At 42.0% G+C, this 116897-nt stretch overlaps 1 protein-coding gene and 1 pseudogene across 1 annotated transcript; one reads left to right on the top strand and one right to left on the bottom strand.

Moving 5' to 3' along the window:
- The first annotated feature begins 11386 nt into the window (after positions 1 to 11386).
- Positions 11387 to 109827, top strand: PAPSS2 (3'-phosphoadenosine 5'-phosphosulfate synthase 2). The gene is made up of 12 exons (XM_052660852.1): positions 11387 to 11510; positions 76147 to 76264; positions 80796 to 81031; positions 82638 to 82776; positions 83302 to 83420; positions 83546 to 83659; positions 85643 to 85754; positions 92753 to 92958; positions 102628 to 102763; positions 105653 to 105921; positions 107342 to 107571; positions 108128 to 109827. Exons 1-12 carry the CDS (start codon positions 11484 to 11486, stop codon positions 108267 to 108269), a joined length of 1848 nt encoding a protein of 615 aa, XP_052516812.1. The 5' UTR covers positions 11387 to 11483; the 3' UTR covers positions 108270 to 109827.
- LOC128068117 (uncharacterized) lies at positions 99968 to 100085 on the bottom strand (annotated as a pseudogene).
- Positions 109828 to 116897: the final 7070 nt, after the last annotated feature.

Below are 116897 nucleotides of genomic sequence, written 5' to 3' on the forward strand. Positions count from 1 at the left end.
GGGAATAATACAATACATTGCAACATATTACTGCATACGTATGTGCTAAGTCACTTCAATCATGTCTGACTCTTTTGTGACCCCATGCCAGGCTCCTCTGTCTATGGAATTCTCCAGGCAAGAATATTAGAGTGGGTTGCCATGCCCTCCTCCAGGGGATCTTCTCGACCCAAGGATCAAACCTAGGTCTCCTGCATTGCAGGCAGGTTCTTTTCCATCTGAACCACCAGGGAAACCCAGTTGTTCCCTACCTGGCTGCAAAGTGGAATCACCCCCAGGTTTAACATAGCCTATTTTGGGCCCCATCCCAGAACTCTGTAGATTTAGAGGGAGAGAGAGAAGTACAGACCCCTGATTTTTTTTTTTTTTTAAGCTTCCAATGTGATTTTAATGATTAGTCAGTGTTGAGAATTCCTGATAAGGTCTTTGTCCTTCCTCATTAATCCTATAAGACATTTTATTCACTGTAGTGGGATGATTTTTAAGAACATTATTCAAGGTTATCTCCCCAACATAGCTATTTCTTCTCTACTTACTTTTAAAATTTCCTATAAAAAAGTAAAACAAGTGGGTGAGTTGGAAGACCCATATCTAAGACAATGATCTGCAGAACCTGGCCCCTGGATTAGCAGCATCAGGATCACCTGGAAATTGATTGGTAATGAAACCTACCCTAGACCAGGTGGGAAACTCTGGTGGTGAGGGAGGGGCAGCAGTTGGTAATTTCACACAAACCCTCTAGATTTTGAGAACCAGTGATTCTCTTAAAGACAAACTTGGCTACTATGTATAAAATGGATGATTAATGAGAACCTACTGCGTAGTAGAGGGCACTCGCTCAGCGCTCTGTGGCGACAGAGGGATAGATGTGTATGCGTGGCTGATTCACTCTGCTGTCTGCAGAAACTAACACAACAGTGTGACGCTACTATACTCCAATTAAAAAAAAAAAAAGACAAGCTTTGAAAACTACCAGTGCCTGAGACTCACCCCCAGATTTTGGTTTAATGAGGTGTGTGGTTTCCTCAGATGGTTATATTAGTAATATACAGTGAAGTTTGAGAACTCTTGGGGCTTGAAAAGAGCTTCCCCTATTCAGAACAGAATCTTCTTTCTAAAGTAAAAGTGAGAGGAAAAAAAAAAGTGTGTGTGGTGGGAGGGGTGGGGTGGCTTTAATGAAGGAAAGAAGGTGTTTTAAGAATAAGGAGATTTCAAGGTTCAAAACTAAGTTTGTTTCAGTAGTGCATATAATAATTTGGGCCAATGTTTATTTTTTATTATAATGGGACTATTGCTCCATTTATCTTTAGGAGACTATGATTACCCTTATGATTATAGCTGCATTTTTAGTATTTGATGATTGAAAATATTATATGAAGATCAGGAAATGAATTCGATAACATTGTGTATTTTATTTTTACTGCAGCACCTAAAGACATTTGAAAAATAGGAATATATACGTAGAACTATTACATTTTAAGAAAATGCTTAGCATTCATATGAACTTTCTTATAATACTTTCAGGAGGCCTGATGCTTATAAGTTGGTGACTGTTAAGGATTTTTATACTTTTATGTAAAAGAGATGGAAAGAATGGGAGATTATATCGATGCTTTGATTGCTTATCTTCCTATGATGTGAATGCCCAAATTTATAAATCCTTCCAGAAGGTTTGTGACCCACTAATAAATTATGCTTAACATATTATATTGCAATCATTTGCAAATTCAGTTCAGTTCAGTTCAGTCGCTCAGTTGTGTCCGACTCTTTGTGACCCCATGAATCGCAGCACGCCAGGCCTCCCTGTCCATCACCAACTCCCAGAGTTCACTCAGACTCACGTCCATCGAGTCAGTGATGCCATCCAGCCATCTCATCCTCTGTCGTCCCCTTCTCCTCCTGCCCCCAATCCCTCCCAGCATCGAGTCTTTTCCAATGAGTCAACTCTTTGCATGAGGTGGCCAAAGTACTGGAGTTTCAGCTTCGGCATCGTTCCTTCCAAAGAAAACCCAGGGCTGATCCCCTTCAGAATGGACTGGTTGGATCTCCTTGCAGTCGAAGGGACTCTCAAGAGTCTTCTCCAACACCACAGTTCAAAAGCATCAGTTCTTCGGTGCTCAGCCTTCTTCAGAGTCCAACTCTCACATCCATACATGACCACTGGAAAAACCATAGCCTTGACTAGACGGACCTTAGTTAGCAAAGTAATGTCTCTGCTTTTGAATATGCTATCTAGGTTGGTCATAACTTTTCTTCCAAGGAGTAAGTGTCTTTTAATTTCATGGCTGCAGTCACCATCTGCAGTGATTTTGGAGCCCAAATTAGCCATCCATTTATAGTATCTATGATATTGCTTAATAATTATAATCTGAATGTATTACATCACCATATTTATCAGTTATGTTGAGAGCATTTACCATATAACCCCATATAAGTTATTACTAAATGGAATATCTTTGTCCCTCTATAATTATAAACACTTTTCTCAAATTATAACTCTAATTTCTTGAAATATGTCATGTTTTATGATATTTTCTCAATTTTAGGCCAAATGTCACAGTTTCCACTTCTTTCTTTCTTCTTGTTTTTCCTTCTCTCTTTCCTTTCTTCCATCTTGCCTTCCTTCCTTTAATATATTGTCTTAAAATATACTAAGTTTGGGGCTTCCCTAGTGGCTCAGTGGTGAAGAATCCACCCACCAAAGCCAGAGACACGGGCTTGATCCCTGGGCCGGCAAGATCCTACGTGCCGAGGAGCAACTAAGTCCATGGCCCACAACTACTTAGCCTGTGCTCTAGAGCCCAGGAGCCAAAACTGCTGAGCCCCTGTGCCACCTCTGCTGAAGCCTGTGGGCTTTGAACCTGTGCTCCACAACAGAAGCCAGCACGATGAGAACCCTGCACCCCACAGCTAGAGAGTGGCCCCCACTCGTCACCACTAGAGAAAAGCCCAGAAGCAGTAAAGCAGAGCCAAAAATAAATAAATACTTTTTCAAAGATTTAAAAGTTCTACTAAGTTCAGTTGGATATTTTTCTACTAATTTAATCCCTGTAAGTCACATGGATCAAGATATCTTCCACAGCTTTTGAAAGAACCTGCAAGGAGAGATAAAAAAAGCCTTCCTCAGTGATCAATGCAAAGAAATAGAGGAAAACAATAGAATGGGAAAGACTAGAGATCTCTTCAACAAAATTAGAGATACCAAGGGAATATCTCATGTAAAGATGGGCACAATAAAGGATAGAAATGGTATGGACCTAACGGAAGCAGAAGATATTAAGAAAAGGTGGCAAGAATACACAGAAGAACTTTACAAAAAGATCTTCATGACCCGGATAACCACGATGGTGTGATCACTTACCTAGAACCAGATATCATGGAATTTGAAGTCAAGTGGGCCTTAGAAAGCATCACTATGAAAAAAGCTAGTGGAGATGATGGAATTCCATTTGAGCTATTTCAAATCCTGAAAGATGATGCTGTGAAAGTGCTACACTCAATATGCCAGCAAATTTGGAAAACTCAGCAGTGGCCACAGGACTGGAAAAGGTCAGTTTTCATTCCAATCCCAAAGAAAGGCAATGCCAAAGAATGCTCAAACTACCGCACAATTGCACTCATCTCACACGCTAGTAAAGTAATGCTCAAAATTCTCCAAGCCAGGTTTTAACAGTACGTGAACTGAAAACTTCCAGATGTTCAGGCTGGATTTAGAAAAGGCAGAGGAGCCAGAGATCAAATTGCCAACATCTGTTGGATCATCGAAAAAGCAAAAGAGTTCCAGAAAAATATCTCTTTCTGCTTTATTGACTATGCCAAAGCCTTTGACTGTGTGGATCACAGCAAACTGTGGAAAATTCTTAAAGAGATGGGAATTCCAGACCACCTTATCTGCCTCCTGAGAAATCTGTATGCAGGTCAGGAAGCAACAGTTAGAACTGAACATGGAATAACAGACTGATTCCAAATCGGGAAAGGAGTATGTCAAGACTGTATATTGTCACCCCACTTATTTAACTCTTATGCAGAATGCATCATGTGAAATGCTGGGCTGGATGAAGCACAAGCTGGAATCAAGATTGCCGGGAGAAACAGCAATAACCTCAGATATGCAGATGACACCACCCTTATGGCAGAAAGCAAAAAAGAACTAAAGAGGTTCTTGTTGTAAGTGAAAGAGGAGAGTGAAAAAGTTGGCTTAAAACTCAACATTCAGAAAACTAAAATCATGGCATCTGGTCCTATCACTTCATGGCAAATATATGGGGAAACAATGGAAACAGTGACAGACTTTATTTTCTTGGGCTCCCAAAAAACTGCAGATGGTGACTGCAGCTAGGAAATTAAAAGATGCTTGCTTCTTGGAAGAAAAGCTATGACCAACCTAGAGAGCATATTAAAAAGCAGAGATATTACTTTGCCAACAAAGGTCTATCTAGTCAAACCTGTGGTTTTTCCAGTAGTCATGTCTGGATGTAACATTTAGACTGTAAAGAAAGCTGAGTGCCGATGAATTGATGCTTTTGAAGTGTGGTATTAGAGAAGACTCTTGAGAGTCCCTTGGACAGCAAGGAGATCCAACCAGTCCATCCTAAAGGAAATCAGTCCTGAATATTCATTGGAAGGACTGATGCTGAAGCTGAAACTCCAATACGCTGGCCACCTGATGCGAAGAACTGACTCACTAGAAAAGACCCTGATGCCAGGAAAGATTGAAGGTGGGAGGAGAAGGGGATGACAGAGGATGAGATGGTTGGATGGCATCACCGACTCAATGAACATGAGTTTGAGCAAGCTCCAGGAGCTGGTGATGGACAGGGAAGCATGGTGTGCTGCAGTCCATGGGGTTGCAAAGAGTCGGACATGACTGAGCAAGTGAACTGAACTGAACTGCCTGAAGACAGAAAATGCAGCCAATTAATAGACTCAAACCATTAAACAAATACAACTTGTTTTCACTGAGGTTTGTTGAATTTTGGAGTGAATTTCCCTAAACACCCTAAGTGTTTCTGTTTTCCAAAATGTGTACATATATTAATAAACATATTTCTTTTAAAAATAATACAAAGAGGAGACAAAAATCTATGTCCTAGATTCCACCCAGGAAATGGCAGAAGAGCACTGCTTCTGCCTGGAAGTGTGTGGGCTTTTCCTCTGGGCGCCTAAGTTCTGTGAGCAGCCTTTTGGTGACTGGGTCATAGTTGTTGTGCAGTCTGGGTGTCAGTGGCTTTTCTCTGCTCTACCTGGGTCATCAGTGACAGGCTGGGACACTTGAAAGAGGCATAGGGTATAGCAGGCTAGGAAGTGAGAGCTTCGTGCAGCTGGGGACATCAGCCCAGGCAGCCTGGACCATTGGTGGGGCAACAGATCGCCCTCCTATCTGGCTTTCTCTTAGCCTTGAAATGCAGGCTAAATTACCACAACCCACTGATCTCTTCATAGGCATCACCTTTGTCTTGTGTGTGTGTGTGTATGCACACACTTCCCCTACAACTTCAGTTCAGTTACTGAACTTATATGCTCTGCATATAAGATAAACAACAGGGTGACAATATAGGCCTTGCCGTGCTCCTTTCCCAATTTGGAGCCAGTCTTTTGTTCCATGTCCAGTTCTAACTGTTGCTTCCTGACCTTTATTCAGGCATTCCCTTGGAATTACTTGTGTACATATCCATCTCCTTCACCTCCTTCTCACCCTTGGGCACAGCAAGTGTCTCTATGACTAATGAACAGCTACATGGCTGATGCACCCTGATGGGCATAAAGAGATCATGCAAAGTTGCTCCCTGATGGCACATGGCACGTCCTCGATTACAGCCTTGCGCCCTCCCCCCAGCTCCTCTGCTGTTTCTCCTGAAGTCAGCGATACAGATACTTATAATTTCCTGAACATACCATGTTATTTCATGCAGCTCTCTGCCTTTAAATTTTCAAATTTCCACATGCCCCTACTTTGGGGAGGGGAGGGCTGACAAGCCCTACCCTTCTTTCAAGTCTCAGCTTATGTATCATTTTTGCCAAGTAAAATCCTAGCATCTCTCTCCACTCTCCCTCCTTCCAAAGTTGAACTGGATATCCCCTCCTCTGTGCCTCCACAACATCCTTCCTTTTAATTTACTGGCCAGTTTAATCTGTGCTCTCCATTTCTTCAGGAAAAGATAATGACCAATGCCCACAGCACACTCCGTGTTCTTTGACAGTGGGACACCCACACACTTTAGCATGTGCACTCCCTAGGAGCTGGGCACTTGCTGAGATCCACTGTGCTTGTTCCCAGACTCATTTATGCCACTGGTACCTGTTAGTGTAACTAAGTAATTTACTTAGATGTGACTTAAGTGAATAGTATATGAGTGGGGAAAAAAGAGATGTGTTTTCCATGAGAACAGATGGATGCTTTGGAAAGACAAGCTGCTAAAAATGTGTACTGCTGAATTAGGGACAGGCAAGAGAATAGATAAAAATGGGGGAGGAGTATATAGAAACTTGAAGAAATCTTCTCTCAAATTCTTTCCTCCCTTAGTATTTAACTCCATAAAATTCCAAACTGGAAATTGTTGAAGATGCCTTTGGAGAGTGGTTTTTGGAATTCCCATCAGTATACCCACACCACAATAGAAGCCTTTAGCCCTACCTCAAAGATTAGTGAAGTGCATGTGTTTTTAAGTTAAAATAAAATGTCTAAGTTATCCATGTATCATTTTTACCTGTCCCAGTAATATACTGTGGGCTTCCCAGGTGGCACTAGGGATAAAGAACCCACCTGCCAATGCAGGAGATGTAAGAAACATGAGATCACTCTCTGGGTCAGGAAGATTCCCTGGAGGAAGGCATGGCAACCCACTCCAGTATTCTTGCCTAGAGAATCCCACGGACAAGAGGAACCTGGAGGGCTACAGTCCAGAGGGTCCCAAAGAGTCAGACAAGATTGAAGTAATTTAGCATGTACCTATGCAGTAATATGGAGAAGGAAATGGCAACCCACTCCAGTGTTCTTGCCTAGAGAATCCCAGGGAGGGCAGAGCCTGGTGGGCTGCTGTCTATGGGGTCGCACAGAGTCGGACATGACTGAAGTGACTTAGCAATAGCAATAGACCTATGGACGGAGGAGCCTGGTAGGCTGCAGGCCATGGGGTCACGAAGAGTTGGGCACGACTAAGCGAATTCACTTTCACTTTTCACTTTCATGCATTGGAGAAGGAAATGGCAACCCACTCCAGTGTTCTTGCCTGGAGAATCCCAGGGACGGGGGAGCCTGGTGGGCTGCCGTCTGTGGGGTCGCACAGAGTTGGACACGACTGAAGTGACTTAGCAGCAGCAGCAGCATGCAGTAATATATTGCAGTGTATTGGGGTGGAGTTGGGAGGCAGAGACTATCTCCTTTTGATTGTTTCTTGAAGACAGGGACCGTGTCTTGCTTGTCTTGGTAGTATCTGTGCCTAAGACTGGGAAGAATATTTGAATCGTAGAGAACTTGCTGTAGGGATTTCTTGACCCACAGGGATTGCTGTACTTATTATTGTACAGGTGCTTGTGTGTGTTCAGTTGTGCCCAGCTCTTGATGACCCCATGGTCTGTAGCCTGCCAGGCTCCTATGCCCATGGAATTTTCCAGGCAAGAATACTGGAGTGGGTTGCCATGTCCTTCTCCAGGGGATCTTCCCAACCCAGGGATCGAACCCAGGTCTCCTGCATTGCAGGCAGATTCTCTACCATCTATACCTCCCCGGAAGGCTTAGGAAGTGCTTAGTCGCTCAGCCATGTCATGTCCGACTCTTTGCAACCCAAGGACTGTGGCCCGCCAGCCTCCTCTGTCATGGGATTCTCCAGGAAAGAATACTGGAGTGGGTTGTCATTTCCTTCTCCAGCGGATCTTCCCCACCCAGGGATGGAACATGGGTTTCCTGTAGGCAGATTCTTTTACCATCTGATCCACCAGGGACGGTTCAACAATTAGGTCTCTTTTATGCATTACAGCCACTAGGCGGCAGTGCAGCTGCATTCCTTTGGAAAGGCCAACCCAGGGAAGATGCCTCCAAGCTACATCCCGCAAAATTGATGAGCTTCCCTAAAGTGTATTGGTGGAGAAGGGCATGGCAACCCACTCCAGTACTCTTGCCTAGAAAATCCCATGGACAGAGGAGCCTGGTGGGCTGCAGTCCATGGGGTCGCGAAGAGTCAGACACGACTGAATGACTTCACTTTAACTTCTCACTTTCATGCACTGGAGAAGGAAATGGCAACCCACTCCAGTGTTCTTGCCTGGAGAATCCCAGGGACGGGGGAGCCTGGTGGGCTGCCGTCTATGGGGTCGCACAGAGTCGGACACGACTGAAGCGACTTAGCGGCACAGTGTGTTGGAGAATCTGTGGCATAAATGTCTCACTTTGTAAATGTGTTTCCCCTTGTTTATTTGGGGAAGTTGACTCCATTGTTTTTAAACAATGAAAAGCCCAAGTAGAAATCACCACCTCATTAAGTTAGTTATTAAAGCCAAGCCAATTTCTGGAAGGGAAAAAACAAGAAAAGAAAATAGGAAGAAAAGCTTAATACCGTCATGCAAATGTTACGACCAGCATCAAGGATTTTAAATTGACACCAGCAGGCCACAGAGTCTTACAGCGGAATCTCACAGGCAACATTACTGAGAAACTTACGGAGACTGTGTCCAGATGACCAGACAGATCTCAACCCTGCCCCCCTTCCCTGAATGAGTCTTCTCCAGTTCTGATGTGCTAGAGTCACAGATTTCAAAACTTCAGTGCTAGCTGCTCATATCTTTGCAAAGGAGTGTCCTCTCCCAGAAGAAAGAGCATAGTAAGATGAAAAAGAATTCCAAACATCACCGTTAAAAGAAAGACCTTGGAAAAATAAAAAAGAATGATTATTTTACTTTTCAGTGGGTTGCCAGGCTGAATTACAACTATACTGATGATCTGTCAAGTTAAAGGGTCTTACTGCAGTTTGGGTCCAAGGGAGCTGAGGCATCCTATTTCCACAAGTCTTTGGAAGCAGTGAAAGAATATCTGTTCCGAAGTACTCTGTTTGAGAATTAAATAAATCTAAAACAAGATAAAACAGTCCAGTTTATAATTACCATAGGGGCTTTGAAATGACTGACCTAGAGGCTGAGTGATTCACTGCATCTGGGCTTGAGACTGAACACTGCCCCTAACAGTGACCAGTCAGTTTACCTTCCTCTCTCAGCACCACATGGCGCAGCTGTGAAATACATGGAGAGGGAAACTGGACAGCTGATCTCAAAACCTCCCCCAGGTCTAAACAATCATATATTCCTTTTCCAGGAAGTTACCCTTACAGTTAAACTTGACTTCCTTCTGTTTCGGCTTAAAAAAAATATATATTTATTGGCTGTGCTGGGTTTTCGCTGCTGCGCAGGCTTTCTCTAGTTGTAGCGAGCATGAGTTATTCCCTAGTTGTGGTGCCAGGGCTTCTCAATGCAGTGGCATCTCTTGTTGCAGAACACAGGCTCTAGGGCCCATGGGCTTTAGCTCTAGAGAGTGGCCTCAGTAGTCACGGTGCACAGGCTTAGTTGCCCCTCAGCACATGGAATCTTCCTAGACTATGGATTGAACCCGTGTCCCCCGCATTGGCAGGTGGATTCTTATCCATTGGACCACCATGGAAGTGCTGTTTCAGCTTTTAAAGACATAATATGAAATAAACCAAACATGAAAATTGCTATTTCTCTATCCAAACTTAGTTTTCTCTTAGGGCAGGATCTGGCAGGGTTCCAAATACAGTTGGAACTGATACCAAAGGATTTTTCTCAATAAAATTAGAATGAGATGTTACAATTTAAACCCCATAAAATCAAAACATGTTAGTTCGTGTGCAGAACAGAAACTCAAACCCAGCATTTGCCCTCCAGTTGCTCACAGTTGAAGGCAGTGGTGGCTGCTTACTCTAAATGAGCAAGAAAATAAATACACTGATATTTCAAGACTGGACAAACATATGAGTTCCCATTTAGGTTTCTGACTCCTGATTTATTTTCCCACTTTCCATGGAGAAGGGCGGTCAACTCAGATCTTCAGTGTCTGTCTGGAAAGCTGGCAGTCTTCCAGAACTACAATTTGATCTGAAAGTAAAGTTCCAGTCCTCACCTCCTTAGGCCTTTACTTCAACCTTTCCACAGAAGGAAGACCAACGTTGGAACGGGCAGTGTGGCCCTTGTACATCTTCATGGTGCCTTTGTTCCTGAAGTCCCATCGATCTGTTTGTCACTTTGTGCGCAGAATTAAGGTACAAAGGGCTGGCCTTGGGACTGCCCTCAAGGTGTTATCCCTAACCATAGCTTCTCCTTCCTTCCCTTTGTCCCAGATATTTGAGTTAAAAGAGCTGCCCTCTGATAAAACTTTAAAGCCCTAGGATGTAGTCCATAAACCAAAACAACTGGGCCTTCTCTTACTTTTCCTCCTCAGGGCCCTTGCTGGTTGCTGACCACAGGGAAGTACTATAGAAAAGGTTTGGAATGTGGACTGAAACAAGCCGCTGGGCTACCTTTTACCATGTTCAGGGGCTGGACTTGCTTACTCAACTGGGTGAATAGGAGCAGCGCTTCAGCCCGCCCGTCTGCAGCAGGAGGGAAACATTGTGGGCTCCAAAGGAGTGATTGCATGTAAAGCCCTTAGTCCCCGGCCTGGCGCCGAAGATGCAGGCCGGCCTGGCCCATCGACACTTCTGCATCAGCGTCATCGATGATGATGCTGGTGCAGAAAGACTTCACAGTGGAGGCCGACCTGGGCCTGGGCGTCAATCCCCTCACTTGGAATATCATCTTGAGAAAGTCTGAAAGCCTCCACTGCTTCACGGGAGAAGGCAGGATTCGATGCCTGGGGCGAGGGGTGCAGGAGGCTTAAGGCAAAGGTCAGCGGAGCGCAGAGTGAGAACCAGAAAATGTTAGCCCTCGCTGTGATCACTGCCCAGGAAGACGAGCTGGGGCAGCTGGGCCCACGGAGGACCCTGACGACCAGCTTGGCGGTTTCAAGCAGGTCCCAGAGGCAGGAAGCCTTCCTTGAGAGGCGCACGGCTGGGGTGAGAGGTGAGGGGACGCTCAGGCACCCGCTGGGAGTGGGAACTGCGAGGCGCGGACGTGACCTCCGACTACGCGCGGGGCGTGTCTGTCCGCGCCTTCGGCTGCAAGGTCCTGCCTCCAGCCTCGGCGGGCCCAGCGGAGCCGCTCCCGGGAGTCGGGGGCCGGGCCCGGGACCCCGCCCAGGCGGCGGCGGGGTCCCCTGGGCTGGGCGCCGCTGGCGGAGCCGACGGGGCGGAGAGGGGCGCGGCGGGAGGAGGGGAGGAGGGGGCCGGTCAAGGGAAGTGCGACGTGTCTGCGGAGCCTTTTTATACCTCCTTCCCGGGAGCCCGGCAGCCGCCGCCGCCGCCGCCCGCGCGTCCTAGCGCCTCCGCTCCGGGGCTGGGCTCCGAGTTCCAGCGCGCCGGGCTCCGCCGTAGCCAGCCAGCATGTCCGAGGTCAAGAAGCAGAAGACGGTAGGCTGCTTCGCCTGCCTTCCTCCTCCGCTCTCGGCCCCGGACGCTCGGATCCCATCCTCCCCGGGAGGAGGCGAGCAGCCCGGGCGCGGAGGCTGGGGAGGAGGAAGGGGTGGGGGGAGGCAGGCGGGAGAGGCGCCGCCGGGGTTCCCGGGGCAGCCCTCGCGGGGCAGTCCCTCCCCGCCCCGCGCCGCGGGGAGCCTGCGCCCGGTGGGGTCGTCGCGGCCGGGCTAGACCTCCGGAGCCGGAGCATGGGTCCCCATCCAGGGAGGTCCAGAGATGGGAAATTTCCTTTCTTCCCCCGAGAGCTTTCTCTGGACCCGTCTTGTCTTCTGAATGGACTCCGCACGGGTCCAAGCGGTGGGGGTTGAGGGCCTGAGGGGACCCCTGTCCTGCCAGGTCTGGACGCTGGCGACACGCAGGGACAGTCACTGGGGTTTTGCCCACGGAACCTCCTCGGAGCGGACTTGAGTGACAGACGTTCATAAAGGGAAAACTACGGCTGTCTAGGCGAGGGAGGGAAATTGCCTTTCTACACTCCGGCAGGGTTCTAGCTCCTTGTTGGGATAGGATGGCACCGTAAGTTCAGCCATGGGGTGGGGTGGCGCGGGGAGCTCCTCAGCCTGGGGGAGTGAAATGAGCGGACTGTTTTGAGGCGGTTCACTTCTATCCACAATGAATCCAGGTCACCCCCATTTGTAGGAAGTAGACGGTTGTTGAAAAGTTCCATTCCCACTTAGTGATAGGGGCTCCTGTAAATTCTGCATCCTTAAAAATGGCAGCGATGATCACAGACTCTTTTAAAGCTGGAAAGAGCCTCGTATAGACAGCATTGGGGCCACACCAGGGGTGGTGTGCAAGCCAGCCTCTGATGGCTGAACACTCATCTTTTTTTAACTACCAGACTGAAAGCCTCAGGTGATTATGGAGGCCAGGGAAAGGGCTGACCTCTCTCAAACAGATTTGTGCTTGGCACATAGTAGGTGTCAATAAATGTTTTATTACTATTATGTAATACTTATCACTGAAATCTCTTTGAGGTGTTTTTGTGGCAGAAGAGATGAAAAAACGTAAATTGGGGAAGGGGAGTGGAGGGGGCACACAGGGGCTAGGAGCGTGGGCTTGAGCAGCAAGGGAAAGGGGATGGGGCTCTGTGGTTTCAGGGACCTCACAGCCCTCAGGAAGGTCCAGGAGGAAGGAGGTATCTATTTGAGAAGGGAGAATGGTCAGGATTCCGTTGCCCTTTATAGGAGCGATTTTAAAGTGGGGAGTCTCTTGGTATTATATTTGAAAAGACTTAAGTGCAAATCACTTGTGTTTTATTCCTATTTAATTGTATTAATTTCTGTAACATTCTAAATGGTGTCTTCTAAGCGACAAGCTGCTGAGGCACGTAGTAGCCTTTTATATCAGTGAGGTTTCAATTATTACCTCCAGCATCAAGAATTCCTTCCAAATGAGATTGCTTTCTCAAGCATCAGTAATGAAGGGCAGGCGGTCTCTCCCTTTCTTGCCTCCAGTCAGCAAGAGCCTGTGAAGTGAAAGGCTTGAAAACAGGGGCTTTACACACAAATCATGGCAACTGCACAGACAGAGAGAGTGAGAAACTTGAGGACCAGAAGATTTTATTTTTGTATTTACTCATTTCACTTCAGTTCAGTTCAGTCGCTCAGTCGTGTCCGACTCTGTGCGACCCCATGAATCGCAAGGCCTCCCCGTCCATCACCAACTCCCAGAGTTCACTCAGATTCACCTCCATCGAGTCCGTGATGCCATCCAGCCATCTCATCCTCTGTCGTCCCCTTCTCCTCCTGCCCCCAATCCCTCCCAGCATCAGAGTCTTTTCCAAGGAGTCAACTCTTCGCATGAGGTGTCCAAAGTACTGGAGTTTCAGCTTTAGCATCATCCCTTCCAAAGAAATCCCAGGGCTGATCTCCTTCAGAATGGACTGGTTGGATCTCCTTGCAGTCCAAGGGACTCTCAAGAGTCTTCTCCAACACCACAGTTCAAACGCATCCATTCTTTGGCGCTCAGCCTTCTTCAGAGTCCAACTCTCACATCCATACACGACCACAGGAAAAACCAGAGCCTTGACTAGACGGAGCTTAGTCGGCAAAGTAATGTCTCTGCTTTTGAATATACTATCTAGGTTGGTCATAACTTTTCTTCCAAGGAGTAAGCGTCTTTTAATTTCATGGCTGCAGTCACCATCTGCAGTGATTTTGGAGCCCCCCAAAATAAAGTCTGACACTGTTTCCACTGTTTCCCCATCTATTTCCCATGAAGTGATGGGACCTGATGCCATGATCTTTGTTTTCTGAATGTTGAGCTTTAAGCTAACTTCTTCACTCTCCTCTTTCACTTTCATCAAGAGGCTTTTAGAACCCTCTATTTTTTTAATTTGAGGTGTGTGTGTTCTGCATAGGATTAAATTAATAGCACGACTTGGGAACTTTTATATAGCTGACATGATTATAACGCAGGGGACCAGTACAAGTCCCCCAAAGTGCCAGATAGATATTATTGGGTCAAACGAGGCAGCTGTAAATGCAGCTGAAATCTCTCAAGCTTTAAATGTTAACGCAAACTGTGTTTTGAAACTTTGCAGGCCAGAACAAAATCTGCCCACATGTGCGACCTCTGAACTAATCAATTATTTGAAAAATGAGTCTTGCTGTCCTAGGAAGCTTTCCTGGAAGTGAGTCTGTGATCTGAGTTTCTGATCTTTTTCAGAAACTCACAGATAACAAGTACTTCCTAGAGGCCAGGCCCTTTGCCTCATCCTTATAGCAGCCTTTACCCAGAAAATGGAGCCTCACCTCTAGGAGAGGAGAAATGCCAGCAGCAGTTCAGGATTTAAATTCAAGTTTGTCCAGGGACTTCAACAGTGATCCAGTGGTTAAGACTCCAAGCTTCCATTGCAAGGGGCACATGTTTGATCCCTGGTTGGGGAACTAAATTCCAGTTTGTCCAACTGTGAAGTTCCTGTTCCTTTAGTCCCTCTATTTCTCAGGCCCATACATTTTCTCATCCATAATGACTTGCCCCTTACAGTTGCTGTGAGGAGTAAATAGCCCCTAAACACTGTCTCACTCAGTCCTAGACCCATATGCAGTCGCTACTGTTACTCTTTTTTATTATACTATATTGTCTTGGTTTGCCCAGCAAGGAGAAGAATGTACAGGTCAGACCATTCCAAAGGCTCAGTAAATGACAACCATCAGAATATCTAATGACAGCAAACAAATACAGAAGTAGAGAGGTGATGACTTGAATTCTAATTGTAAAAACTGAATAGAAGATAAAGGTCAATAATTAGTGCAGGCTTACCAGAGAAACCCAAATAATCAGCAAGATTTTGTCAGCAACCTTGGCCAAGAAAAGCAATCTATGTATAAGTAGATATCATACCAACTTCTCTCCACCCTTCCTGCACCTTCAGCTATTTCCAGATTTATCTTAAAATTAATGTTGTCCGATTCATGCTGTCATTCCACGACCATCTCTTTGGACTTTTGCCGTTACAGATAAATGTAGCCAACTATGAGTTTTATATCTCTGAGATAGTTATCTTTATCTTTCAGCCCTTTGTCTTCCTGTTAGTGTGCGTGGTTATCTGGTTTGCCTAGGGGATAATTAGACTGAACTCAAACCTGGAAACCTGAGGGGATGAGAGTCCGAGAAAGGAATCAGTGATGTCAATCTTGGCCTTAGATTACTGTTTATTTCAAAACCTGTCACTAAATAATAATGGGCACTGTCTTTGTGTTTGGAAGTCTTCAGAAAACACAGAAAGGGAAAGTAAATAAACATACATGTAATGCCATTTCAACTAACCTTTCATCACTTGGGTGCTTTGCTCATGACAAGTGAAATGGCATGTTATCTCGGCAATCCTACATACAGCCTGGCACCGAGTAGGTACTCAATAAATATTTTTTCCATATTTGGCTATAAAATTGATTCATGGATGAATTTGCTTTTGGACATCTCTATTGTTAGATTTCTCCCAGCCCCTCTTATCTGTCTGCTCTCATGTGCTGGCTCATTTTTGCCTGGAAATCCATCAGTACCACTGAAAACTTACCTGCAGGGATTCTTGAGGCTGAGAGTGAATACCTCCAAACCCCACCGCAGAGGAGTTACTTTCGTTTCTGCCGGATGCCTAGTGACGCTACTACTCGGGCACCACTTTGGGATTCTCCAGGAAAGAATACTGGAGTATCCCCTGCCCTTCTCCAGGGGATCTTCCCAACTCTGGGGATCAAATCCGCGTCCCCTGTATCTCCTGCAATGCAGGCAGATTCTTTACCCACTGAGTCACCTGGGAAGCCCCCTTTAACCTAAAGAAAGAAAGTGAAGTCACTCAGTCGTGTCCGACTCTTTGTGACCCTCTGGACTGTAGCCCGCCAGGCTCCTCTGTCCATGGGATTCTCCAGGCAAGAATACTGGAGTGGGTTGCCATTGCTTTCTCCAGGGGGTCTTCTAGGTACCATCTAAAGTTTTTTAGACCACCCAGGTGATGAGAGTTTGAGTTGTACTTTTACACACAGGGACCAACTTGGGCAGGCAAGTCCTCATGAACCACCTACCCCCCACCCTACCCCTTTTGTACCCCTTCAGTGTCAAGGCAGCCGTCCCTGCAGTCTTTTGGAGTGGGAAGTGACTTAATTCTGGTTCACTCTTATTTTTAGGGAGTGACTCTTAGGAACCTCAGCCTAGGGCAGACAGCAGCCTTTTTATTCTCCCCACTTGCGTACGTTCGAGGCTTTCTTGTCTCTTTCACCTCCGCTGCGAGGTTGTCAAAATCAGTGCAGATCTGCCCCTGGTAGGACAGAAGCCCCTTGTGCTTGCTTACATCTGAGGTTCTTGCTTTCCTGCAGATTTTGGCCAGGTAGTTCCTTACTATCTTATTGGCTATTTGATGTTTCTAATTAGGTTATTTTATATTATAACCTGAATTTTATTTTTTAATTTTTCTGAAGCCTTTATTGAATTTGTAACAGTATTGCTTCTATTTTATGTGTTGGTCTTTTTGCCACAAGGCATATGAGATCTTAGCTCTCTAACCAGGGACTGAACCCACAGCCCCTGCATTGGAAGGGGAAGTTTTAACCACTGGACTATTAGGGAAATCCTCATAAACTGCATTTTAAATTTGTTTTTATGGAAAGATTGGATGGTTTAACCTAAAACCAGCATTGGTGGAAACAAAAATCTCTGCCTTTTCTTGATTCCTGATTATCATTAACTTATGATGTGTATATGGAGAGGGCAATGGCAACCCACTCCAGTACTCTTGCCCGGCAAATCCCATGGACGGAGGAGCCTGGTAGGCTGCAGTCCATGGGGTCGCTAGGAGTCAGAGACGACTGAGCAACTTCACTTTCACTTTTCACTTTCATGCATTGGAGAAGGAAATGGCAACTCATTCTCACCCTGGAGAATCCCAAGGACGGGGGAGCCTGGTGGGCTGCCGTCTATGGAGTCGCACAGAGTCGGACACGACTGAAGCGACTTAGCAGCAGCATGATGTGTATATCATACCTTTCCCTTATGCCTATAACACTTATAAAAGGAGTACTTTCAGAACAAGTAACCTTAAGTTGGGTTGCTAGTCAGAAATATTTAATTGAATCCTTTTTTCCCCTACAAAGTGCTAAAGTCTGGGCTAGGAGAGAGGGTTGGTGCTCACCTTATCTTAGAGTTTCTGCCTATATGGACATCCTTAGAGCTGTGCATTGTCCTGTCTCATCCTCAGCTGTTGGTCCAGCTCAAGGGCATTCCTGTCTGAAAGCCCCTTCAGTTCAACACCTCTCTTTGCTTCTCCCATGCTCTTGTGGGTACCCTGAGGTCACTACACTGCAACTCTTGGGGTAACTCAGTGAGGCTATCAAAGATATTTGATGTTGTCCCCTGACTTCCAGAAGGGAGAGAGCTGTGCTCCTACTCTGGTGTGACCACACTGGGACTTTGGGCAGCTCTAGGGGCTGCTTGAGTCTATCCCTGTCCCCTCTCCCTAGGGGGTCTGTCAAAGATCAGAAGCATAACCAGTGCCCCCTCCTTTCAGAGTCCCTAAAGCTAGTTGATTCCCTTACCCCAAGCCCAGCACCAGGCCCAGAACACCACTCCCCTTCTCAGACTCACACTGGCATCTGAGCTCCTTCAGCTTCTAATAAATACTAAACAGAGCTTTTCCAGAAAGGTTATTTAACATTAACATTGGGTTCCTTACAAATGTGGTCTTCTTGTTCCTCTTTCGTGCCTTTTGATCATTAAATATTTCTTTTCAATTTAGAATAAACTGGCACACAAGATGGAAATATCTTTTTCTATCTGCAAAAGAACCATTGTATTAAAACCTGACCTCTAAGTTGCCTCTGATAATACATGGTGTGTAAACTGACTTTCATCAGTTGGCTGATGTGACTTCCTTTAAAATCTAATCAGAAGCTCTTTCTGCACTTTACTTTTACTTTTGAAGTGGATTTTGCTATTACTGGTATTGTGAAAACATGACTGCAGCGTAAACATGGCAAGCTCAATCTGTCTAGCACCAAATAAATTTTGGCCAAAAAAAAAAAAAAAAAAATTACCTGTTATAAAACTTCCCTAAAATATATCAAATGCTAATAATGAAAAGTGATCATTTCTATGCTAGGTTAGTATTTGTTTTAAATATATAGTTAACATCTTTGTATGTTTTGTTATAAAAACACGGATTTTTATCTACCAAGCATCTGTGTTCAGTCTAATAGTACAATTACCTTTTCTTTTCTTTTTAATGTGTGCCAAGTGTGGGCTCGAAAAATTATTTGCAGACTTTGTTTGGAGACTTAAACCACCTACAGTGAAGATTTTCTCTCCATTACTTCATTCATCTATACCTTTCCCAAACATTTATTTGTGGGTAATTTGTCTTTTCTCAACTTATAGCAAAATAAGCTACTAAGATGTTGGTGATGATTTTTATTTTTATATATTTCCTACTGTTAAAAACCTGAATTAACTTTTTGGTCCTCTACTATGATCCCACTTTGTTTTCCTTCAAGGGCTCTGAAAACCTTTCTTTTTATTTCCTGTCTGATCCTCACTTATGAATTTCTTCACTTCATTTACTCAACAGATATTTTTTAAATACCCAACTAGGACCTGTGCTTGCCATAATTTACCAGAGCTACCAAAGCCTTATATTCGTTAATTATAGTTTTTTAGATTGTTCAAATACTGTCTTTAAACTACTGTAAGCATAGCATTTACGTTTTTCTAATTGCAACACCCCACCCACAAACTTTATATTTTTTCAACCTTCTGCCCAGTCAGTATTACAGTGGCCTTGAGCCAAAAGCAATAAAATTCTCAACTGATTTTTCATATTTTCATACATTTAAAAAAATATTTTCTCCCCCAAATTAAAATTTTAAATTATTTACTTTTTATTCAAGTTGTTCCTACTTTAAAAATGTATTTTTTCCCCAAGACCCCTAGCATTTTCTTTCTGGGAGGAAAATGAAGAGCCCATCCTCAAGCCATACAGGTTGATACACAGAGCTTTGCTGAGGCACATGACTGTCTTCCTGGCCAGCTGGTGGTGATACCACCAATGAGCTGGAACTCTGCTCACATAACTACAGGCCTAGCACTTTTCTCTTTTTTTGCATGCCCTTGAAAAGAGGCCCTACTCATTTTCTGTAGCTCTGTCTTTTCTTTTACATACTGGGAAATATTTTACATAAAAAAAAAACAAAACTTCCAAGTCGGTTATCAGTGAATCACAGTTACACTTTAAATTAGCTTTAGCATCTTGTTCTGATATTCTGAAGATAGAAAGCATGGACCAGAGAGAAGTGCTTGAAAAAGGAAGGACTACCCTGTTGGTCCAGTGGTTAAGACTCCATGCTTCCGCTGCAGGGGACACAGGTTTGATCCCTAGTCAGGGAACCTAAGATCCCACATGCTGTGAGGCATGGCCAAAATGAATGAATACATAATTTTTTAAAAAGAGAAAAAAATGTAATTGACCATTTTGGAATATGTTTGATGGTCCAGTCTGTTTCTCTTTAGAAAATTCAGCTTATACCCTCTTAAACTCCTCAACCTCACTCACTCTTTCTTAAGCCTTCTCAAGCAGTTTAACCATTTTATCCAAAAAAAGAGAAAAAAGATAGTAATGATTGCATAGTGTGCAATACAGATAAATTTATATGAGGCAAATTTGAGGCAAATTCAGTTGTACATTGAATCCTCAGTTCTGGTTGTAGAATTTCCAGTTTTCTCTCTTAATCCCTTCATTTCCATTGTTTCCTAAGTTCATGAAGTTGGTTACACATAACTATGTGGTCCAGCCAGCTAAATCTAACTAAATTGCTGAGTTCCAATATTCTTTTCCTAAATAGTATGACTAAGTACAGCTGTTGGGCCCTTGTGCCGCTAATACAACAATGCTTTAAGTAGTTACTAAAAAAAAAGAAAAAATTAAAAAACTTGCATTCCTCTATTGTGTTTAAATTCACCATGCACCTGAGAACTAATGAAACATAGATATTAAAATTCTCTCTATGGGATTTGCATATTTACCAGGAGTTTCGATTTTTAGAACATGTTTTGTTAGAAAATTCCTACTGTGTTGTGACTTATCTCTGCATTGAGCCCTTATGATGTGGCAGGCTTTGCCTCTGCATTAACTCACGTAGTCCTCACGGTCTCCTGAAGGAAGTTGGTGAGCAAATAGTCAGGAGGGAACTCATTTAACCGAAATAAGGCTTTAGAGAGTTCCCCACAGGAGAAGCTAAAATCGTATTAGCTGCTCTGTGGTTAAGAAGTTGTTTATTTCATAGAGGGAATGAGACAAACGCCAAGAAGCAAACGCAGTAGGATTAGGCAACTAGTAATATACTACTGTTTCATTTGTAAAATATTTTGGCAGCTGCCTACTGCTAATATCTCAAGATAGTAATAATGAATTCTATTAAGAGACATTCCCCAGCACTTCTGTAAAAAGAGGAAATGGCACATGTGTGCAAACGCATGTTACCCTTGCTGTCACACACGTTTTTTTTCTTATGGTGACATAAAGCGAATAATTGGAAAGTAAATTTTCTTTGTGCTCAGGCTCAACAAGTAGGGGTAATAGTTTTTATTGCCTAGTTTTACCACTGGGTCAGTATTCAACAAATGTGAACGGAATGATTTGTTTCCACTAAAGCTCCTAATACCTGAGCCAAGTTGTAACTGTGATTTGTCGATGATAAAAGGAAACCAGGCCACCCGTGTGTTTTTCACAAAATAAAAATTTGACCTAGCTGGAAGTCAAGGCTTAAGGATGTTGGCAAACCGGATAATGCTTCCGTTTTCACTGGGGACCAATAAGGAGTGCCTGGAAATTGTGAGATCGTGAGTGACAGTTTCCAAGATGTTTGGAAGAAGTGTTTTGGGGAGTTTGTCTCATTCTGTCATCATCGGTTGGAAAAGTTTAAGATTTCAGCAATCCTGAGCCATAGCCTCAGGGACCACTTCTAGGAGGGCCTGGATTCTGATTGTCAGAAGACCATTGTGTTAAGAGGCCAGGGCCCATGCTCACAGGGAAGAGAGCGGCATTGGCTGCCCGTGATTGTAGGGACTGAGATGGAAGTCCTTTAGTAGAGAGAGTTTACCTCATTTAAAGGAGAAGGAAATGGCAACCCACTCCCGTATTCTTGCCTGGAGAAATCTATCGACAGAGGAGCCTAGTGGGGAGATCGCAAAAGAGTCAGACACGACTTAGCGACTTCATTTAAAGGGGACTCCCAGGTGGCTCAGTGGTAAAGAAACCGCCTGCCAAACCGGAGACTTGGGTTCGATCCCTGGCTTGGGAGGATCCCCTGGAGAAGGAAATGGTAACCCATTCCACTATTCTTGCCTGGGAAATCCCATGGACACAGGTGCCCAGTGGGCTTACAGCCATGGGGTCTCAAAAGAGTTGGAGACAACTTAGTGACTAAACAACCTCATTTAAATGACAGGAGTGGTGGTGACAGCATAGAAATTAAACCACAAAATCCATTGCTTCACAGTGTGAAACACCTTGGATACAAAATTCTGTCTAAAGGATGTGTTGTCTCTGCTTAGCTATTCAGTGAATGGAAAAATCCGGTCATAATGAACACCTGGTTTCTTTTATTTCCTTCTCAGTGTTAAGGCTCTGGTTTAATAAGTCCTTTACACTTCACGCTACGATATGTATTCCTTTTATTTTATTTTCACTCAAATCTCCATTTTATTGACAACAACATGAACCTCCTAAAAAGATAAAACTTCAGAGATTTCCCTTTATACAAGCATTTTTCTTAGCTCTCAAATACACCAAACATTTTAAAGTCTCTTTGAAGAAAGAATAGAAAATATGTGTTATCTCCCCCTTTCTTTTCATTTTTGAAATTATTTTCTTCAAAGTTAAAATTTTGAAAGTATCTTATATTGGAATATAGCCAGCTAATAATATCGTGATAGTTTCAGGTGGACAGCAAAGAGACTCAGCCATACATATGCATGTATCCATTCTCCCCCAAACTCCCCTCCCATCCAGGTTTCCACATAACATTGAGCAGAGTTCCCTGTGCTATGCAGTAGGACCTTATTGGTTATCCATTTAAAATATAGTGGTATGTACATGTCCATCCCAAATTCCCTAACTATCCCTTCCTCCCAGCCTTTTCCCCAGCAACCATAAATTCATTCTCTAAGTCTGTGAGTCTGTTTCATAGAGAAGTGCATGTGTATCATTTCTTCTTAGATTCTGTGTATAGGGGATGTCATAACGATATTTCTTATTCTCTGGCTTATTTCACTCGACATGGCACTCTCTAGGTCCGTCCACGTTGCTGCAGATGGCCTTATTTCACCCTTTTTAATGGCTGAATAATATCCCATTGTATGCGTGCACCACGTCTTCTTTACCCAGTCCTCTGTCAATGGGCATTTGTGTTGCTTCTATGGCTTGGCTGTTGTAAACAGTGCTGCAATGAACATTGGGCTGCACGCATCCTTTCAGATCATGTTTTCTCTGGGTATATGCCTGGGAGTGGGATTGCAGGGTCATATGGTAGCTAGATCCCTCAAGGCTGAGGAAGGAAACTTGTTGGTCCAGCTAGGTTTCTAAATAGGAGGAGGGAATAAGCATTTATTCAGGGACTTTCGAGGCAGTCCCTCATGTCCTCCTCATAGTAACCTATGGAGTAGTTGATGTTTTTATCCCCATTTTATAGTTGAGAGCAGTAGAGCTTACTGATAGGAAATAACTTGCCTTAGGACGTACCAGTGCAAGTGTCAGGGCTGACTCCCTCCTAATTCTAATGCCCTGTTTTCAATCTTTCTTTTCTCTTTCATCTGTTAATGTAACAGATGTCAGGTACGCTACAATTGTCAAAATGAAGATTATTCTGATGATTGAAACATACACATAAACTGTCTTTGTGGATGCAGATGAAGGCAGGGAAGAAACTGAGAAGATGAGGTGGTCGCTTTGAAAGTGACTTCTCAGGGGCTTTTTGGAATGTTGTGTGTAATCTTTAAAAGATGTGGATTTGAGCAAATGCTGTTAAGAGGCAATAAATGTTAGTCTGGAGGAGGCTCTGCAGCCATTTTTAGAATGGTAGTGTTTGGAACTGAACCCAGCGTTTCACCTCAATAATACAAAGCTTCAGTGTTCTAGTGGGTGAATGCATACACTCAGGAATAAGTGTCCTTAGAAATAACCAGTGACTTACATGTAACTCTAGACCTGGCCTTGTTCATTATGTGGGAGCTGCACAGTTGAGCATTCACGAGTTACAAGTTCCCAAAGCCCCACAAGCTACGGGCCTGTTCTCTGGACGTACTAGAGGTTTCACTGACATTTCCCCAGCTCAGCACAGAAGTTTAATCTTTCATGGTTCAAGGGGCCTGTGCCATATACACAGCCTCATTACCAGAACAAATTGCAAAAGAATATGAAGAAAATACACCGAGGTAATGAAACACAGCCTTCAGCGGAACACTTGCAGGGCTAGTATTTAGAAGGGCAGCTAAGACCTGTGCTGAACACTATACTTGTGTGGTTCAGAGCGTCTTCTGAAGGTAGTTACACATTTCTAGGGGACTCCACTTGATATGCGTTGTGTTTCCATAAGGGTAATTGCCACCTCCCAGAATTACTGCGAGGTTCCTCTGGGTATTCATGATACCTTTCTTTCATCATGCTCATCAAGGCTTTTTCATAAATACTTTTTAATTATCCTAGCAACTCTCTGGAATAGGTGGGTAAAAGTATTATAAATCTTTACTAAAATAAAGTGATGTTAAAAATTCCCTAAGGCCTTCTTATGAGCCCATATAATAACAGAGATAACCCAAGTTTGCTGAGTTTAGTTGGCCTAGTACTTCATTTTGTCTCAGAACAGACAGACGCCCAGGGACACCTGAATGATATTTGGAATGAAGTCTTTCTTATTAGGACCAAGATAACTGTGCGCTGTGAAACACGATATGGCCTCATTTTCATTTTGAGAGCTGGTGCTGTAAACACTATAATAGATGAATTAAGTGATTCAGCTAATTATACTCTTTTTTTTTTAACATTCACCTGCAAAACTAGCATGTGATCCCTGAAATAGAGAAGGTTATATGGTAAAATTTTTCTACCTTTATTTTGATGTGATGTATGTGTTTATTTTAATGAGACTGGAAACTAAATCATTTCTTTGCTGCTGATTAATGCTGGATCACCTTCTTATTTCCATGAGACATAAAAATTTTGAAGTATGTCTACATGACAGCACCCTGCTTGGATCTGTGTGTAGCTGCTATAAAGTATAGAAAAAGTTATTACCTTAAGAAGCTGATACAGACAGGGGCTTGAGGAAAGTGAAGGACGCAAGAGTCAAGGAGATATCTAACTTGATCCCGTAGACCAGGAGTTAAGAAATTCAGTCCTGTGGCCAAATCCAGCCCAGACAATTTTGGTATAACCTGTAAGCTAAGAACGACTTTTAAAAAATTCTGGGGAACTCATTGTCTGTCTCCTTTAATGATATCATTGAAATTATTGTTCATTAATTACAACACATGATATACTCTTCATAAAGATCTGTGGAAGAAATTTCTATTCGGTCTTAGTATCAGTAGCAGAAAGGTTGTATTTTTTTTGAGTTTTTTTTTTTTTTTTGTATAATCCTTTGGGACCTGTATACTCCATGACTGTCCAGGTCAGTCCGCTTCAAGATGCCTGCCAGAAAGCTCGGAAGTGGGTTTGTGGCTCATTTTCTATTTTTGTGCCAGTTTTGTGCTTGGTATCACTCACTTTATGCCCCTGCGTTGTTTTCTCTTTCCTTTTTCACATCTACTCAGAAGTGAGGCTTTGCTATGCTTGATGAATCTAGTAAGTCATGAACATATATTAAACATGACACATATATTAAGAACATTAAAACATATATTAAAGGGACTTACCTAACAGTCCAGACTTCGCCTTCCAATATAGTGGGTATGGGTTTGATCTCTGGTCAGGGAACTAAGATCATATATGCCTCATGGACAAAAAAAATCCAAAACATAAAGCGGAAGCAATATTGTCATAAATTCAATAAACACTGTAAATAAAAATGTTTTTAAAATATATGTATATTAAATTAAAAATAAGATGTATTGAAACTTTAGCTCCAGAAACTCACAGAGCATTCCTTATGGTCTCATCTCAGAGAACTCTTCACCTTTTCCTGACTGTTCTATGACTTTCCAGGGCTTTGTGTCTGTAGGACCTTATAGAAACCAATCCTGAAAATGCTTATTAAGTGCTTTGCGGTCTAATGATTTGTCCTTGCTGAAGGCTTATCAGCAAACCCCCTGAAGCTGGATAAAGATATAGATCAGATGTTCTTCATCTAGAGTCAGAGGACTTAGGAGGGTTGTGAACTTGGATGGAGAAATTATTTTTATAACCTATAATAGAAACTTATCACTTCCTTCAATGATGATCACAGACAACAAATCATCACATTATTAATAGTGCTTGTGATTATGTCAACAATAGAAGACACAGATATTTTCAGATCCCATAGTTTGTTGCTTATGTTTCTGGTGTCTTGAAAATTTCTGTGTTCTTTATTTCTCTGAAAATAAGATAATTATTATAGCTACCCATCTAAACATCAGTATTTTTTAATTTAATATCCTGATAAAGAAGTATATTTATTACTGCCCTGTAATTTTTTTTTAAATTGCTAACTGTAATTCATTTTTTCCTTTGCAATCCTGTGTGTTTTATTTTACGCATTTAAAAATATTTTTCTGAGAAGGGTCAATAGACCACCAAAGGAATTCTTCTAAAAGGATAAGAAAGTTCTGCACATGAGTACACCCACGTAGGCCCACACACACAGTTTTTACAAGCAGTTCCAGAGGGTTCACAGAAGTCCAGACAAGGTTCATATCTAATAAGCAGTTTAGAAACTCAGGCCCTGTTAGCTAAAATCCATGATAGAAGATCCGCATGAGGGAGGGGGTTTATTTTATTTTTTATTTTTTTGAGGCTCAGTTCAAATGAATCACTTTTAGGAATCAACCTACAGTGTTTAGTCATAATCTTAGACATAGTATTGATTCCGGCTGTCATCATTTAGAATGATCTTTTATCCATTAAGCAAGGAATGTACAAATCTTCATAAAGATAATCTCTTGGCTTTTGCCATATCAACTCTTGACATTTTTCAGTGAGGAATTACAAATTTGCTACTTCGGGGACTTCCCTGGCTGTCTAGAGGTTACGAATTCGCCTTCCAATGCAGAGGACTGAAGTTTGACCCCTGGTTGGGAAATTAAGATCCCACATGGCAAGGGGCAACTAAGCCTGCATGTCACATGAAAAGATCCCGCATGTCACAGCTAAGACCTGATGCAGCCAAATAAATAAATAAATATTTTTTAAAAATCTACCACTTCGCACTCTTTGATTTCTAGTTTGTATTGGAAAGAGCTTTGAGTCTTTGAATGGTCAGAGGTGGATATGTACGTATTTCCTTAAATTTGGAATTGGATAAAGAGTACAAACACCACCAGATGTTCAGTACATGAAACTTTTCCTATCGTTCTGTTCTGCATGGTTTTGTTGGTGGTGCCTGTAGTAATCGAGCACACGTTTTTGTTCATGAAGCCCCAGCTCGAGCATGTGTTTTGTTTGTGAAGCCCCGGCTCACTGAGGGTGTCATTCTCTGCTGATATCTGTGTGCTGTGCACCCCTGGTTAGGAGCTGCTTTACACTAGCATGGCGTTTATGTGCTCTTCTGTCCCTTTGATGGTACTGGAATTCTGAACTCTCTCCTTATTTTATTGAGATATGAGGGGGACCTTAGCGATTATCTAGTCTGCGGTTTCTCAGCTCTGCTAAACCTTACAAAATATTGATGACACCACTCCCAGAGAACTGGATTGAATTGGTCTGCATGGGGCTCTTCAAAACTTGGGTAAGAGATTCCTTGGTCTGGCCTGGCTAGAGAACCATCACCTAGCTTACTTCCTACCCCATACAAATGTGGAGCATGGCGACATGCCTGAGGTCCTCCAGCTAGCTAGTAACAGATGGGTTTTCCCTACTTCAGAATGCTATTTGCTCTTTAAAGATTTTTTTTTTTCCCCAAAAGATGCTAGGCCATTTACCAGCTAACTCAGACTTTTGTGATGGCCACAATCCTCATGGAATATTTAAGATTAAATAGTACAGCTGCAATATTTAAAAACTTGCCATCCTTGTCCTATTTTAACATTACCTAATGAATAGACAGCTTTCTGGAAAAACCTGGAGATCGTTCTTTCTTAGTCAGTTGTTCCTGGCTGTGGTAACAATTTATCCCTGGACATTTGCCCCATTCCTGAATCACAATTAAGAGAGTGGCTTAGTTTTGTAAGTAGCTTATAATTCTTAATAGTACAAGTCTCTAGACCTTTCTGTTGAACCTAATGTGTCCCAGTGGGAATAAATCTAAAAAGAGCCCCTTGTCACATTTGATGGCTTTGAATATTAAAGATCCACGTTGGAAGAACTCTCCAAAAATAAGCTTGCCTTTCCATGTGATTTGCCAGCATAAATCCAACATTTATGGGATATACATATAAGTACCTCATCAGCAGAAATGCTGTTCATTTATATATTTCATGCCTATCATCTGAACTTACTAAAGAAAGAAAGTGAAGTCGCTCAGTTGTGTCCGACTCTTTGCGACCCCATGGACTGTAGCCTACCAGGCTCCTCCATCCATAGGATTTTCCAGGCAAGAATACTAGAGCGGGTTGCCTTTTCCTTCTCCAGGAGATCTTCCCAACCCAGGGATTGAACCTTTGGGTCTCCCGCATTGTAAGCAGATGCGTCTGAGCCACCAGAGAAGTTACTAAATGAATCAACTTACTGAAATGAATCAAATCAATTTATAACCATTCTGACTTTTTCACCCACACTGATAAACTTCTTGCCTTGTTTTATCTGATCAAGGATTTTGGTCAACTTTATATATCTCATTGAGCTTAAAAATTCATAACGCTTTGCCTTATATAACACATCTTCACAGAGATTATTCATTCTTAATGCAGTAAATGAGAGGGGGGAAAAACAGATTTAATATAGATAATAGGTTTAAAAAGATTATATGACTCAAGCTAGTGCAATTCCTTTTTTCTAATTTATTTTTTATTGCAGTATAGTTGATTGACAATGTTGTGTTAGTTTCAAGCACGCAGCAAAGTGATTCAGTTTTATGTATGGGGGAGAGAGAGAGGGAGAGGGAGGGAGAGAGAGAGAGCCACCAGGGAAGCATATATATATATTCTTTTTTAGGCTCTTTTCCCATATAGATTATTACAAAATATTGAGTATAGTTTCCTGTGCTATACAGTAGGTTCTTGTTGGTTATTTATTTTAAATATGGCAGTGTGTATATTCTAATACTATCACTCAGTCATGTTTGACTCTTTGCGACCCCATGGACTGTAGCCCACCAGGATTCTCTGTCCATGGGATTGTCCAGAAAAGACTACTGGAGTGAGTTGCCATTTCCTCCTCCAGGGGATCTTCCTGACCCAGGGATTGAACCCACATCTCCTGAGTCTCCTGCATCATACATGAATTCTCTACCCGCTGAGCCATAGAGGAAGCATATATTTTACTCCCAAATTCTTAATTTATCCCTTCCCCTGCTAATGACAATTCTTAAATCAATGGCACGTTTTCTGATCTACAGTTGGTTTCTTTATGACAGAAGCTTCCATTTACCTTCTTTTTCCTTCTGTCTCATTTTGAAATGAGTTTGGTTATAACTATTTTGAAAAAGACCCTGATACTGGGAAAGATTGAGGGCAGGAGGAGAAGAGGGTGACAGGATTAGATGGTTGGATGGCGTTACCGACTGAGCAAATTCCAGGAGATAGTGAGGGACAGGGCAGCCTGGTGTGCTGCAGTCCATGGGGGTGCAAAGAGTTGGACACAACTTAGCATCTGAACAACAATTTTGAAAACAATGTGTCCATATATATTAAACGTAACAAAATTCAAATTCTCCTTTTCCTATAATTCTCTTCAAAACTATCAGGACAGAAAATAAACTTCACCTATAGCAGGTCAGAATATCTTAGAATCAAAAATGACATAGATTAACTGGCTTGGCCTGTAGTAACTAGGATAGAGAAGAAAAGGGAATTCTACACTAAACCCTCTCACCATCCCTGTGGAGAATCAGCATGGAGAATTGCCTCCCCAGGAAAAAGCTGTGTTTCTCTTCTAGATCATCTTCATTTTTGTAGGCAATTTAATTTCAAAATTTTGTAGAGTAGACTCCCTTTATCAAGTTACTCTGGGAGAGCTATCTGCTTTCTCTTTATGGGACAACAGCATTATCTATGCCGTGCATAACGTTTATGCATAAGGTTTTTTACACATGCATGTGGATTGCACTTTGAACCACTCCATATCTAGGGCTGATTCTAGATCTGTACCTGCCAAAGGATGAACGTTTAAAAAATGTGATCACAGAGATGAGAAAACAGTCTTTTTTTAAAAGCTATGCTTAGCCTTATGAATATAGATAAGCATTTTAATGAATTAATTTTGATAAGACTTAATGGAAGAAAGATTTAAGCATAGAAAAATAAAACCAAAAAGCTACAAGAAAAAAATATGAATCTTATGATCTCACAGTTGGGAAGACCTAAGTATGACACAAATTCAGATACCACACACACACAAATACATGCACAAAAATTTTTTTTAATTAAAATAAAAGACAAACAACAACCTGTGGGAAATTTTATAACTCAGAGAAGGCATAGTTCTGCTTTTCAAAATATACAGCATTCTTACAATTCAATATTTTTAATTATCAACAATCCAATAGGGGAAAAATTGTGGGAAAAGAATATGAAGTTCACAGAAGAGGAAATGCAAATGATTCTTAAATATATGATAAAATGCTGAGTCTCATTTATTGTAAGAAATACAAATTAAAAGTATGAGATTGAATTTTTCACCTATCAGACTGGCACAGGTGAAAGCTTAACATATTGGCAAATGTGTGAGAGAAAATAACATTCTTATACATTGCTCGTGAGATATATATATATTAGTAAAATCTCCATAAAGATGTTTAGAGATGTCTATTAAAATTAAAACTTTGAGCATATTCTTTGAGCTAGCAATTCAAATTCTAGAACTTTTTTCTATAGAGATCTTGCAAATGAGTGAGATGACTTATATATAAAGATATTCTTGGTAGCGTTTTGTAACAAAGGGTTGCTGCTGCTGCTGCTGCTGCTGCTAAGTCGCTTCAGTCGTGTCTGACTCTGAGCGACCCCATAGACAGCAGCCCACCAGGCTCCCCCGTCCCTGGGATTCTCCAGACAAGAACACGGGAGTGGGTTGCCATTTCCTTCTCCAATGCATGAAAGTGAAAAGTGAAAGGGAAGTCGCTCAGTCATGTCTGACTCTTCGCAACCCCATGGACTGCAGCCTACCAGGCTCCTCCGTCCATGGGATTTTCCAGGCAAGAGTACTGGAGTGGGGTGCCATTGCCTTCTCCAAACAAAGGGTTGGGAACAGCCTAAATATCAATGAATAGGATTGTTTTAGTACATACTATGTTCTCTTCTGTTATTACTGTAATATATACATAGTACAAATTAATTTTGTCACTGTTTAAAAGAATGAGGTATCCCTGAATTATACCAATCTGAAAAGATTTCCAAGCATTTTATTAAGTAAAAAGGGCCTGATACAAAAGAGTGTCTGGTTACATTTGGGAGAAAAAGGAAAAAAGATGTATATAGTTATAAGCACATAGAATATCCCTGGAAGGATACATAGTAAATTAATAGTATTTCTGCCTGCAGCAAAGAGAACTGAGTGGCTGGGTAGGAAATTTACTTTTCAAAACGAGAAAGCTGTATTTATCTATCTTTCTAGATAATGTATATAGAGTCAGGAACTGTGAAGGGTCTGTGATGTTATCCCACTTGCAGTCTAATTACCTTGCCCTAGTTTCATGGATAGTGGCAGAAAATAGCTCCTGAGTCAGAGACAAAGGGCTTTATTACTTACAGCACAGCAATCATGAGCATCAGCTTTCGTGTTGGTTTCTCTTGCCCCCATCTCCCAAAAGGGGCATGCATCTAGATGGATACCTGCACGAACAGTGAGCCGTATTGCAGGAAAGAAACTGTAAGTGAAGGGAACCTCAATCTTTTTCACGATGGGCAGTAGGGAGGCTGGGCTTCCCAGGTGGCTCGGTGGTAAAGAATATGCCTGCTGATGCAGGAGACAAAAGAGACTTGGTTCAGTCCCTGGGTCGGGAAGATCCCCTGAAGAAGGAAGTGCCAACCCACTCCAGTATTCTTGCCATGAGATCATGGACAGGGGAGCCTGGCTGGCTACAGTCCATGGGCCGCAAAGAGCTGGACATGACGGAGCACACACACACACAACACTTGCCCTTTGTTCTGGAGGGGATGTTATCTCTCTCAGCCAAGACTATTCACTATACAAACATCCTTGAAAAGATAATCTGAAATAAAAAGCAATTAACGCTCTGCACAGCAAAAGATGGGCAGCGACACAAGAGAACAGTGGAGAATTATCTGAATCTCTTATTTATTTGTAATGTTGCGCATTCATATACATTTATGGGCTTTTTTCAGGGGTTGGATATTTTATATATTTTATAAATGTATATATACATAGATGCATTTGGCCACTCGGTGCGGCATGCAGAATCTTAGTTCCTTAACCAGGAATGGAACCCGTGCCATTAAGTCTTAACCCCTGGACCACCAGGGAAGTTCCCATATATGAGGTCTGAAGACTAACAGTAACTCTTGATCATTTGAGCCTCTCAGATAAATTGTGTGAAGTGTGAGCTCATTGGTCATTGGTCACGTTACTAGGCCCAGATCTGGTGTCACTTAACTACCTCGATCAAAGAATGCAATGGCCACAAACTGCACTCTGCACCCGGTCCCCTACTATAAGGGTGAGTTGCTGGTCAGGAGGAGCCCCAACCAAGAGCAAAGGCATGCATGAATCGCCACAGCTGCTTCTCCCTGACTGCAGCAGATAACAGGAGCTGCCGCTTTGGGCATTGCAGTACTGTCACTTTGGGGGATTAGACCCATTATTTTCTTTAGCATTGGAGTGAATGCTAAAGAAAGTGCGTCCTTTATTTGGCTTCATTTAGCTCAATTTCACACTGAAATCAGTTTTAGGCCTTTCCTTTGCAAAGTATGAATTGAAAATGGATGATGAGGAGGGAGAGACTTTCTTGGCTTTGGCATCTGGATAACAAAGTAGCCCAGGAACAAGCTTTCATTCATCCGTGGGACACACTGGATTTGTGTCTTAGAGTTCAGGGTGGGCCCAGAGGAGTCACGGTGAGTCTGTGAAGGGATGAATTAGCGTCCTGTTAGAAAGGTGCTGAGCCCCTTCTCAGTCACCTTGAATGCCCTCTTTTTGCAGCAGCCACAGCAGTGGCCCATATTTTTAAACTTTTTATTGAAGTATAGTATATGTATATGAAAATACATAAATCTTAAGTGTTCTGCTTGATACATTTTCATAAAGTGAATATAGTTGTGTAACCAGCACCTGGATTAAGAAACAGAATACTATCTGAATCCCAGAAGCCCCTTTGAATTGCTAACTCTTCCTCCACAGGTTATAATCTGATTATTTTTGCTTGTACAAGTTCAGTTCAGTTCAGTTCAGTCGCTCAGCCGTGTCCGACTCTTTGTGACCCCATGAATTGCAGCACGCCAGGCCTCCCTGTCCATCACCATCTCCCGGAGTTCACTCAGACTCACGTCCATCGAGTCCGTGATGCCATCCAGCCGTCTCATCCTCTGTCGTCCCCTTCTTCTCCTGCCCCCAATCCCTCCCAGCATCAGAGTCTTTTCCAATGAGTCAACTCTTCGCATGAGGTGTCCAAAGTACTGGAGTTTCAGCTTTAGCATCATTCCTTCCAAAGAACACCCAGGGCTGATCTCCTTCAGAATGGACTGGTTGGATCTCCTTGCAGTCCAAGGGACTCTCAAGAGTCTTCTCCAACACCACAGTTCAAAAGCATCAGCCTTCTTCAGAGTCCAACTCTCACATCCATACATGACCACTGGAAAAACCATAGCCTTGACTAGACAGACCTTAGTCGGCAAAGTAATGTCTCTGCTTTTCAATATACTATCTAGGTTGGCATAATTTTTCTTCCAAGGAGTAAGTGTCTTTTAATTTCACAGCTGCAGCCACCACAGAGTACAAATAGAATGGCGTACCATGCACTCTGTATATGGCTTCTTTTGCCCCAAGTTATGTCTCTGAGAGTCCTCCATATTGCTGTACTGTTTGAGTGGGATTGGAATTTGTTTACCCTTATTGCTGCATAGCAGTCATTCTCAGTCAGGGTGATTTTCTCCTCGGGACATTTGGCATTGTTTGGAGACACTTTCTTGAGGTTACAACTAGGGAAGGAGGGAAGTTACTGCTAACCATCTTATATTGCACAAGACAGCCTCCCGCAGCAAAAGCCCAAAATGTCAATAGTGCTGAGGTTGTAAAACCCTGCTGTATAATAATAATATCCCATCATGTGAATATACCACAGTTTATTTATTCACATATTTCTTAGAGCCTCAACTACAGCATTCATGAACATTATACAACTCAGGCCTGGCTTCAAAATTCTTGAAACCATGGTTACCACAGTCTCATCAAATAAAAAATTACCAAATAAGATATGCTTTTTATATTTAGAATAAGTGTTAAAGTCAAAATGAATTACTATGTACAGTCTTAGTCATAGACAAAAATTGTGTATTTTGGAATCACTACAAGAATTTGAAGAGATTCTGAATGAGAGGGTGGAATGTACTAAATCCAGGTTTTTACCAAAGAATAAAGATCTGAAGGACTGTTGTTAAAATCATCTTTATTGAAATAAATTTACATATCATAAAATTCATATAATTTATTAAATAAACATACAAGGCAAAGATTCTGAGTAGATTAACAGAATTGTGCAACCCTCACCACAATCCAATTTTGGAACATTTTCATCGCATCCAAAAGATCCCTTGTGCTCATTTGCAGTCACTGCTGTTTCTACCCTGACATCATTACTTCATTCTTTTTCATGGCTGCATAGTATTCCATTGTATGGATATGTCACGTTTTGTTTATCTGTTCACAAGTTGATGGACAGTTGGGCTGTTTCCAGTTGTGGCTATTATAACAAATGAATATGACGGTTTTTAAAATTGAATTGTACTTGATCCACAATGTTGTGTTAATTACTGCTGTACAGAAAAGTGATTCAGTTAAACTATACACACTCTTTTATGTTGTTTTCCATTATGGTTTGTCGTAGGATATTGAATGTAGCTCTCTGTGTTATACAGTAGGACCTTGTTGTTTATCCATTCTATATGCTAAAGCTCACATCAGCTAACCCCAACCTCCCCCTCCATCCTCTCCCCAGCTCCCTCCCCTTGGCAACCACCACTCTGTTCTCTGTCTGTGATTCTGTTTCTGTTTCATAGATAAGTTCATTGTGTCATATTTTAGATTCCACGTGTAAGTGATCAGTTTAGTTCAGTTCAGTCGCTCAGTCGTGTCCGACTCTTTGCGACCCCATGAATCGCAACATGCCAGGCCTCCCTGTCCATCACCATCTCCCGGAGTTCACTCAGACTCACGTCCATCGAGTCCGTGATGCCATCTAGCCATCTCATCCTCGGTCGTCCCCTTCTTCTCCTGCCCCCAATCCCTCCCAGCATCAGAGACTTTTCCAATGAGTCAACTCTTCACATGAGGTGTCCAAATATGGTATTCATCTTTCTCTTTCTGACTTACTTCACTTAGTATGATAATTTCCAGGTTCATCCGTGTTGCTTCAGATGGTCTTATTTCGTTCTTTTTTAATGGGTGATTAGTACTCTATCGTATAAACGTACCACATCTTTATCCATCCATCTGTTGATGGATATTTAGGTTGTTTGCATGTCTTGGTTGTTGTGACTAGCGCTGCTATGAACATAGGAATACATGTATCTTTTTGAATTATAGTTTTGTTCTGATATGAGCCCACGAGTGGGATTGCTGGATCATATGGTAATTCTAATTTTAGTTTTCTGAGGAACCTTCATATTGCTTTCCACAGTGGCTGCACCAAGTTACATTCTCACCAACAGTATAGGAAGGTTCCCTTTAACATGAAGAATTTTGAAGCATAGCTAGGTATTGGCAAACACAAGTAGGCTTTTGAAGGAAGGACATGATTCTGGGTCAGATAATCTGTATCATTTTCAAGGATAATTTGACTAATTAAATGAAAACAGGAAGGAAAAAAGACAGGAGAATGGCATAAGGAGTATTAGACTTAAAGGAAAAGAAAATATCTGACATTTAACCATACAGACTCTAGCATTTTTGCAGGAATTTTATAAACAAATAGGCTAAACTACAGGGCAGCGAAGCTCTGCCTTAAAGAGAAGGTTAAGAATAATTGGTTGTACTCAGAGAAGTCATTAAACATGCCTCATTTTAGTATCCTGTGATAAAATAAATCAGCTTCAAAGGATAGACTACTACCAGAATGGGTATACAAGGGACCACTGTATCCATTAATAAAGAATGATGTAGAGAAAGGGCACTCAGGTGAAGTCAGGCTTATACTTCATAGGATTGTGAAGATCACAGACAAAAGCAGCAAGAAAGTATTCTTTAAATCATAAGGCTATCTTTAACAGATATTAAGGCTTGTGTGTTAGTTGCTCAGTCATGTCCGACTCTTTGAGACCTCATGGACTGTAGTCTGCCAGCCTCCTCTGTCCATCGGATTTCCCAGACAAGGGATCTTCCCCGTCAAGGGATCAAACATGGGTTTCCTGCATTGTAGACAGATCCTTGATCATCTAAGCCACCAGGGAAGCCCTATTAAGGCTTACCCCTTACTAAAAAATCCACCTGCAGTGCGGGATACCTGGGTTTGATGCCTAAGCTGGGAAGATCCCCTGCAGAAGGGAAAGGCTACCCACTCCAGTATTCTAGCCTGGAGAATTCCATGGACTGTATAGTCCACGGGGTCGCAAAGAGTTGGACACGACTGAGTGAACTTCACTCACTTGCTAAACACAGTAAGACTCCTGAGGCCAAACATAGGGAAATTGGTCACTGAGAGTCAAAGGGATTTCCTAGAGGTAGAATTGCCTCCCAAACACCAATGGAATGGAGAGCTCCCAAAGTAATGAACCGGCAGCCCAACCCCATCACCTTCACTGAAGGTGTTCAAACAGTAGGAACCTAGTCTCCAGACACATGGGATCATGTGGCTTCATGGAATGAAAGTTGTTCATTTTATTAGACCTGCATAATTACCCAGTAGCTGTGCTTGTGAGGTGTCAGGTGAGAATGAAGAGGGTCAGAACACTTGCTGATGGGTTCCCTCTCCTTTCCTCCCCTTCTCTTCCCTCATTCCTTCCAGGGGATAACTTTAAAAAAATAATATACAAAATTCTTAACATAGCAACTCAATCTCTGTTTTGCAATAGAATAAACAAGATAAGAGACTTTTCACATTACAAAAAGACATCCTTTTCAAGGATTTGTTTATACAGCTCACATATACACTATTATATATTCCAAAAGGCAAAATGAAGCTGACCTGTTTAAAAAACTAAGATAAAGCAAAGCTTATAAGTTTTCCCCCTCATATTAGTAGAAAGGTAGTTAAGCTATATCACAAATTCAAGCTCATATTTTTGGTGAACCTGTTAGTGTTTTCCAAGTTTATTTGGCCAATGCCCACTTTTTTATTCCCACAGAAGACAAAGTATCCCTAGAGACAAGCTGGAGAATGCAGTTTGTGAGATGTTAATATGGCCAGACTTCATCATTTATGGCTAGTGCCTTATTTACATTACAGATTGAACTCACAAATGAATCTAGTTAGTTTAGATGAGAAATTGAGAAGTCCTTCATGCCCACTCAACAAACTACTACTGCCTCCAATGAGGTGGATTGGCTCTACTCTAACTGACCCTAAATAATATGATATCCAGCACCACTCATCAGTCAACTGCATTGCTGCACCCAAATGAATTATTTGTCATGAAATCTTATCCTCAGTGTTCCAATCATCCAATCTAAGCTGAATGAATATTTGTTGTCTTTAGTATGTTTACATTCAGGCTCAGTATGGGCATACTCTGGCTGCCAGAAAGCATGCAACCCTTGTAAATAACAGAGAAGACAAAACTGAAGTCTAATATTGGAAACTGTAAATGACATTCATAAATCATGTTTTTATCATATCAACTCAAAGAAATTCAAGTGTACATTTCTATCCAGGTTCAACAAACATCTTAAGCAAGAAAGAAAGGAAAGAGAGAGGGGGACAGGGGCAGAGAGAAGGAAGAAAGGGAGGGAGTGAAGGAGCAGAGGCAAGGGGTGGGGAAGGAAAGGAAACGCAACTGTAACTTTTGCTTACCTGACCCAGGTTTCCATCTTGATAGTTATGTCCGTAAAAGCTCTGTGTTTGCTTAAGTTTTGCTGAGTCAGTTTGTTCCCGTGAGTCTTGCAGAAGAGCAAAGCTTAACACCTAGCACCCCACCCCCAGTCTTGCTGGCACAGATCAACAAAGGGACAGCTTGTAAGGTAAGTACACAGAATCCAGTTGAAACAGCCTTGAGGCTGACTTTCCCCAGTGGAAGCAAGAAGACCCTTGTTTCTGTGGCAGATTTAATAACTAGTGTTCCGACAGGGCATCTTTATAATTTACAACGTGAGAGGATTTCCCTAGGCTATAAAACCACCTTAACTCAATGAAAGTTGTTCTCTATTCTTGCACTGGAGTTTTAAGATGAAGTCCTTAAGATGGAAAGTTACGTACACGATAATCACTCAGAATATTTATAATAGACAAGTTATAAAACATGGCATTTAAAAATATGTTGGGAAAAGAAAGAAAATACCTAAAAAAAGAAGCATGAAATGATAAAAAAAAAAAAAAAGTCCCACCATCAACATCAAGCCATCTGCCCCAGATGAAGCTGCTTGTGGACAGTGTTGCTCTGGGAGGTGTGCAGGGTGTGTAAGTGAGGGTGGCTGCAGGGCTCCCTTTTAGCCTGGGCGACATAGGCAAATGCAGGGGACTGAGTGGGTCAGAAGGAGGAGAAGCATAGAGGGAAAACACAGCCAGGCTGAGAGGCTGAGCTGAGCCAACTGACCGAGCCCAGTGTCAGGACAAAGCACCTGGACGCCTCACTCATCCAGCCAAGGAATGGGGTTAGAGGGTAAGGAGGCCTTGAGCCCTGAGATGCAGTCTGTGCTTCTTCCACAGATTCTGAGGATAGTGCAGATTATTCCTAACTGTGTTGTTCCTACATGCAAACTAGGCCCAGAAGCAGGGTACTTCAACAGTGTGGGGCTTGTGTCTGTCTGTCTAAGGGAATAATGCCTTCAGCCTTACATCTGCTGTTTCCATCACCTGCCAGGAACCAAACAGATCTCTGTGGCGTGAATGTGTGTTAGTGTGCAGAGTTCCTGTGTGGCTCCTGCAGAACTGTGGTTGGAAATATTTTGTCTTGCTGTGGATTCATGAAGGTTTAAAGACATGGGCAGGCATAGAGAATACACTTGTGGTCTCTGAGTGGGGAGAAGGGTGGGAGAGGGATTGGGAGTTTGGGATTAGCAGTGGACTAGTATAGATAGGATGGATAAACAGCAAGGTCCTACTGTAGAGCACAGGGAACTATATTCGAGATCACATGATAAACTATAATGGAAAAAAAAAAAAAAAGACTGGGTTAGGCAACCCAGCTGCAGTAAGAGCCACTTTTCACTTCTACTTATTCAGAAACATCTTGCTTGTACTACATAGTAGCAAAAAAGTAACAGTTGATATGGGGCCTGCCTAGCCAATTTGAATCCATTTATAGCTACATTGTATCCATATAGTCTAAAAAATGCAGCAAAATAGAGTTATGGGGTGATCTTAATGCAGGGTCAGTGAAGACTGAAGCCCACCCATCAAGTTAATCCTGTGTTTTAAAAAAAAAAAAACAATCTTAGTCTTTCCCCTCCAGACCTAGATTTTCTCTTTGACTTAGCTGGATCATTGTTGCAAGAGTCTTTTTTCTGCCTACTTGTGTGAAAGCAGCCATGGGGAATATAGCTGCCTGTGGGTCGTTTGTCATTCAAGTTGTAGTTGCAAAGGTAAGCCATGCTCTGTGTGTGTCCTCAAGGAGCAGTTCAGCTGTGCTCATCGCAGGTCTGATTCATGGCATGGCGCACAGTCAGCTGCACAGTCAGCTGTCTCAGGAGGTCGGCCTTGGCTTTGAACACTGCAGGTTATTTGATTTTCCTGTTTCTGAGCTCTAGGTAAATGAAATCATTCCGTACGTCCTTCTTTGGTGCCTGACTTCTTCAGCATTGTGTTTGCAAGACCCTTGTCGTTGTGTATCGTCGTACATTGTTCATTCTCGTTGTATCGTGTTCCATTTTAGTGAAACGCCACGATTTACTTACCAGACTGCTGTTGAATGGCAGTTGGGTATCTTTCAATATTTATAACAACTTGTGAGGTAGGTGCTACTATTCTGTCCATTTGGGGGAGAGGGAAACCAAGACTTTGAGCAGCTTTGGAATTCATTTATCTCAGGTTAAGTAGGCCTCTGTGGTCGAGCCAGACCTTGAGGCCAGGTCGCTTGACCTGTTATCTCCACTCTCGTTCTGTTTCCTTAGTGAAGCGCTTCTTTGATCTGCTTTTTGGCATTCTTCTGTCCTTTAAACTGATTCAATTGTGAACCTGTAGGACTGGTCCTTGTTTAGCTGCTAAATCATGTCTTTTTTTTGCAGCCCCATGGACTGTAGCCCTCCAGGCTCCTCTCTCCATGGGATTTCCCAGGCAAGAACACTGGAGTACGTCGCCATGATGTATTCCAGAGGATCTTCCAGACCCAGGGATCAACCCTTCATCTCCTGCATTAGCGCACAGATTTTTTACCACTAGTGTCACGGGGGAAGTGCCTGTAGAACTGGAGCAGGAGACAGATCTCTGTCACCAGGCTACGTGTGGACTCATCCCTTCCCCTAAGAGTAAACAAAGCTTTGTTCCTGGGTCAACTTTAGAGTAAAGGCTCTCCCAGGTGGTTCCAGTAGTTCGCCTGATGTGTCCAAATCCCTATAAATTCCGTATGCGGACTCAAGCTGGGCTCCCCACTTCAAAAATATATTTAAAAGCTGAATCGACTCTGGAGAGGAGAGTTTAGCACATCTATTTTGTTTGTATATCTCTGGCTTTAACTGTTTTGGTTTTATGATATATGAAGAAGCCTGAGGACCGTTTGGGGGTTTTTATTTGTATTTTTCTATATTGAGGATTTTTTCCCCCTGTATTGAGCCTTCCCTGGATATTTGTAGGGAAAGAAATGTCAGTTCATATTTCATTTTTTTAAGAAACATTTCACAAATGCATTTTTCTTCCTGTTGCCTCCTGGGAGATATTCAAGGGAAGGCTACAGATTAACTGGAAAGAAAGACCAGTTTTCTAGCCATGGGGTCAGGAATCCAGTATGTTTATAGGGTGGAAATGAGAGGCATCGGCAGGACTCCTCACTCCCAAATTCCATCAGGCATCTCTTCCCTACCATCTTAGAACAATGCAGAAGTTTGCTCTATCTTTGCTGTGATGACAAGGTAGAGTCAGAGGAAGCCTGCATCTCCTCGCAGGGGACAGATAATCCCACCCAGAAAGGCAGCCCCTTCATTTTGTTTTCTGCTCTGGAATGGAAGGGGTAATTTCGACAGCCTTCAAACCTTGATGGATGTTTTGTCTTTAAATAACAAAGTTAATTGTCCATGTATGTATAAATAGGTTTTAGAAAAACTTTTAAAGGCATTTAATAAAAGTTAAATGTGCAGTCTGTCCTTTGTAGAATATCATCATTTTCTTCCAGACCCTTCTTTCCACTGTGGAATCTGTGAGCTGTGCTAGCCAGAAGAGCAGCAGGTTTTTGTTTTTTGGGGTTTTTGTTTTTTGTTTTTGAAAAGGGTGAGATAGAGGGGGAGGGGAAAGCTCTTTAAGCGTGTCTGAACTGAGTCTTTCTCCGTTTGTGAAACTGCATTCTCTTCTCCCCAGTGTCTTCACGTAGTCGTCCTCTTGCCCTGCCACACACTTCCCTGCCGCACCCGGATTCTGTATTCCATCTCAACCACCTTCTTAGCCAATGAACCTACTCACAACTAAGTTAAGGCAATGTGGAAAGCTGTTATTTCTTAATATAGGGTATTAGGTCTTGCTGGAAAAAATTATCTAAACTTTGAAAAATATTATGTCTGCCATTTCAGAACTGGTTGTAAAACTCTAGTCTCTTAAGACAAAACAAACCGTTCTCCTCTAATGTAGTTATCTTTAGCAGCTAACAGTTTGGAACCCAGACTTTTAAGCCATCCTTTCCCTCTGGTTGACACCAAAGAAGAAGGGCATTCCTTTGGAAATACTTTATAAAGAGAGAATTTTTAAATGGGGAGTATTGAAAAAAGAATGAGGCACAAAGACAAATATCTTCAGTGTTCAAATGGCTTACATATATAATGAAGGCAAGGCTAGAACTTTTTTTCTGAGATGTAAACTGCTAGTAGTGTGGTAGATAAAATACAAGATGTCCAGTTAAATTTGAACTTTAGATAAACAACACATAATTTTTAGTACAGCCATAGCCAAACTATTGCATACTATATTTTTATTTGTTAAATATGGCAACTCACACAAGGTTTTCAATATGGTTTCAGCACAATTTCAATCAATTAATATGTTCTGAGTGCTTTCTGCCTGATGGTTAAGCTCAGAGGCAGCCTTAGGCAGCTCTTATGTGTGTCTTTGATCACTGTACCCACAGCTCCTAGCACAGCTTTTGGCATATAGCTGGTGCTCAATGAACATTTTTTTTAATTAATCAAAAGAATAACATAAACTCTAGAATATGATGAATTTATGACACATATAACCTAGGTAGGAATACAAGCTCACACATATAACAAGATAATATGACTTTGTTGTTGTGGGTCAGTCACTAAGACTTGTCCAACTCCTTGCGACCCCATGAACTGCAGCACCCCAGGCTCCATCCAGATTCTGAATATATAAAGGTTTAATCCTACTTCAAAAAGAAGTGATAACTGAACAGGATACTGAACTTATCTGAATTTGATGCAATCTTAATTATCTGATTTAAAGCCACTCTACTGGCATATTACTGAAACAACTCTTTGTTTTTCTCCCTTGCTTGAAGTTATACTTACATTCAATTGCACCAGTTGCATCCAAGCAGTAAAATGGGAGAAAAATTGAAGTTCCAGTTGAAAGATTGAGAAATTTAACTACACTTAAAGAAAAAAAGTATGGCAAGCAACACCATAAACAAAGTTATAAGTAACATGATTTATAAAGTCAAAGTACAAAAAGCCAATGGGAATATTACCTAATATATAAAGAGTTTCTATAAATCAATGAGAAAAAGACCAACAATGCAATAGAAAAGTGGAGAAACGGTATAAATTTGAAAAATAAATAAAGAAAATACAAAAAGTACTAAACATAGAAAAGGTCTACAATCACTCGTAATAATAGAAATTCAAACTAAAATCATATTGAAATACCAGTTTTGTCTATCAAATTGGAAGAAATCCAAAAGTTTTGATAATGCACTCTGTGGCAATGCCCTGGGGAACCTGAAACTCCCATGTATTGCTGGTGAAAGTACTGGTAAATCTTCTGTGGATAGCAATTTGTTTATGTGGATCAATATCAAAAATGCCCATACTGATTGACCTAGTAATCTCACTTCTAAGAATCAATCTCATAGACATATGTTCACATGTGAGAAATCAAGGTAGTTAATTGTTGCATTTTTTGCAGTAGTAAAAGTTTGGAAGCCTTTGAAATGTCTGTCAAAAGGGAACTGGTTAAATAAATCATGGTATATCCATACAGTAAAACAATTTCCAGGAATAAAATGAATAGGAAATCTCTCTGTATTGACGTGCAAAGATTTGCTGACATAGACACACATGTGCAAGGTGTGGCATAGTGTGGAAAAGGGGACTGAGCAAATAGTGAATGCACATTTTAAAACTTGCTTCTACTTGCATACAGAAACTCACAGGAGGACTTCCTCGGTGGTCCAGGGGTTGACATTTTGAGCTTTCACTGCAAGGGGTGCGGGTTTGATCCCTGGTCATGGAAATCAGATCCTGCATGTGGTGTGATGTAGTCAAAAAAAAAAAAAAGATTCACAAAACTGACAGGATATAGAAGAAACTAATAAAAGTGGATACCTATTTGCAGAGGTAGGGAAAGTGGAGATGGGGCACATGAGTGATGGGGGTGAAAGCAAGACTCTTCCCTGTATCTTTTGTATATACCTATATATTAATATTTAAGGTTTGTGAGTCATATAGATATTACTTATTCAACAACTAAATAATTAAAAAAAGAGAATGGCTTGTGTATCAGCCCAGAAGCAGAATACAGCTTAAACTCTGAGAGGAACTTCAGGGATTCAGACTGACAGGTGTGTAGAATATGAAAGCAAAGAGTGTGAGAAATGAGAGGAAACCCAGGAGCTGCCCTGACGCGGAACTAGGTCAGAGCCGGCAGGAAGCAAAGAGTCAAACCAGGCAAGTAAAGGCGATTTCTGAGAAGTTTTAGAACAAATAGACTCCCTTCAGAGGAAGGAGCCCAGGAATGGATTGGGGAAGGGGCCCAGGTGACCTCTAGGAGCCAGATCTAAGCAGAAAGCAGTCAGGGTCGGGAGAGTGTGCCATGAGATAAGGAAGATACGCGTTGTCTAGAGTCCAGACCATACACTCTAGGCGGGGTGTGTGTGTGTGTGTGTGTGTGTGTGTGTGTGTGTGTGTGTGTGTGTGTGTGTGTAGGGGCAGGGAAGGCTTCTGTGAGGCAGCATTTGTGTGTTTTAGTGTTTTGTTGGTCAGCCCCAAACACATCTTTATCAAGAAGCTATGGTAAAAAAAAAAAAAGGAGCTATGGTAACTTCTGACAGCTTATTTGCCTGCTACGGTCTTATTTCTGAACTGAGCTTTTACGATCCCCAAAGACGGCTCAATTTGGAGTAAGAAGACGGATTTGAGACCCTAAGTGACCAGCTGTATGACCTTGGGTAAGACACTTAACCGCTTTGAACCTCAGTTTTTCTGTCTGTGAAATAGACATGAAACCGTACTCTGCTGTGTTTTGTGAAGCTCACATGCAGCTTTAGAAATTCTGAAGTTGCTAGGACAGGTGAGGGAGTACTATTTTTGTCTCTGCTTAGTTAGTACACACAGCTGCTCATTCTGCACCTAAATGGGATGGCCACCCACTATTTGCTCAGTGCTGAGTTCGAAATAGCAGGGTACAAGGAGCTTTCACAGCTGGACAATAAAGGAGAATGCCTTTAACAATATTGCTTAACTCCTTTAAACAATAAAGGAGTTTTGCGGGAAATCAGATTTCTTTCTACGCTACATGTTTCAGGGAAGACTGAACAGAGGGAAGCAGTCTTCATAATTTTAACTATCATCATCCACTTAATTATTATCATTGTAATTATTCATTACCATGAGTAACAACTATCTGTCTCATTTTAGCTAACATTTAGTGTTCACTACTGGCCAGGCTCCCATGCTGTTTTATGTACATTTTCTTATTTCATCCTCATATGACTTCCCTATGGCAACAACTGTTATGAAAACTATTCTGCAAAAGAAGGAATGGAGAGTTTAAGGAATTTGCTCAAGGGCACACAGCTGGCAGAAGAACCAGGATGCGGTACCAGTCACTCTGACGTGGAGCCCATGCTCTTAACCTTTACACCATCTGTTTCTTTAAGGCAGTGCAGTGGAGGCAGGTGGGGTGGGGGCAAGAGCATCCCTCTTTCTGCATGGTGAGTTTTAATTCATGTTGTTAATTTCATCAGACAGTACTAGCAGGTTTGGCTGCCTCCAAATCTGTAACTCAGCCAAGATTTTGAAAAGATGTGTGACATCTTTATCACCCAATCCTACCACCTGGGCATGCATGTTCTTCCAAGACTATCAGAGCCCCTGGCCCTCTACCTTGGCCCATAATAGAATCTGAATAATGAATCAAATTTTATCAAATATGATGGGAGTGAAAAATTGCATAAAAATACTAAACGTTCCTTCAGTAAATTCTAAACTCCTCCATGATAAACCCTGGTAGAGCAGGCTGTCGAGTTCCCAGTCAGCGAAGTAGGTAGACATGGCAGCGAAGAGTTTGCTTATTTGCCACCCCCCTTATCTGCTGTTTTCCTTTCTGCAGTTGTAGTTTCCTGAAGTGAAGCATAGTGTGAAAATAGTAAATGAAAAGTCCCAGAAATAAACGAGTTGTAAGTTTTAAATTGTGTGCTGTTCTGAGTACAGCCTTCCCTGGTGGCTCAGACAATAAAGAATCGGCCTGCAATGCAGGAGACTCACGTTCAATCCCGAGGTCGGGAAAATGCCCTGAAAAAGGAAATGGCAACCCACTTCAGTATTCTTGCGTGGAAAATTCTGTGGGCAGAGGAGCCTGGTGGGCTACAGTGCATGGGATTACAAACAGTCAGATGCAGCTGAGCGACTGCAGTATTGTAGAGTAGCCTCGTGAAACCTCACATTGTCCTGTTCCATTCCGTACGGGGCATGAATCAGTCCTTTGTCCTGTATATAAGCTACCTGCCTGTTAAGAGGAAAAAGCATAGTCTATACAGGGTTCAGTAGTATGTGCTGTTTCAGGCATCCGCTGGAGGTCTTGGAATGTATTCCCTGCAGATAAGGGGAAACTACTATGACCACAATTAACATGAGTTCTCTAATATCACTAGTGTTTCCTAGATATGCCTGAGCATTAAAATCACCCGAGGGACTTTAAAAACAAACTACAGGTTCCTGGGTCCTAACCCAGACAAAATGAATCAGAATCTCTTGGAGAGGGTCCTGGGATTTGTTTTTTAAAAATCCTGTGCTTTTAACAAATACCCTCTCAGAGTCTTATGTCAGAGTCTTGAGTAAGTTTGGGAAATGAGCTATCAGTAGAAACAGGATATTGTGGGGTCAGAGGAAGGAGCTAAGTCTGGCTGTGGGTGGGGAGATTAGTCAAAGCCTCAGAGCAATGTTTATGCTACACCTTCATGAGTGAGTAAGCAGACATGTTGAGAGAAGGGCAGTCACACATGGAGAATGTGGGTGAAAGCGCAGAAGCACAGGGGAAAAATGGTTGTTCTGGGGTTTGTGTGACTGGAGTTCATGGAGTTCAAGGCCACAGAGGGAGGTAGGTAAGAGCAGGTCATGGCCCAAAGTGAGGCCTGTGTACTTTACCATAGAAGCCGAAGGATTTAAGCGAGAGGATTTTACAGTGGAGGCAAAGGGGAGGATAACTTGATGAGGAAAGAGGTGAAGGGTCCAGTTTAAAGGTTGTCAGGAAGGTTCTCATGCGTGCTTAGCTAATAACAGGTGGGGAGTGCTTAGTCACCTGGTCGTGTCCAACTCTTTGAGACCTCATGGACTGTAACCGGTCAGGCTCCCCTGTCCGTGGGATTCTCCAGGCAAGGATACTGGAGTGGTTACCCATTCCCTTCTCCAGGGCATCTTCCCAATCCAGGGATCAAACCTGGATCTCCTGCACTGCAGGCAGACTCTTTACTGTCTTTGTCACCTGGGAAGCCCAACAATAGTGAGGTGATTTGAGAGGTATTTCTTAGCTAAAGTTGACAGGTCTCAGTGATATATTGATTTTTTTGTTAAATGAGGGAGGGAGCAGTAGGATGTATCCTAGCTTAAATAACAGAAGTGCAGGCCATTACAAGTAATGAGAAATATGGGGAAAGGAGTAAGGGGCAATGACAAGAAAACGAATTCTTGATGATGCTGAGTTTTAGTGGCTCTGGGGGACCATACCTGCTAAGCATTTAATAATTGAAGATAGAGATTTTGCATAGCATTTAGATAGTAAACAAAGCTTTGGGAACGGATGAGAGTCACTGAAGAATGTATGGGGGAAGAGCAGAACCCCAACATTTAAAGGGACATGAGGATTGTGTGAAGGAGCCTGTGGAGGAGAAGTGAGAAGGCAGAAAGGCACAGGAATAGAATGATATCCTAAAAGCTAAGGAAAGAGAGAAGTTTCCAGAAAAGTGGGGGCCCAGGGATAAAATGAAAGGGCAACATTGTTGTAGGAGTTCTTGGCTGCTCCATTTCTGTTCCCAATGCTCGAGTTGGCAGCTTTTGTACAGGTTCTACATGGATCTCTAAGAATCGAGTATGTAACTGGCTGGGTGTTTTGTATAGCTGCTTGAAGAACAGGTAGTGTATTGAAGGTATGGAGAGATTGTTCCAGGCAGGATGGGCTGAATGAGAAAAGTTGCAAAGCCAGAAGGAGCTGTATTCAGGAAACCTTGAGACCTCCTGCTCGGAGCAGAGGTTCTGCAACTCAGAGTAGCAACCGTGATTGAAAAGATCACAATCCTGCGTGGGGGGCCTAAATTCCAATCTAAGAATCAGGACTTTATTCTGTGGAAGGACTGTATTCAATGGGGAGCCGTTGAAAGCTTTGAATATAAAAGTAACATGATTAAAGGACATTTTAGAAAATTCATCTGATTGTCTGTTAGAAGAGGAAGTGAGAGAACTAAAAATTATTAAAGGAGTTCTGAGCCAAGGGGTGGATGTGATGGATGCTTTACAATCCTGCGGAGATCAGAAAGAGCAAGATTCACAGGCAGCTGTGGCAAGGAGTAAGGTCTGAAAAGCAGGGCCATTTATTCACAGAGATATTTATTCACAGCAGTGGAGGGTAGTCCAGCGAAGAGGGGACTCCAGATCGTGGTCAAGAAGACAAGCAAAGGTCAAATCTGGAGAAGGAGGTCATGGCATCCAGAGATCTGGGGACTGAAAGGTGATTATATTTGAGCAGCAAGCCAGGAGGACCTGGAACAAGTTCTATTGGAGAGAATGACACCAATGAGGCCATTGGTTAGGGACCAAAACTGAAGACCATATGGAGGCCTGCTCACCACATAATGTGGAAATAGGCCTGAGCACTAAAGTGGTTATGCTGAGTCATGCTAAGAGTCTAAGTCAGGGTGTTACCAATAGAAACTGGACTGAATATCCTCATATGAAAGATACTATGAAGAAAAACAGGACGTGCGGACGGACGACGCTTAATTCGAGAGGAATGACAGCAGTGGCTCCTTTAAGCCTTGAGTCATTTTAAGAACAAGTCACGTTCCAGAGATTAACCTGGAGATGAGCTATGTAGGCCTTAGAAAAGTTTCATCCTTAAGAACCTTTCTCCATCATGAAATGATTCTTTTTTAAATGGCAGTCTAATGTACTAGTCGAATACTGCTACCCCTAGTATAACCATGGGATCTAAACTTCCCCTGGCCTCACGCACCATCTTTCAACCTGCTTCTCGGTGCGAGTGTGAGCTGTCCACCTCCAACCAGCTGAAGGAGGCTTCTTGGTCCACATGTGAAAATTTGTAAGCATCTATGCGTGTGGGACTCCCCTCCCTGGGAGGTTCTGCAAAGGAACTCCACACACATACATCCCCAAATTTCAGCCACATATTCTTCCAACCTGGGTACACTCTAGGACTGTATGCAATTTCAGGATTCTTTGATCCAAAAATGTTAACTCTTACCTTGCAATAAACTTCATCTAATAGCTTCTCTTCCACTTTCCTGTTTCTGAAGCAAAAAAACATAGCCTTTTGACGGGTTTTTTTTTTTTTTCTCCTCCTTTTTCTTTATTTATTCTCCTCCCTCCATATGGAAAATTAAGGAGGGAGGAAAATAAATTAAGGGCTATGTGTGTCATAACAGGAGACTAAAGAGGGCTGAAAGAAAATTAATTCACCTCCATTTTGGAGGGACAAAAGAAGTTCAGAAGAGCGAGAACACTGCTAGATTTCATCAGTTTCCTCTAAAACCAAAATCTCACTTGTAATATTTCAGAATGTCCCCATAAACCATGTGGGTATGTCACAACTCACTATCTATGTGTTTAACTCATCAGTGTCTTATCTGTTTTTCTTTCTGTCCTTCTTCTTTACTCCTCGATATGCTTATAAAAGGATTTCTCAAAAACTCTGAGTATTTTATTACTTAAATTAGAAGCAAAATAATAAGAATCTGTGATTTTTAAGAAAGACAATCAGGACAGATAAAGAATCCAGCAAAGCAGAGGCTAAGGTAATTATGAAATGTACAGGTTTTCACAGATTTTTCATTGCCAAATCTTGTAAAAATGCACTCTTTTAAGAAATAGATTTCTTTTTTTAAGAACAGTTTTAGATTAACAGAAAAAATTGAAAAGATGATAGAGTTCCCAAATACCCTGCCCTTAGCTTACCCTGCTATTAACTTTACCTTCAGTTCAGTTCAGTCGCTCAGTTGTGTCCAACTCTTTGCGACCCCATGAATCGCAGCACGCCAGGCCTCCCTGTCCATCACCAACTCCCGGAGTTCACTCAGACTCACGTCCATCGACTCAGTGATGCCATCCAGCTATCTCATCCTCTGTCATCCACTTCTCCTACTGCCCCCAACCCCTCCCAGCATCAGAGTCTTTTCCAATGAGTCAACTATTTGCATGAGGTGCCCAAAGTACTGGAGTTTCAGCTTTAGCATCATTCCTTCCAAAGAAATCCCAGGGCTGATCTCCTTCAGAATGGACTGGTTGGATCTCCTTGCAGTCCAAGGGACTCTCAAGAGTCTTCTCCAACACCACAGTTCAAAAGCATCCATTCTTCGGCGCTCAGCCTTCTTCACAGTCCAACTCTCACATCCATACATGACCACTGGAAAAACCATAGCCTTGACTAGACGGACCTTTGTTGGTAAAGTAATGTCTCTGCTTTTCTTTTTAAAAAAAAATAAATAAATTTATTTATTTTAATTGGAGGTTAATTACTTTACAATATTGTATTGGTTTTGCCATACATGAACATGTATCTGGCTTTTGAATATACTATCTAGGTTGGTCATAACTTTTCTTCCAAGGAGTAAGCGTCTTTCAATTTCTTGGCTGCAGTCACCATCTGCAGTGGTTTTGGAGCCCAAAAAGATAAAGTCTGACACTGTTTCTACTGTTTCCCCATCTATTTCCCATAAAGTGATGGGACCTGATGCCATGATCTTCGTTTTCTGAATGTTGAGCTTTAAGCCAACTTTTTCACTCTCCACTTTCACTTTCATCAAGAGGCTTTTTAGTTCCTCTTCAATTACTGCCATAAGGGTGGTGCCATCTGCATCTCTGAGGTTATTGACATTTCTCCTGGCAATCTTGATTCCAGCTTGTGCTTCTTCCAGCCCAGTGTTTCTCATGATGTACTCTGCACAGAAGTTAAATAAGCAGGGTGACAATATACAGCCTTGACGTACTCCTTTTCCTATTTGGAACCAGTCTGTTGTTCCATGTCCAGGTCTAACTGTTGCTTCCTGACCTGCATACAGATTTCTCAAGAGGCAGGTCAGGTGGTCTGGTATTCCCATCTCTTTCAGAATTTTCCACAGTTTATTGTGATCCACACAGTCAAAGGCTTTGGCATAGTCAACAAAGCAGAAAGATGTTTTTCTGGAACTCTCTTGCTTTTTCCATGATCCAGCGGATGTTGGCAATTTGATCTCTGGTTCCTCTGCCTTTTCTAAAACCAGCTTGAACCTCAGGAAGTTCAGGGTTCACGTATTGCTGAAGCCTGGCTTGGAGAATTTTGAGCATTACTTTGACTGAGCAACTTAACTTACTAGCGTGTGAGATGAGTGCAATTGTGCGGTAGTTTGAGCATTCTTTGGAATTACCTTTCTTTGGGATTGGAATGAAAACTGACCTTTTCCAGTCCTGTGGCCACTGCTGAGTTTTCCATTTACTGACATATTGAGTGCAGCACTTTTACAGGATTTGAAATAGTTCAACTGGAATTCCATCAACTCCACTAGCTTTGTTTGTAGTGATGCTTTCTAAGACCCACTTGACTTCACATTCCAGGATGTCTGGCTCTAGGTGAGTGATCACACCATTGTGATTATCTTGGTCGTGAAGATCTTTTTTGTACAGTTCTTCTGTGTATTCTTGCCACCTCTTCTTAATATCTTCTGCTTCTGTTAGGTCCATACCATTTCTGTTTTTTATCGAGCCCATGTTTGCATGAAATGTTCCCTTGGTATCTCTAATTTTCTTGAAGAGATCTCTAGTCTTTCCCATTCTGTTGTTTTCCTCTATTTCTTTGCATTGATCACGGAAGAAGGCTTTCTTATCTCTTCTTGCTATTCTTTGGAACTCTGCATTCAGATGCTTAAATCTTTCCTTTTCTCCTTGGCTCTTTGCTTCTGTTCTTTTCACAGCTATTTGTAAGGCCTCCTCAGATAGCCATTTTGCTTTTTTGCATTTCTTTTCCATGGGGGTGGTCTTGATCCCTGTCTCCTGTACAATGTCACAAACCTCCGTCCATAGTTCATCAGGCACTCTATCTATCAGATCTAGGCCCTTAAATCTATTTCTCACTTCCACTGCGTAATCATAAGGGATTTGATTTAGGTCATACCTGAATGGTCTAGCGGTTTTCCCTACTTTCTTCAATTTAAGTCTGAATTTGGTAATAAGGAGTTCATGATCTGAGCCACAGTCAGCTCCTGGTCTTGTTTTTGTTGACTGTATAGAACTTCTCCATCTTTGGCTGCAAAGAATATAATCGATCTGATTTTGGTGTTGACCATCTGGTGATGTCCATGTGTAGAGTCGTCTCTTGTGTTGTTGGAAGAGGGTGTTTAGAACTAACACCCAAAAAAGATGTCCTTTTCATTATAGGGGACTGGAATGGAAAAGTAGGAAGTCAAGAAACACCTAGAGTAACAGGCAAATTTGGCCTTGGAATACAGAATGAAGCAGGGCAAAGGCTAATTGGGGTTTGCCAAGAAAATGCACTGGTCATAGCAAACTTTTACTTTAGTGTGGTACATTTGTTACAGTTAAGGGACTGAAAACGCATTTCCATTGACTGAAGTCCATACTTTCTTTTTTCAGATTTCCTTAATTTTTACCAAATAATTTTTCTGTTCCAGGATCCCATCCTACATTAAATTTAGTTGTGATGTCTCCGTAAGCTCCCCTTGACAGTGACAGCTTCTCAAGCTGTCCATGTTTCTGATAACCATCACACTCTTCAGGAGTGCTGCTCAGGTATTTGGTAGAATGCTTGGACTTTGCCTAGTGTTTTCCTCATGTGAATGGGAAGTGACGCCATCTGGTTGTTCTGTCAAACGTGAATGTTAGGCCATGGCAGGGATCCTGCTGGTCTGCCTGGTGTGCACCCTGCCCCATTGGCAACTTCTAACAAATGGACCCAGGACTTCCCAGATGGTGAAGTGATAAAGAATCCGCCTGCCAGTGCAGAAGACACGGGTTCAATCCCTGGTCGGGAAGATCCCCTGGAGAAGGGAACGGCAACCCACTCCAGTATCCTTGCCCGGGAAATCCCAAGGAGAGAGGGCCACAGTGGCGGCCCGTAGTCCATAGGATCGCAAACAGTCGGACACGACAGCACACACGCAAGCAACTGCACCCACAGAAGCTCAGGCCCGGCCTTGCGGCGTCAAGGGGACGTGAAGAGGCTGGCAAGGGGACAGAGCTGGCATCTTGGCACGTGGGTTCACTGGGTCCTGCATTGCACTGCGGTGGGCACGCGGCCAGCTCCGGGGCTCCAGAGGAGCCCCTCTTCCCTTCGCGGGTGGTGAAGTCCAGTCCCGCGCAGCATGGACCCCAGACGCAGAGGGCGCCAGGGAGCTGCGCGCGCTCGTGCCTCCTGAGCTGCAGGAGAGGCTGGGACCGAGTGTGATGCAGGGAGTCGGGTGGAGACCAGAGCCTGAGGAAAAGCCAGATGGCCCTGCAAGCGAACGCCATGAGGGGCTGCAGTCAAAGGAAACTCAGGCTGACTCAGGGGCACATGAACAGAAGTAAGACCGGAAGCACAGAGCATGTCATGTTCTTGCAGTCACTGGTGTATTAGACAAGTGGGAAGATTCTCTGACTATACAAAGAGAGCTGCAAAACGTGGAAGATGGTGTCAGAGTTCTCCAGGGTCATAAACTTGTGCCTGCAGAGTATCTGCTGCTGCTGCTAAGTCACTTCAGTCGTGTGACCCCATAGACGGCAGCCCACCAGGCTCCTCCGTCCCTGGGATTCTCCAGGCAAGAGCACTGGAGTGGAGTGCCATCACAAAGTATCTAGAAAAGCCAAAGCTGAGCTGTTCCCCAACCACTGGATGCTCACAGTCTCTTTCCTTCCCTTCCAGATGAGATGCCACCTCTTGACTGCTGCACAGACTCGAGGTTGCCATCTAGCTGTAGCCTTCCAGGCTTCTCTATTCATGGGATTTCCCAGGCAAGCATTCCCTTCTCCAGGGGATCTTCCCCATCCAGGGATGGAACCCGAATCTCTTGCATTGCACGCAGATTCTTTACTGCAGGAGCCGCTACGGAAGCCCATCTAGCTGTTCAGTTCAGTTCAGTCGCTCAGTCATGTCCGACTCTTTGTGACCCCATGAATCGCAGCATGCCAGGCCTCCCTGTCCATCACCAACTCCCGGAGTTCACTCAGACTCACGTCCATCGACTCAGTGATGCCATCCAGCCATCTCATCCTCTGTCGTCCCCTTCTCCTCCTGCCCCCAATCCCTCCCAGCATTGAGTCTTTTCCAATGAGTCAACTCTTTGCATGAGGTGGCCAAAGTACTGGAGTTTCAGCTTCAGCATCGTTCCTTCCAAAGAAATCCCAGGGCTGATCTCCTTCAGAATGGACTGGTTGGATCTCCTTGCAGCCCAAGGGACTCTCTTCTCCAACACCACCGTTCAAAAGCATCCATTCTTCGGCGCTCAGCCTTCTTCACAGTCCAACTCTCACATCCATACATGACCACTGGAAAAACCATAGCCTTGACTAGATGGACCTTAGTCGGCAAAGTAATGTCTCTGCTTTTGAATATGCTATCTAGGTTGGGCATAACTTTTCTTCCAAGGAGTAACCATCTTTTAATTTCATGGCTGAAATCACCATCTGCAGTGATTTTGGAGCCCCCCAAAATAAAGTCTGACACTTTCCACTGTTTCCCCATCTATTTCCCATGAAGTGATGGGACCTGATGCCATGATCTTCGTTTTCTGAATGTTGAGCTTTAAGCCAACTTTTTCACTCTCCACTTTCACTTTCATCAAGAGGCTTTTTAGTTCCTCTTCAATTACTGCCATAAGGGTGCTGTCATCTGCATCTCTGAGGTTATTGACATTTCTCCCGGCAATCTTGATTCCAGCTTGTGCTTCTTCCAGTCCAGTGTTTCTCATGATGTACTCTGCACAGAAGTTAAATAAGCAGGGTGACAATATACAGCCTTGACGTACTCCTTTTCCTATTTGGAACCAGTCTGTTGTTCCATGTCCAGTTCTAACTGTTGCTTCCTGACCTGCATACAGATTTCTCAAGAGGCAGGTCAGGTGGTCTGGTATTCCCATCTCTTTCAGAATTTTCCACAGTTTATTGTGATCCACACAGTCAAAGGCTTTGGCATAGTCAATAAAGCAGAAAGAGATGTTTTTCTGGAACTCTCTTGCTTTTTCCATGATCCAGCGGATGTTGGCAATTTGATCTCTGGTTCCTCTGCCTTTTCTAAAACCAGCTTGAACCTCAGGAAGTTCAGGGTTCACGTATTGCTGAAGCCTGGCTTGGAGAACTTTGAGCATTACTTTGACTGAGCAACTTAAATTACTAGCGTGTGAGATGAGTGCAATCGTGCGGTAGTTCGAGCATTCTTTGGCGTTGCCTCTCTCTGGGATGGGACTGGAAGCGGACCTTTTTAGATGCCCTGAACCAAGAGGACCTCTATCTCCACCATACCGTCTCCTGAGGGGAGGGGCTTCTTCATTTTTTTTTACAGACATCTGAATGATGCTTGCAGATTGTCTGGACTTGCCATCCAGAATTTCCAAAAAATAGCGCGTTTCTCAGATGCTTTGAAAAAATTATGTAAAATATTTTAATAAGCAAAGCCATGTGGATTTTTTTTTTAAAACAGACTTGAACTATACCCTCTCCTTGTACTTTTTCAGTTGTGGGTTTTTTTTTTTTTTTTTGCATACAAATTCTTGTCATTTGACCACAGTCTGTGGTTTTATCTCATAGTGGTGGCTTCTAAAAGTCAAACCAACCTATTGCAGGCTTATTTTTCCCTTAAGTTATTTTCTCATTCACAGCATTAGCTTATTCAATAAATCCTTCAGTAGTGGGAACTGGTGAAAAGTGATCATTTTGGATCTTAAAGAAATTTGATATACATTCTTCTTTTATGGGGCCAAGTTTTAATTTATAAATTTCAAATTTGGATCATTTCTATATTGCCCAGTGACTGTTTCTGACAAATGATTTAGTTTGGTCTTTTCAGAAATTTGCCAACTCATTTGCCTCCATTTTCACAACTGGTCGTTTGTCACTGGCTACATGATATGGATATTTCCCTCGTAATTCAAGAATAGTTTAACACAAAGTATAACCTTAGGGAGTCAGTGATTTCATACCCTCTCAGGATGGTATGAAGCAAATACATCTTATTGTGGAAACTATATTCCTAGAATTGGATTTAATGTGCTCAGATATCTAATCCTATCATCCATGATCTCTCTTTAGACAGAATAACTTAGAACAATATTATCTTCAGTATTGGAGAAGGAAATGGCAACCCACTCCAGTATTCTTGCCTGGGAAATCCTATGGATGGAGGAGCCTGGTAGGGCTACAGTCTGTGAGGTCACAAAAGAGTTGGGCACAACTGTGACTTAACAACAACAGTCTTTAGTATAAACTCCTTTTGAAAATATATTTTCAGTTTTGAATTTAGTGACACTTTTTCGGTTAAAACTTCCTAATCTACCGATAACCACAGGACTGGAGCTGAACCTTAAATGTCATGTGGGTAGTGATTGCACTGAAGTTGAGTTAGATGGCCTTCATGATTTTCAGCTGTTTATAGATCTTAGACCGAGATTGTTGGGGCACCTTTTTCTGGGAGCTTCCCACAAGGGAGTCAGCTGACCTAGACTCTGCCTTGTAAAACAGAATGTATAGAGGAGTGAACAGAGATTCCCACTTGTGATATCAGCTTCCAAAAGCCACAGTTATCTTCTCTATGGGCATTTTTCCTCTGCATGAAATAACGGTATGCCAAAAACAACCATCACTCCTGATCAAGTGAAATAGAATGTATTTTAAAGTTTATCTGTTAGAGTGCAGTGTACTTTATTATGTATTTTAGGGAGACTTGTCTCAAACATTTAGTTTCTTAATTTTGAATTTGACTGGTTATTGTTGGTTGTAATGTACTTTGTAACTCAGGTACACAGGTCTGTTAGCCTTCGAGCATCAGACCATTTAGTTTTACCATTTTCTGGTTGAGAAATCGTTTATATTTAAAAATATGTTTATTTCCAAGTTCAATGTAGAAATATCAGAATGTCGAGATAAGAAGAAATATAATTACTTAGAATTACCTGACCCTCAATGAAAGAGACAGAAAAGACATGAGTTCAATCCCTAGATTGGGTAGATCCCCTGGAGCAGGAACTGGCAACCCACTCCAATATTTTTGCCTGGAAAAATTCCACAGACAGAGGAGCTTTGCAGGCTATAGACCCTGGAGTCACAAAGAGCTGGACATGACTGAATGCCGCAGAGTTTGACAATTATGCTTAGCATTTCCAGATATTTTTCTCTGTAGCCCTCTACATATAGATACACATATTTTTTTTCCTTAAAATGTTCATATTTATTTTTTAAAAAATTTTATGCAAAAGAGACAAACACAAAAATATGGTAAGTAACTTACAATGTGAAAAAACACATATTCTTACTAGTAACTAAATAGGTACAAAATAATCTGGCAGAGGGGAAATATTAAAATGGCAAGCATAACAAACCAGTTGGAATATTTAAAAACAAGTATACCATGTAGCCTGGCAACTTGACTTGATCTTAGAAAATGAACTGGCAGTACATAATGAGGCTTATGGAACAGTTCACGAGTCTTCATACCCAGTTGTTTCAGTTTGGGTTATAGACCCAAAGGAAATACTCTGAAAGGAAAGAAAAATAAATAAATATCTGCAATTGTGAAAGATTTGAAGCTACTCAGTCTAAGTAATGAAAATGGTATAAGAATAATCTTTTGATTGTTTACATTTTATATGTAGTATCAAAAGCCATAATGGACATGATCTCATTTAGTCCTCACTGAGGAAGCTGTGCAGAGAAGGAAATGGCTACCCACTCCAGTATTCTTGCCCTGGGAATCCCATGGAGAGAAGATCCTGGTGGGCTGCAGTCCATGGGGTCACACAGAGTCGGACATGACTGAAGCGACTTAGCATGCATGCATGCAATGGAGAAGGAAATGGCAACCCACTCCAGTGTTCTTGCCTGGAGAATCCCAGGGACAAAGGAGCCTGGTGGGCTGCTGTCTATGGGGTCGCACAGAGTTGGACACGAGTGAAGTGACTTAGCAGCAGCAGCAGAGGAAACTGTGACGCGGAGGTCACACAGCTGGGACCTGGAAACTAGGGAGTTCTGTCTGGGTAGAGTAAGACCTACACTGAGAGCTGGAAAGCCTGGCAGTGTGTCTTGCGCCTTCCAGGTGTGGGACTTCAGTTAGTAGCTTGAGGATCTGTAAATGGGTCACAACGCACAGCCTCCAGAGCTCCCAGGCTTTGAGCAATCAGTGAGATAATGCCTGGGAATGCTCCTACCATGAGCCTGAGAAGACACTTACTGAGATCACTGCTTTCTGCACCTAAATCTTTAAATGAATCTTCAGACTGCGTATTGATGTCAGAGAGGTTTGGAGCACTTCTAATCAGCAAGAGAGCAATGAAACCATAGCCCAGTAGCTGTGAGGGCCAAGTTCAAAGGCAACAGTGGTGTTGTCTTCAGTGAAGTAAAGTGGATTTGTGTGAGCTGTGTGGGAGGCAGGAGGGTGTAGAGGAAATTCAAATCCAATTGCTTGTTTTTGACTGAAACATTATGGACATACCAAAAAACCTTTGAGCATTGAGAAACTCACAATCTGGCATGTGGTTTCCAGCTTCCTCATTCCTCCAGCGTCCTCTCTTGCATAATCCTGCTCACTGTGACACAGGCTGGAACTTGGCTCGCAGGATGCCCTGCCCCTCCATCAATCATCTGAAGTCCTTTCCCCGTGTAGCTACTTTTCTTCCAGTCACAAAAAACCAGGGCTGAGGCAGTCTGCCATGACCTGGAACCCCGAATTCCAGACACCCCTTCCTATTTACTCCCCTTGCGGCATTGCCGATGGGAGTGAGGGGTGGACCTGGCAGAGACACACTCTGCAACCCTGGGCTGGGAGATAAAGTCCCAACTCAATAGCTCATGAGGCTGACTGGGGCAAAGGCCGTTTTTGTGCTGATGACGAAGGTTTCATGACTGAGACAGCCAACAGAAGAGCAATCAGTCTGGGGGAGAATGAGGAGGCATCAGACTCATGCACGTCAGAGTGGCGTATTACTGGCTGGGCTTTGGGTCAGAGAAAATGGTAACTGGAATAGCAGCAACATCCTTGGGTGTGCACACGTGTGTGTGTGTGTGTGTGTGTGTGTGGTGTTTTAGCCCTACAAAGTGTTCTCCTAGCCATTGTCTGACTTGATCAAGAGCCCCACAATCCCTAGACTTGACTTAGACTGGACAGAAGTCTTAGAAAACTCCTAAATCTGGGTAACTTCAGCCTCAAGTTACTATGCTGTGTCCATAGTAGATTAATGCCACCTTTGCTTCACCAGCCTCAACATCTCACCCTGTCCTCTGTTTTGTTTGGTACTTTATATAGACAATTATTTAATCCTTTCAGCAGCCCTACAAGGAAACTATTCTTAGCCCCATTTTATAGTACAGGAAATGGAGGTTCAACAATGTTCATCACTTGCCCAGGGTCACTGAGCGAGTAAGTTATGAAGAGGGTTTCAAACCCATATTTGCTTGACTCCAAAATCCGTTCTCTGTGACTCCTGTGCATGCTGGAGGGTGTTTTTCAGTGTCAATGTCCTGGAAGAAGGTAGGGATTTTTGCCCTTTTTTTCTCCCTTAGGGATCCAGAATAGAAGTATGCCACCAACTTTGTGGTTTCTGGGCCACTTCCTGCTAGGTGACAGTGTTAGATGAGTTGCGGGGCAGAGGGAAGCAAGCATTTTTTTCTTTAACACGTGCTTTGCTTTCCATAGAGAGAATCCTTTTTCTGACAGCCACTTTCTTTCCAAAGTGTAGAACACCATATGCTCTCAACAAGGGAGGAAACGTTTCATTCAACAAGGAAAAATTTTCAGCTGCCTTGCCCCTCTGCAGTTCAAATAGTCTTCAAAACATCTGTTTCTATTTTATTTGTTTGCCTTTTGGAGAAAATCAAGAGTAAATTTGAGGTTAATGAGAAGCAAGATATCTTCCTGAAACAAACAACCCCCCCTCCCCCACCAGTACCTGGCAATCTGAAAAGATTTTGTTTGTTTGAAACGTTGGAGTAATAGAAAATCTGGATAAACACCCATGATTAAGATACAGTTAATAAGAATCATAAATTCAGAGATTAACTATTATATACCATAAGAGAACAGGTCCTTCCAGTGGATTCTGATGTTTTTGAAAACAAAGCACTTGTTGGGGAAGCAACTAATAAGATCATAACAAAGTTTCCACAGAAGACTAACATAGCCTGGAGTTTATTCTGGGTCTCAGCCTGTAGGGAGCTGCTGCTGCTGCCGCTAAGTCGCTTCAGTCGTGTCCGACTGTATGCGACCCCGTAGACGGGACTATGCAGCCCACCAGGCTCCGCCATCCCTGGGATTCTCCAGGCAAGAACACTGGAGTGGGTTGGCATTTCCTTCTCCAATACATGAAAGTGAAAAGTGAAAGTGAAGTTGCTCAGTCGTGTCCAACTCTCAGCGACCCCATGGAATGCAGCCCACCAGGCTCATCCATCCATGAGATTTTCCAGACAAGAGTACTGGAGTGGGGTGCCATTGCCTTCTCCAGCCTGTAGGGAGAGGGAACCACTAAAAGACAGAAATTAAAGGAAAAAAATCTCTGTGAACAAACTGAACTCTGGTGGGCATTCACGTGCCTAGGTGGACAGGAGCCCTTTAGGTCAAACGTACTGTGATGGGATCAGAGCCCTTTTCTACAAATGCAGCAGAGCTGAACAATATTATTCCACCATCTGACTCTCTGACTCGTATTAGGTATTTTCTTATTTGGTTACTTAAAAAAAAAAAGAAAGCTCTTTTTTGGGACATCCCTGGCGGTCCAGTGGTGAGACTTCGTCTTCCGGTACAGGGGGTGTGGGTTCCACACCTGGACTGGGAGCTGGGATCCATGCGTCATGGCCAAATAACCAAAACAGAAAAAAAAAAAAACAGAAGCAATACTGTAGCAGATTCAATAAAGGCTTTAAAAAAGATCCACATTTTTAAAAAAAATCTTTAAAATGGCTCTTTTTTGCATGTGGTAAAATTTACATGTAACGAAATACCCATCTTAAGAGTACGTTCTGTGAGTTCTGGCAAATGCAAACACCTGTGTACCTCAAACCCTTATCAAGATGTACATCATGGCCATCACTCAGAGACAACTCTTGCTCTGATTTGAAAAATTCGTTTTCCCTGATGGGGGAAGTCACATAAATAGAATCACATGTAGTACTGTTGTCTGAGATTTCTTTGACTCAGCAAAATGCTTTCATTTATTATCATCTTTTTATTGCTGACTAGTATTCCATTAGAAGAGTATTCTACAATTTGAGAGGTTTTTTTTGTTGTTACCTATTTTCCTGTGGATGGACATTAAGTTATTTCCAGTTTTTGTCCCCCCAAATCACTAATCATATTCTTTGTATAAGTCTTTTTGTGGATAGAAGTTTTCATTTCTCTTGAGTTAATAGCTGTGAATGCAACTGCTGAGTTAAAGGGGATGGTAAATGTTTAATTTTATAAGGAACTTACAAGTTTTTTTTTTTCTTTTTTCCAAGATGGTTGGATCACTTTACACCTCCACTACCAACATATGAGAACATATCCTTGCTGACATTAGATGTTATCAGTAGCATCTCATTTTGATTTTAATTTGCATTTCTCTCATGACTAATAGCATTGAGCACCTTTTCATGTGCTTATGGTTCATCTGTGTATCTTCCTTTGTGAAGAGACTGTTCAAATCTTTTGCCCATTTTCCAAAAAGTGGGTTGTCTCTTTATTATTGAGTTGCAAATATTCTTTATGTATCCTCACATCAGAGGACGGAGGGAACATGAAGTGCCCACTGAACTGAGAAGGCATCTTGAGACCAAAAGAATGAGGCAGGCAACTCCAAATAATCAATGGATCACTTTATTATACGGCAACTTACAGGGTGGGATCAGGATTGAGTCAACAACAATCCAGAGGCATTCACTGAGGGGCCATTGGGTCAATTTTATAGTTAACCTAGAATGTGGGGTTAGGCACTTGGAAATAGGATATGCATTTCTATGGTAAGATTTATGAATGGGTAACTTTGTGGACATCAGGAATAAGTCAGTGAAGGTTTTCATCATTGTTTGGGGACTAATAAAGCATGCAGGTCACCTGGTTCTAATGATTCTTAAACAATATCTGTTAACTAAAAGCCCTGAGGATAAAGAATTCATTCACTACAGTACAGCCCTGGGCAGGGTCAGCAGAAGAACAGGAAATACCATAAGGGCCCAAGATGGCTTCGGTTATGCCAACAGTCATACACTTCATAGAGTAGAGAAACATATGTCTCAGACCGCCCCTCCTCCTCTGATGGGCCCAGTTATGTGAATTTTTTTGGTCTGTGTGCATGCTAAGTCACATCAGTCGTGCCTGACTCTTCAACGCTATGGACTGTAGTCCACCAAACTGTCTGTCTGTGGGATTCTCCAGGCAAGAATACTGGAGTGGGTACCCATTGCCTTCTCCAGGGGATCTTCCGGACGAAGGGATTGAACCCACATCTCTGTGTCTCCTGCATTCGGGAGGCAGGTTCTTTACCAGTAGCACCACCTGGGAAGCCCAGTGTTGCCAGGAATTCCGCTTCATTTTTTTTTTACTGTATTCCCGGTATGGCCTCTGGCACTTAGTAGGAGCTCATTTACACAAACATTTGCTAAAAAAAAAAGTCAGTGAATGAACAGATGAATGGACTTTTGGGCCTGATATCCAGACACACTGTTCTTAAATTTAATGACAGTGATTAACAAGGAAATGGAGAGAGAGAAAATCTTAGTGTTATCCTTGAGTTATAAAGTATACGTGACACGAAAGACTCAGGATACCTTCAGGGGATTTGTTCACCCAGGGGAAAGACGGCTAGAATATCTCATGGCGTCGGCTCAATTGTCCCTGTTTCTGAAGCCTCTTGTGCAAGCCAACCCTGCTGTCTAGTGTGCTGCGTTCTGTGACTGTCCCAACCCTTCCAAGTCTTGGATTCCAACTGGGCTTGTGTGATGGATGATTAGAGCCTCTCGCCTTGGAGAGTTTTAGGTCACTTAACCCAGCTGATCCTGGCTTCAACACCTTCCCCTTGGCTGCTGCTGACACTGAAAGTGCAGTTTCCTGCCGACTGTTCCCTCTGCTGGGCTCTGCGCCTCACTAGCATGCCCAGCTCTACGGGTGTGCACTGTCTTTCTGGGCCCCCAAGGGCCAGCAGGGGGCTCCTTCCTCCTTGGTCTTGAAGTGGTTTTCCTGGTCCTAATCCACCTGTCTCCAGACTCTCCTGCTGGGGCTAGCCACTGAGTGATCGTGTCAGAACCCATGTCTGTAGGGAACTTGGCCATTTACAAAGTATGTTCCCGTCCATTATCTGTGTGTGTGTGCATTAGTTGCCCAGTCATGTCTGACCTGTGTGACCCCATGGTCTGTAACCTGTTGGACTCCTCAGTTGATAGAATTCTCCATACTGGAGTGGGTTGCCATTCTCTGCAGCAGGGGATCTTCCTGATCCAGGGATCAAATATGGCTTTCCTGAATTGCAGGCAGATTCTTTACCATCTGAGCCACCAGGGAAGCCTGTTATCTATGAGTGAGTGAAGTCGCTCAGTCGTGTCCGACTCTCTGTGACCCCATGGACTGTAGCCTACCAGGCTCCTGTGTCCATGGGATTTTCCAGGCAATAGTACTGGAGTGGATTGCCATTTCCTTCTCCAGGGGATCTTCCCGACCCAGGGATTGAACCCTGGTCTCCCGCATTGTAGACAGATGCTTTACCGTCTGAGCCATAGGAGCCTCCAAATAGCCCTATTTGTATTTTTCTGGATTCCTTCCCCCCACAAACCCAAGGAAAACCATAAAGAGGTGATTTAATTTGCTCCAGAATATAAAAGTTGCTCATGTGACCCAGAGTTTTCTAAGACTCCCTGGGTCTTGCTCCAAGAATTTGGAGCCTTTTTTTTTTTTTTTTAGCTTTGATGGGTGTACATGTTCACTGTTTGAAAGGTTTCATAGATTTTTACAGTTTGGCAGCTTGGGTTACATCTATCATTGCTGTTTAGTCATTAAGTCTTGCCCATCTCTGCGATTCAGTGGACTACAACTACAGCACGCTAGCCTTCACTGCCCTTCACTGTCTGCTGGAGTTTGCTCAAATTCACATCCATTGAGTTGGTGATGCTATCTAACCATCTCATCCTCTGCCACCCCCTTCTCTTTTTGCCTTCAGTCTTTCCCAGCATTGGATCTTTTCCAATGTCATTAGAAATGTAATTACTATATCAAGGACACATATGGGTGGTTCTCAACTTTTTAATTTTTATGTGACCATCATTATGAATTCCCCTGGCCCACCTTCTTTTCCCTCCTTGGATCACATATTCACATATTACTTTTTAAATGTCCACTACAAACTGTATTTACTGACTCCTTTTACCTTTTTTATTCATCAGACATGTATACCTTCCAGAGTTTAGGGTCAGGATCAGATAATCTGTGCCCTCAAGGGGCTGATTTTATTGCAGACAAAATAAAGACATTTGAGATTTGAGTTAGCCTCCAAGACTAATAACTGGTACGTTTCCATTTCTACAAGGCTTTTTGTAGATTAAATAGTTCATGCACTGACCCTTGGGAAAGTGGAAGCAGATTTTAGTGCTTGTGAAAACGAGTCCTATTTCAGGGAGAAACTCTCTAGTCACTGATGTCTATGTCTGGGTGGCAGAGGAAGGGGTATAAGGGTCTTTAACACTTCTCTGTGGCTCTCTAGAGAGTGAAGCTCAACCAGCCTCACCCTAGTACTTCCTCAGCAGTTGGGGTATTTGGGCTGTTCATGCCCAGGACTTGGAAAGAACTTGCATTTATAGAAAAAGACATTCTGCTAACCATTGGCTAAAGGTAGATATTTTTAAATGGTCCTGGGACCAGAAGTTTTACATTGTATCTATAGTTGTCTCACTCAAAATTTACCTTCCAAGGGCTGTGATGGGTCTTCTAAAGGCAGTGTCTCTTTCTAAATGAGTACAATTAATTAATGTCACTCTGTATGCCTGTTGAGATCCTTTAATGGACTGGAACCTGGTGGTCCGGAGTCGACAATAAGAAAGTAAAAGAGAAAGAGAGAGAGGATGATATTCCTTGGTTTACGCAGAAAAAGAATAAAGCCCTTGACAAGGGGCTTGCACTGCTTCATGTAGGCACTGGGCACCCTCTCGAGGAGGTGAAGGCACCGTGTGCCTTCTTGAGAGGGTCTTAGAAGCCCGGGCAAGAAAGTGAGCTCAGCGGGCTTCTGCGCGCCAAAGAAATAGCCTGAGAGAGAGAGAGAGAGAAAGAGAGAGAGAGACAGAGAGAGAGAAAGAGAGAAAGAAGGAAAGAAAGAAAGAAAAGACACGGGGACCCAAGCTCTGATGGAGCAAAGGTGTTTTATGCAACATAATTTGGGTATATATACTGTCTTACAAGGTAGCTATTTTCAGCAAAGATAAAAATGAAAAGTCCAGACATACAAATTATCAAGGAAACATAAGGCAATCCATATCAAAGACAGAGGGTTGTAAATAGTCACTTTTACCATACGGTTCATAAAAAGAAAGAGGGTCGTAAATAGTTACTTATCAGTGTATGGAAAAACCAATGAAGGAAATGCATGCATTCCTCAGCCCAGGGAGCGGTTTGCCAACTCCTCTTAATCCTGAATATTCAGGAATTGGTAAGGGACAGAGGATTCGTGACAGATGCAAAACAGCACACAGGAAGCCTCCTGTGAAATGCTTCCTGACAATTCCCCCTGTTTTATTATATTTGTAAAAAAGGTCCTGACCAATTGAGTTTGTTTAGTATCAACCAACCTTATAGAAAGACAATGATAAACAACAGATATAATTACGAAGACAATCACCAAATTTACAGTTCCAGACCCGATGTGGTGAGTAATACTTTGAAACTATCCTCATGGGTCTAGCCCAGATAATTGATCAGCTAGTTGTTCAGCTAAAGTTTCCAAATTAGTGGAAGAGGGCAGATGTTTAGAAGAAGTTTCAAAGATTTCCTTTTGCAGTAATTGTACATTCAGAGAGGCATTATCATGTATATTTTGTAAATGAAATCTTTGTTCCCAGTTGTAGGCACTATGAAATGAACAGGAGTAATACAAAATTGAGTAGAATTCTAATCACATTTTAGTATCACTTGATTTTAGAAATCTATTAATTGCTCTCCGACCCATTTGCTGGCTGTTTTTAGTTCCTGTATTTCCTCTTGAATATCCTCATCTACCTGAGCCTGAGTAGCCCACATATTATGAGCATCTTCAGTCCAATTTTGGATAAAATTATGTGTTTGAATCAAGGTATGTAGAGCAGCACCAGCGACAGCAGCAGTGGTGCAAATCGCTATTGACCCCAAAATGCCAAGGATCAGCCATCCAACGATTCGTTCAGATCGTTGGAGCAGTTTAGTAAGTAGTCTGGAAGCAAGTCCAGCCATGGGACCTTCTTCCCAGGGTCTTTGGAGACTTATTGGTAACCACAAATTACGTCGAGATCGAAGAATCAAGAGGGAGTCATTTCTGAAAGAAATAGAGGAGTTAAGACAAGTATATGGTTTGCAATTAACACAAGTTACAGAACGTAAAGTCTTATTAAATTGTAACTTTCCTATGGCTATAACAAAAGGAAGTGGGACACAGGCCTGTATAAAATATGATGGATTATAGCGAAAGAAATAGTTACTATGACTACAACTGGTAGTAGTGAAAAGTCTGGTCCAACTTCCAAGTTGTTTGGTGGTCGCAGCAAGTTTCCAAATGTCCCATTGTTCAGGCCCACTCTGTTTATTGAGGACGATCCTAGGACGAGGTGGGGCTAATCCACCGTCAAGCCACCCAAGAAGTCCTTTGTCGTGGTAATGCTCCATTGCAGTGTCATTAATTTTCCATGTCACCTGAGCAGCATAGTCACAAACAGAGCTATTAACATCTTCTGAGCAGTTAGATCACCACATACCATGGGGTCCCCAATCAACAATTGTATGATTAGCCACAAACATTAATTTTCCCAATTTAACTTGACATTTGTCCCAACAAACATGGAAAGTTCTTAAAGTAAACCCTTTGCATAATGTTCTTTGTTCTTTCCCTAACCCTTTCCCTAAAGTCTCAGTAGTATAAACATGGTTCACAGACAAAGAAAGGGCAGTAAATAATCCAAGCAACGTCCAAAAATCCTTTTTGGGAGGCAGGGCGAAAGCCCAAGTTTGTTGGCTAACATTTATGCATAATTCTGCTGGGCCCACGCACAAAGGAAGGACTTCATAACCTAGAGAAATATTGATTAGTTTTCCTTCTTCTTCAGCGTGTGAGGGCCCTTTAATGCTCCAGGGAGAAGGCATATGTATAGAGTCATTAGTTGAAATGATTGGTCCTCTCTCCATCCATTCGACCACCTGTAGTAGACGGGGGTTGGGTATGTAAGCCCAGTAAGGGTGATCAGTTAGAGCTCGAACGGGGAAGGTACAGGCCAGGAGGCTGAGCATTGCCAGGAGGATGTATTCAGGACTCTGAAGCATTCCCTGTTGAGAGACCAAATTTTCAGCTCGATTAGTAAGGGTTTTTATGTGTCCCCAAGCCAGGAGATCATAGGCTTGATGCTGCCGAGGGCAGTGCTTCCTAGAGATCTTTAGAGCCGCCATGGCCCATATTGGAACTTTTTCCTCCTGAGATTTTTATTGTTTCATCTCTATTTTGAAGGCCAGGGACCCCCTTGGGTTGAATCTTCCGAAGAGGAAGCCCTGTGAGTTCGTTGATCCATCTGGGGAAATACAAGCATACCCCTTTCCCTGTAAGATTAGCTTCCCAGATTTCCATTGTTTCATTAATGCGTCTTGGTACCAAACGGGCAGAAGAAGAGAAGTGTCCTTCAATTCCTCAAAATGCTTTTCTGCTCTTGTTAAGCTATCTCCCTGTGGTAAATTTAAAAAATTTAAGACAAATAAAGCTGTATTAACAATAGTTATAGGTTTAGAAAATATCTTATGTTGGAATCTAGTAAAGTCTGCTTTAGAAAAGGAAGACAGTCATGTTCCTGTGTATTCCCCCTTTCTAAATTTTTTATTTGCAACTTTAGTGTGTGATGTGCTCGTTTGACTATGCCTTGTGCCCATGGATTATAAGGAATACCTGTAGAAAAAGATTGTAAAAATTGTTTAAAGTGTCTAGAAATATAGGCGGGCCCACCGTCTGTTTTTATAGAGCTAGGAGTTCCCATTACAGCAAAACAAGCTAATAAGTGAGTTATAACATGTTGCGTAGCTTCACCGTGAAGAGGTGGGGCCCAAACAAAAGAAGAATTAGTGTCGATACAGACATGTAAGAAAGAAGCGATATAGACATGTAAGAAAGAAGAGGGAGAAAGTTCAGGGCAATGGGTTACGTCCATTTGCCATAGTTCATTAGGTTGCAAACCACAAGGATTAATACCTTGTGTGATGGGTCTAGATGTATGGGTCTACAAGTAGAGCAATTACTAATCATTTCTTTAGCCTGGCGGTATGGAATTTTCCATAGCTGGTGTAGAGAGTCAGAATTGTTACACAACAGAGCATGCTGTTCCTCCGGAGTAGCAAAGGAGACCAGTTATCAGCCTGCTCATTACCATGAGTGGTGGGGCCAGGAAGGCAAGGATGTGCTCGAATATGTGTGATATAAATGGGAGAATCGCGGTTTCTAACAGCAGATTGTAGTTCGAAAAAGAGTTGTTGAATAATAGATTGATTGGAGTTTATGGTGGCGGTTTCTATATTTTTTAATACAAAAACAATATATAGAATCAGAGACTATATTATTGGGGTAAGGATGTAGGCAAATAACTTGAATAAGAGCACATAATTCATTTTGCTGAGCAGAATGAAATTTAGTATAAAAGACGTTATATTCCTTAAGAGACCAGAATGAAGCTTTGGCGTTTTTCGTCCCATCTATATAAAAAAAATACCTCAGCTTGTGGTATAGGCTGTGAGCTGACAATGTGAGAAATAATAAATTCAGTATTTCTGAAGCAATTCCTCAGCTTACCAGAAGGATAATGAAATGAAAATTCTCCAGAATATTCCAGAAAAGCTATTTGGAAATCGGTCAAAGTTTGTAATGCATTCTCAAATTGAGATTTATTCATCGGTATTACAGTTTTATGAGGATCAGAGCCGATTAGAGTTTTAGTCCTACTTCTTCTATTGATGATGATTAGAGCAATTAAATCAAGGTAGGGTGTAAGTGACTTTATTCCCCTAAAACGGGTATAGATCCATTATACTGGGTGTTCTTGTTGGGCAAGACATCCTGTGGGAGAATGAAGTTAGTTAGTTAGTTAGTTCAGTCGCTCAGTCGTGTCCGACTCTTTGCGACCCCATGAATCGCAGCACGCCAGGCCTCCCTGTCCATCACCTGGTCACCAATCATGGGGAATAAAATTTCCAATAGAGGATGTTATAGAATTTAGAAGTGCTTTAGTGAAAGGTGAATGTGGGCCATACGTAGTTATAGCTTTTTTAATTTGTTGCATGTGACAAAGGTTAATACCCTCATATTGACGTATTATGTGCCCTTGAGAGTCAGGATTTCTAAAACTGGAAAGGCGGTGAAACCATTGGCTTCAGAGACTTGTGATCACAAAGCCAGGAATTCAGAGAGCCTCTGTGGTGAAGGAGAATGAGTAGATAGCAAATTCCTACAGTTCAGAGTATGTGGTAAAACCTTATTATTGTTATTCAGAAAGGTGTCATCAGTTTTAATGTCAAAAAGTGTCTTAGTGGAGTCGTTGCCAGAATCATTAGGTTCTAGCAAGGGAGAGACTTTGGGATTTGTGTCCACTCGCAGCCGAGGAGCGCTTGGAGCAACCGGGACAGGGCTTGTAGGAAAATTCTGAAATATTTTATGTTTTTCTAATTGAGCCTTTTGTAAGGTTTCATCATCTAATTTATATTCATGTAGTAAGTGTTCTGTCTGTTTCCGAATATCAGGAGGGCTAGAATTACCTTGAAATGGCAGAAATCACAGCTTTAATGAGAGCCCATGGGGACCAGAAACCTATCGGAATACTTTTTCCCTATCTGGCGTCTCGTTCAACATTCTCTTTGACCCGGTGTCAAATTTCTAAATCAAAACTACCTTCATCAGGGAACCAAGTGTTACATTCAACCACGGTGTGAAGGCAAGCCTCTATTTGCTGGCGCGAAACTAAAAGTCCCTGAACTGTAAATAAGTGATGAAGTAAAGTAGAAAAGTGATGGGGCTTTCCAGCCGTTTGACCCATGTCTTAGTACTTACCGACCTCAGTAGGCCCTTGGAGTCACTCCATCCGAATCTGTCACGTGTACCAGGCCCCTGTTCTGGACGCCACTTGTTGAGGTCCTTTAATGGACTGGAACCTGGTGGTCTGGAGTCTATGATAAGAAAGTAAAAGAGAGAGAGAAAGAGGCTGATAGTCCTTGGTTTATGCAGAAAACCAATAAAGCCCTTGACACGACGCTTGCACTGCTTCACGTAGGCACCAGGCGCCCTCTCAAGCGGTGAAGGCACCATGCGCCTTTTCAAGAGGGTCTTAGAAGCCCAGGCAAGAAAGTGAGCTCAGCAGGCTTCTGCGCTCCAAAGAATTAGCCTGAGAGAGAGAGAGAGGGAAAGAAAGAAGGAAAGAAGGAAAAAAAGAAAGACACGGGGACACAAGCTCTGATGGAGCAAAGGTGTTTTATGCAACGTAGTGTGGGTATATATACTGTCTTACAAGGTAGCTATTTTCAGCAAAGATAAAAATGAAAAGTCCAGACATACAAATTATCAAGGAAACATAAGGCAATCCATATCAAAGACAGAGGGTTGTAAATAGTCACTTTTACCATACGGTTCATAAAAAGAAAGAGGGTCGTAAATAGTTACTTATCACCGAATGGAAAAACCAATGAAGGAAATGCATGCGTTCCTCAGCCCAGGGAGCGGTTTGCCAACTCCTCTTAATCCTGAATATTCAGGAATTGGTAAGGGACAGAGGATTCGTGACAGATGCAAAACGGCACACAGAGAGCCTCCTATTAAATGCTTCCTGACAATTCCCCCTGTTTTATTATATTTGTAGAAAAAAGGGCCTGACCAATTGAGTTTGTTTAGTATTAACCAACCTTATAGAAAGACATTGATAAACAACAAATATAATTACGAACACAATAACCAAAGTTACAGTACCAGACCTGATGCGGTGGGTAATACTTTGAAACTATCCTCGTGGGTCTAGCCCAGAGAATTGATCAGCTAGTTGTTCAGCTAAAGTTTCCAAATTAGTGGAAGAGGGCAGACGTTTAGAAGAAGTTTCAAAGACTTCCGTTTGTAGTAACTGTACATTGAGAGGCATTATCATGTATATTTTGTAAATGAAATTTGATTTGTTCCCAGTTGTAGGCACTATGATTGAAATGAACAGGAGTAATACAAAATTGAGTAGAATTCCAATCACATTTTAGTATCACTTGATTTTAGAAATCTATTAATTGCTCTCCGACCCATTTGCTGGCTGTTTTTAGTTCCTGTATTTCCTCTTGAATATCCTCATCTACCTGAGCCTGAGTAGCCCACATATTATGAGCATCTTCAGTCCAATTTTGGATAAAATTATGTGTTTGAATCAAGGTATGTAGAGCAGCACCAGCGACAGCAGCAGTGGTGCAAATCGCTATTGACCCCAAAATGCCAAGGATCAGCCATCCAACGATTCGTTCAGATCGCTGGAGCAGTTTAGTAAGTAGTCTGGAAGCAAGTCCAGCCATGGGACCTTCTTCCCAGGGTCTTTGGAGACTTATTGGTAACCACAAATTACGTCGAGATCGAAGAATCAAGAGGGAGTCATTTCTGAAAGAAATAGAGGAGTTAAGACAAGTATATGGTTTGCAATTAACACAAGTTACAGAATGTAAAGTCTTATTAAATTGTAACTTTCCTATGGCTATAACAAAAGGAAGTGGGACACAGGCCTGTATAAAATATGATGGATTATAGCGAAAGAAATAGTTACTATGACTACGACTGGTAGTAGTGAAAAGTCTGGTCCAACTTCCAAGTTGTTTGGTGGTCGCAGCAAGTTTCCAAATGTCCCATTGTTCAGGCCCACTCTGTTTATTGAGGACGATCCTAGGACGAGGTGGGGCTAATCCACCGTCAAGCCACCCAAGAAGTCCTTTGTCGTGGTAATGCTCCATTGCAGTGTCATTAATTTTCCATGTCACCTGAGCAGCATAGTCACAAACAGAGCTATTAACATCTTCTGAGCAGTTAGATCACCACATACCATGGGGTCCCCAATCAGCAATTGTATGATTAGCCACAAACATTAATTTTCCCAATTTAACTTGACATTTGTCCCAACGAACATGGAAAGTTCTTAAAGTAAACCCTTTGCATAATGTTCTTTGTTCTTTCCCTAACCCTTTCCCTAAAGTCTCAGTAGTATAAACATGGTTCACAGACAAAGAAAGGGCAGTAAATAATCCAAGCAACGTCCAAAAATCCTTTTTGGGAGGCAGGGCGAAAGCCCAAGTTTGTTGGCTAACATTTATGCATAATTCTGCTGGGCCCACGCACAAAGGAAGGACTTCATAACCTAGAGAAATATTGATTAGTTTTTCTTCTTCTTCAGCGTGTGAGGGCCCTTTAATGCTCCAAGGAGAAGGCATATGTATAGAGTCATTAGTTGAAATGATTGGTCCTCTCTCCATCCATTCGACCACCTGTAGTAGAGGGGGGTTGGGTATGTAAGCCCAGTAAGGGTGATCAGTTAGAGCTCGAACGGGGAAGGTACAGGCCAGGAGGCTGAGCATTGCCAGGAGGATGTATTCAGGACTCTGAAGCATTCCCTGTTGAGAGACCAAATTTTCAGCTCGATTAGTAAGGGTTTTTATGTGTCCCCAAGCCAGGAGATCATAGGCTTGATGCTGCCGAGGGCAGTGCTTCCTAGAGATCTTTAGAGCCGCCATGGCCCATATTGGAACTTTTTCCTCCTGAGATTTTTATTGTTTCATCTCTATTTTGAAGGCCAGGGACCCCCTTGGGTCGAATCTTCCGAAGAGGAAGCCCTGTGAGTTCGTTGATCCATCTGGGGAAATACAAGCATACCCCTTTCCCTGTAAGATTAGCTTCCCAGATTTCCATTGTTTCATTAATGCGTCTTGGTACCAAACGGGCAGAAGAAGAGAAGTGTCCTTCAATTCCTCAAAATGCTTTTCTGCTCTTGTTAAGCTATCTCCCTGTGGTAAATTTAAAAAATTTAAGACAAATAAAGCTGTATTAACAATAGTTATAGGTTTAGAAAATATCTTATGTTGGAATCTAGTAAAGTCTGCTTTAGATAAGGAAGACAGTCGTGTTCCTGTGTATTCCCCCTTTCTAAATTTTTTATTTACAACTTTAGTGTGTGATGTGCTCATTTGACTATGCCTTGTGCCCGTGGATTATAAGGAATACCTGTAGAAAAAGATTGTAAAAATTGTTTAAAGTGTCTAGAAATATAGGCGGGCCCACCGTCTGTTTTTATAGAGCTAGGAGTTCCCATTACAGCAAAACAAGGTAATAAGTGAGTTATAACATGTTGCGTAGCTTCTCCGTGAAGAGGTGGGGCCCAAACAAAAGAAGAATTAGTGTCGATACAGACATGTAAGAAAGAAGCGATACAGACATGTAAGAAAGAAGAGGGAGAAAGTTCAGGGCAATGAGTTACGTCCATTTGCCATAGTTCATTAGGTTGCAAACCGCAAGGATTAATACCTTGTGTGATGGGTCTAGATGTATGGGTCTACAAGTAGAGCAGTTACTAATCATTTCTTTAGCCTGGCGGTATGGAATTTTCCATAGCTGGTGTAGAGAGTCAGAATTGTTACACAACAGAGCAGGCTGTTCCTCCGGAGTAGCAAAGGAAACCAGTTTATCAGCCTGCTCATTACCACGAGTCGTGGGGCCAGGAAGGCAAGGATGTGCTCGAATATGTGTGATGTAAATGGGAGAGTCGCGGTTTCTAACAGCAGATTGTAGTTCAAAAAAGAGTTGTTGAATAATAGATTGATTGGAGTTTATGGTGGAGGTTTCTATATTTTTTAATACAAAAACAATATATAGAATCACAGACTATATTATTGGGATAAGGGTGTAGGCAAATAACTTGAATAAGAGCACATAATTCATTTTGCTGAGCAGAATGAAATTTAGTATAAAAGACGTTATATTCCTTAAGAGACCAGAATGAAGCTTTGGCGTTTTTCGTCCCATCTATATAAAAAAAATACCTCAGCTTGTGGTATAGGCTGTGAGCTGACAATGTGAGAAATAATAAATTCAGTATTTCTGAAGCAATTCCTCAGCTTACCAGAAGGATAATGAAATGAAAATTCTCCAGAATATTCCAGAAAAGCTATTTGGAAATCGGTCAAAGTTTATAATTCATTCTCAAATCGAGATTTATTCATCGGTATTACAATTTTATGAGGATCAGAGCCGATTAGAGTTTTAGTCCTATTTCTTCCATTGATGATGATTAGAGCAATTAAATCAAGGTAGGGTGTAAGTGACTTTATTCCCCTAAAACGGGTATAGATCCCTTCTACTGGGTGTTCTTGTTGGGCAAGACGTCCTGTGGGAGAATGAAGTTAGTTAGTTAGTTAGTTCAGTCGCTCAGTCGTGTCCAACTCTTTGCGACCCCATGAATCGCAGCACGCCTGGTCTCCCTGTCCATCACCTGCTCACCGATCATGGGGAATAAAATTTCCAATAGAGGATGTTATAGAATTTAGAAGTGCTTTAGTGAAAGGTGAATGTGGGCCATACGTAGTTATAGCTTTTTTAATTTGTTGCATGTGACAAAGGTTAATACCCTCATATTGACGTATTATGTGCCCTTGAGAGTCAGGATTTCTAAAACTGGAAAGGCGGTGAAACTATTGGCTTCAGAGACTTGTGATCGCAAAGCCAGCAATTCAGAGAGCCTCTGTGGTGAAGGAGAATGAGTAGATAGCAAATTCTTACAGTTAAGAGTATGTGGTAAAAACTTATCATTGTTATTCAGAAAGGTGTCATCAGTTTTAATGTCAAAAAGTGTCTTAGTGGAGTCGTTGCCAGAATCATTAGGTTCTAGCAAGGGAGAGACTTTGGGATTTGTGCCCACTGGCAGGGCGGAGAGCTTGGAGCAACCGGGACAGGGCTTGTAGGAAAATTCTGAAATATTTTACGTTGTTCTAATTGGGCCTTTTGTAAGGTTTCATCATCTAATTCAGATTCATGTAGTAAGTGTTCTTCCTGTTTCCGAATATCAGGAGGACTAGAATTGCCTTGACATGGCAGAAAGCACAGCTTTAATGAGAGCCCATGGGGACCAGAAATCTATCGGAATACTTTTTCCGTATCTGGCTGCCTGTTCATCATTCTCTTCGACCCGGTGTCAAATTTCTAAATCAAAACTACCTTCATCAGGGAACCAAGGGTTACATTCAACCACTGTGTGAAGGCAAGCCTCTATTTGCTGGCGTGAAACTGAAAGTCCCTGCACTGTAAATAAGTGATGAAGTAAAGTAGAAAAGTGATGGGGCTTTCCAGCCGTTTGACCCATGTCTTAGTACTTACCGACCTCAGTAGGCCCTTGGAGTCACTCCATCCGAATCTGCCACGTGTACCAGGCCCCTGTTCTGGACACCACTTGTTGAGGTCCTTTAATGGACTGGAACCTGGTGGTCTGGAGTTGACGATAAGAAAGTAAAAGAGAGAGAGAAAGAGGCTGATAGTCCTTGGTTTATGCAGAAAACCAATAAAGCCCTTGACACGGGGCTTGCACTGCTTCATGTAGGCACCGGGCACCTTCTTGAAGGGGTGAAGGCACTGTGAGCCTTTTCGAGAGGTTCTTAGAAGCCGGGCAAGAAAGTGAGCTCAGCAAGCTTCTGCGCTCCAAAGAATTAGCCTGAGAGAGAGAGAGAGAGAGAAAGAAAGAAAGACACGGGGACCCAAGCTCTGATGGAGCAAAGGTGTTTTATTCAACATAGTGTGGGTATATATACCTTCTTACAAGGTAGCTATTTTCAACAAAGATAAAAATGAAAAGTCCAGACTTACAAATTATCAAGGAAACATAAAGCAATCCATATCAAAGACAGAGGGTTGTAAATAATCACTTTTACCGTACGGTTCATAAAAAGGAAGAGGGTTGTAAATAGTTACTTATCAGTGAATGGAAAAACCAGTGAAGGAAATGCATGCGTTCCTCAGCCCCGGGAGCGGTTTGCCAACTCCTCTTAATCCTGAATATTCAGGATTGGTAAGGGACAGAGGATTCGTGACAGGTGCAAAACAGCACACAGGAAGCCTCCTGTTAAATGCTTCCTGACATATGCCAGTTATACAGGAAGATATTTAGTTAGGGAAGACTATGTAGTCTATTACTGTATTGTATGTATATGTATAACATTTATTATTTTATTAATCGATTATTGTGCTTTCTCTTCTTTCGTAGGAGAACCAGCAGAAATCCACCAATGTCGTGTATCAGGCCCATCACGTGAGCAGGAATAAGAGAGGCCAGGTGGTTGGAACACGGGGTGGTTTCCGAGGATGTACCGTATGGCTGACAGGTGTGCTGAGTTGAGATCTAAATGTATTTTATTTTGACTAAAAATTGGTGGTAACACACAATTTTAAGGAAAATAATGTGACATATTTTATGTGTCACATATACATATTCCATGTGTATTTTAACATTAGAAGGAGGCTGAAAGCTGTAGTAGAAAGCTTGGGTGTCAGTCCTAATTCTACAAATCTGTGAGAAATAAGGCTTACATCAAGTCATAGAATGTCTCTAGTTCTCTGTTTTCACCTCTTTGACAAGAAAGAATGGACAAGTTGATTATGACATTCCCTTTCAGATCTAAGGAATTCTGCAATCCTCAATTTCATGCCTAAGCACATTTCAGTTCAGTTCAGTCACTCAGTCGTGTCCAACTCTTTGCGACCCCATGAACCGCAGCACGCCAGGCCTCCCTGTCCATCACCAACTCTCAGAGTTTACCCAAACTCATGTCCATTGAGTTGGTGATGCCATCCAACCATCTCATCCTCTGACGTCCCCTTCTCCTCCTGCCTTAAATCTTTCCCAACATCAGGGTCTTTTCAAATGAGTCAGCTCTTTGAATCAGGTGGCCAAAATATTGAAGTTTCAGCTTCAACATCAATCCTTCCAATGAACACCCATCAGTCCTTCCAATGATTTCCTTTAGGATGGACTGGTTGGATCTCCTTGCAGTCCAAGGGACTCTCAAGAGTCTTCTCCAACACCACAGTTCAAAAGCATCAATTCTTTGGTGCTCAGCTTTCTTTATAGTCCAACTTTCATATCCATACATGACTTGGAAAAACCACAGCCTTGAGTAGATGGACCTGCTTTTTAATATGCTGTCTGGGTTGGTCATAACTTTCCTTCCAAGGAGTAAGTGTCTTTTAATTTTATGGCTGCAATCACCATCTGCAGTGATTTTGGAGCCCCCCAAAATAAAGTCTGACACTGTTTCCACTGTTTTCCCATCTATTTGCCATGAAGTGATGGGACTGGATGCCATGATCTTAGTTTTCTGAATGTTGAGCTTTAAGCCAACATTTTTACTCTCCTCTTTCACTTCTATCAAGAGGCTCTTTTGTTCTTCTTCACTTTCTGCCATAAGGGTGGTGTCATCTGTATATATGAAGTTATTGATATTTCTCCCAGCAATCTTGATTCCAGCTTTTTTTCTTCCAGCCCAGCATTTCTCATGATGTACTCTGCATAGAAGTTAAATAAGCAGGGTGACAATATACAGCCTTGATGTACTCCTTTTCCTATTTGGAACCAGTCTGTTGTTCCATGTCCACTGGCAGTTAAAAATGAGGCTTTCCTAATTGACATCAAGCATTTGGCTGTCCATTAGAGATGTTCTTTATTCTTTTCAGATGTGTTAACATTCTGGGGGGATATTTTACTTATTTAAAAAAATTAAAATCCAGGCAAGAAGAAAAACTCTATGTTTTCTATGTAGCAGACCATGGTCCCTTTGCATAAAAATAACTCATTCCCGCCGAAGTGGCCAAATGAATCTTGTTTTACTGGTGTTTTTATTGCCCCAGAATGTCACGTCTAAGGGTTAGTGACAGAGCTGGAGTTAGTCCTGGGCTGTCACCTATATTTTCTGAGTATAGGTAGAGGAAGCTGATGCCTGGAAATGCAGGTCTGACATAGGCTGGACTCAAAAGAAAAAAAAAACAGGTTCATTTTGTAGACATAATATTTCACATCAAGATGAGCTTAGATGCAAAGATACATTTATCTGGGTTTTGAAATCAACTTATGTGTTACTGTCTGCTCACAAATGTGGCTTTATTCTAACCTGAAGATAATTCTAAAAAACACAACAAGCGAGGACCTGCCTTGCGTCTTTTCTTGCTCCTCTGAGTCTTTCCTGTCCCTGTCTAAAGCAGCCTCGTTCTTCTTTTTCAAGTTATTTCCTAGTGCCTGTAGCACTTGTACTTGGTTTCCTCGTTTTATCCATCCCTAGAACGGCAACTTTTCCCACTTTCCAGGGTGAGGCTACACAGTGGGTATGGAGCCTGCTTTGTTCCAGAAGGCAGGTTCACTGGTCTCAATGGCTGATATGTGTCCCCAGGTTCCCTCTAAGAGACGTATTGTGCAGCAGTGGATAAAACGGCTACACTCCAGACATTTCCCTCTTGCAATGTGTTTGCCTTCATGTGTTCATTTAAATTCTGAATCGAAACATATACACAGTGGCTAAGACTTGGTGCTCCCAACGCAAGGGGCCCGGGTTCCACCCCTAGTCAGGGAACTAGACCCCACATGCCGCACGTGAGTTCTCATGCCACAACGAAAGGAAGGTTGAAGATCGCACGTTCTGCAACTAAGACCTGGAACAGCCAAATAAATAATAAATATTTTTTTAAAAAACCATATACACAGAGTCCATTTTTCCTAATTTGAAACACTCTTGAAAAGAAAAAAAAGAACTAGTGGAATAGAAAAACAAAATCTCAAAAGTATACTTCCCCCATCTTTTCTTAACTTTCAAAAAGTCTTGTCCTCTTTTATTTTTTATTCTCAAATTACAGATGTTGGATACTGACCAGGCAAATCAGAAGAAACCAGATTCTTCAAATCTAGGGAATTGAAGTTGGGCCTCAGCTTCACCTACATTAGTTGTATGATTTTGGATCAAGCTCGTTAAGCCTCTTATTTGTAAAATGAGAATGAAGATAGTACCTCCTCATAGAGATATAGGAGAAGGCAATGGCACCCCACTCCAGTACTCTCGCCTGCAAAATCCCATGGACGGGGAGCCTGGTAGGCGGCAGTCCATGGGTTCGCGAAGAGTCGGACACGACTGGACAACTTCCCTTTCACTTTTCACTTTCATTCATTGGAGAAGGAAATGGCAACCCACTCCAGTGTTCTTGCCTGGAGAATCCCAGGGACTGGGGAGCCTGGAGGGCTGCCGTCTATGGGGTCACACAGAGTCGGACACGACTGAAGTGACTTAGCAGCAGCAGCAGCATAGAGATATAGGTAGAAGTGAATGAAATAAAACATGTATGTGCTTAGCAGAGGTCCTGGTCCCTAGTAACACTCTCAGTAAATACAACTGGTGTTACTAAAATGTATTAAAATAAATATTCCAATGATCTATATTAATACTCAGAGAAAGCAATGGCAACCCACTCCAATACTCTTGCCTGGCAGATCCCATGGATGGAGGAGCCTGGTAGGCTGCAGTCCATGGGGTCGCTAAGAGTCGGACATGACTGAGCAAATTCTTTTTCACTTTTCACTTTCATGCATTGGAGAAGGAAATGGCAACCCACTCCAGTGTTCTTGTCTGGAGAATCCCAGGGATGGGGGAGCCTGGTGAGTTGCCTTCTCTGGGGCTGCACAGAGTTGGATGTGACTGAAGCAACTTAGCAGCAGCATATTAATACAGTTAACTGTGTTTGGAAATTTCTACTATTTCTCTCATTTTCTGATACAAAAGAATGTACCAGAGATTCAGGAATCTCATTTCTCCTGTCCTACAACTGGACGTGTTTTAAGAGGAATTTATCAGATTGCACGCTCAGTCACTTCAGTCGTGTTGCCCTCTTTGCAATGCTATGGATGGCAGCCCACCGGGTTGCTCTGTCCATGGGATTCTCCAGGTGATAAGCTGGAGTGAGTTACCATATCCTCCTCCAGGGGAGGGGACAGGAGAGAGGGGCAGGATGGGCTGGGGGTATGGCTTAGGTGATCAGCTGACCCTCTTAGGGGTGCTGTGTGTGGGGATCATGCCACAGTACCCTGCTTTTGCTCCCAGGCACCTCAGAAATGACACTTGGTTTGTGGGCTTTTTGTATCTTTTTGTTTATAATTTGCTCCAACTAGGCCAGGGTGTCAGAGAAGGCAATGGCACCCCCCTCCAGTACTCTTGCCTGGAAAATCCCATGGATGGAGGAGCCTGGTGGGCTGTAGTCCATGGAGTCGCGAAGAGTCGGACACGACTGAGCGACTTCCCTTTCACTTTTCACTTTCATGCATTGGAGAAGGAAATGGCAGCCCGCTCCAGTGTTCTTGCCTGGAGAATCCCAGGGACGAGGGAGCCTGGTGGGCTGCCGTCTATGGGGTCACACAGAGTCGGACACGACTGAAGCGACTTAGCAGCAGCAGCAGCAGCAGGCCAGGGTGTAGTTATTTTGAGTCCCTTATAGTTTCTTTGTATCTGTTGCTCCAGGAGTCCTTTGTTCAGGTGCAAGCACTCTAGTAAAGGGTCCCAGGTCCCAGCCTGTCTCAAAAGCAGAACCCCTGGGGACTGTGTGGAGCCTGCCAAGGTCTCCCTATTGACAAACCTCTTCTGCTTTGAAAGGCTATAATCCTAATAAAGGACAAATAGTTATTTCAAGATGTGAAAGAAATGCTAGTACTTAACTTTCAGTAAATTTCACTTTTTCTAGATTTGAATGGTTTGGATTTGAGGTCAGTCAAATGATTGTCATGAGGGTTTTAATTACTCTTGAATTAGGTAAAACTTAGAATCAATCACTGTTTATCATCTTCAACAGAGACATCTCCAGTCTTGTCTTGACTGTTCTCAACAGGTCTCTCTGGTGCTGGGAAAACAACGATCAGTTTTGCTCTGGAAGAGTATCTCGTCTCCCACGCCATCCCTTGCTACTCCCTCGATGGGGACAACATCCGTCGTGGCCTCAACAAAAACCTTGGATTCTCTCCTTGGGACAGAGAAGAAAATATCCGCCGGATTGCAGAGGTGGCCAAGCTGTTTGCCGACGCTGGTCTGGTCTGCATTACCAGCTTCATTTCTCCTTTTGCAAAGGTAAAGTGACTTGGCAACATGCACGATTCCCACACACAGCACCAGAGCTCGCCAACTGCCAGGAGGAGGAGCTGGCGGAGGGGAACAACAGAGAATGTCATGCTTTGTTTCCCCCACCTTCCCTCACCACTCACTTGCTCCCTCATTTCCTCTCTTTAATATTGGTTATATAAAGAGAGTCCCTTCATTTCCAGATGCCAGGGCACCAGTTGACATAAACCCTTCCACTTTCACAATAGTAAGTACACTTGGCCAGACTTGAAAGGAAGAAAAATTTAAACAAGAAAACTCCTAAAGCTCAGTAAGTTTTATTTCTCCAAAAAGCCAGAGAGTTTGCCTGACTAAAGAAAACAGCAGTTCATTGACAAGGCATCAGGTTTTCTGTGTTTAATGTTGAAATCAACAAGGTAGAGTGTCACTCCTCTTGTTTTAAAGCACAGAATTGCTGTGAGCTACAAATAAGACACAATGACTTTGAACATATCCTTCGAATGAAATGCCAGCCCTGTCTTTTAGTTGGGATTCTTTTCTGTGGTTTGTTTGTTTGTTTGTTTTTTCTTTTTAAAGTCCTTGGGAGAGTTGTTTACTAGAGTGAAACTCCTCTAAAGGGCTAATATCCTGCCACCTATGCAGCGCTCAAACCCTAGTGTTATCTCAAGGCCATGGAAGACCAGAGTACAGGGTTTGTGATGAATTTCATTGTGAAACCTCTTCTTACTTTCTTTTTCCAACATTCATTTATCTGGCTACATCAGGTCTTGGTTGTCACACACGGTGTCTTTGTTGTAGCCTGTGGACCTCTCTAGTTATGGTGTGTGGGCTCTCTAGTTGTGGTGTGTGGGCTCTCTAGTTGTGGTGTGTGGACCTCTCTAGTTGTGGTGTGTGGGCTCTCTAGTTGTGGTGTGTGGGCTCTCTAGTTGTGGTGTGTGGCTCTCTAGTTGTGGTGTGTGGGCTCTCTAGTTGTGGTGTGTGGGCTCTCTAGTTGTGGTGTGTGGACCTCTCTAGTTGTGGTGTGTGGACCTCTCTAGTTGTGGTGTGTGGACCTCTCTAGTTGTGGTGTGTGGGCTCTCTAGTTGTGGTGTGTGGACCTCTCTAGTTGTGGTGTGTGGACCTCTCTAGTTGTGGTGTGTGGACCTCTCTAGTTTTGGTGTGTGGACCTCTCTAGTTTTGGTGTGTGGACCTCTCTAGTTGTGGTGTGTGGACCTCTCTAGTTGTGGTGTGTGGACCTCTCTAGTTGTGGTGTGTGGGCTCTCTAGTTGTGGTGTGTGGACCTCTCTAGTTGTGGTGTGTGGACCTCTCTAGTTGTGGTGTGTGGACCTCTCTAGTTGTGGTGTGTGGGCTCTCTAGTTGTGGTGTGTGGACCTCTCTAGTTGTGGTGTGTGGCTCTCTAGTTGTGGTGTGTGAACCTGTCTAGTTGTGGTGTGTGGGCTCTCTAGTTGTGGTGTGTGGCTCTCTAGTTGTGACGCTTAGTAGTTGCAGCATATGGGATCTTAGTTCCCCAGCCAAGGGTCAAACCTGTGTCCCCTGCATTGGAATGCCAATTCTTAACCTTTGGAACACCAGGGAAGTCCCTCCTCTCACATTCTTATACGTAATTTTTTCCCAGGATCGGGAGAATGCCCGCAAAATCCATGAATCGGCAGGACTGCCCTTCTTTGAGATATTTGTAGATGCGCCTCTAAACATTTGTGAAAGGAGAGACGTAAAAGGCCTCTACAAACGGGCCCGAGCTGGGGAGATCAAAGGTAAGACAGCCAGTTCAGTAGCCCTTTTGCCACTTACCTATGCCACCAATTTGTACGTCTGTCCCCAGAAATCTGTCTGAGGTTTCAAAGACTGTTTTTCAAAACTACATATAGCACACACAACATTTTACCAAACCGTAATATCTTCAATGTCTCCATGGGCTTGTGAAAATGTGGGCTTGTATTTCTCAAGAGCTGTCACCCCAGCCACAAGCAATCAAGTTCAGACAACTAAAACAAATATATGTATGTGACTGTGTGTGGAGGAATCTTTCAGAGTTTTCCTCCCTCTTGTCTTCCTTTTCCATTCTAATTAACTGCAGAGGGCTTGGACTCAGGTTTTATTGAAAACACAGGTGTATGTGTTCTTACCTATGGCTGGAGGTCAAGGAAGGCTGTTTGACCTTTTCTGTTTTAACCTGAGTACAATGTTTGAAAACATTTATTCCAACCTGTGCTATGTCTTATTGAGTCAAAACATTGTTCTGTTGGTGCAGATGTTACTTTCAGCCTTCTGCTTTGCAGGGTTTACGGGTATTGATTCTGATTATGAAAAGCCTGAAACTCCCGAGCTTGTGCTTAAAACCAATTTGTCCTCCGTGAGTGACTGTATGCAGCAGGTGATAGAGCTTCTACAGAAGCAGGTGGGTAGACTGAACTTTCAAAAAAATAATAATAATTTTACAAAGTCATGAGAGATCATCTATTTACTGAAGTGTCCTTTATATAGTTTTCATTCCAAATGGTTACCAAGTCTGCTTCCTTTCAGAACATTGTACCCCACACTGTAATCAAAGGCATCCACGAACTCTTTGTGCCAGAAAACAAACTCGACCAAGTCCGAGCTGAGGCCGAAGCACTCCCTTCGTTATCAATTACCAAGGTAAGAGGATGCAAACTGGCTGATGGAAAATTTGGCTTAATATCAGTTATTATAATCCATTTACAGTTACTCTCAACAATAAGGTAGGTATGAATAAGGAAAATCTAATTCCTATAAAGAAAAACAGCTGCTTTCACCAGCTTTTTCTTTTTTTTCTTTTTTGTCTGCTTTTCCAAGAATATCTCTCACCAAGAGTTGCTACAAAGCAGCTGATCAATTTTATGTTCCAGAAGATAACTTCTATACTTGCAGAGGACAGTTGTATATAGTTGGTGTTATACTTTCAGTTATGCCAACATACAGGGATTCTGTGCTAAGTCGCTTCAGTTGTGTCCAACTCTTTGTGACCCTCTGGACTGTAGCCTGCCAGGCTCCTCTGTCCATGGGATTCTCCAGGCAAGAATACTGGAGTGGGTTGCCATTTTTTACTCCTGGGGATCTTTCTGACCCAGGGATTGAACCGGCGTCTCTTGTGTCTCCTGAATTAGCAGGTGAGTTATTTACCACTAGCGTCACATGGGAAGCACTGGGCAGTAATTATTTGTCGACAATTGCCAAGAAAATAGTTTGTCCAGAATATAAGTGTTTCTTGGACCACTGAGAAGTTTTATTAAAACAAAAAGCAACCCTAGTCTAAAATGGTATGAATGCCTTGATCTTTTTCTGCACTGCACATCCCACTTTGCCTTTATCAGGGAGAGTCCAGTCTAAGTAGAGGGAGTTTTAGTTGCATGGATTTACCACCTGGACGATGTTAAGACGCAATCCCAGCAAACAGCCCTCCAAATACCTTGACCTCTTTAGGGCTTCCCAGTGCTAGTGGTAAGGAACCCACTTTAAAGAACCTGCCTGCCAGTGCAGGAGACAGAAGGGATGTAGGTTTGATCCTTGGGTTGGGAAGATCCCCTGGAAGAGGAAATGGCAACCCACCTCAGTATTCTTGCTTGGAGAACCCCATGGACAGAGGAGCCTGGTGGGCTGCAGTCCATAGGGTTGCAGAGAGTTGGATATGACTGAAGCAACTTAGCATGCACGCTCTGTAGATTAGGGTTAGTTGGTTCATACAAGGTGATCAATTCAGTGGTAACCTCTTGGTATCTATTAAAACCCTGGACATTTTTATGAGGCAGAGTACATTGGGAATGTGCTTCAGCTCATGAACACCCCAGGCTGTGGTAAGTCATGACAAGTTTATAAACAGAGCTCCCTGACTCTACACAATAAATTTTGAGTTCTCCAATGCTTCAGGCAGATGAGAAACACATAATTATAATTGTGAAATTTGAGTTCCAGTAACAGAATGGTCTGCAAGGTACAGAGGAACTACAGAGAATCTAATGATTAATTTTTTTGATCCTAGCGATGACAGGGAAGATTTCAAAGCAATGGTCCACAAGCTGGGTTTTATCTTTTTTTAATTTTTGAGATGGATTTTAAATGATGAATAGGGTTTTCAGGTAAAGGGGGGATGGGCTTGAAACCATGTGTGTGTTCAGACTACACATAGCCTGGCACTGTTGTTGACTAGGCTTCTGGGTGGGGAGTGGTGGCAGGTGAATATTCCTACAGGAGCTCCTAGGGCCGGAGCTAGTATCATGCTAAGAAGTTTGGACATTTATCTTAGCTCAATCAAATAGCTAGCATATTGGTGAAAACAATGTAGCCAAACCATAATTATTATGAAATAAAGAATGTACAGTGACTCTTCAACACAGTCACAAATTGTAAGAATAGATATAGCCCAAAGTGCTCAAAGAAATCATCCCAATTTGGAATCCTTTTGCCACCCTCCCAATAGAAGGTTCTAGACTCACACCTCCAGCCCCTAGATCATGGGCCAGCATCACATCTGGGAATGCTTAACACATAAAGTGTTCTGCCTTCATTCTCTTCTCAACTGAGTAAGAACGGACTGCCCTGGGGCCGGATGGCGGGAACACAGCGCTCATGGAAACGTTCACCTGCTTTTTTTGTGTTTTGCAGCTGGATCTTCAGTGGGTCCAAGTTTTGAGTGAAGGCTGGGCCACTCCGCTCAAAGGTTTTATGAGAGAAACGGAGTACTTGCAGGTTATACACTTTGGCACCCTGCTAAACGGTATGGGTTTTTGTTTGTTTCTTACTCTTTATCCTTAGAAAAATATTTCTCAGAAACATTTCTTAGAAAAATATTTCTCAGGAACAAGGAATGCTAATCGTTGGTTTGTAAAACATATTGTGAAAATATGTATTTATGATGTGTCCAATTATGTATAAGCTTCCATTTTTAGGATTTTTTTTGTTGTTGTCCTCAAAGGATTATTGATTACCAAAAGCTAAGAAACCAAAAAATCAAGGTTTAACTTCCACACAGTCAAGAGAAGGTTAAGTCTGTTTCATTTCCACTTGCCCTTTGCTGGCCCTGATATCAGAAGGCAGTGGACAGTGAGAAGCACCATTACCAGCTGCCTGGACCATCCTGGGGGAGCCAGGGTGAACTCCGCATCACTGCTGACTTGTGGGATGCCTCCCATCCTCCAGCAAACACTACTGCAGCAGCTGCCTTCCTTGGTGCATAAAGTGTGGCTATTCATGTCCATACATGAAATATATTAGGATGACTTCATCCACTAAATTCTAGTAGGGGATTTTAAGGCAGCTTTCTGGGCAGAAGCTGAATGGCTTTTAGAGAACTGCTCTTGTCAAGGTTGGAAGGATGTGTTATTCAGAACACTTCCGGCTCCTTCTATGATCATTTCCTTCCTAGAACTGTCTTGACCTTATCAATTAGCACTTATCTATTTCAAGATTTTGGGGTATTATTGATACATGGGAAAGGGATGGTGATAGATGCACCGTGAATGTATAATACTGAGCAGGGCTTCAAACCTTTTTAGGAAGAAAAATCAGGTGTTCTTTCTTGAGAAAGATGTTTGTGTTCTAGGCTTGTGCCCAGGGAATGGGACATAAGGCAACTCCAGCTGCAGTTAGGCTTCAAACCTCCCCATACTCTCCAGAAGTCTCCTTAATTCCTACATAATTAATAAAAATAGTTACCAGGGATATAATAGGTAGTCCACCTCTGCCTAAGTAGAGGCAGAATATCATAGTGGATAAGAGTGAGCCATGGAGCCTGACTCTGGGTTCATTTGCCAGTGATTAGCTATGAAGTTGGAGCACATTACTTAAACACTCTGGGCCTCAGTTTTCTCATCTGTAAAATGGGGATGTTAATAAAAGTACCTACCTCATTGGGACTTAGAAGACTTAACTTTCTCATTGGGATGTTGAGCATTTAAAAGGATACCTCGTCCAACATATTCCATATATTGTATTCCATAAAATATATTCCATATATTAACACCTCCCCACCACTCCCATGCACGATTAAAAGGACATGAAAGTCTTGAACAGACTAAGAGGCTTATCTCTAGTCACATCCATTTGGAAGTAGCACAGATAAGATGTTCATCAGCTGGCTAACAAATATTCATTGAGTGTCCTTGGATGTCAGGTTTTGTTCTAGCTGCTGGAGATAGATAACGAAGACAGATATGAGCTTGCTGGGTCAGGCTGTGCAGTTCATCTTCTGAACTCTATGGAGGGGTTTTCCAACCACATTAGTGGTTGTCAAGCTTTTTTGTTTTTTTAAGTCATAGCTGTTTCAGTGAAATCTGAGGCCATGTATAGAGCAGATGAAAATGCAACTGCTCCTGTAGAAGGGGTGGGCTCAGCCTTTCTCCTACCCATCAGCAGCCCTGGGAGCATTTACTAATAGCATAAGGCAGGTGAAACACTCTGTCCTGCACTGTACCGTGTTAGTCTCATGGAAGAGCTTGGCTCGATGGATTTTGAACTGAGTGAAAAGTGAAGTCACTCAGTCATGTCCGACTCTTTGCCACCCCATGGACTGTAGCCTACCAGGCTCCTTCCTTCTCCAGGGCATCTTCCCAACCCAGGGATTGAACCCAGGTCTCCCACATAGCAGGCAGACACTTGACCGCCTGAGCCACCAAGGAAGCTGCTGGACTGAGTAGACAGGGTTAGATTTCAAAAATGACGTGTCTCTATATCAGAAGGTTGGGCAAGATACTATTACATGAATATCATTTCATTTTAAGCAGCTTATGGAAGCTTGAGTTACCGCCATTGAAAATTTGAAACAACTTTTGCAGTCACAGATGTGGCCATTTTCATCCACCATTAAACAAATGCACATCTTGATCACTTAACAGTCTGCAAGTAAGGTTTCTATTCTGACGCTGTCTCCCAAAACTATTTTTTGGTTTTAATTTCCTCAAATGTTCACAATTTCTCCCATAGTTAAAAAAAAATTAGTTCAGTATTAAAAAAATTAGTCCAGTGTACTCAGTCCAAAAGCAAAATAAAAAATCACTGTTTAGTGTTTTTGATGATTATATGAGTTACTCCTTGTATTACTCAAGGATCTGTTTTCACGTCAGTGAAAACACTTATTATCACTTTATTTCTCACTGGATATATAGTTTCAAGGTTGTCACAGATTCTCCAATGATAAATGTCACATCTAAATTTACAAATGGAACCTTAAGCTTATATTCTAGACTGGTGGCGTCCAAGTAGGTTTAAGACTTGGCAGCCTTGTGTGACCTGCTCATTTAATGGCAAGTCTTCTGTGGCTTTGACTTTCTAAGGCAGAGCTTGAGAGCTTTCCTACATATTGCCAGCATTTATTCAGCACATAAAGTGTTCTGACCCTGGTGCTTGACATTGGACATCATGTTTAATCTGGATTAATGCCACTGTGAAGGTGTTTTGTCCATATGAGGGAATAGTATTGGGAAGGTTAAATAACTCACTTAAAGTCTGGATTCAAATGCAAGTTATCCTGGTTCTATATCTGTACTTTTTCTACTGGGCATACTTTCATGTCCTCCAAACATCTGGAATTCTAGGATATTCTAGAGCAGCTTGCCTCCACACTTCCCAAAGGGTGACAGTAGTTATAACATCACTGATTTATAAGAGGCAACTACTTGCTGAAGTTGGAGGGGCTTTTGACATATAACTGTTTAAAAACATAATCATTTAAACAATACTTTTGGATTGTATTGGACAGTATTCAATACAAATTCTGTTTTCTCCAGCTTTTTGCTGTCTTATATTCTCTATTTTTAGAAATGGCTGTAGCAAAAATCTCAGTAATTTGTATGTTGTATGTATAAAGTTTTGTAATAGGAATTTATTCTTTGACATTGTTGCTTTACTATTATTTTGATGGAAAGTTGAAAACAATATTTTTCTTAACTGTGTTTGTATTTCTCTAGGCATGTTCCTTCCTGGTATGTACTTTAACTTCCCAAGTAGTTAAATTATTATAATTAGATGTGTTATATTAACTAGAAATGGTAAGGACATGACTTAAAAAAAAATCTAAATGAAACAGTTGGAATTGCTAACAGTTCATGATCCAACCAGTTATGAAAGAATAATACTGCCTTCTGTTGATAGGAGTCCAAGTAACAGGAAATTTCTGGATCAGATGCAGCTGTTGTTTATAATGTATTCAGCTGACAAAAGTAAAGTTGCTTCTAAATTTTTATTGCATATTTGTTCTTGAGATTATAAAAATTTATTATTCTTTCTGCTAATTACTTCTACTGAGTGTTTGTCCTCATTTAGTTTCACAAATCTGGAATTTTTTTCCCATTGCATTTATAAAACATTTTTAATTGATGAAAGGTAAGTCAGTTTTAGAGGCAATTTAAAATGGATGCACCTGGTTGGATTGTGGGTGATTGTATTTCATATGTTTGTGATAAGTGATTATGCATGAATTTAATTTCAAGCTATGATGATTGATAGTTATAAAACTGGTAATAAATACATGCCCATTGTGATTGTAAATGTCTGTACTGTACCAGAAGAAAAAGGTAAAATTCTGATGATATCATTTATCTTGAGTATTATTTTCATCATTGTTATTTTTCCTTGAAAAAAGATTAGTCAATAAAAAGTATTTTAGTTTTGGCCTAGAAACAGTGCCAAACAAATGATAAGCATATCTGCAAGGTTAAAACAAGAAGCTTGACAATTATTTAAAGCAAAAGCAAAATTGTTCAGTTAAACATGAAGTAAGTGCTGGACTAACTATAGCTAAAAAACCACGATGTTCTTTTTCACAGTGAGTTATACCACAGTAAAATAATCAGGGTGGTTCCCACCAGAGTTGAAGCACATAATGGAAAAGGACTGAAAGCCCAAGTCAATGTCTAAAGCTATAGAGGATATTTCAGCACAGAGTTAAATAGTAGGATTATTTTATGTGTTATCAATGGAGAAGTTGATTAAGATAGGAAAATGACAGCAAATTTTTTGCCTGTGTGGAGTTATACCTACAGGTGCATGAGATCAGTTGGCATTTTTCCTTGGTAGAACTCCCTTCCACAACATCCCACAGATTAGCTGTCTTGACAACCTATCAGGGAGAGCTGTGTCCTTAGTTGGGATTTTCAGTCAAGGCCAAGATGAAGGTGGATCAGAGGCTACTCTGGGTTGGAATCTAGTGGACCAGAAGAGGCAATGGCAACAGAAGGGTGGAGCGTTCTTTGGAATTCAACCCAGAATCACTGGTGGAAGGCAGCGCTGCAAGCACATTGCAGGCAAAGCTGGGCTTCCTCCAGCACACTGCCGACGTTTTGCTTTGCATCTTGTTTTACTTTATTTTAATCAAGCTACTCTTCATAAGCAGTGTGGTCAGTAATCCACAATCCACAGAAAGCATGATTTCTAATGAGATCATCAGCATCCTCGAAGGTGTGTTTCTTTGCAGGCCTCCTCTTTTTATCAACTATACTATGCGGTGGGCTTAATGATCTTTCCTCATAAATTAATAGAGTGCTTTACAGTATGGCTCTTCCCAGTAACCCAGGGATGTACATATTATTTATGATACTGTTTTCCAAGTGGAGAAACTGAGCACAGAGAAGGTGAGTGACACAGGTAATAAATAGCGATTACTTGGCTTTGAGTTTAGTGCTCTCTGTAGAGGGCTTGCTCGGACTACGTTTATTGTCTCTGAACTTTGAAACAGAGGAGTTGTTTGAGCAACAAAAATCATTACTGTGCGGTTATCTTCCTTGTTTAGAAGGTACCCAGAGCAGATTGCAGGATTTTATGATGGACATAATTTCTTTATTGCCGGAAGTTACCATCTATATCTGGTGACATTCCTTATGTCCTAGTAACTTTTAGGCAGTATTTTAAATGTGCAAAGTGATATGCCTGGAAACTTTTGTTTCATAGCTAACAGGAGAGTATTATGCCCCGAGGGGATAGAATTCAGACCTCAGACCTCTATCAGAGATAGTCTAAAATTAGATTTTGACAGGATTTACCAGACTTCATTAATCTATGGTACATTGCCTCCAATCCATAAGTAACAGTATTTGCCTCCTGTTTTGAATTCCTGAGTTTGTAATGGGAAAGAACACCTCTCACTCCATATCTCCATATTTGATCTGTTTCTTTAACTTTTGTATTCTATTGCTTTTTTCAAAATTTATTTATTTTAGTTGGAGGCTAATTACTTTACAATATTGTAGTGGTTTTTGCCATATGCTGACATGAATCAGCCATGGGCGTACATGTGTTCCCCATCCTGAACCCCCCTCCCACCTTCCCCATCCCATCCCTCTGGGTCATCCCAGAGCACCAGCCCTGAGCACCCTGTCTCATGCATCGAACCTGGACTGGCGATCTGTCTCACATATGATAATATGCATGTTTCACTGCTATTCTCTCAGATCATCCCACCCTCTTCCTCTCCCACAGAGTCCAAAAGACTGTTCTATACATCTGTGTCTCTTTTTCTGTCTCGCATACAGGGTTATCATTACCGTCTTTCTAAATTCCATATATATATCTATTGCTTTTTTTTTTTACAAGTTTATCAATAAGGGGATGTTGCCCATAAGCTTACAGTATACATAAAGCCCCATCTCTGGGAACCCTGGCTCACATGAGATACCTTTGTTTAGCTAAAATACCTTTAAGCTAAAATACCTTTGTTTAGCTCATGGGAAACATCCTGCCTAGGCCCACCTGAGGATGGCTGCAGTGGGGGAGATATTAACACATCCCCTCAGGAGTCTGACTGGAATTAGGAAATGTTTGACTTTATCCACTCCCCTTTGGGTATAAAAAAAGCCTGGATTCAGGAAAGATGGTTCTCTCAGACGCGAGTCTACCAATTTCCTGGTCTGCTGACTTCCCAAATAAAGTTGCCATTCCTTGCCCCAACAACTCATTTATCATAGACTGGTCTGAGGAGCAGTCAAGCTTAAACTGGTAACAAGTTGATGTTTTCTTTACTCACCTTTCTTTTATTCCCTTCTGAGTCTTGAACTTGGCAACACCCCCCAAATTGCCCAAATACTCTTTAGCGTTACACCCTTAATTCTGTGCCCCCATTTTCTCACTGTAAGTACAACAGAAAGTCTGACATACTTGCTGGAGTGTTGGGGCACCATTACAAAAGCGGGGAAACAGCTGTGTAATCTCTCTTACGTTCTCTGGCTTTATTAAGGAATCACAGTCCTCCCTTCCCATCTTCAGGGGGTTGGTTCCAGGATCCAGTGCATGCTCCAGCCCCATGGTCCAGCCTCTGTATCTGTGGATTCCTCATCCACGATTCAACCAAAGGTGGATCCTGTATAAGGCTTGCTCTCTGCAAGGTGGTTTAATCTGCAGGTGCAGAATTCACAGAGACGCCGGGCATTGCCTTTATTTGGTCTAATTGGATTTTTAAAGACTAAGCTCCCTAGTGTGTGGAAGTCAGGATGGAACTTTCCAAAGGGAACTCAGAAGGGAGACAATCCCTCCTGGGCCTCCAAGTCACTTACTGAAGCCATCTCCACAATTTGAAACAGCTCACTTTTCACAAACGCTCCATCTCTTGCTTTGAGAAGCCTCTTCTCAGAGGATTGATCACAGATTCTAGAAAAACGAGTGCAGCAGCACAGCTATGTTAGAGTAGGGTCTTGATGCCTTTTGCAGGAAATGGCACACACGGGAGTCCCCTTTAAAGGAGCACATGCCTCGTACCCCACGTTCACACATCATGGGCTCTTTCCACAGATGGAGTGATCAACATGAGCATCCCTATAGTACTGCCCGTCTCTGCAGATGATAAGACACGGCTGGAAGGCTGCAGTGAGATTGTCTTGACACACGAAGGACGGAGGGTGGCTATCTTACAAGATCCTGAATTCTACGAACATAGAAAAGAGGAGCGTTGTTCCCATGTGTGGGGCACAACGTGTGCAAAACACCCCTATATCAAAGTAAGTGGCAAAACCTTCAGAAGGGCTTTCTTTCAACTTGGGTTGAAAAAAAAAAAACCTTTTTAAACCTTCACGAAGGACTTAGAAAAATTGGGATGAGATGGAAAAATGTGTTTCTAAGGGTGGTCTTGCAGGCTTTGCCTGGGGAGATCTTTTTCGTTAAGGAAAAGAAATGACTTTCTGTTTGAGAGTTGGTCTGAATGGTCTCTTGTGATGGCCGGTCCCCTCAGCTAAATGGGAAACAAATGGACTGGAGAGATAATTTTGTCTAGCATCCTGAGGGGAGGACTAAAATCATAGCTGTGCTATGCAAAAAACCACAGTCAGAGCTTGCAGCCCTGTTTATCTTGAAATTCACAAGGGAAGTCAGTTTCTTCATACAGACTGGATCCAACTGACCTCTGGAAAGAGGCTTGGAGTTCATGCTCTGTGGCCATTGTGGGGGAGGAGGGTGGTGGTCAGTGACACTCTTTCAGTAAACAAAAGCACAAATAGCGGCAGTTTCCAGAAGGAAAATGCCATATTTTCATCAGTGGATATTTTTAAGATTGAAAAATGTGTTCATCTGATTAGGATTGTTTTGGAGTCAATCTGCCTAAAGGCAAAATAGACTGAAAGTTTTCAGATTCCTTTACAGCTTCTAAATGTTGGCAGTGACAGGGTGGGATGGCAAGGAGTGGAATTGCTACATGTGGTTCATTCTCCGTAAAGAAAAATACGTGAAATTGAATGCAAAAGCCATCCTTCATCCAAGATTAGAGTGCTAGAGCTAAAATAAGAAAAGACACATACTAGTGATTTCAGAAAGTTCACAGGGATAAAGAACCGTTTGCAACCCAGGAGACTCTAGAAAGCCTTGTGATTAAGAAGGCAGTCCTCTCTCTGGCCCTCTGTTTCTTCATTTATAAAAGGAGTGGACCAGATTCAGAATAACTCCAAGATCCGAGATATCTTCCAGTCCCGTGACTGCACACAATGGATGTGTGAAGAAACCTGTCCAAATCTGTTAGACAAAACTTTTTTTTGGTTGTGAACTGTTGCAAGGTAGAGAGAGCTTTTTCAAGGCCCCTGGTGGAACACAGAGGTCAGTGGGTGAGCAAAGCAGCTTTTCATTTATTGGACACAACTTTTCACCCTGCTGATAGGCTCAGAGCCATCTGAACATTTTCTCTCCAAGAGGCTGGCAGACAGTCATTATAGTAACTGGACAACAGCTATTTGAGGAATTATATTCCAAGTCTTAATTATGCCTTTATTTCATTCCTTCTCTGAGCATAATCCTATAGGTTTAGGATCTTACCTGCACTCAGTGACCTAAAGCGCTGTGATCCTGCTTCATGCCAGTTCAGATACTTTCACTTTGGGGGCCTAACACGCACATGCACATCGTTAGCACTAAAGAGAAAAAAAATCCAAAGAATTTCTTAAGCAGTTACTTCTTTTTATCTTGTCTTGCATCAGGTGTTGGCAGTTGGAGGTCAGAATTTCTTAGATGGTGGGAGAGTGGTGGTGTGATTCATGGTCTTGACAATATAGTCAGTGACTCAGTACTGTTAGATCATTAGGGGGACTCTGTCAACATTCCCAGTGAGCTCATGGTGAGAAATGAGCCATGGATAACCTGAGAGAGAGAACCACTCACCCTGTATAAGCTACACTTTGAGTGTTGAAGGTGTGTTTATGGGAAAGGAACGCTCCTTATTGCACATTTTTAATTTTTATTTTTTTCCTTTAAGGTTCTTTTTAAATTTTTTATTCATTTTATTTTTGTCTGGACTGGGTCTTCAGCTCGCAAGCTTTCTCTGTTTGCAGCCAGCAGAGGGCTCCTCTAGTTGCAGCGTAGCGGCTTCTCACTGTGATGGCTTGTCTTGTTGCGGAGCCCGGGCGATAGGTGCATGGGCTCAGTAGTTGTACGCATGGGCTTAGTTTCTCCACAGCACGTGGGATCTTCCCAGACTGGGGATTGAACCCATGTCCCCTGCATTGGCAGGTGGATTCTCAACCCCTGGACCACGAGGGAAGTCTCACTGCAAATCTTGTAGCACCTTGAAATTCACAGTAATTAAACATTTAAAAAAATTTTTTCAGAACCCCAAATTTTTCCAACAGTAATTTCTTCCGAAAGTATTCATAGGCCTTCTTGTATTTCCACGTGGCCCTGGGGGTTACATTTGCATGGAAAGTGGTCAGTCACCAAAGAAACCGACTGCCTCTGTTACACAACCCCTCACTGCAGTTTGCCCTGACCCTCCATCCCGATCCTCCCAACCCTCCCTCTCACTAATACGGAACCACAGATGAGATCATGAGGAAAAGCAGGCGAAACTTGTAAAAGTAAAGCTTAAAGGAATCCTGTTGTCTTTTATCCGTGGCTCTCAAAGCTTTTCCAAATGGTAATTGTTTCTCACAACGCTCCTGTGAGCATCTAAGAATCATTATTCCTCTTTCACGATGTAGATACCAAGAGTGACAAACAGGAGGGAAGGTTTTTATATCCTTTAGCCCTGCAGTGAAGACCATTATAGTTAGTTTGCCCAACATCATCACCTGTTTAAAAATGACCCATGACCAGAGCCCTCCCTCACAGACTTTGATTTCATTGGCCTCGGCTCAGTTCTGCATGTCATGGGTTTTGAAGCTCTTTGTGATTCTAATGTACTGTGAAGGTTGAGTACCATGGCGTTAGATAATTATCTGGAGCTTTTTCTCATGGGGCTCCACCAGGATATATCCTGCAAGCACCTCACACTCAACATGGGCAACTTCACCCCAGCGTGGTCCCCTGCCTGTGTGCCCCCCAGTTCTATGAACAGCTCCACCATCCAAACAGTGGTCCGTGTGCAAATCCTGTATAGCATTCTTTTTTTTTCTTTTATATTTTCAGACATAAGATCAACAACATTTGTTTTCCATAATGAATTTTCTGGTTTTAATGTACATCTTCTGGCATTCTGAAAAAATATATTTCTAATTTTCTGTGTTGTTTTCAAAGTATTATTTTTATTTAAGTTGAAGTATAGTTGATTTACAATATTATGTTAGTTTCAGGTGTACAGCGAACTGATTCACTTATATGTGTATATATACACAGACACACACAGACAGACACACACACACACATATATATCCTTTCTCGGATTCTTTTCCCATATAGCTTATTACAGAGTATGGGGTAGAGTTCCCTGTGTTATACAGTAGGTTCCTGTGATAATCTATATTATATATAGTGGTGTGTATATATTAATCCCAACATCCTACTTTATCCCTCCCCTTTTGGTAACCATGTTTGCTTTCTATGTCTATAAGTCTGTTTCAAAAGGAAGTTCACTTGTATCATTTTTTAAAGATTCCACATATAAGTGATATATTTGTCTTTCTCTTACTTCACTTACTACAATAATCTCTAGGTTGGTCCATGTTGCTGCACATGGCATCGATTCACTGTTAATGACTGAGCAATATTCCATTGTACATATATACCACATTGGATGTCATTCTTGCCTCTTTCTTCTCCCTTGTCCATTCAATCACCAGTCCTAACAATTCTGCTTCCAGAGTATTGCTTGAAGTTGTTCACTTCTCTTCTGTTCCGACTTGAGCCAGGACACTGAATTTCTTCCCTGTCTCTTGCCCTACTCCCCTCAAATCTTTTCTCCATTCTTCAGCTGGAGCAACTGTTCAAGCTTTATATGGAATTCATACAGAGATCTAACTCATCTTACTGCTCATTCCTTCCACCACTGAAAATGTGCTTTCATTCATTCTCAGCTGGTCACTGTAGCATCTCTCTCATGCTTTTGCATACGCTAGTCCGCCAGCCTAGGACTCTGTTCCTTCCATTCCTTCCTCCTCACTGTGTCACGCCTTCCCGCCCTTAGCTGCTCCTTTCCTTCTTATGTGCACATCCCCTCTTCCTCTCGAGGTTGGTTCTTCCTCCTCTTCCTCACCTTGCCCTCTTGCTCCCCGTAGCTTTCTTGGTTCTCATCTGAGTGTTTGGGCTCCTCCTCTTATCCTTTATACATCCCTGCTGTCTGTGACTCTGAGCCCAGTTCCTCTTTCACTGTTTCACTAGACTCCCTTAAAGCTTATTATTTATACCGCTCTGTGTGTCCAGTTCTAAAGACTCTAACTGTGGTCCTACGCCTTTGGTAGGAGGCTTGGAAGGAAGTGGGGACTTGTGGGCCAGAAAGTCCTTGGAAATGGGGCAGAGCCACTGGACCTCCCTTCCTAATAGCTGGACCACAGTTCTGGGATCACCTTTGAGAGAGATGCCCTTTGTCCTTCCTGATCCAAGATATACCTACAGCTTGGTGTCAGCATCGCTTTCCATATATATTTTTAGGCTGGGTGGTGAATTAAACAGGTTCAGGATTGCCTTCACTAATAGAACAATGTAGGGTGGACCCCTGGCGTCCAGAATGAGTTACTGCATGCCCGAAGATTTGAGGTCTCTAAAAATTATATTTGTAGTTTAAGCAATGAGGAGAAAGTAAATGTATAGATACGGGTATTTGACAATATTCTTAAGTCATTTTCCTGAGCATGGAATTTAGGAGGCGGGCCATGGAAAAACAACCAAATCCCTTGCAATAACCCTTTCTCTACTCAGGGTTTCTCAACCACAGCGCTATTAACCATGGGGCTGGGTAGTTCTTTGTTGTGGGCTGTCCTGTTCCACATAGGATATTTAGTAGCATTCCTGGCCTCTATACACTGGAGGCCAACAGCACACCCTTCCCCACTCCAGCTGTGATGATCAAAATTGTCTTCAGATATTGACTGATGTCCCCGGTAGAGGCAAAATCGCCCTCTGCTGAGAACCACAGATGGCTCTAGTCTCCCATTCCCTGAAGAGCTATGAAATGCAAGTCATTGTAAACTTTAACATCTGTCCATGACGGGAAATTGAACCAGCGTGCACCATCACCATCTTGATGTCTTCTGGCTGGGTGTTAAAAATTAATCAGCTTTCTCTCCCGTTTTCTTGCCTCTCTTTTCTGCTAACAATACAGGCTGACCACACCATCTTTGGATGGTGCAAAAGGCAAGTCTGGAATCTGATCAGGAGAATGGTTGCACAATTATGATGTGGTTGAGGAGTAAGACCTTCCATAATGTTTGTCTTCATGACTGACGAGATGCATTGCATTGCAGCGTCATATGGAACATACTTAGTTCAGTTCAGTCGCTCAGTTGTGTCTGACTCTTTGTGATCCAATGGACTATAGCACGCCAGGCTTCCCTGTCCATCACCAACTCCCAGTGTTTACTCAGACTCATGTCCATGAGTCGATGATAGCATCCAACCATCTCATCCTTTGTTGTCCCCTTCTCCTCTTGCCTTCAATCTTTCCCAGAATCAGGGTCTTTTCCAGACAGTCAGTTCTTCGCATCAGGTGGCCAAAGTATTGGAGTTTTAGCTTCAGCATCAGTCCTTCCAATGAATATTCAGGACTGATTTCCTTTAGGATAGACTGGTTGGATCTCCTTGCAGTCCAAGGGACTCTCAAGAGTCTTCTACAATACCACATTTCAAAAGCATCAATTCTTCAGTGCTCAGCTTTCTTATAGTCCAACTCTCACATCCATACATGACTATTGAAAAAAACTTAGCTTTGACTAGATGGACCTTTGTTGGCAAAGTCATGTCTCTGCCTTTTAATATGCTGTCTAGGTTGGTCGTAGCTTTTCTTCCAAGGAGCAAGCATCTTTTAATTTCATGGTCGCAGTCACCATCTGCAGTGATTTTGGAGACCCCCAAAATAAAAGATCAATGCAAATAAATACAGGAAAACAATAGAACTGGAAAGACTAGAGATCTCTTCAAGAAAATTAGAGATATCAAGGGAACATATCATGCAAAGATGGGCACAATACAGGACAGATATGGTATGGACCTAACAGAAGCAGAAGGTATTAAGAAGAGGTGGCAAGAATACACAGAAAACTATACAAAAAATCTTCATGACCTAGATAATCACAATGGTGTGATCACTCATCTAGAGCCAGACATCCTGGAATGCGAAGTCAAGTGGGCCTTAGGAAGCATCACTATGAACAAAGCTAGTGGAGGTGATGGGATTCCAGTTGAGCTATTTCAAACCCTAAAAGATGATGGTGTGAAAGTGCTACACTCAGTATGTCAGCAAATTTGGAAAACTCAGCAGTGGCCACCAGACAGGAAAAGGTCAGTTTTCATTCCAGTCCCAAGGAAAGGTAATGCCAAATAATGTTCAAACTACTGTACAGTTGCACTCATCTCACACACTAGTCAAGTAATGCTCAAAATTCTCCAAGCCAGGCTTCAACGTGAACTTCCAGATGTTCAAGCTGAATTTAGAAAAGGCAGAGGTACCAGAGAACAAATTGCCAGCATCCATCAGATCATCAAAAAAGCAAGAGAGTTCCAGAAAAACATCTACTTCTACTTTATTGACCTCACCAAAGCTTTTGACTGTGTGGATCACGACAAACTGTTGAAAATTCTTAGAGGTGGGAATACCAGACCACCTGACCTGCCTCTTGAGAAATCTGTATGCAGGTCAGGAAGCAACAGTTAGAACTGGACATGGAACAACAGACTGGTTTTAAATAGGAAAAGGAGTACGTCAAGGCTGTATGTTGTCACCCTGCGTATTTAACTTATATGCAGAGTACATAGTGAGAAACGCTGGACTGGAAGAAACACAAGCTGGAATCAAGATTGCCAGGTGATATATCAGTAACCTCAGATATGCAGATGACACCACCCTTATGGAAGAAAGCAAAGAGGAACTAAAGAGCCTCTTGATGAAAGTGACAAAGGAGAGTGAAAAAGTTGCCTTAAAACTCAACATTCAGAAAACTAAAATCATGGCATCCGGTCCCATCACTTCATGGCAAAAGAATGGGGAAACAGTGGAATATATTTAAGCTCATGGGAAAAACAAAGGTTGTGATGTCATTCTGTTTTCAGGTTAATTGAGGTATGATGAACATATAACAATGTATAAGTTTAAGGTGTACAATGTAAAAACCGCAGTTAGATGCCACAAAGTAGATGGCAAGGCATTACCCGTGTGTGTGCCGTCAGGCCTGGGGCCGCTTCCATGTTTGTCAAGGAAAGTGCTCACCCTCTCATCAGACACTGTCACGGTTTCCTTTTTCATCACTTGGCCATTCTTCATACCACGCTCACACCTGATATTTGTGGATTCCAGGGTGAGAATGAGCTGAAGCCCAGTATCATATTTAAAAGTTACTTATCTAAAAAATAAATAAATAAGTTACTTACCTAACAAATTTAAATAAAATGTTTTATCTTTCTCCTTTGACAGTATGCCTTGGTCACACTCTGGAAGGCCAGGCTCCATTTTAGACTTCTTGGTTCTGCGTCAGGATAAGGGCATGTGTGGATAGTTGGCTCTTCGTTTGCAGCCGCCCCGTCCTCTTCCAATGCTTGGCCTTGCTGCATGCCATGAGGACCCTCTGGGTCTGCTTGTGGGCACTCCAGGCGGAATGTCCCAGGTACACAGATGATGGTCTGGAGAGTAAATACAGATTTCAGGTGGGGCTGCTCACAAGAGGTTCCTTGCGCTGACAGAAGGGGCGCAGTTGAAGAGGACCAGTCGGGCCATCTCAAGTATGGGACAGTGCACAGATGGTTCTTTCCAAAAGTCTCCTTGTTCTGTTCCTCACCCACCCGTTCCTGAAGTCACTTTTTCAACTGAGACTAGGTATTGAAAAGTGAGAATATTGATAGTAACTTCAGAGAAAACTTCAATGAAAAATACGTTTTGTTATCAATCATCTATGTATCTACCATCCATCCATTTTGGGCTTCCCCGGTAGCTCGTTAGTCAAGAATCCGCCTGCCAATGCAGGAGACGCAGGGGACGCAGATTTGATCTGGGTCAGGAAGATTCTCTGGTGGAAACGGCAACCCCCTCCTGTATTCTTGCCTGGAAAATCCTATGGACAGAAGAGCCTGGCGGGCTGCATACAGGCTATGGGGTCGCAAGAGTCAAATATAACTTATAGAGACTAAACGACAATTCAGTAGTGTTAATTCACCTTGTGAAACAGAGCTCCAAAACTTTTTTCATCTTGAAAATCTGAAACTCTGTAGCTGTTAAATAACAAGTCTCCTTTCCTCTCCCCAGCCCCTGGTATCAACTGTTCTATTTTCTATGAATTTGACTATTTTAGATACTTCATGTAAGTGGAAAAATACAGTATTTATCTTTTGTGCGTTGCTTTTTCACTTAGCTTAATGTCCTCAAGTTCCATCCATGTTATAACCTGTGACAGGATTTCCTTCGTTGTGAAGGCTGAATAACATTCCATCGTATGCATAACATTCATGTTCATCGTTGGTTCATCTTTCAAGAGAGATCTGGGTTGCACCCACCTTTTAGCTATTGTGAATAGCACTACTATGAATATGGATGTGTAAATCTCTGTGAGACATTGCTCTTAATTCTTTTGGATATATATCCAGAAATGGGATTATCGGATCATGTGTCAGCTGCATTTTTAATTTTTTGAAGAAACTCCATACTGATGCACCATTTTATAATCTCACCAACAGTACAGGAGGGAGTTCTCCACATCCTTGCCCAGCCTTCTTATTTTCTGTTTGTGATAGTAGCCACGCTAATAGGTGTGAGGTTGTATTTCTCCAATAACTAGTGATGTTGGACATCTTTTCTTATCTCTGTTGGCCATCTGTCCATCATATTTGGATAAATGTCTGTTGAAGTTCTGCTGATTTTTAAATTTGGCTCTTTAATTTTTTATGTCAACAAAGAATATCCACAATGAGAGAAAAAGGCTATTCAAGTATTTCCCTTTTCCAACCACCTACCTGAAGTTGAATTTTCTTTACCTGTTTCAGTCAAAATAACATATTACCATGGAATAAGTGAAAAAGTAGATATGAGAACCCAGCTGCCTTCTATTAAGTCAGATAATGAGGAGATTTGCAAACATGTAAAACAATGCTACTTTTCACTTATAGTTTTGGAAAATATTATTTTTCACCAAAAACTAAAATGTTTATGTTACTATTTAATGACTTTACTATTGTTAGTTTTAGGTGAATAAATATTTTTAAGTATTCTCAGTTTGTTTATAATTCATTTTACTTTTGGCCGTGCTGGGTCTTCACTGCTGTGTGCAGGCTTTTCTCTAGTTGCAGCAAGCAGGGGCTATTCTCTAGTTGCAGTGTCAGCCTTCTCATTGCAGTGGCTTCTCTTGTGGAGAACAGGCTCTAGGGCTCAGTACTTGCAGTCCGTTTGCTCCAGAGCACAGATGCTCGCACAGCCTTAGTTGCTCCGGGGCATGTGGGATCTTCCCGGATCAAGGATGGAACCCTGTCTCCTGCCTTGGTGGGTGGATTCTTTACCACTGGGCTACCAGGGAAGCCCTAAGCGTTCTCACTTTTAATCTCTAAAACAGAAAATAATGATAGATACAATCAGTGTTAAAAAAAGCTCTTGTTTATCCTCAATAATTTTTAAGAGTAAAGGATTTGAGAAATCAAAAAGTTTGATATATACTGTGCTAGAAATGTTGGAGAACTGAAAGCAGTTAGTTCAAGTAGCCCAAGATTGGTTCAGAAGAAGAAACTTTCTGAGATAAAATAGAAAACAATATGTATCACTAAGAATTTTAATAAATTCTATCTAGATGGTGATGGAAAGTGGGGATTGGCTGGTTGGTGGTGACCTTCAGGTGCTGGAAAGAATACAGTGGAATGATGGTTTGGACCAATACCGCCTGACACCTCTGGAGCTCAGACAGAAGTATAAAGAAATGGATGCTGGTATGTAGGCTGACTCTCCTGCATTTGTTAATACTCCTAATCATCCTCTGCTTACAGAATTAAGGATATCAGGAAACAACATGTTTACAGGTTTGAAAAGTTGAAAACCTTCATTGTCTATTGATACGTCTCAGTTCAGTTCAGTCACTCAGTCGTGTCCGACTCTTTGTGACCCCATGAATTGCAGCACGCCAGGCCTCCCTGTCCATCACCAACTCCCGGAGTTTACCCAAACTCATGTCCATTGAGTTGGTGATGCCATCCAACCATCTCATCCTCAGTCGTACCCTTCTCCTCTTGCCCTCAATCCCTCCCAGCATCAGGGTCTTTTCCAGTGAGTCAACTCTTCACATGAGGTGGCCAAAATATTGGAGTTTCAGCTTCAGCATCAGTCCTTCCAATGAACACCCAGGACTGATCTCCTTTAGGATGGACTGGTTGGATCTCCTTGCAGTCCAAGGGACTCTCAAGAGTCTTCTCCAACAACACAGTTCAAAAGCATCAATTCTTCAGTGCTCAGCCTTCTTCACAGTCCAACTCTCACATCCATACATGACTGCTGGAAAAACCATAGCCTTGACTAGATGGACCTTTGTTGGCAAAGTAATGTCTCTGCTTTTTAATATGCTATCTAGGTTAGTCATAACTTTCCTTCCAAGGAGTAAGCGTCTTTCAATTTCATGGCTGCAGTCACCATCTGCAGTGATTTTGGAGCCCCCAAAAATAAAGTCTAACACTGTTTCCACTGTTTTCCCACTATTTCCCATGAAATGATGGGACCAGATGTCATGATCTTCGTTTTCTGAATGTTGAGCTTTAAGCCAACTTTTTCACTTTCCTCTTTTCACTTTCATCAAGAGGCTTTTTAGTTCCTCTTCACTTTCTGCCGTAAGGGTGGTGTTATCTGCATATCTGAGGTTATTGATATTTCTCCTGGCAATCTTGATTCCAGCTTGTGTTTCTTCCAGCCCAGCATTTCTCATGATGTCCTCTGCATATAAGTTAAATAAGCAGGGTGACAATATACAGCCTTGACGTACTCCTTTTCCTATTTGGAACCAGTCTGTTGTTCCATGTCCAGTTCTAACTGTTGCTTCCTGACCTGCATATAGGTTTCTCAAGGCAGGTCAGGTGGTCTGGTATTCCCATCTCTTTCAGAATTTTCCACAGTTTATTGTGATCCACACAGGAAATCATAAAGCTTAAAGCTTCCAATCATAAAGATATGAAAGCTTATAAAGTTGAACTACTGTAATATTATGCAGCTATTTAAAAAATATACACTGACACGGAAAGATAACCAAAGTGTATTTGTTAAGGGAAAAAGCAAATTTCAGAACAGTATGTATAGAATAATCTCGGAAAACAAAGTAAAATGGGATAATTGCTTTTAAAACCCAAACCTACTTCTGTGTGTAGAAGTGGAAATGTCTGGCAACATGTGAACCAGCCTGCAGCTACCTCTAGGGATAACGTGGGGCCAAGGGGAAGGGAAGATTTTCACTTTACATATTTTGGGAAAGAGAGAAAAAGTAATGACAGGAAGATGGATGATTTTTATATTCTATTTTGGGCTTTTCTGTATTTCCTAAGTTTTCTATAATGGATATACATTAATCCATTTCATAACCAAAAGAAAAATTAAGCCTCCCAGGACTTCATCACTAAGTGGAGTAGTTTTGAAGATTTTCGTAAAGTAAAGAAGTGTTTTTATATCTTTAAGTTGTTAAGATTTTGCAGATTCCAGAAAATGTTCCTAATCAATATTCACACCCTAGGAAAATGAGGCTGGAGCAGGGCACAAGGGGACAGATCAATACCAGCCCCTGCCTGAACTGCGGTTTGTAAGAAAGGTCTTGGCAACTAAGATGTTCATTTCTGAGTCAGGCTCTCCCTTTAGGGCTTCCTACCTGTGTCCTATCCCTGTCTAAAAAGTCTGGTACTGGTACCTTTGGAAAAAACACCCCTAAAGATCCAGGTGGTTTTCTAGCTGATTCTTAAAAGCAAGCGGATATACTCAAATTCATTTTTTTTAATGGCTGAATAATTATATATAGGTACCACAGCTTCTTTATCTATTCATCAGTCATGGACATCTAGGTTGCTTCCATGGCCTGGCTATTGTAAATAGCACTGCTATGAAAATTGGGGTACGTGTATCTTTTTCGATTATGGTTTTTCTTGGGGTATGTGCCAAGCAGTGGAGTTGCTGGGTCATATATGGTAGATTTATTCCTAGTTTTTTAAGGAATCTCCATACCGTTCTCCATAATAGCTGTATCAGTTTACATTCCCACCAACAGTGTAGCAGGGTTCCCTTTTCCCTACATCATCTCCAGGGTTTTAGTCAGTTTAGGGAGGTGGATGAACCTAGAGCCTGCTATACAGAGTGAAGTCAGAAAAACAAATATAGTATATTAATGCATATATATGGAATCTAGAAAATGGTATCAATGAACCTATTTGCAGGAAAGGAATGGATGGATATGTGGATGTAGAGAACGAACTTGAGGACACAGTAGAGGAAGGAGAAAGTGGGATGAATGGAGAAAGTAGCATCAACATATATATGTATGATCAGGTGTAAGATGGATAGCTGGTGAGAAGTTGCTGTGTAGAACAGGGAGCCCAGTCTGGCACTCTGTGATGGACCTGGAGGGATGGGTCGGGGGGAGAGGTGAACGTATGTATAATTATGATTGATTTTGTTTTTGCATGGCAGAAACCAACACAACATTGTAAAAATTTTTTGAAAATTTAAATTAAAAAAATAGAAGAAAAAGCAAGTGGATATAACAAGTACACTGAGCAATACCCACAGCTGTGTCTTTTTCTGTTCTTGGAGGTGTTGCATGTCTTTGATCTTGGTGTTCTGCTTTCACATCCCAGACGCAGTGTTTGCATTCCAGTTGCGCAATCCCGTCCACAATGGCCATGCCCTGTTGATGCAGGACACCCGCCGCCGGCTCCTGGAGAGAGGCTACAAGCACCCGGTCCTGCTGCTCCACCCCCTGGGTGGCTGGACCAAAGATGATGACGTGCCCCTGGACTGGCGGGTGAAACAGCACACAGCTGTGCTGGAAGAAGAGGTTCTTGATCCCAAGTCAACCATTGTTGCCATCTTCCCATCTCCCATGTTATATGCTGGCCCCACAGAGGTGAGCAGTTCCCTGAGCTGGGCTCTGGGACTCACAAGTGCAGGGTCAAGTCTCACTTAGAAAAGCAAGAGTGTTTCTGGGATTCTTTATGAGCAGATTCTGACGTCTTTTGGTCTCTTCTATTTATCTGACCTGATTATGTTTCCATATAGTATTTGTGGGCTTCCCTGGTGGCTCAGAGTCTGCCTGCAATGCAGGAGACCCATGTTCCTGGGTCAGGAAAATCCCCCTGGAGAAGGGAACGGTAATCCCCTTTAGTATTCTTGCCTGGAGAATTCCATGGACAGAGGAGCCTAGTAGGCTACAGTCCATGGGGTTGCAAAGTCAGACACAACTGAGCCACCAACACTTTTCACTTCTCATTTGTGAAAATACTAGCAACACCAAATCAAACCTAGCATATACTGCCTTTGAGGCTCTGAAAGTTGGTATGTGAACGAGGTAGGTAATACAGCTTACCTGGGTTATAGGGCAAGATGTATCTAGCCTAATATTTCAGAAGTCACCACTTACTCTTAAGTGATTCACCATGCTCAGTGAGCTACATTAGAAGGGAGAGGGTATCTTTAAAAGCTTAATGTCTCCCTTTCATTGTAACACATTGGGCCTGTCGAATAGACTTTCTTTGTCACACAGCACCACCCGTGTAGTGGATATGAACAAGTTTGTGGTAAGAATGATGAATTGAAAAGGTCATAACACTTTGGAATGCTCCAAGGTGAGTTTAATGAATTGTCTTCAACCAGATCGAATTTCCAGGCCTCTAGCTCTCTTCCCTATCCTCTCTAATTCTATCTTAGCTTGAAAGAGGGCAACTTGTTTTGAAATCCCAGTGCTATGTTGAAATGGAATCAATGTGTACATATGAATGTTAATTAGCTCATTACTGGCAGTTACATGGAATTCCATGGTAAGAGATTAGAGTTTGTAATTTCCCTTAAACTGTGATTTATTTTGAATAGGGAGGAACTGAAAAGTAAAATTCACATAGTTCTGTGGAACAGTAAGATCTGGGTGTTCATCGTCTGTTAGTCTGGAGAGATTACGAACTATAACCTCAGGTTCTGAGGGAAGGTTCTTATCTTTAAAGTTCCTATGTTAATTGCTCAGTCATGTCTGACCATTTGTGACCCCATGGACTGTATGTAGCCTGTCAGCCTCCAGTTTCCATGGAATTCTCTAGGCAAGAATACTGGAGTGGGTTGCCATTTCCTTTTCCAAAAACTCCTATATTCTTCCCAGTAGGACAGTACAGATGAGCTAAGAGCAGCCTTGGACACCTCACTGCCTTTCTTATGGTTATTGGTTGACCCACATTGCTGAATTACTTTTGAAGCAGAATAAAAGGATGTTTCCATAAACTGGGGCCCAAAAGACTGGCCAGTGATGATCAGCATGTCTTTGATGTGATATTTCCTAGGTCCAGTGGCACTGCAGGGCCCGGATGGTTGCAGGGGCCAATTTCTACATTGTGGGCCGGGACCCTGCAGGAATGCCCCATCCTGAGACCAAGAAAGACCTGTATGAACCCACTCACGGCGGCAAGGTCTTGACCATGGCCCCTGGCCTCACATCTGTGGAAATCATTCCATTCCGAGTGGCTGCCTACAACAAAGCCAAGAAAGCCATGGACTTCTATGATCCAGAAAGGTAGGCTTTCGGAGGAAAACTCTTTAGTCAACATCTGTACGACTGGGATGATGAGAGAGAATCTTGGGAGAGCTCCCAGCTGGAGTGACAGTCCCTTGTAAGCTCAGACCCGGTCTTGCTCATTCTTGGTCCCCCAAAGAGGTAGTGCATCTTGTGGTAGATGGTCCTTAAGCATTTCCTTTCCAACACACATTCCTTGGGCACGCTTTGAGTGCCTGGCACATTACATGGAAGCGTTGCATATGCGTAAAAAGATTTCATGTGTTAATAGAGCACTCAACCCTGCTCAGAGCTCCCGGGTGCTCAGAGCTCCCCAGGTAGTCATAGCTACAGAAGACATGCCCCATGAACTGAGAGGCGCAGTGAGCGCTGACTGCAGAGCTGCTAAGATTTCCAGGTCTTCCGCAAGGTCCTTTACTGCACTGCTTAACTTAGAAAGATGCAGCCTTTTACAGAAAGAAAAAAATGTAGTCTCAGAACCCATAACACCCTCCTGGGGGCTTTGAGATAGATGTTATTTACCTATGCTGAGTTCTTTGTTGCTACCCTGTGACAGGCACAATGAATTCGACTTCATCTCAGGAACTCGTATGAGGAAGCTGGCCCGGGAAGGCGAAAATCCCCCAGATGGCTTCATGGCCCCCAAAGCATGGAAAGTCCTGACAGATTATTATGCGTCCCTGGAGAAGAACAACTAAATGCCCTTCAGAGCCCTTTTTGCTCTTTGATTTCTTTTTCTATTTTTGTGATTACTTTTCAATTGCTTTTCAATGATTGATTTTAGTTTATATATATGTATATATACCACACACATGTGTATGTATGTGTGTGTGGTCCATATATAGTATATACAGTAAAACAGAAGACCAAACTTTAGCAGGTAAAAGAAATATTGTTATCATTTCAGAATGAAATTACTTTTCTGCTGCATCTGAGCGGTAGCTCCTATTTTCTTAAAGCTTTGACCTTGTGTCTACTTGCCAAAAAGTAAAGCGTATTTTCCAGCTGAAGTCTTGCCAACTTGCACTCTAAAAGAAAATCTCACCCTAAATGAGGGGTTGCTCACGTCAAGATTCTCCTTTGTTTCCCTCATGCCCAAATCCAGCGTTAATGCTCAGGCTCTTCTGTGCTGATGTATGACCCGACTGGAGAAACCCAATGAGTGAAAACGTGAAGTTAGTCTCAGAGAGATATGCAATCTAGTTCTGCCACAAAAATTACATTGTCTAATAAGTCTTTTTTCTGTGAATAATAGAACTCCAGTTAAATGGTGACTTTTAATTAAATAGCATACAGGGCTTTGATGAAAAGATTTGCACTCAGGCCTCAAACAGTCTGGCAATGTGGAGACTTAATATTTTTTCTCCTCTTTGCTGTGGTCATTGTGTTCCACGGAGATGCTGCACCTATTAACTGCAGTGGAATTGGCTGTGACCAGACATGATTCAGACCCATCAGACTATTGAGCTGCTGGAACCGGACAAAAACACAGGAAAAGTCAACTTCATCTTACAGGTGACCAGACTAAGATGATGCACGAGCACAGGCTTGGTGAGGGCACTGTAACTAAAGTCCCAAATTGGCATTTTGGAAGTGCTGGTGGCACAGAAGGAGCACCCAGCTCTCCTGACTCAGGCTGATATACCGTCTGCACTGTACAACACAGGAGCTGGGTCTGGCTCCTGTCAACCGCTCAACAAAACTCCTTAACAGAGGCCACTTAACCAAGAAGTTTTCTTGGGTGCTGAAAGGTCCAGTTTTTTAAAACCCAGCTGATTTTATTACAGTTGGGGAAAAAAAAAAAAAAAAAAAACTTTTCCAAAGACTCAGCATGCTGCTCAGATATCCAACCTCTGATGGCTTTACTCTCTGGGAGGCAATCTGGCCCCTTATGTGTAATTCCGTGTTAGGAATATATGAAGAAATAGTACCTTTTGTAAACAGGTCTCTCTGGAAGAGACTCTGGAAAGAGAAAACTGTGATTTTTTTTTCATATTCAGTTTTTAAAAGAAAATGCTAATCCAAGCTAATGAAACTTCTTTTGAGAAATAAATCACAATGGCCACAGCAAAGTATGACTATCTTGAATAGTGTTATAGTGCCTATATTCAGGTAATCAGAGGTCCTACTGCCTTTTAAGAAACAGCATGAAAACACAGGACAAGATGCAGTGCCTTAATCAATATATTTTGTGAGTTTTTAATATATTTAAAACTGCTCTTCTGCTTGAGTAGCACTTAGTGCAAATCACAATTTCTATGTACAACTGATGCTTATTCTTATTTTAATAAATTTCCAAGATTAAAGGCTGAGTCTTTCCTGCCTGTCTTTTCAAGGATTGGTTGATATGTGTTGGTTGAAGCCCCTGTGAATTGGTGTAATTGGATAGAAACGGCAGCTCTTTCAGACCATAATTAAGAGGCTGTTTACCTCTGTGTCATTTTTAAACTGTGCTCTCTACGTGAAGGCACAGGATCTCAGCCAACACTGCAGTTCCTCAGGGACCTCACCCTGGGATTTCAATGCAGTGGGATCTGGTGACCTTTTACTTTTCCTTAATTTGTTCCCTTTTCTTCAAAGTGCCTCCAACAAGCTTAAGCAGTTCCAGCAGTTCAGAAGTAGCTATGCTTTTCCATAGCACCCACTGCTCCACTCACCTCAGCAATTGCTGCTGGTGTATTCGGTGGCCTTGGCACAGGCCTGCAGGTTTGGGGTTCTTTGCCTCCTAGAGTCCCTCGTCTCTTCTGTGTTGAAGGCTTCATGCAAATTTTTGTTCCTGAACTCACTCTAAACAAAACTGGTGTAATAGCCAACTCAAAGGTGCCTTTGTTACCACTTTCTCTTTCTCTCCAAATCTTTACTTGCTGGCTCCTGGACAAAGCAGAGCAGGGAATGTCTAAGTAAATAAAGTCAGAAGTGGTACTGAGGGAGTAGGCCAGACCGTACAGGGCTGTGTGGAAGGCACATGTGAATCACTCATTTGTTCGGATCGTGGTGGACTTACACCGATCAGCATTTATATCAAGCCTACAAGATTCCTTTCCAACCCATCCTTCTTGCACAAAGAAACACATCTTAGTGATTTGAGAACAGTAAGTTCACTTTTGTTTTTTCCTCATCTTCTTCCTATTACCTTTTAGGTCTAGTATAGATCTTCAACATACTTTCCTAATAGGTAGGTAATCAGGAAATCAGGGGAGCACAAGAACAATCAATTGTTTTTATGTTTGATGGAACATAGTGCAGCTTTTGTCTTTGAGATTTTGAATGATTCAGGTTTCTATTATATGTGCATATTCCCATTACCAATAATGCATAAATCATCAAGAATTAACCATAGATTACTGCAAGAGTAAACCACTAATTTTTCCTTCCCCACGGCATGCATTTAATTCTTTGGTCAATATTAACTATTACTGGGCCATTCATTATACATACTCACCAATGATTAAAGTGACATATACAAGCAATTCACTCCAAAGGTGCCCATTTTAATGTTTTTTGCTTGTATTTTATTGAAATTATTACTAAAATAAATGGGCCACTGTCTAGAGTTTGGACATTTTAATTTGATAAAGAAAACCCAGACAAAATAAATACTTTTTATATGGAGCTAGGAAAGAGTGATAATGCAAAGAAGTCTTGACAAACAGAGAAACAAATCTTTTACAGGTGAGTCTGCTATTAAATGGTTTTTCAATGCCTTATCTTTTGTTACTGAGGTACTCACCCTTCCCTGCCAGGCTATTACCATTTCCATAGATTTACTCATTTGGATTAACTGTAGGGAAGACCACTTTCAATTAGAAATCTAAATTACAAAATGTTTTTAAAAAAATAATGCAATTTTATTACATTCAAGTACATAAGCCACAAATGAGCACAGCTTTTTAAATGTCCTAACATGTATTTGTAATTGCTGCCATCAGTGATACAGACTTTATTTGGTAAAGTTTTTCCATATGGTTGGCTTGTTTCAGAAACTCAAACCTGCTCTGCACTTATTTTACTAAATAACATTTGTGAAAGTTCTTATATACCATAAAACATATCATACACTTTATGGGAGGTAAAGAAAAGCCTTGATTTATTGCATAAGCCTCCTTTCCATAAAGAGTTGAAAAGTACAGTTCAGATCAGGTTGAAATAATAGTGGCCTGTGTGTCTGTGCTCAGTCACTTCTCTCTGCAGCCCATGGATTGTGGACCTCCAGGCTCCTCTGTCTAAGGAATTTTCCAGGCAAGAATACTGGAGTGGATTGCCATTTCTCCTCCAGGGTATCTTCCAGACCCAGGGATTGAACCTGGGCTTCTTGCATTACAGGCAGATTCTTTATCATCTGAGCCACCAGGGTAGCCCCAATAATGGCCTGCTACTAAGTCACTTCAGTCGTGTCCGATTCTGTGTGACCCCATGGACTGCAGCCACCCAGCTTCTTCCATCCATGGGATTTTCCAGGCAAGAGTACTGGAGTGGGTTGCCATTGCTCATGTAAACAACTCCAATACCGATCTGGTCTTTTAAGCTAGTTAAAAGAATGGCCTTCTATGAATGTATTCACTGAGAAGAACCTACATTTATAGAAGATAATTCCATCAACTACTAAAGAGGTTGTACCCACATCTTATCCTCAAATTATATTAAAAAATTATATAAAGTATCAGATCTTTGGATATTCAAAGTAAACAACCAAGGAAGAGCTTACAGCTTCAAAAGAGCCAAAGAAACACGTTTAATAAGCAGAAACACCAAATACATGGAAGTGTCTATGACTTGTCTGCCTAATGTCATGTTTCGTAATTTAACAAGTCTATTTACGAGGCTGACACCTGTCAGTAGCTAACAAAGTCACCAGTTTAAAGTTCCGATTATCAAGTCAGTATTGCTAAGGGCCCCAAATGTCTATCAACATGGGCTCTGGTGCGTCAGTGTGCTGTTCAGTGAAAACCGGAATGGGAACTTCACAGCACATCTATTTCAGCATCTCCATTATTGAACAGATAAGGAAACGGAGGCCCGGAAATGTGAGACGACGTCCCTAAGGACGTGACAACCTACAGACATATTCACTTTCTAGTTCCCAAAGCATTTTCATATGATGCCTAAAACCACCACAGAAGGTATACATTATAATTTCTATTTACAGATAAGGGTACAGATGCCCACAAATCTTAAGGGATTTTGCCCAAGGCGACACTATGTGTGTGCTCTGTAGCACACTCTGTTAATAGAGTTCCACAACTGCAAATGGAAGCTATCAAGCTGCAAGTGAACTTTACATGACTTACAATAAATATCTGCACAACTTCTTTTGCTAGAATGTAGAAGGATGCAAAAGACTTTCACTTCCATAGTAATAAGAAAAACCCACACAAAAGAAAAATAATACTTTTCTATGAAACTAGCAAAGAACAGTGGATACAAAGTCTTCCTCATGAACTGACTTCCACGGAGAAAGAAGCCCTTCAGAGGGAGCAGAGCACCTTGGTCCTTTTTTATACCAGGGTAGATGCCTGAGTCTGGATATATTGTTTGGAAGAGCAGGCCTGGCTTAGATGGGAGACTTTGTAGGCATGAGAAGAGTTCAGTTAACACTCAAGACAGTAGTGATTGAAATCAGGAAAAAACATTTTAAAACAAACTGCTAGGCTAGACAAGTACCCTTTCTGGACTGTACAGAGAAAATGGCAGAAGACAGGTAGGAAGTCTTATACATCCTCGTGGTGACTGGACGCCAGAACCCTGTCAGAACTGAATAAAAAGAACCACGAACATCTGACCATCAGAGGAACGGACTTGTACTTCCTGGAAATAAAAACCCATGTTATACTTCAGTCTCCAGCGTTCTTTTTTCACACCTACTATCTTGAAAAAAAATAAATTACAAGTTAGAGAAACAATCATCGTGCTGAAGAGTTTGGCATGCCAAGTAGCATTCCATCCCTCATCAAGCGGTAAAACCTATGGGATTGCACCAAGCAGTTTCTGAAGGCCTGTCCACACAAACTGGAATGTGTGTTGCTCGTATGTCCAGCAGGCCCACCTGAGTCATAATACTGCCCTTCACTTAGCAGTACAGGTCTTGTGTGACCAGCTGACTCCACAATATTCCTTTCAATGAAACACCACTCCTTGTGTAGTTGACCGGTAAATCCAGATAGAGTTAACCCTTGAATAAAGTAGGGGTTAGGAGTGCTAACACTCCGTATCCACAGTTGCCCTATATCCAAGGTTCTAAACCTGCATTCAACCAAATGCAGGTAGACTGTGTAATACTGTAGTACAGTTGAAAAAAATCTGAGGATGAATGGACCAATGCAGTTCAAACTTGTGTCATTCAAGAGTCAACTGTATTTGTTCTCAAACCATTTAAGCCAAAGGAGTTCCTGAAAGGTCATTCTCTTAAAGCTCCAGGATTGCCAGGGGTGACTTTTTAGTTGGGTTTGCACACTTCTAGGATTCTGAAACTTGTGTGGGGCAATTTAAACATTTGGAGTTCATTTAATCTAATGGAGGAATAAAAGCAACTTTCTTAAGCTATTCCTGTTTTAAAAAAAAACAAACCTTCTAGAGCTTTCAGAGTTCCTAACCCAAGTCCACTTTCTTAGCCTCCTATGATCTGAAGAGGCTCCTCATATCTTTCAAATAAATCCATTATTGCTTAGGTCAGCTAGAATGGATTGCCTGCAACAGAACCCTAACTGGTACTCTTTATAAGACTGTGACTGTGGCCCAGTGGAGAGTGCTCATCTCCCCAGACATGTCTGCAAAGACTCTGCTTACTGGATGATATACTACCAACCCGTTTGAGTATCTTGGTCATTTTTAGAATTTCTAGATGCTGTATATCCTCAGGACAGTGAGGCATACATCACTATGTTCTATTCTCAGCTCCAAATCTTGCATGTCAGTAATTATTTCAATGTTTGGCTCTAGTTTTACCAACCTATTATGATGCGCAAACCTGTGTCCTGAATGCATTCCATACTAGCCCTAACGTTCACTGAAACTATATCCCACAGCACATAAGCTTTTATCTGAAATTGTTCTCAAGCAGATTTATAACAGTAAATGTTAGACAATCACAAAAATATACTCCCAGTTCAGTATTTTGGTAATGAGACCTTTATGTTCGGTTAGTATTAACAGTGTGTACACCAGTGTTAAGAAAGGATCCTTTGTTTTTACTCACATGCTAAATGGTTTCTTTTAGGTTTGATCTTGTTTGCATTTGGCATCTGTGCTATGCAGGCATACCTAGGACATTATTGTGCCTTTTGCTGCAGACCATTCCAATAAAGAAAATCTCTCAATAAAGTCACACAAATTTTTTGGTTTCCTAATGCATAAAAAAAAGTTATGTTTACACCATACTGGTAGTCTATTGAGTATGTAATAGCATTGTATCTAAAAAAGCAAGGTACATACTTTAAAAGTACTTTGTTGCTAAAAAATGCTAACCATCATCTGACAATCCCGGGTTGCCACAAATCTTCAATTTGTAAAACACACACACAAGTAAAAGCACTATCTGTGAAGCACAATGGAACAATGCATGCACTTTTATCTTCTTCTCAATACAAGAACCTCCTGCATACCATAGGGAGCTATATTCAGTATCTAATAATAACGTATAATGGAAAAGAATCTGAAAAAGATTTTATATACCTAGGTATACTTATGTATATAAGATATGTACGTGTATGTTAAGTATATATAGATTATAAAATCAAATGCATGCACTTTTATCTTCTCAATACAAGAACCTCCTGCATACCATAGGGAGCTATATTCAGCATCTAATAATAACGTATAATGGAAAAGAATCTGAAAAAGGTTTTATATACCTAGGTATACGTATGTATATAACATATATGCGTAATGTTAAGTATGTATAGATATAAAATCAAATGTGTATGTGTATGTCTGCGTCACTTTGCTGTACACCTGAAACTAACAAGAATGTAAATCAACTATGGTTCAATTGAGAGTGAGCACTGTAACCTTTGAAATGATTGGTAAACTATCTTTGGTAAGTTGATAATAATTTTGGTAATGAAAGCTCTCTAATCATTCTGTCAGCTTTGAATGGAATGATTCTGCGGCTTTATCTGAGGCTTCTAATTGGTGCTGGGGTTTTAGTCTTGCAAGTTACAAGTCTAGCATGCAAGTTACATGCTTAGCATATTAGAATTCTATTCACTATTCTGACACTGACCTTAAGAGAAACTTAAAAAGGAATTACAAAATATATACATAATCCAATTCCTTTCCTTTATCCAGAAGCTGTAATATTTGTCTACAAATAAAACAATTCCAGCTGAAAAACAAACTCCTACTGACAAATGTGTTTATTCAGGCACACTCAACACTTGAGACATCTGCAACACCAAATCTTCCTGTTAAAGCTACTAAGCAGTGTTAGGTTACCGTGATCATATAGGCTATTTAAATTATTCCAATCCAGTTATTGATCACATGGTGAGTTCTGGATCACCCTATACGTGGGGGACTGAATGAGAAAGGAGAGAAACTGGACAGGAGACACTGAATTGATTCAAATATTGAGTTTCTAAACTCTATTTTAAAAAGGCCAAGGAATAGTTTAAGATACACCAGACTTACCAGAAGTCTTCCACCAATGAGGCTTTTAGAGAAACACCACAGCTGATCATTTCATCTCAATCCCTAGAATAAAGATCTAGGGATATCCTGGAAATAGGATAACCGTGAAGAATGCTCAAAAACTGAGCCTGGCCAATAGATATGTACATCAGTGTGTAAAAGTAATAAAATGTGATAGGGAACATTTGAACATACTATGCCAGGCTCTGTGCTAGGTGTCTTATAGGCATCATCTCATCACACACCCTGTGAGTGCCACTGTCACGCCGCTTTATAAATGAGCATGTTAGGTGACCAGTCCAAGGACACAGTTAATTAATGGAGAGTCTGCATTTAAACTCAGGCAATCTAACTCTAGATCTAGTACTTCTAACTGTTACCCAAAGTGAAACTATACCTTAGAACTCAGAATCCAATGCATGCCAAAGGCTTAGGTCAAACACATCTATAGCAGAAGGATCTATTACATAACACTAAACATTCTTTAAAAGCACAGAATAAGGTTTCCTCAGTTACTTTAAGACACTGAGATACCTAGATGAGTAATGTGGTAATGGCCTTGTGGTGTTGGTTAGTGAATTTTTCTAACTTCATCCGATGATTAAAACTATGATAAATTTAACTATTACTATTGGTTATTCTGAATTTAAAAGAAGATAAAAAAACACGAAGAGAGGTATATTACCCCTATTTTTGATCAA

This window comes from Budorcas taxicolor, chromosome 23 (assembly GCF_023091745.1).
Source record: "Budorcas taxicolor isolate Tak-1 chromosome 23, Takin1.1, whole genome shotgun sequence".
Lineage (NCBI taxonomy): Eukaryota > Metazoa > Chordata > Mammalia > Artiodactyla > Bovidae > Budorcas > Budorcas taxicolor.

What these genes read in the sequence shown, in the direction of transcription:
- PAPSS2 (XM_052660852.1), top strand. Translation starts at nt 11,484, where the DNA reads ATGTCCGAGGTCAAGAAGCAGAAGACG. An exon ending in AGGTCAAGAAGCAGAAGACG is followed by an intron (nt 11,511 to 76,146) that starts GTAGGCTGCTTC and finishes CTTCTTTCGTAG; the next exon opens with GAGAACCAGCAGAAATCCAC. An exon ending in CTTTGGCACCCTGCTAAACG is followed by an intron (nt 85,755 to 92,752) that starts GTATGGGTTTTT and finishes CTCTTTCCACAG; the next exon opens with ATGGAGTGATCAACATGAGC.